The sequence below is a fragment of the Aulonocara sp. 'chitande type north' Nkhata Bay genome, linkage group LG12 (assembly GCF_057382095.1).
Source record: "Aulonocara sp. 'chitande type north' Nkhata Bay isolate Kocher_YH1m ecotype deep benthic linkage group LG12, A_spYH_male_GT1.1, whole genome shotgun sequence".
Taxonomy (NCBI): domain Eukaryota; kingdom Metazoa; phylum Chordata; class Actinopteri; order Cichliformes; family Cichlidae; genus Aulonocara; species Aulonocara sp. 'chitande type north' Nkhata Bay.
This window is the reverse complement of record NC_141355.1, coordinates 14,741,818-14,884,619: the sequence shown is the minus strand read 5'-3', so window position 1 is coordinate 14,884,619 and position 142,802 is coordinate 14,741,818. Positions and strand designations below refer to the sequence as shown.

At 41.7% G+C, this 142,802-nt stretch overlaps 8 protein-coding genes and 1 long non-coding RNA gene across 18 annotated transcripts in view; 2 read left to right on the top strand and 7 right to left on the bottom strand.

Annotated features, from left to right (window-relative positions):
- Positions 1-1,364, bottom strand: part of aplnra (apelin receptor a) — a 2,005-nt gene extending 641 nt beyond the window's left edge. Inside the window, exon 1 of the mRNA XM_086313721.1 lies at positions 1-1,364. This exon is cut by the window's left edge and continues 641 nt beyond it. Within this exon, the coding sequence (XP_086169847.1) occupies positions 142-1,227 (1,086 nt within the window). The 5' untranslated portion in view covers positions 1,228-1,364 and the 3' untranslated portion in view covers positions 1-141.
- Positions 1,365-2,884: 1,520 nt separating this feature from the next.
- On the bottom strand, positions 2,885-5,429 carry LOC147317081 (uncharacterized). Its single transcript, XR_015124299.1, has 3 exons — positions 5,371-5,429; positions 3,100-3,149; positions 2,885-2,994 (listed from the first exon to the last, which is right to left on the bottom strand). It is a non-coding gene; the product is annotated as an uncharacterized LOC147317081 (long non-coding RNA).
- A 30,147-nt stretch (positions 5,430-35,576) lies between these two features.
- Positions 35,577-45,940, bottom strand: LOC147317080 (TBC1 domain family member 10A-like). Its single transcript, XM_086313731.1, has 9 exons — positions 45,168-45,940; positions 43,704-43,803; positions 41,973-42,080; positions 41,373-41,479; positions 41,125-41,239; positions 40,078-40,143; positions 39,374-39,563; positions 39,142-39,296; positions 35,577-38,393 (listed from the first exon to the last, which is right to left on the bottom strand). Exons 1-9 carry the CDS (start codon positions 45,446-45,448, stop codon positions 37,887-37,889), a joined length of 1,629 nt encoding a protein of 542 aa, XP_086169857.1. The 5' UTR covers positions 45,449-45,940; the 3' UTR covers positions 35,577-37,886.
- Positions 45,941-46,053: 113 nt separating this feature from the next.
- Positions 46,054-52,223, bottom strand: sf3a1 (splicing factor 3a, subunit 1). The gene is made up of 16 exons (XM_086313723.1): positions 52,037-52,223; positions 51,831-51,909; positions 51,092-51,201; positions 50,797-51,001; positions 50,434-50,691; positions 50,261-50,335; positions 50,018-50,168; positions 49,723-49,919; positions 49,414-49,531; positions 49,019-49,326; positions 48,687-48,932; positions 48,401-48,608; positions 47,099-47,253; positions 46,711-46,812; positions 46,546-46,617; positions 46,054-46,439 (listed from the first exon to the last, which is right to left on the bottom strand). The coding sequence occupies exons 2-16, from the start codon at positions 51,876-51,878 to the stop codon at positions 46,338-46,340; spliced, it is 2,355 nt and encodes a 784-aa protein (XP_086169849.1). The 5' UTR covers positions 51,879-51,909; positions 52,037-52,223; the 3' UTR covers positions 46,054-46,337.
- Positions 52,133-57,464, top strand: ccdc157 (coiled-coil domain containing 157). 2 transcript variants are annotated; one of them, XM_086313730.1, is made up of 10 exons: positions 52,133-52,452; positions 53,605-53,755; positions 54,015-54,552; positions 54,627-54,704; positions 54,827-54,996; positions 55,127-55,303; positions 55,402-55,564; positions 55,849-55,988; positions 56,130-56,194; positions 56,268-57,464. In XM_086313730.1, exons 1-10 carry the CDS (start codon positions 52,205-52,207, stop codon positions 56,497-56,499), a joined length of 1,962 nt encoding a protein of 653 aa, XP_086169856.1. In that variant the 5' UTR covers positions 52,133-52,204; the 3' UTR covers positions 56,500-57,464. The 2 variants fall into 2 exon arrangements, with proteins under 2 accessions (XP_086169856.1, XP_086169855.1); XM_086313729.1 differs by having other exon boundaries at positions 53,862-54,552.
- Positions 57,465-59,007: 1,543 nt separating this feature from the next.
- slc7a4 (solute carrier family 7 member 4) lies at positions 59,008-65,951 on the bottom strand. The gene is made up of 5 exons (XM_086313720.1): positions 65,797-65,951; positions 63,644-64,707; positions 62,836-63,542; positions 62,637-62,745; positions 59,008-61,071 (listed from the first exon to the last, which is right to left on the bottom strand). The coding sequence occupies exons 2-5, from the start codon at positions 64,623-64,625 to the stop codon at positions 60,854-60,856; spliced, it is 2,016 nt and encodes a 671-aa protein (XP_086169846.1). The 5' UTR covers positions 64,626-64,707; positions 65,797-65,951; the 3' UTR covers positions 59,008-60,853.
- A 1,034-nt stretch (positions 65,952-66,985) lies between these two features.
- On the bottom strand, positions 66,986-81,051 carry dgcr6 (DiGeorge syndrome critical region gene 6). 3 transcript variants are annotated; one of them, XM_086313717.1, is made up of 6 exons: positions 80,971-81,051; positions 72,334-72,445; positions 72,050-72,210; positions 68,114-68,214; positions 67,889-68,029; positions 66,986-67,774 (listed from the first exon to the last, which is right to left on the bottom strand). In XM_086313717.1, the coding sequence occupies exons 1-6, from the start codon at positions 81,038-81,040 to the stop codon at positions 67,697-67,699; spliced, it is 663 nt and encodes a 220-aa protein (XP_086169843.1). In that variant the 5' UTR covers positions 81,041-81,051; the 3' UTR covers positions 66,986-67,696. The 3 variants fall into 3 exon arrangements, with proteins under 3 accessions (XP_086169843.1, XP_086169845.1, XP_086169844.1); XM_086313719.1 differs by lacking the exon at positions 80,971-81,051 and adding an exon at positions 72,971-72,989; XM_086313718.1 differs by lacking the exon at positions 80,971-81,051 and adding an exon at positions 72,613-72,693.
- rasal1a (RAS protein activator like 1a (GAP1 like)) lies at positions 73,018-90,606 on the top strand. 4 transcript variants are annotated; one of them, XM_086313714.1, is made up of 21 exons: positions 73,018-73,252; positions 73,535-73,591; positions 76,517-76,630; positions 76,986-77,047; positions 78,196-78,325; positions 78,879-78,960; positions 79,110-79,253; positions 79,419-79,510; positions 80,138-80,255; positions 80,444-80,597; positions 81,889-81,953; positions 83,327-83,439; positions 84,051-84,240; positions 84,361-84,498; positions 85,857-86,001; positions 86,628-86,800; positions 87,644-87,781; positions 88,065-88,200; positions 88,545-88,665; positions 88,831-88,910; positions 89,073-90,606. In XM_086313714.1, exons 1-21 carry the CDS (start codon positions 73,188-73,190, stop codon positions 89,219-89,221), a joined length of 2,466 nt encoding a protein of 821 aa, XP_086169840.1. In that variant the 5' UTR covers positions 73,018-73,187; the 3' UTR covers positions 89,222-90,606. The 4 variants fall into 4 exon arrangements, with proteins under 4 accessions (XP_086169840.1, XP_086169842.1, XP_086169841.1 ...); XM_086313716.1 differs by having other exon boundaries at positions 76,986-77,107; positions 84,048-84,240; XM_086313715.1 differs by having other exon boundaries at positions 73,019-73,252; positions 80,138-80,237; positions 84,048-84,240.
- Positions 90,607-93,285: 2,679 nt separating this feature from the next.
- Positions 93,286-141,399, bottom strand: dtx1 (deltex 1, E3 ubiquitin ligase). Of its 4 annotated transcripts, XM_086313709.1 has the most exons (11): positions 141,154-141,399; positions 140,953-141,006; positions 139,843-140,459; positions 115,561-116,308; positions 108,331-108,392; positions 108,053-108,214; positions 105,508-105,569; positions 105,242-105,400; positions 103,767-103,931; positions 99,659-99,748; positions 93,286-99,567 (listed from the first exon to the last, which is right to left on the bottom strand). In XM_086313709.1, the coding sequence occupies exons 3-11, from the start codon at positions 140,099-140,101 to the stop codon at positions 99,343-99,345; spliced, it is 1,932 nt and encodes a 643-aa protein (XP_086169835.1). In that variant the 5' UTR covers positions 140,102-140,459; positions 140,953-141,006; positions 141,154-141,399; the 3' UTR covers positions 93,286-99,342. The 4 variants fall into 4 exon arrangements, with proteins under 4 accessions (XP_086169835.1, XP_086169834.1, XP_086169836.1 ...); XM_086313708.1 differs by having other exon boundaries at positions 140,953-141,399; XM_086313710.1 differs by lacking the exon at positions 140,953-141,006.
- Positions 141,400-142,802: the final 1,403 nt, after the last annotated feature.

The following is a 142,802-nucleotide window of genomic DNA, read 5'->3' as shown; positions in this document are numbered from 1 at the left end:
TATCATGACTGTAGGCAGTGACAATTCAAAGTTCATCATCTCATCTTACCAGCTTTGAACAATGGACACATAAAGTCTGTATTTTTACAAGTGTTCCAGCAGTTGGAGCTGTCCTGCAGCAGCCCTGTTTCACTTTGCTCTCTACACCTTGGTGGCCAGAGACTGAACCTCTGACTTCTGAGTCTGGGCGCTGAGAGTGGACGACATGGAGCTCATCTGGCCGTGCATAGCTTTCTTCAGGTTGAGCAGGCACAGACACTGGGAGCGAAAACGCAGGTCAAAGAAGGCATACAGGAACGGGTTGAGGCAGCTATTGACATAGGCCAAGCAAGTTGCATAGGGGTGAGCCAGCAGCAGGAAACGCAGGAAGCCGCAGGAGCTCGGAGCAAGGTTCAGGTAGGAGAGGGCGTCCATGCTCTTGAGCACGTGGAAGGGAGTCCAGCAGATGGCAAACACCACCACCAGTGTGGTGATGATTTTCAACAGTCGTTTCTTCTTCTGGTCCTCCTTGCGCAGGTTGTTGAAGTGGCGTGTGACAGTGCAGCCGATGAAGCAGTAGAAGATGGTCATGGCCAAGAAAGGTAGGAGGAAACCCAAGGCAGAGGAGGACAGGCTGAGTCCTGCAATCCACAGGTACTCATGCCTCTGGTTCATGGTCACCAGGCTGAAGTCCATGGCACATGTGGTCCGGTTGCTGTTTAGGTCATTCACAGTGGTGCGGAACAGCAGCGTGGGCACAGCCAGGAGGCCAGACAGGAACCAAATAGCACCCAGCGATGCCAGCATGGTGCCCCGCGAACGGAGCCTGCTGCTGGACAGAGAGTGCACGATGGCCAGGTAGCGGTCAAAGCTCAGGCAGGTGAGGCAGAAAACACTGGCGTACATGTTTACCAGAACAACATAGCTGCTGATCTTGCACAGAGCCACGCCAAAGGGCCAGTGGTAGCCCAGGGCTGTGTACACAGCCCAGAGAGGTAGAGTTATAACAAAGGTGAGGTCAGCAAGTGCCAGGTTTCCTATATAGACATCTGCAGCCCGACGTTTAGATTTGGACCTCCAGACAGTGAAGATGACCACGCCGTTACCTGACAGACCCAGGATGAAGATCAGCATGTAGAGGACCGGGATGAGGGAGTAAGAAGGCTCCCACTCTGAGAAGTCACATGCAGTCTCATTGTCATCATAGTACTCGTAGCTGTCACCATATTCCGGAGTGGGGGGCTCCATGCTGCAGGGATTGTTGTTAAGAAAAAAAATCCTTAATTTAAAGGGTAAAAAAAAGTTAAGAGTCCTGTAAAGTTCCAAACGGTGAATTGAAATTCAGTGAATCATAGGAGCTGGGGTTTCTGAGCAGATCCTGTGAGAGTGAGTGACTCTTGGCTCTGTCTGCCTTTTTAAACTCGCCCCTCCACACCCCTGGTTCCCTCCCAGGACGACCCCCTCTCCCCCCCCCCCAGTAAAACATCTTTCAGCTCTCCCCCTCCTCCTCCTGTCTCTCACCTCTTCAGGCGCAGCCCTTCCCTCTGCCTGGAGGACAAGAAGCCTGCATTCCCTTGCAGATGACAGGCCAAAACACTTACTACTAGTAAATTCAATAAAAAATATCAGGAAAAAGACATCAAATCAATAAAACATTCAGAATTTGTCCATGTGGGAACACCACCATTACTTCTGGTCAAAATAAAGGTGTTTTTCATGTCATTTTTAAAAACTAAAGAGTCTAACATTTACTTTATTATTATTATTACTATTATTATTCTTAATAATAATAATGATCATGTCAAACCTAAAATTAAGTCCTAGTAGTGGTGTGAACAGATTGCACAAACATTGCTTGCTTTACTTTCCTTTTTCTTTAGTGCATGTTTTCACAAGCATTTTATCTCCTATAATTTTTGCAGTGACTTTGTGGTGAGATGGTGACTCTGATTATGTGCAGAACAGGTCTGGACATATCAGATGATTACTTTACATCACAATCACTTCCGTTAAATTGTTGTTAAACCTTCAGATGCATCTCATTTAATCTTTACTGTAACTCTAATACAAGTCTCGGGTCTGACGATTGATTTCCATGATAAAAGGCCAAGCAAACACACCAGTTTGAAACAAAAACAACAGGAAACTTCACATTGACACCACCTTGGCTTCCTTTCACTACTAACTGCAGCAAATGCTCATATAATGTCCCGTAGTATAGAGTATTGTAGCAGTTATCAAATTGCTTTAAAAGAGCTTTTATGTGTTCCATTAGAAATGTTACAAAATTCAGATAATCTTTTTAGTCATCTTACAGAATATGTTGCTGGTGAAACGGCTTTCAGACTCCAGGTCCAATCCAAGGAATTACTATCAGTGGGGAAAAAAAGAGCTTGACATGCCAGAGCAGTGCTGAACATTATTTACAGCACATTTAGTTTAGGTAATCTGTTAAAAAAACAGGGCTCCTATTGGTGATAACAAGATGTTGTTACATTAATCCTCAGAATGGATTATTAACTATAAATGCACAGACTAAAAAATGCCTTTGATGAAAGGAAAGGCTCACAGCTTATCAGCCTGCACTGAGTGACTGGTGATTGTACTGTACATAGAGCAGTGGTCTGAGGGATAGCCAGAACACGGCAGATGCTTCATCCTTAATTCAGCAACAAGGAGACACTGTCAAGAGCCAGTTTTTTTGTATGCAAACATACATGCTGGATGTCGAGTGAAAAAACACGGAAGTCCACTGAAACAATTTTGCTATTATGTGTGACAAAGTTTTATTTTCCTTTTTTAAGCAAACGACAGTTTCCTCCTGGAACTGCTATAAAAAGGATGCCCTTACTGGATCCTGAACCACAAAAAAACACAGAAAAAGTACCCTAAACCAAACTTCTCTCTCTCTCTCTCACACACACACACACACACACACACACACCAGGTGTGTCCCGCCTCTACTTCATTCCCCGGGGAGAGGATTGGCGCCTGCTGCTTCCAGGGTCAGTATCCCTTAAATAAATAAATTAGCAAATTTAAAAAATAAAAGGCGAGTAGATAAGAAACAGATGGCCAGATTAGACCAGCATATAAGATGTCTTCAAAAGACCTCCTTACTTGTTCATCATAGCCTTTATAGGTGCCAAGATAAAGTCCCGGTGCTGTTCCTGAGGTGGGAGGATGATTATCAGCAGTGAGTGAAGATTTACTGACATCGCTTTTCCAAATAAAACATATGTGAATTATGTTGTTTTTTAAGTAGAGGTTATTGCATGCTTTTGTGTCATATGTTCTTTCCATAACATATTGCAAGCACTAGCTTGACAGGGAAAGCTTGCTGGGTTTCTGTCTATATGCCTGGACCACACATGTGACTCTGCCACAGCTGTGGCTGCTTTTGATCTGCTGCTGAAATGACCCTGCTGCTGTGACACGACTGCCTTGCTCTCACTCTGACTGTCATTTTGTTGGTGCGGGGACAAAATGGAGCGACTCAGCGGGAAGCGGATACTATCATGGGTTTTTGTAACAACTAAATAGAGGGAGGTTTGTGATATTTAACTTAACAGAGTTAACTGGGGTCACCGACAGGAGGGTTTGGGGACATTCGCAGTGGATACGTCAGCTCCAGTCTGGAGGAGATAAGTGACTGAAGGTGGAGGCTAATCTATGACCTGAGGTTTGTTTGAAGTGTAAAAAATGTTGACAGCACATCGGCTAACATAGCAGACCCTAGGCCTCGCAAATCATGCTGAGGGGACCTGGAGCCCAAGGGAGCCGGGGACCTGTGGGGTCACAGCGTAGTCACTTTAGAGACACGACTGGTCTTTAAGTGCATGCTGTCTCTGATGCAAAGACTTTGAATGAAATAAGGATAAAAATCATTTATACTTTTCTATCTAGTGAAATCTTAAAAACGCACTATGAGCCACATCTGCAGAGCTTTCACATCAGCTCGCTAAGAGTCGACTCTGCTGTGTCAGATGACGTCGCACTCCAGTGCCATGGAGCCAGAGCTACACCCTCAGATGTGTGAGGGCACTGCTCCTGCTGAGGGGTTTGTATCTCATCATACTGCAGGCTATACGAGGATAGCTCGCCATGTGACTCCAGTGTAACAATTTGCCATGAATGTTTAATTTTCCACAATGCAAAAAATCTGAACCTAAATGCGGGGATTGGAATACGTAAAACATTCACATTGCACGAAATGGGAAATTCTGTCAAAACCTTCCAGGCGGTTTTGTGCCGTGCTGTGATTAAACCGTCAAGCTGGAGGTCACACGCAGCTATATTTTAATCTTGACCTCAACGCTGAACTGAATGGAGACCTCCACCCAATCATAAGAATTGCTTGCTTGATAACAAGGCCCCATTGTTTCATTTTTGTTGCTCTCAGCACTTTTCTGTTAATGAGAAATACACCTGCTGACTGTTTTATTAAAATTTTGTTACACTTCCTGGAACAGGAAGATGCAAATTTGTGTTTGATCAGTGCAAGAAAATGCCTTGTTAACAGATTTAGTGTTATTTTTTGTGCTTCTATGCTTGTTTTTTTAAACCTATATCGTCCAAAAACACATTTTTGATTAAATAAAAACACAATGGGTTCTCATGAAATGTACTGCTAAGTATCCGAGTACGTCAAGACTTACAGATGTCTGTGAGTGAGGAGAGTAATCCAGGGGCCAGAATTTAATGAGGAAGTCCTTGATTGTTGATACGTGACCCTTCTGTTTTTATTTTAAACTACCGCCATTCAAGACTGCAACATTACAGTCGCAGTAAAAACAACGCACACCCTCCTTCGATTCCAAGGTTTTACACATCAGGATATATTACAAAAGTATGTGTTTTTTAGCCGGTCTTTAAGTTAAGTAAAAATCAACAAGCACAATACTGAACCACATCGTGATTATCACACAAAAATGAAGCCCAAATGTAGAAGCAGTGTGTGAGAAACTGAGTGCACCCTTTGCGCTTCCATAGAAAGTCAGAGGCTAAGTATTAGCCAGGTGAAAAAGACATCAGCCATTTTTGCTGCCCATCAGCTTTGGAGGAATCGTAAGGAATCATCTCCACACAAGTCCAGGTTTAACTGACAGCAAATGATATGGTTGTTTAGCCTTTGTACCGTTTCCATCAGCTAATTCTGAAAATTACTACTAATTTACTCTAATTTTAAAACAAGTAAGTATATTCAGCATAAAGAGTGGACATATACAATGATTCGGTCATGAAGTCCAATCCTGCACGGTTTCCACTCATTAATATTAGGCTTTGTTGTTTTTTGTGGGTTTTTTTTTTATGTTTTGTTGTGTAAAGCAGCAGTGTTGAATGTATAAACCCAAAAAGATATTACTAAAAAATTACTCAAATATGAATCACCTTATATTTTAACATCAAGATGACTGAAGGCGAAGTCCTCCCTACAGGCAACAGAAAGGAGAGACTGTTTGTCTTAGGCTGTGTTTAATGTCCATTACAAACTGAGATGAACAGCTGGGCCACATATGAACAGCTTCGGGTAAACATGGTTTTATTTTGTGGGCATGTTATCAGTATTTTTTTTCAGTGAATTTTGATATCAGCTAGAAACCGCGAAGTCAAATTACAGGCAGCTTGTGAATGTCGGCCTCTGATAAAGTGTTTACTCTTACCGATAACAAGGGGATGTTGACGCACATGTCAGCTTTTACGTTAGTGCACATGCATGTGTGGAGAGAGACATACAGCTTCATGTAGGTATTTAATAATCATGTCAGACCTGCCCAGGTGAAGTTTTCAATGCTTCTCATATAAACAGTTTCAGTGCTTCATCTCTGGCAGCCTGCTTCAGCTTAACACCCCTCTGTCCTGCACTGTCAGAGCAGCAGAGCTAATGTTTGAACAGCAACACGAACTATTAATTTACATCCATATAGAACAACGTCTTTAGTCGGGGTAGATTAATTCATGTGCACGGATTATTTATGAAAATTAAAACATCATAGCTACCGAACACTTGCTTCCTCCAGTAGCTAATGACTCTTTCTCTTAGCTAGCTAAGGATGTTAACTTGAGGATTACATTTAACACACTGAGAAAAAAAATGTGATAATACCTCAGGAATGTCAGTTAGTTACTGCAGAACACCTTGTGTTGTAGTTTTAAAGACACAAATTGACAAGGTTGGTTTTTTTTTTAACTGCCTTAAGGAATTTTAAATCCACACAGATTTTCACATGTTTATCTTCTGTGTTAAGCACGTTGAGTTTATATAAAATAAAAGGTGTTTTATAAATGAAATTGGCACAGGGGTCATTTTGGAAGGTAAATAGAGTATTTCTTTTCAGTGTGCCTACTCTAGGTGTAATTCCTGGACACAGATACATGACTTTCTCCAGGACTGCAGCTCTCAATCACATTTAACAGTCAAGTTAGTAATTAACATTAAACTGATCCAAATGAACCTTTGATCCCAAATCAGTAGACCTCCTTAAAGTGGCAGAAAAGATCTTTGGGAAAAATGAATCTGAGGCAAACTGTTTTTGGTTTAGTTTTTAACCTCAGTCCCACCCACTACCACAGAATTTATGATCTATACTGCGGCCAGACATCAGGGGGCCAACGGAGACATTTTGGCTTCACTTTTGGGGAGCTGTTAGGTCGTCCATGGATTTTTTACAGTCACCGTTCCTGATGTGTGAGGCCTTAGAACTGTCAGATGATGTCCTTTGTTGTTTTACCGTGATTGTCAACTGATCCTATTTGGTATTACATATAAATCCATCCAGATTAACTTATTTCAGCATTTAGTGGCAGTGCGCTGAGTGTGTGCAGTATGGACACCAAAAGAAAGTTTTCCTTGGGGGGGTGAAATGGCCCATCCAAGGAAAACTGGCTTATCTGTAGCAAGAGTCGTGCTGTTTGTGTCTGGGAGTCATTTGAGTTTGACATCCATATCAAAACCCAAACATTTGCATGCTGATGATTGTCTTTGCCACAAGAAGCAAAATCCTGACTGTTTATTTATCATTTGTCTACCTTCCTTATTCTAGGCTGCCAAGAAATAAGCACACACAGTTGTGCTTCCCTCACTTCAGAGGACATTACAGGGTTGGTAGGTAGGTCTTCCTGATACTACTGTAAACAGACTTCTGACAGTTATTTATATGATTAAATATTGTTAAATATGAGGCAACAACACTGAATGACCCACACAGAAGCAGATGTCAGTGGTGCCCTATGCTCTTCCATCCTTGTTGTCTCTGGACCTCCAGTAGCATGGTCAGGAACAGGGGGGTCACAAGGTGTTTCCCTTCTCTCCTTTTCAGGACCCCGGACCACCCTCTTACCCATCCTCTGGCTCCCCACCACATTGTGTGTGTTTGTGTGTCAGTGGACAAAACAGCAAGCACCACAGGATGTGCTATAATAGGACAGTTTGTCTCTCCAGCTGAGATGCTTCTCTCCAACTTTTGTTTTATTGTTGCTCAAGACAGTCCACTTAATTGGTATACACTGTGATGGTTATTAGAAATGTATATATACACACAAATAAGTGACATACCTTTCCTGATATTTTTTTGTAAAGTAGGATCTGAAAACTATGTCAGAGCAGCAGCTTTATGATGAAATGTGAACCTATGTCAAACAGGAGACATCTAAGACAAGTGATGTTTGGATAAATTGTGCAGGTGACAATTAGGATTTATGTGTCACCTGCATTCACAGGGAAAATCGGGATGTCGTGCAGAAATGTGGAACACAATAGCAGGGGTGGAAATAGAGAAGCGGGAGATGAGTCTAATGATAGAGAGGATGCAATGGAAGAAATGAAGGGACAAAGGACAAGGCTGAAAAGAGGATAGACAATTTTCTCTTTGCAGCTGACTTAATGACAGGGATTAGGAGCCAGGGTAACTGCTGGGATCTCAGGGCTCTGCTAGACTCCAGCCTGGCCCTCCCATCATCCCAGGGGATCTGCAGGAATCTGACTCCATTTGGCCGAAAATCTCCTGACAAAACAACAAGCCTGTGGCTCAATTAGGAGGAAATTAGCCTGCTTCACCCCCTCTGGCACAATTGATTCACTGCTTCTTCCCTGCCTTGGGTAATGTTAGTGTTAATATGATATGCAACACGAAACAGTTCAGACAAATTTGTTATTGCCTTATAGTTTGTTTGCAATCAGGTACTGTGCTTAATTTTACAATGGGAGAAGTATTCTTAAGTCAAAAGAAATGTCTGGCTCAACGCCTTGTCAGGTCCAAATATCATTACTGCCTGTTTTCTTTAAAATTGGAGAACCGAAACCCAAATCCTGTGCCTATTACGAAAAGCTGAAACCTAAACAGTGTCCCATGTGAAAACCAGGTGCTTTGCAGACTTTCCACCCAAAGCCCCACAAAGTCTGTGTGGAACTTCTGTCTGTTATTTGATAATTTCCTTCAGGACTGGAATGAAAGACCTGTAACAGACCTGACTGGCAGTGAGAAACCCCAGTGTTATCCTGACAAAAATAATTACTGAGTAAAATGCTTCAGTTCTCAATTTTTTACACACTAATTACTCTTTTGCAGTTTATTGGCCTGAAAATGTGGTCTTAGCAGCAGGGCATAAAGAGAGGTTTATGCTGAAAGTCTAACCAAAAACTGGAAATCTTCCAGGGAAATGGTAAAAGACTCTTTAAATCAAAAAACATAAAAAAAACAAGCAAACCAAAAAAATCCAAAATAGGTAGCAAGCTTTTCCCACCCAGCAGTAACACACTGTTCTCTGAAGATTTAATCTAAAATAAGCCGCAAGATTTCATCACAGAACAAGACCCATGTTCCTATTTTCTTAATATTAGAGAAAAATGTCACAATGTCAGGAAAACTATTTTTTAAAAAGCTCTTTCAAATAGCAATTTTAATTGCTATGTAGAAGGTTCAATGGTCATCCTAGGTAAGACAAACAAAGTGTAAGGGCAACCGCACTTAATTCAAACACAAAGATGTATGCCCCAAATGCTGACTGGCCAATATTCCATGTAACTTTGTTACATGAGTACAAAGTAAAATGTTGAATTTAATGATATCTGCTCAAATAAAATCGACCTGGTTGGTATACATTCAGTTTCTACCAACCAAGTTTCCTTAAAAATTAAGTATTTGAATAAATAACCCTTTGATTTGATATATTTCAGTTGTATTTTACTCATAATTATTGCTTTGTTATAACTGCTTAACTTTCCTATCAAACCCCACGAACAGATTTCAGCACTCCCGCCACTGTTAAAACCTCAGAGTATCTATGAGCGGCGACAGTGCGGCGGAGGCACTGCTCTTTTCACCATCTGTCAGCTGTTTGACTGACAGCAACAAACTGTAAATCAGTCACCTCCGAGATTGAGTCCTGGCCCCCCTCTCTGTTCAGAGCAAACAAACCATAGGGTGCGTATTCAAACTACCAGTGCACCATCCTTTTACACACATCATGTGGTGCAGGTGAGTCAAAAATGAGAGTGTGTAACTGTTACAGAGAATTTCATAACTGGAACTTTTTGCGCTACAAACCTGCCATAGTTTACCATTGCTAGTGTAGGGATATATGCAGATATCAAAGTGATGGGCTAAAAGAAGCCAGATTAGAGCATCAAAGTGAAGTTGCTTCAAAGCTGCCGAGCACATCAGTGCAAATTACATTAGAAAAGCCAGCTACTGTTGTTTTGTGCTGAAACATGTATGTGCATTTGTCCTTGACCACATCCCTTCCCTACTTGACACAGAGTTATTGTCAGGACAAACCTGTTCTGAGGTTGTTTGCACTCGCAGCTTGTGCTGCCGCCACAAGCCACGGTTCCTCTTAAAAATCCGACAACTGCTTTAAGCAGCCAAACAATAAAAACGACCTTTAAACTCTGTCCACAACTTTGATGTGCAATCACAAGGTTAGAGGAGGGGGCAGAGCGGGAGTAAAAACATCCTTCGACTTGCCTTAATTGTTTCAGCATCTGTTCCGCTGTTGCTATCACGCGGGCTGAAAACACAACTGAAAACACACATTCAAAGTTTCCACTCAGTCCATTTCCTTTAATCAAGCTGACCTCGCAGTGACTGATTGCCACACCAAACCTTGGCCTTGTCTTGGCTGTCTCTTCATCTCTGCTGACTTTACAATTTATGTTGAAGTCTGTAAGGGGTCCACTTAATAGCACTATTCTTTTCTCTTAAACAAACAGCGGATAATGATATTATCTCATTACCACTAATGATTATTATGATGCAATGTGACTGGAGGAAGAAGGAGAACATGTGTCTGAAGTAGGAATAGGACATCAGGGACAACTGTGTTTGAATAAGTGTTATAGGCCAGAGTGCATAAATAAAATAATGAAATGAGACCAACTGGCTGTGGAACGTGGCCTAGCCATTATACATGTACTTCAGGTTTCTAAAAGAGGAAGTGGGACACTGTTTAAACACAAAAGGTCCAGATGTGAGGCCCTGTGAAACACATCTCACTGTTTGCGCAGTGCTGAATGCTGACAAATTGGTCTTTAATGGTCCCAGAACAGGTCTAAAGTCAATGCCAAAGCCATGTGTCACTCTTCTGAGCCCTGTGTGTGTGTGAAGGCCAACTGGTTTCAAGAAGAAGCTGAGACTCAAAGAAAATATTTGGACAAAGCCGTGCACTATTTCAGCTTCCAAAATGGGTTGATCCACATTCTTTGCACTCAGCACATGTTGGTGCACTTCATCTCACTCGAGGATTGAGGGCTTTGAAAAACACAGCTGAGGGGTTTATAAAGACTTTATGTATCAATAATGACTAGAGACAGACCTGGCCTTGGGCATGAGTAGTAGCTGCTTGGGGCTCGCACACCAGCAGGAGGCCCTCAAGAGCACTTCAAATAGTAATCGTACAAGAAAATGCACAATATATCGATAAATGTGTTAATTGACTGACAATGTAATAGAAGCTACTTTTGGCTTCTCCCTTATTCGCAAGATATCACCACACCAGCTAGCGCTGCATATTTGATTTGGTACATTTTAATACCCGTTGCCTATTTACTTCCCCAAGGAATCTGTGTTCACGTCTTTTCCTATTCCTGGTGAACTTTGCTTTACCTTTCTTTCCTTTCCCAATCAGCTTGCCAACCAATCAACACTTGACACATGCTATGGTTGCATAGGTTGAAAACCCTTCTCCATAGGCTCTCTGTAGGCCAGGGGTGTCCAACTTCAGGCCTCAAGCGGAGGTGTCCTGCAGGTTTTGGGTATCACCAATGTTCCCTCTAAGCTGTGCGCGTGCGCAATTGCGCACTGCTGGCACGGTCTCTGCGCACAGAAAATCTGTGTTGCGCACAAAAACAAAAATCCAACCTGAATTGAAATTAAAATTAAAACTTTAACAATTCTGTTTTGCAGTGTTAGTCAGTAAGTGACTGGCTGCTCCCGTATGGGATTACAACGATGCCACCTTATCCCATAGTCCAGCCAATGATGCGATTCACATTCGTATATACGCAGCAAATCAACGTGGTTAACAGGCGTCCTTATGTGCCGACACCGGTGTTTTAGCTAGCAAAGCGGCGTGGCTGATGTGGAATGAAGCCACGTTAATGACAACGTGTACAACCATTGGAGATGTGAGGAGGACAGACGGAACAACTGACGGAAAAAGTCATAACCAGAGTTATGATAAAAATATATGCAATGTTTGGTTTTCTTCCTGAATACTATCTTTGTTTATATTTACTGCAGGAAGAAACGGTAAAAACTGCGTTTTATAAGGAAAACGCTCGAAAGCACTCTCCGCCTGTGAGCAAAAAACAAAAACAAAAAACCCACCCTTTCCTATTGGTGGAAAAATGTACCATGTTGACCAATCAAAAAATGATATGGCAACATCGCACTTAGTTGTTTAGGAATGGGGGGAAGTTTTAGGAGTGACGGCGGTGTTTTGAGATGTGAGAGATTTGCAACGTTTAGCGCAAATCTTGTGTAGTTAGTGTGTAGTGTGGTCAGTAGTTTTGTTGTGTGTGTCAGAGCAATGAGGCAACTACTGAATGTTACAGGTGTTACAGGAGTGATACATCTCCTGTTGTCAGGCCTGCAGGTATCAGACTGTTGTTCTCCTTTATCTCATAGTGCACATAAATTATTTTTTGGAGTGGCACAAATAATTTGTGTGGCATCAAATTTGATGCAGAACAGCTGATTGTTCTGTAAATAGTTTGAAATGTTTATTTTAAAAAAACGCCTTGGCTGTATTTTTAGGTAAACAGCTGCAAAAAACGTTGTTGTTTGCATAACTCAGTTACTTTTTTGAAGAAGTAACTATATGATTAATTGCCCAATATTGGTCATTATATTCTGTATTTTGCAGACAGAGAGTTACAGACTCTCTCCCAGACCACAGACTCATACTCATAATACAAGTCAGAGCTTTATATAAAAAAAAGGGGAAAAAAAAGAAAGTTGTGTTTTCAAAATTGGAGTTCAAGTTATTTTTACTTCCAATAGTGTTAACATACTACACAGGACATGACCAAGATTTTTTTAATTTTCATTGTAAGTGGGCTAAAAAAGTTAATTAAAACTAGTCGAACATAAATTTAAATGCTGTAATTTGATTATTTTAATAAACTATGTAACTTGGATGGATTCGATGCTGGCATGACCACAGCGCACACGTCTGCTGTTGCTCACAGTGGTCCAAGGGACCGCTCAGGGAGTTTGTGTGTTCGCTCAGACACGTGAAAAATTTGAGGGAACAAAGAAATTCTGCTTAGGGCTACGTAAACTCTTGGGGCAGCTGTGATTAGAGAAGACCCTTTTTGACTTCCAAACAAAGGTCATAGAGACATTTATAGATTCAACTGCCTATTAAAAGTTCATAATTTGGATCAGCATTCATAACAGTGGCCCAATCCTTTGAGCTAACAGGATGTTATGTGGCAGTATCTCTTTCAAAGCAGGATCTTGGGTATCATAGTGGCCACAATGCCAACATATGTGCTGGCTGGCAAAAAGGCCTGTGCTCGTATCAAGCTTTCATTCAGCTATGATTAATCTGAAACTAAACGCTGCAGACTACACTCCCACCATAACACAGATCTTTTCTAAAAGGCTTTAATAGTCACTCTCCCAGCAGGTGTATGCCAATGGATGAGTTACACCAAAAATCAGCTACTGTAGAGTTACTATGATGGGGAAAACTATCCATGTACTTCAAAACAGTTTATTTTTTGCACCAGTCTGTAAAACGACTTTAATTACTGTAATGTTTTTCATTTTTATATTAACCTCCTAAGACCCAAACTCTTTCATTGCATGCATTTTTAATTTCTGTTTGCTATTTGGGACGATTGGGACCCGATGAATGTAAAAACAAAGAATTACTTGCAAAATTTTGTATTTTGGTCTAGACAACCCAAAATGTGATGCCCACATATGTGGACGCCAGGTCCTAGGAGGTAAAGGTTGCTGCTTGGCTAACACTGTGTCACAGTGCCCTGTTTAAAAGTCTAAATTTAAGGAATCATTTTAACTATAGTTTGGGCCAGTAGATAATTTTTAAACATTTTTTTCATTTAACAACTTATTCTTTTTTGTAGTTACAACATTGAATTCTTTGGGCTGCAAAATACTGTCTTACTATAATCACATTACAGTTGTTTTCTAATGCAGTAGTGTACTAAATTCAGTCATGATTAACATTTACCAAGCAAACAATTATGTCGTTACTTGTAAGTTCTTTGGTTATCTGCAAGATTGGCAGCTAGAAAAAAAGCCCTGTGTAATCTGCTGACCTCAGTTCATGTGCAGACAACAACTACAATGCAATGTACAACTTGAGGACTGGACATTTGGATACTATCTTTATTTTTACTGCACAAAAGGAAAACAATGTGGCGACAGAGTCTAAACTACACTCGACCCAGAAACGACTATCTACTGCTGCTGATGTTTGCATGGACTCTATGCAAACATCTGCAAAAACAGCATGATAACACAATGCCAGCTGAGGAAGAGCCAGTGCTACAGCAATGCAGCCTAGGCTTGATTTTCAACAGGTAAAAGTGTAAATAAGCAGTAATGTGACAAGTATGTAACGGAGTAATTAGGTAATAAAATGGCAAAATAAATTACTTTTTTAAAGTACCAACTCCAAGACCATGTGATTATATAACTATGACTATTACCAAGTGAATGACTGCCATAGTTTACTCTTTTTTTCACTTGCCTTTGAGTGTGAACATATGGTGGGATGATACACTGAAAAAGTTGCTTTGGTTCATATACTGTGGCCACTGGTCATATGTACATGGGTGTGAATATGTTGAATATCCTCAAAGCTTGCTTGCAACATGAAAACATTTTTTTAACAGGTTAGCCTATTAACATTTTCTTATTAGCACTAACATGGCTGAGATTAATAGGAATGCCATTAGTTTTGCAGATATTAGGACATGAAACAAAGTACTGGATGTCATATTTTGATGTCACGATGTTAACAGATGAAAGGTCATTAGGAATCAATGCTGAGACAATTCACTATAAAACGATAGAGGACCAAGTCGGGGGATCACCAGAGTCACTGCAATTTATCCTTTGATGTTCATGACTGCATGTGGATGTAACAAGAATCCGTCAAATAATCCAGATTAAAGTGTACAAATAGTGTACAGTGCTATTCCTACACAATTCCACAATTTAGGCTGCTACACTCTATTGTTAACCAGTCTCTTCCTTCTGTTGCTGTGAAGGAGTGGAAAGTTTGTGACAATGCCATCCTTCACCTAGTAAGCCTCTGACGACAATGCTGTATTTACACTTTTACTCTTTGATGTCTAAATATCTACATCGGCACCATGATTTGAGAGTGTTTACACTGTACTACACAAAGAGGAGGTGCGGGGAACACTAAAACAGGAAAAACAGTCAACATCACCCATGGTAGTGGACTGACACTCGATGCATGCGATGGATGAGGATGGTTTGGCCTGGGCGTAGGGTTCACCGGCTCAGCCCTTCCTGCCTTTGTTGGTCTTTGTTTAGGGTGGTGTAACCAGGGGTGCTCTTGTGCCTGACCCTTGCTCTACACGTCTGTCCTGAAAGATCAGCGTCTACTTTGCATTTCAATGTCAGCAAATGTTTAATGCATTTACTTGCAAATTGAGCAGAAAGGAACATACCTGCTTTCATGAATATCATGGAAAATGGATGTTTTTCTTAACAGCAGGTAAACGACGGTACCACCCCGAGGGCCTTTAGGACAACGGTTGGGAGGGCAAGTCTAAACCTGCTCACTTACGTTCCATTCACGTAGGTAAGGTTAGTCCTGTGAAGACCTCAGGCTTTACAAAACAGGATTAAAACGTGTTGAGCGATACACACACATATCTGATAAACAGCAACAACAAATTACCTAATTACAACACTCAGTTATGATGAACTAACAAAGTTTAGTGCTTTGTGATCACACTAAAGCTGCATAAATTAAAGGGCTGGAGGTCTCTCTTCCTCACATCTGCGCAAGTGTGACTCCATGGGTCCTTGCAGAGGGCAGGAAGCTGCTTGACAGCAAGCTCAAGGTCAGAGAGTTTGAGAAGAGTAAGGAGAAAGGGGGACAGGAGGACACTCTTTTCAGGGATAATCTCTGAAACTAAAACGCACTGAGGCAAGCTTTAACGTGCCCAAAAAGCAAATAGCTCTTAGCATTCCAATAAGGCAGACACATCACTCTTTTCATAGGCAGAGCAAATGGCGACTCATCACCATGCTCATCCTGATATGCGGGGGGGGGGATTTTCGAAGGTTTGAACTGCAGGAGAGAAGCATCACCTGTCAGAGGTAAAAAAGCCTTTTGGTCATGACACAAAGTGCATGGCACATTCTCACAGGACAGATGCTTCCAAAAGACACACAAGACAAGGCTCTTTAAGCAGCACTGAGCAATACATGCTAGCTAAGGTAATAATTTTGCAACATTAGCAAGCAAATTTCAACAGGAAACTTGTGGTAATTAAGATAAGATCGTGATCATCTTGCGGATCCTTATCTTGGTCTGACTTCCTCCTTGCATAATGCACAAGAAGCTTCCAAACAAACAAAACGTGGCATTACTGTTCCAGTCTAATTCTTGATAACAAAGCAAACATGTCCAAGTCCCAAAGTATCAAGCTCTCGCTTTAAGAAGGGTAGGAATTTTACACATAATGCAATGGGAAATCGGCAAGTCGTGCATTCCCAAAATAGGTCTTTGGTAATTGTTTTCAAGGCAATCAAGCTCTGGACTACTGTATTGTTCAAAGAGGTCATTTGGCAGCAGGCCTATAAATCATATTCTGGTTAGTGAAAAGTAGACAGTCTGCTGATTTTCTTCGCAGAAAATGAGGGAGAATCCAATTGTTTTTCACCTCCTTCCCCCTCTCCCTCTGTGGCTATCAATGGGTCTCTGGAGGAGTACTTGTTTCCGTAAACGTGATGGGGAGATGTTTCCTGTGGCAGGTCTGTCCGCTGCTGATTAGACCACATCCATCAACCAGACCTCCGTAGAGGGGAGAATTAGGGCACTGGTCAAATCTGTGCCCCAGGCTGGACCAGCATGAAACAAAGTCACAACTGATCCACACCCTGCTCCTCTACCTGGACAATATGAATGGTTAACCACTCACTTCCCTCGTATTTTAAGTAAGATGATTCACTGATTCAAATTTGGATGTCAGTGTCAGCAAACACAATAAACAATATGGGAACGTGAGCCAAGATTTCTTATTTAGGTATAATTTGACACATGTTCAAGTGATTCTTCATCATTCTGTCAGGTATTTTGGACCAAATTAAATTTGCAATATCTGCTGAAAATCACATACATATGCATCACCTGATCATCACATGTCGCATCTTACCGGCAATGGTTTATTGCCATGAAGATGAAAAAAGTTAGACACAGGCTGCCATGCATGCCCCTTGCTGTGTCAAGATATTTGTCTCCCCAAGTCATCATAACTTTCTTCGGCCTCCAGTGTAAAGAGTAAACAGGAGGTAGTGAAATATCCTTTTTGGGCAAGCAGAGGAAACCAAACAGAGTCTGGAGACTGAACTCTTCTGTGGTCAACTGGCCAACAGGGACGCAGTGTTGTTACGTCTGAGAAACTGTGTTACGCCTAAAGTCTATTGTGTTGTATATTGTTTATGGATAGATGTCAAAAACAGCATGGCCCCGCATGGGACTCAAAGTTTCCCCTTGCGATGGCACTCTTAGGCGCCATTAATAAAAACGAGAAAACCCAGTGGTAATCTGTTCATGACATCAAAGCAAAAGCAAAATATTTTTTTCATTAAAGGGAACACAAAGGATGCAAATGTCTCAGATGGGGAGGTTATCCTCAGGACAGGGGAAAAAAATCTCAGAGGTGATAAATTATGCTTGCATGCCCAAAAAGGACCTGTGCTTTTTTATGTTTGGTCTTTAAATCAGCAGATACTGATGTTTATTAATACAAACAGATATGTAGATTTCTCAGAGTAAAGGCAAGTGAAAACGCCTTTTTACAATGCAAACTCCGAACTGACCACATTGCAAAGAATTTAGTAATATTTATGCCAGATTTTGACTTTAGAAACTGAGGCCTTTCAGGACCCCTACCAGGTACTCATTTGTATGAATGTAACATTCCTCAGAGACCGGAAAGTGATAGAGCACCACTGACTGTACTAACATCAACCTGTCACTCTACTGAACCTGAGGCTGAGACTTAGACAATGGCCAGGTCAACAGGTCTACACTGCAATCACTACAGGCTATAGGTTTTATTACTCAGGTTTGACCCCTCACCTTTAAAAGACTGCCTAAATGAGAGCAATAAAAAGGTAGAAGCAACCACAAAACATCAGTCGGTGGACCAATCACAGGAAGACTTTCAATTTTATCATGAGAAAACAGAGCAAGAATTTGCAGTTATATGTGCAGTTCTGCAACGATGTACTTAAAGCTGCTGACAGATAGCAGCTTTCATGTTTGTTCTAGTATGATAACATTTGTTAATTCAAACCCAAATTCCAGCGTAGGCTCAAGAGAATGTGAAATCAAAAGGCAAAAAAAAACATCGCTGTGAGTGCAAGTAAAGGGAAAATCCATGGTGCCTTATTTCTTAAGAAATCAACATTTCCCTTAAGACATTTCAGTAAATACACTGAATACCAACCTTAACCTCAACCTAGAAAAAAAAGCGAAATGATCAAAATGATAAGAAAGCACAGCTCCTTCAGCCTGCATTTTAAAGTGCCTTCAGGCAAAATACCGAAGCCCTAACATTGCCCCAGATGCATCAGCAGCATCTGCGTGAATATGTGTGAATGCCTTGTAGGTGGTTGTGAAAGTCTGTTGGTGGTTATTCAGGAGAAGTCTTAAAGTTTTGAGGAGTTATCATTTGTAACCACTTCTAGGCCAATTCATCTGGTTGATAATACTATTCAAAGGATATGTGAATACCAGCTTTGATCAGCTGGTATTCTGAAATAGAAAGAAAATCTCTTATGACACTGCTCTTGACATCAGTAACGTTAGTTCTTTAAAATTCTGTTCAAATCAGTTTTATTTATACAGCATCAAATCACAACAACAGCCGCCTCAAGGCACTGTATACTGTAAGATAAAGAACCTAAAAAATTAGAGAGAAAACCCCAACAATAAGATAACCTCCTATGAGCAAGTTGTGATTTTAAGAAAGAAAAAAACCCCTTTAACAGGAAGAAACCTTTGATAGCACTGGCTCAGGGAGGGGCAGCCATCTGACAGAGATTAATAATAACTGATGATTGATGATGATTAAATGCAAAATGATGTATAAACACACAGAGAGTGAAAAGAGATGAATGAAGTAGACACACTCAGTACATCATGGGAATCACCTAGCAGCCCAGGGCTATTACAGTGTTACTAAGCGAGGGTTCAGGGTCGCCTGATCCAGCCCTAAGTATAAGCTTTATCAAAAAAGCTTAATCTTAAAAGTAGAGAGGATATCTTTCTCCCAAGTCATGGCTAAAAGCTGATTAAAAACAAGCAAATTATGAGTCAAAACAGTGAATCAGCACACTGGATGAACTTGGCTTTTTGGGTTTGGAGTTGTTAAGCAGCTGAGAAATGATAACGGCTTCCAAACACATCTTGCTGCTCTGGCATAGGAAAAGGGGACAGAGGAACTCAGACCTTCACAGCTGCTCAGCTAAAAGGGGAAATGAGAGACACACTTAGAAAGATTTATAGTCTTCATAACAAATTTCACAGGAAGGATTACAGCATTATATTGTAAGTGTGGATATAGTAGAGGAGAAGCAGCCAGCACTTGGCCCGGCCGGGCACCGTTCTGTTAATAGCTTGGCCACTACTGTGGCTATTGTTCAGGAGACACTACACCGATCAGACTCCTCTCTGAGTCAGAAGCAAGTCTCAAAGGCAGACACTGAAACTTCCTTCTGCCATCCAGCTGCTGCCTGTCATTACTGGGAGCCTCTGAAGTTACAGCCAGCTGCTTCTGCAGATCAGCCCATATATTCTCACTATAGCCATCTATACAGCATTCAATTGCACACAAATGTAAAAAGAAAAAAAACATTTCTATGATGGACATTTTTTAAAATTGCTAAACAAGCTGCCCGGAGGGAGCTCAGCTCACAAAAACAACATGATCAAAAATCTGATACTGTCATAAAATACTGCACAGATGTATCCTCATGATGCACACTAACTCTGTTTGTACATTTGGCCTCCCTCTGCATAACTACGGAGGTTTTCCACATGGTTCTCATTCCACTTCACTATCTATCTGACCAGTATAGTGCATGGACAGACACACCAAATTCCACAGTTAACAAGCACCATGAGGGAGGCTCACTGACTTCTCACACAGGAACATCTTATCACACTAAATACGACCAGCCCTCAGCTATGTCATTTAATCAGAAAATGACATGCTCTGTTTTGCATGTAGCAACTTTTCAGCAATTCAATGTGCTAAGAGTAAGTGCAGTTAAATGGCTCAAAAACTATCCAGATTCTAGTTAAAAGGCTCGACTGTTACAGTCCAACAACAATGCAGAGACTGCATTGAGTCTTATTGTGCTTCTTCTCTTTTGTTGCTCAGGCGTGGGCTGTCAGATAATATATATTCTTACTGTCATACATTTTGTGAGAGCGGCACAGGCTCAGTAGAAACTGAGGATAGCCAGTGGCGTGACCTGACGCTGGCCCCTGCCCTACGCCCAATCGGAGTGAAGCTCAGTTGAAGGAGTCTTATGCTGACATGACAGCTCCTGCTGGGAGGGAAAGAGATGGGGCCCAGCTCACTTCTAATCCCCACCAGACAAGACTTTGCCAGGCTGGTACCCTGCCTGCAGTGCTGTAGATTCCAACTGTGCACAAGCCCCATGCTTGACCAGAGCTAGCATTGTGCTGTTGAACCTCATAAAGAGGATATATTGTGGTTAATGATGTACTATATAATTGGAGAAAAATGTCTGTGTTATCAAGAAAATATCTGCTCACACTTTGGATGTGAGTTGGTAATTCAGTCACATGCGAAAGAGCAACATGCAGTGACATGCTTCAGATAGCACGCCATTTACATAAAACTTGGAAAGTTGCCTATAGGGCACAATGCCCAAAGCAAATACTGCAGATTTCGGAAGATTTGTTTTAGCAATTATCCTGGCATGCATACGAACACGACATAAAGACTATGGTCAGTCAGTGGTGAACAACTTAACTCCTCGGGCTCTGGTTCTTCAAACACACCCTCTTCCTGTTTTCATAAGAAAAAAACAGCAGTGGAGAAGAGGAGAGAAACAGCAGGGTGAAGGTGAGACTGAAGTATCATTACTCAACAGTCAGAAGGAGGCCAAAAATCTGTGTAGCTCATTGTGCCTGTCTTAATTGGAGTTGAAATGCAATCCATCAATCCATTTATTTGGTCATTGTTAAATAAAAATGTGAAGCATATTGTCTTTGGCTTAAGCTCAACAAAAACAGGATTTACTGCCTTTTACATATAGATCTTTTTTAAGATTGTGTAGTATTTTATCTTGCCAACAAAGTATGAACACATCACTGTAGATAATGGCTTATTATAGGTAACATTATGACTTCTTTAATACAGTTAGGAATGAGGACGTTAATCAATAATGACCTTTGTAGCAGGACCTATCTTACATGAAGAAAATAGTGGAGTCAAAAGACATTCAAGAGGCCACACAGTAATTTTAACTTTGTAGAGATTGTACTGCTCTCCTTTAATTTATGAATGAAGCTATAAATTCGATTAATTAAAAACAGCCAGGCCAGAGTAAATAAATTCTGGATCTGCTGAATATGGTTATCAGGGCTGACTGATCTTAGATATTGTTCTCTCAACATGAGTAGTGAGTAACAGAAATAAGAAAGGAATCATCCATCCACCCATCCATCCACCCACCCAGCTGGAGTGTATCCCAGCTGTCACTGGGAGAAGGGCAGGGTATACCCTTGACAGGTCGCTAGTCTATTGCACTGTTTACATGATGCAAAATTATCTCAAGGATAAGAGGAAGCTGGGGAAGGATGTCTAAGTCACTCAAATGTGCGTGCATGATAGGACATAAAATCTGAGTAATGGTCCCAACACACACCAACCAATGTTTAATTATGTTTGGATGTTCTGAGCACATATTTTCCCACATAAAGGCAAAAAAAACCCCACCTCCACTATTAACCAGTGGCTTTTATCTATAGGCACATAGGGACCCTAGAGAGCACATCAATAGCGAGTGATTTCCAAAGCAGGGAAAACACTGGGAGATAATTGTGTCAACATGAAAAGCAATGCAGCTTGAAATACATTGACGTAGTTAGTATATCGACGTTAGCTGTGTGGTTTTCAATTACCCACAGTGTGTGGAGTCAAAGGAGGAACCCATCAAAATGTTTTTCACGTTATGCTGTGCCTGTGTTACGAGTCTTTCAGGAAAAACCGACCTCTTTGATGAAGATTATTAGCCCAACTCTTAAAAATCAGAAGATCAGTCATGGTGTGAACCATAAGAGCCATATAATCTTTTCCTGGACCTTGAGACATATCACTACTGTTTTCTCAGTTGTGTGTCCTTGCATTTTTGTTTTTACTGTGGGGAAATCCTGTCCACAGGAGGCTCCTATAGTGTATAACTGTAAACAGAAGCTTGGAGTACAGAACGGCATTCAGCAGTATGAACACAGCCCAGGCTGGTCAAGCTGCTTCTGTCATCAAACAAAGCGGATTCCCTGCTAATATGACTTCCTTAGAGTCCCCTGGATCCTATGCAGTCACTCATAATTACACTTTCAGCAGTTCATCGAACGGCTAACTCTGAAACCAAGTCAACAGATGCAGGCTTCATATCTGCTTCAAAGCAGAAATAAACATGTTAACAGCCATAAAAAGTTTTTTTGTGTTTTGCTTATTTCCACTCTCCCAGCTGTATTTGCACTATAAGCTGTCTGATTTAATTTTTCAGTTAGTCAATTTCATTCTAAGCCTGTCTCTTGCCAAAATTAGCATCACATATAATTTTACATTGAAATATGGATCCAAATGTCACCTTGCTAACTAACCAAGTTGGTTTGCCAGTGCTAGCATTAGGATGTAACTCCTGAGCTGTCATCCAAGTGTGGTCATATCTTTGTTTTAATATACAGTTAATGAATGCATGTGGAGACTGCGGAAACACAGTGCAATTATTCAGGTTACTGCAGAAGATAATAATGCATGATATAAGGTTTTGCACTTTTATCATCTGGATTCTCTTAGTTTCATAAATGCTTGGATTTGCTTGGCTAAAATAGTGAGAGCGAGTGCATATTTCCTTTTCTCCCTCCCCACTATCTGCAGTTGACACTTTCACCTCTGCTAAGAGTTGAGGAGGGCCTCCTCATCTGACCATAGCAGCCTCGTGACATCAGAGTGATACGTAAAGCATGCAGGCCAGATAGCAGAGAAGAGTGGTAGAACCCCAGCTGGAGCATTTCCACTTCACCATCTGGGACGAGGGCTTCTTACAAAGTAGCAACACACACATGGAGCAGCCACCATGGATCCATCCAACCAACACTGGGTTATTCATGCTTGAATGAGCTACTGTATTTTGCACATTCTTGCCCATATATGAATGGAAGTTACAAGAGGCATCTGATGAGAGTTTGCTCAACAGTTCAGAGTTCATGTTTGTGTAACTCTAAGTGGGATTTACAGGAGACTTAACTGTGGCCAATTCTACAAATCCCTCCAAGTATCAGATAGCACACAGCTAAATATAAATGCTTTATTCTCTCAGCTCACTCATATTTGCAAGTGAGCTTGTAAGTCTCTGAAAATAGATGAACCAGTGAGTGATGGAGGCTGGTACCCTTGTCTATTGACTGTTTACTAACCCACACTAACTAACAAGCATTGGATTTCTTTCCAAACTGATGTGCATAAGGTTGTAGTAAGATAGAGGATCTTCTCCAACACAGCAACACCTAGGGCTGTGCGATATGACCAAAATCTCATATCCCGATATAAGACATTTATCGTCCTGACAACGATATAAATCATAAAAATGTAACATTTTCTGCAAATTCTGTGAATCTCGGGCAACTCACATTGCATGAAGTGTTTCCAGCTGAGCGTCCTTTACCTGGAGTTGAGTGTTTTAACCGATGCATGAAACTATACATTTTTAGACATAAGTTGTAACGGCCACCATTTTCTTTCAAAGTTTGAGTCTAAGGTTTATTTTTTAGCACCTAACGGCTCTTTTTTGCTTCTCATCCATAAACACTGCATACTCTTTCCCGTGTTTCAGTTTATTTTGAAAAGTCTCAACAGGATCTTGAGCTTTATTGTGAAAGGTTTACGTGGAAAACAAACAAGCGGACAGCGGAGCCACGCAATGGTTTTACCGTCATTGCTGCTAACGACAACACGTAAAAACAGGTGCTTGTCCATCCGTAGTGTGGTTATATTAAACATAAGAGAAAGAGAGAACTTTAATAAATTAATATAGCCACTACAGTGACCATCAAAACGATGAAAAAATATTGCTGTAAACAGTTTTTGCGACACCACGAAACAAACGATAGCGTAATAGGAAACGATAGACGTTTTTATATCGTTATCCAATATATATCGTTATATCGAACAGCTCTAGCAACACCTCACTTAAAAAAGCCCTGCTTGTCTCTGAACCATTAATGCCATTAAATTTGGATAATAATAAGATAAGATAAGATAGAACTTTATTAATCCCTCGGGTGGGTTCCTCTGGGAAATTCGACTTCCAAAAAGCACAGCAACGACCGAAGTTACAGTTACAATGGCCACTTGTGCATCATGTAATCTTAAAGGAGCTTTCCCATTATACATCTTTCATGAAGCATATCTGTGACTGTTGTGGCAAAACCTCTCTAAGATACACTTATTCCCAGCAGCCCACAGTTAGTTCCATGCCTGTAAGATGTATGTCACCTGTTGTTCACACATCAAACATGTATACCAGGCCTGCTGCTCCGCCTGCGCTTCCTGCGCCTACGTCTTTGATCAATAGTTCTGCGGCCGCCCGTCAGCCGTGCACCAGAGAGAGGGGGCCCATTGTCATCTAATTACAGGCCTGCTACTCTATCCCTGAGCCAGTGCCTGGGTGAGTGTGATTAAAAGTCAGCTGGGGCACGCAGGCGGTTCTTTCAGCTGCAACCAACAGCTTGGTAACACAGCGCAGGCAAACAAAGCTTTTTTCATCACGCACCAGTTGGGCCTGAAATTCTAAACATTATTGGCGGTGACGGTTCTCTCTGATGGGGGTTCACAGAAGTTAGAAGCAACGTGATCAAGCACCTAATTAGTGGTGAAATTGAGAGCACCTGTGACATCTGGAGAGGCTGAAACTGTATCACATGAGTTCATCTTCGGAGCAAAGCGCTAGGACAAAATCCAGAGATGGCGTCACAGGGGGGATAGCGGCCATCTGAGCTAGTGAGGTCATTTGTTAGGAGCCAAAACCACCTTTGTCTTGACTGAGTTTACATGTGTGTGTGTGCACAAAGAAGCCCCACTGAATGCAAATATACGACAAAGAGAAACAACTATTAACAAACAACTGGAGATGAAAGTAAAAAGATGGCACTGATTATGAAGAAACTCAAAATTACATGATAGGACTACAACAAAATGGGGAAAAAGAACCACAAATCACCCACAAGAACCATAAAGAGATAAAACTGTAAAATTTACATATCTATACAAACCTAAATGACTGCAGAGAGACCCTATCACATGCCTCATTTTTAGTGATTTTTTGTCTCCTTAAGATCGGATATGTGCATATAAACTGGAGGTGGAGGAGCCTTTAGCCCAGGGACCCTGTCTGATAGCAAAGATTAGTTAGTTTAGTTTAGGTTTTTTGTTTACAATGCTATAGCAAATCAGTCTTAGATGTTCACAAAGACTGTACCCTATGGGTAGTCTAACATACTGCACTGAATGAAGGAGAACTTTTCCTGAGGGAACGCACAGGAAACGCCTTTCCTTTATTATCTTTCCTGCTGCTATCGCTGGCACTGCCTGCTCGTCTCTGCTCTATTTTCTAATCTCCACTGTTGCTGTGGCCTTCACGCCCTCCCCACATAACTCCTCGTTCTCAGGGCCCAACTCCCTCATATATCTACCACCCTACAAGGCCAATCTCCTCATGTTACCCTGCAATTTAGTGAAAAGGATCAGATAGCACAAATTAAACGCTTGATATGATGAGAAACTGGAATCACATTTGACCCTCCATTCAGCCTGTTAGGTAATAAAAGCAATGCACTGTATCTGCTTGTTAGAGCTCTTTATAATTGTGGTTAAATGGAAAGGGCAAACTTAATCAAGCATTTTTAGACCGCTCATCTGTTTAAGTGTTTCTCTGTGATTTAGAACCAGTCTTTTTCTTCATCTGCAGCAATCGTGTTCTTACATCTATCATGATCTGAGGCCCGGTGCAGATGTAAGTCTGGGGTTGAGTTTAGGTGACAACAGCACACATGCAATCACAGACCACAGCAAGATTTATGATATGGCACAATGGGTTCATATTGATGCATGAATAAAACCTTAGTCGAAGCTCAAAGTCCAGATGTGCTCTTATGTGGCTTCACTGACTCCAGTGAAGTTTCCTGGTCCCAAAGAACAGTTTATTTTCATTACAGTAAAGTTCAAAATGTACTAACTTAACTTCTAGTCAGCAACTAATGCAGCAACGAAGAATCCAATATTTGAAATTTGCAACTAATCCGTCCCTGAAGGGAGGGAGTAGGTTAATGTTTACGTTTGTTTGTTTGTCTGTTTGTTAGCATCCACAGTTTTCAAAATATCATTTTCAAATTTTGTGTAATGTCAGATACCAATAACAGCTTGAGCTGATTTAATTTTGGTGAAAATCGAGTCAGAGTCAATGATGCCAGCTGTGAAAATCAGTAAAACTATATTATCATTTTTAAACTTCACAACAATAATGCATCAGCAGGGATGATGAGACAGAGTACCGGGCTGTGGTCGACTCCTTTGTCACGTGGTGTGAGCAGAATCATCTGCAGCTCAACGTGGCAAAGACCAAGGAACTGATCGTGGACTTCAGGAAGACCAGGAAACACTTGACCCCTGTTTCAATCCAGGGGGTCAGTGTTGACATTGTGGAGGACTATAAATACCTTGGAGTACACATTGACAATAAACTGGACTGGGCTAAAAACACCACAGCACTTTACAGGAAGGGCCAGAGTCGTCTCTATTTTTTGAGGCGACTGAGGTCCTTCAACATCTGCCAGAAAATGCTGAGGATTTTCTATGAGTCTGTGGTGGCCAGTGCGATCCTCTATGCTGTTGCATGCTGGGGGAGCAGGCTGAGGGTCGCAGATGCCAACAGACTTAATAAACTGATCCGTAAGGCCAGCAATGTTGTGGGGATGGAGCTGGACTCCCTCAAGGTGGTGTCGGAGAGGCGGATGCTGTCCAAGATAAAGACAATGTTGGATAACACCTCCCACCCACTCCATGACATGTTGGTCAGTCACAGGAGCTCGTTCAGTGAGAGACTGAGATTACCGAAAAGCACCACTGAACGACACAGGAAATCATTCCTGCCTGTGGCCATCTCCCTGTACAACGCATCCACTTAACACACTGTTTGCTGCTACAGCTACACATGTTTCTTTTCCAACTATTTATTTATAAGTGACTTATGTATGTATGTATGTATGTATATATATGTATATATTGTACTATTCTTAGTTAGCGTATTGTCTGTCTTGTCTTAATGTTGGTTTAAAATGGAGCACTGTAACAAAAAATAATTTCCCCCAGGGATCAATAAAGTATTCTGATTCTGAATAAACCAGGCCTTGGGGGACATTAGTACCTAGGTTGGCAAAGCTTTTGACCTTGACCGTCATTGTTAATGCCCAAGGTTAAAGTTGACCTTGAAAAAAAATGTCAAGAAACCATATCAAGTAATATGTCATATTAAAGGGAGAGCGCTGCATAACACTTTTTTAAATTTTTCCAATGATGTCACAATGACACCATAACGGGGTAACGTCATCATATTGTAAAAAACATTATAAAACATCAGTGTTAGTGTAGCCCCTGCTCTTTGGGGGGAGTTGTGCTGTCCAAGTGCTCTTGTGTTATAGTTATGACACTGCTTAACATGACAGAAATCAATAAAAGCAATAAACATAAAAATAAATTCCAAGTAGATTTACTTTAATTCCTGCAATTACTGTTAGTCCTATGCATCAATGAATTATCATCCTATTTTGTACGGCACAAAGAAACCTGTGTCTCTTTGAGTATCCACTTAAAAGATTTGTGTATATACTTCAGAATTTAAAGTTTTGGAACTGGCTGCGCTATTGAACTTTCCTTTATTGCCTTTATTTACATAATAGATTTTATCAACAATCAATCATTCTGAGTCAGAGTCCAGTAAAAACTAACAATATTTTGTGACCACCGGTTCAATCTGGAACTGGCAGCCAGCGATCTATAACAGCAGTGTTAACAAGTCATACTGCTGTGCTCTGATCCTCCACAGTCATACCCCAACCTTCAGAGGAAGGCGCTTTGTCCACGCAGCTCTGAAACCACAATACACAGTGCTGACACATGAGCTGCTGCTTCATCCCCACAGCTCATTGTAAATAACAGAAAAGCCTAACTACAGCTCTTTCCATGGGAAACAATCCTGCTTTGTATCACTCCATCTGTAGATCTACAGTGCCCAAGTCCTGCACTCCTGTCTTCCTCAGGGCCTGCTCATGTAGAGAGGCCCCGTCAACATTGCTAAACATCAAAATTGCTGGTTAGGTTTATGCTTCCTGCTTTGCAATGCTCAGGTTACTCCTCATCTGGTCTATATAAGAGTGGGTAGCTTGGCTCAAGTATGGGAATCTGCACTGCCTTATTCAGGATGCAGGACAGACTCCAAAACCACAGCACCTTTTAACATATTGTGTCAGAGTCTGATACTACAAGCACCTTTACATGAAATTTACCCCCCAAAAGCAGCTTCCAGGTAAACTTGTTATCAGCGCATCATTTAAAAGTCAGTATTCCTACATTAGTGCATACGTCTTGGGCAATAAAAGCACTATTTAACCACATCAATATATGTATATACCGTTTTTGAAGTAATACTTGTTACTTCTTTTTCAGGGACGTTTTTGCCTATTTCAGCAAGACAATGTCAAACTTCACTGTCTGTCAAACTGCTGAAATCCGACTGTATTGTGCAAAGGTCTTGAGCCAGCCCTCTTTTCATTATATTTTACTTGAAAGCATGGGAAATAAGTGCAGTGATTTATTGAAATGTGCAAACACACATGGAAACACAGTATATCAGGCAAAAACAGAGTTTGAAAATCTTGAAAGTCAATATTTGCTATGACCACATTTATTCTTCAACACAGCCTGAACTCTCCGTGGCAAGTGATCACTTATCCCTTTTTTAAGTAGTTTAGAAATAGTTTCCCATGATTCTTGACAGACATTTAAAGCTCTTTTTTGGATTTTTCTGCCTTTTGTTTTGTTCTCTGTAAAAGTGATCACACGCTGCTTCAATAATGTTGATGTCTGGGCTCTGATGAGGACAATCAATGACTGATAGCGTTTCCTTGTGTTCCCTTCTATGCATGTATGCTTTCACTGGATTGGCAGTGTGTTTGGGATCATTGTCACAATGAAAAGTTAAACCACTGCCAATGAGACGTTTCTGAATCGTGGATCATATGATTTTTGGGGATTGTTGCCTTGAGGTAAGTGTTGTTGTAAGTCTCCACCATGCTTTACAGAAGACTGCAATCATTCACATCTCTCTCCTGATCTCCTCAATAAAAATTAACTACAATTTGAATCAAAGATTTCACATTTGGATTTAAAGACATTTGAAAAACCTTGAGAAAGCCAGAAGAACAAAAAACCTTGTCACCATTCTTCATTGATCTAAAGTTTATTTATTTACTACTTTTGTATTATCTATGTCCCTTTTATTATGATTCTCCAACACTTTCCACGTCCACAAGTCCGATTGGGTCCCTGTGACGTAGTTTGTCACTGAACAGTGAGCGTGAGGGTTTTTTGTGACCATGAGGACTCGTCCACAGACTCATCTGTGGAAATTTTACATTACAATGCACCAACTACACATTAGCCCAGGGAGCGGACTATATTCCAGGCTTCATGCTGACTTGGTGTGGCGTGGTGTAAACATGCAAAAATGTCATGAAGTGAGGTCCTCACCATTAAAGAAGAATCTTAGTGTAAAAAGATCTTCTGTAATTCAAATTGTGCTTGTTTATCTTAACCTGTGTGTGTGTATTTACAGTTTCGGTCCATATTTAATCTGGGTAGGTTTCTTCAGCATGGCTCACTCTTGTGAGAGAGGTTTTAATCTCAATAAGACCACCTATTTAAATAAACAAATAGAAAAGCATGGGGTGTGCAATCACAAGTGTTTTAAGTTAAGGGCTTGTTTCTCCACTGGGCTAAATTGGTGTACAATGTGAGCATTCATGATACAGTAAGGGTCTTTAGAAGAGAGCGTTTAAACATCAAACGACAGTGTGTTTACTTAAATCCTAACGTGTCGATGGAGAGCCATCAGTGGAGCCAAGAGCTGACAGTTTAGGTCATCAAAGAGACTTTACTACTAGCACTGCTCACAAAAAGCCCAAACAATAGCAGGAAGGGGCTGCAAGTCTTCAGGAGATGAGCCACACACAAAGATCTTGAAGCAGGATTCATTAGACTGGCGCTGAGGACGGGGAGAGCTGTCCATATCCTGTTTTTTACCTCCCAGTTAAGCGGTGATGGAGGCCTGCATGTGCCAACACCACTAATGACTCAAAACCTATAGGCCGCTAACACAATCATTCAATACTGCCTGAAATGGAAGTGGCGTAGACCACACACGCCTGGAATCAGACATGTGTGTTGGCAACACCAACATGTCATCATTAGCAGTGACCAGAAATGATGCCAGCGACTGTGTGTTTGCAACTATGAACACAATGCTTTGTTAAGAGCCTCCTAACACAGAGGACATCCTCCACATATGGTTGAGGGAGCCTGGCTCCAATACTAATCTGGTCCCACTGTTTATAAAATAAACAGTCCCATGAACACTAACCTACAGCCTGCCCAGTCTCCCCACTCCTGCACCCTCAACTCTGCATCTGGATGACCTCTGACCTGGACTGTTTGAACTGTGCTTCCTGTCCGACACGATGTGACTATAGCATAATGGCAAAATCTGTACTGTAGGCACTTTTCATGCACCGGTGGAGGGGATTACCAACATATCCTCATGGAGATGGCACATGTGGCCCTCCCACACATGATTAAAACAGGGATGCAGTCCAGAACTTTGTCTCACACCAATATCAATCATAAAAGTCAAAAAATAAGTTTTTAATTTAAAAAGAAAAACGTGTTTTCAGGATATGGATGCGAGGTTAAAAACGTGCAGGTAAGCATGCATTTTCATAAAGCTCTTTATTTATTGGTGTTAAATGAGTCCTAATTGGGAAACCTTTGCCTGTAAAGACAACACCACTACTTTTTCAAAACAAGGCTGTTCATGCAGACATCCACACACAGACACCCCCGCCCTCTCTTGCTCGGAGCCCTGAGCCTGCTAGGCTCACTGGTGGTGGAATGAGACGAGATAAGCCATGGTTGGCCTCCATCAACACATGAGGCTTTCCAAAGCGAGTAGTGTTACAGACAGGCGCTCCTCTGGGGCTCAGTGGGAGTGGGAGTGGACTGGGCTGCTCAGATATTAGTAGGTAGCTAATCTGCCTCCAGCCAGCTTGCTGATGCCCACCATCTGTGTCTCTAACTCATCACTCACAGGCCAGGAGGCTCTGCAGGCACACACACAAGTAAACAAACACCCAGAGAGAGCCATTTAAGAGCCAATTCTCTACCTGGCTCGGTTAATTACTGATTATCAGCGCCACCCAAAAAGCAGAGGACGGGAGCCAGTGACAAGGGGTAAGGGGGGTAAGGAGGAGGCAACTGTGAACAGGGGCACATTAACTTCACTTTGCTTCATCATCATCCTCATTACACAGGGAATTTGCGTCAGACATAACTGCAAAACAGCTCAATCAGGGATCAAGGGTATAAAACAAACTATTGCGACAGACTTAATTACCACCAGCCGCGAAAAAGTCAGAAGACTCGAGGAGTGTCGGGAAAAATGTTGCCGCCGGTTATGCTTCATTTACTTGACGAGACTTCACAGTCATAATTGTAAATGCCCCTGGCACTACTGATCAAGGGGATGTAGAGGGTTAAGAGGTCAGGAGGATGGGTGCAGGGGTGGGGGAAACTGACGGAGATTAACTGAACTGAAACTCCTCAAGGAGTATGACAGCCACACAGGTGCGCTGCACTTACCCCCCAACTAACCCCCACACAACCGTCATTTGGGCCCAAAATGTCCTGTGGGTGTAGCAGGCAGGTGATTAGCAGATACTATTACTATGCCTCACTTACCTTTTAGCCACTGACCCATACGTTCAAATGTGACTCTAAGCTTTTTAGAAAGGGCTCTTTTGTGTTTCAGTGCAAAGAAGAACATCATCTAAAAGTTTGCAGACTGAATTATTTGGTCATTTTTTTTGGTCATTTCAGTAATTGTTAATTTCACCTCTAATCTATCACTTGAGTTCCTTGTTCCTTAATGTATTCTTTCAAAGTCACGTGCACTGTCTTAACCAAATAACCTCAAATGGTTTTAGTTTTTTTAACCCAAACCCCCACCACCACCAACACCACTAATCATACAGTCCCTAAAGCAGTGCAGCACGTCCACTGGGAGTAACTACAATGAGAACTGTGATGACATTTAAAGCACTTGCTAAATGCACCCATGTGAATTTTGGGGTGTTATTCTGCGGTAACGTTACCCTCTAAGTATTATCCATATCTGTAGCCACCAAATCTCTAAATACAAGCAGAATTATACAATGGAAACGCTGCAAGTGCCAAAACCGCATTTTAATTTTTCTGGCAAGACTCAGCTTTCTACGTGACAGGAAGGCTGAACCTCCAGGCATTGCTCCAGACTGAAAACATTAACACTCATGCATGGGATTATTTAACAGTAGTCTGTATTTAGGATGGTCCAAAATACCACACTGGAGCCAAAAGATGGAAAATATTTGCAAAGCTGTCTCGAAAGCGGGCTTTAAAGTTTCCATCCAGAAGAAACGTGCAGCACCAGGGAACACACTCAAGGTGATTTTTACTAATAATATGCTACATTACAGGGGGAAAAAAGGGCAAGTAATGCCATAATGCTGCAAGAGGAAGATAAAAGTGAGGGCTTTTCCTTTGGCTAATGAACACAAGAGGTCCACACAGAAAAACCAACACAAGGATGATTCAATTATCCAACTACTAGCTCAGGAATCCCCCTCCTTTGTAAATACCTCTTGCACAAAGAGTAATGTTTTCCCCTGGTGCAATAAATAACTTTTTATTCCCACTGCCACGGAAAGTTCACCTGTACAGACAATCACAGCGTCTGCCCTCATATTTGTTACTGCGGCCTTTTAATTTGACCTGAACCTGCCTGTCATGGTCCATCAAACGTGGGAATCGGATACCTTAGGAACACAGGCGCCTTTGCTTTGCGTTATGGCCCGCCACCACCTCCCAGAGCCCTAACACATTGATTCTGGGAGGAGAGAGAAAGTCACCCGCATCACATGAATCAAGCACTGTGACAGGGGTCCGTTAGGTCTGGGATCACACGGAGGATCACAAGTCTCTCTTTTTATTTCTCTCTCTCTCCCATCTGTATTAGCTGGGGATGAGAGGCACGGGATGGCCCTCTAAAGGCATATATTTCCGTTGATGAAGAGATAAATCAGATCATTTCTGGAGTAAGGAAGGGAGCACAGAGAGAGCCTTCTTGGTCATTCCCCTTTGAGATGTAAATAGCACGGTGGCACTGAAAGAGGGCCAGGTGTCTGATGCAAAGAGGGAAAGCGTGACGGTGCATGCATTCCTCAGGGACCTAGAACATTAACTGTTGCTGTGCCTTATGCGGGTCAACATCAGCAGATTCTATAATGGTCCATAATGGCCTTGCTGGAGTAACGCAATCAGAACAAGTACCCCATGTCCAGTAAAATTATAATCATGTCTACACATGTGTGCATTGATATTTAAACAATAAGAAAGTTAAAGTTTCCCAGTTATGAGGAACCTCTGCATTCTGCAAAAAACTACACTAAACCCTGAAGACCAGAGGTCAACAGCTGCAGGTCACACCTTGCTGGACGATTAAAAATGAGTTAGCACGCTTTTTGGGGTCATCAAGACAACAATTTGACAACTCTTTAGAGCCTGGGGGAAAAAAACCTTCAAATGTCCCACACCTTAAAGGTGAAGAAAAGAGGTCAAACTGTGAATTAAGAAAAGAATGGCACCCTGTTATTAGACTTAAGAGGGGGCCTGAGTCAGTCAAGCTGCTGAGAAAGCCTGACAGGAGAAGGGTCGAATATGCTGGACACACATTCCTACAGTGGCTTTACAATCTTTCTTTCTTCATACTTAGACAAATAGACAACAAACCACAGACTCCCAATTGATAAGATTTTGTACCACACTGTTGTATCTGAGATGTCAGGGTTGACATAATGCAGAATAACATCGTTATAGGAAAGGAAATTTATCACTGGAGGGGATAAATCATCATATAACACTAACACTATGCCAGATTAAATGTAGTTTATCTTTATTGTTGTAAAAGCCTCCTTAAACCCCATTCCAGTTCAACCAGGAAACTTCTGCTTAAGCACACTTTCATCCAGTATAACTCCAAAATTTGTCTTTTGGTTTTTAAATATATATTTTTTGTATTCCTTTTTTGCAAAATCTTGATATCAATCTCCTATATTTACTTTTTATGTAGCAGTTTACATTACATACTGGAAACCTGAGGAAACAGCTAGCCTGACTCTATTAAAAGCAACAGAATAAACTTACCAGCATGTCTTTCACTACTAAATGCCTCGAAACCCCTCATGGCAGTGTTTTGGGGGAAATAACAAGAAAAAACACAAAACATACCATTAACTACACTAGCATTTTTAAGCTAAGCTAACAGGCTGCTTCGCAGTTACACATTTAGCATAACCACACTGACCTTCAGAAAGAAAACAAATACACTGTGAAAAAAATAAAAACATACAGACAGCCAAAAATAAAATAATAATAGTAATTTATGTAAAATATTTGGTACGTGTGAACTATTACTTACCCAGTGTCATTCGGAATTGTGCTGCCTTTAGGGGAAAGTGAGGAAGTCAGATGTGATGCCCAAAAAGTTGTAAATTAGTTGTAAATGACTTGTTGGTCTATAGTCTGTTAAACATATGTATAACATAGCTTTCATGAATGACATCAAGTCATGCCGAGCCAGAATTAAAGATATTTTAAGTGGCCAAAAGGGACCGGATTGATCACAATCATACTGTAGGTACAAGTCATGTCTTGACCGGTTGACTACAGTCCATTTACCAATATAAACACACAGAAACATCATAAATCACTTTTTGGCAACCTGGCCTAAAAACCTGCCAAATCAAACATACTAAGCTGCCCGTTTCCACAACTGAAGAATTTATTTTGGTTATCCATAAAGCACGGATCTCAAAATTTCAGCTTACACAGAAATAACTGAGACGTGTAACAGTAAGTTGAAATTTTTATGTAAACTGAAATGCACTTAGCTTTGCTAGGCAGATTAAAAAACAAAAACAAAAGACAACTTACTAATAAACGATAATTTGGCCAGCTTCTTAAAACACACCCAAGAACTTTTTGGTTCATTGTTTTTGAATCATTCTGTGAAATAAAATCAGTGGCCTATAGGCATGTACATCAACTGTTCTTTAAAAAAATAAAATAAATAAATAAATAAAATCGTATGTAACAAGGTTTTTTCCCCACTTTTCCCATTGATTTGAAGGCCTTTTCTCTCCCGACGTAAAACAAACAGCAGTCAATACCTGGTTGCAGAACAAATTTATTCATAAGTAGAGCTGTCACATCACTCTCAAACGTGGCATTTTTGAAAAAAAATGTAACGCAAAACAGTATTTAATGTAACAATTGACCTTGTGCTAGTGCAGCATTAAGAAAAAAAAGAAAAAAGTGGAATTAATGGAGACATCTTGGATCGCACAGGCCATTCGGCTTGTCACTCACATACAGGCAAACTTCTCATTTCCAAGAGATGACTCTGGTCCGCCATCTGCTGGTGAACATGGGACATTACATACAAATAGGTCTAAAGATCCCGGCGTTTAATAACAATCTAGATTGACAGCAATCATATATGCAACACAGCCACTTATCTGCAAGCCTAAAACTCATGCCACGGGAGTTCTGGAGAGGATCTCCTTTTTAAAACCTAGTAGCAACAGTAACACTCTTAGAGTGAGAAAAAGCATTTTAGTGGCAAAGGTTCCCCTGAAATTTTTTTTTCCCCCTAGTGTTACAAATGCTGATCAAAAAAAAAAAAAAGAACAAAAAAGAAAAGAAAAGAAAAAAAGTATATATACCGTCTCTGACTGCAAATGACATACATAGCTACCTCTGTAGTATCTGTAACTGCATGACAAAAAATATAGCAGTATACACTGAAAATACAGTTCATTACATATTTTTTTTATATCGTATGTACACAAAGAGCATTAAATTATAATACGAGTGAAATGTGAGGATTTGCGGCACAAGCAACTAAACTATTGCATAAGGGGAGAGTGATCGCTTGATAAATGTCATCTTTTTATATCCCCGCTGCGTTTTATAACTGAGCTGAGCACGCGCTTTATTAGCAAAGACTCTTTTAATATTAGTTATGCACAAACACATTTTACACACGTGCACTTGTGTTTCTCAAGACTCCCTTTACCATTGTATTGATAGTTGAGAAAGACTAGGAATGCCACCAAAATAAAACTGTGGTGTTTTGGAGGGAAAAAAAGAAAAGACAAAGAGCCTCACAATCCATGCATGCTACCGCATTTCCCCCCAAAAATACAAACAGCTACAGAAATCCCAGTAAATCCTTAAATCCCGTGATCCCTCGTGACTGCACAGAAAATGAGCCTGGTCACATGCAGGGGTCGTAGATGGTCTCAGAGTAACAGTCTTAATTTGCTTTGGAAGCTCTAGCAAAAAACAAACACCCAAAATACAAAAATGAACCCAACACCTTAATGGTTTCACATGTCCAAATAGACCTTAAGCAGAGCCAAAAGGAAGGTCAGCACCATTAGGTGATTTGCTTCGTGTGCACAAACACAATCAGGCAGATTTGCATTGGGTAAGAGGTGGTCTTCAAAATGATTAGCTTTTAAGAAGGCAGGAATGTGTCATACAGTGAGGAAAGTCCAGTGTTCTCCACTCTGCTGCCTGGGAATGACTGGTGAGCCGAAGTGGCTGGAAGTGCCTCACACAGTGAGAAGAGGAGCTTATACACAGCTAAACAGCAGTTCAACTGATTCAGGAAAAACAAAGAGATGTTTTTGTTTGTTTTGCATAGCAGGACACACACACACACACACACACACACACACACACACCTACCTATTACTCCATGTTTTAAATTGTATTTAAATAACTCGCGCTTGTTGGAAAAGACTTCCTTACATTCGCCACTTCAGTCGCTAAATTTAATACAATTTTTCACTGTGAGAAAATGTAATCTCAACTTCAGAGAAGTACGCTTGTACCTACTCCCAATTTTACTGAATCCCATCCTCGCTGTGGTTGCCTCTCCTAAGAGCATGTATACCTGCAAGGCTGCCCTCTAGTGGAAACCCCCCTCCCCCAAAATGAAATACAAAGACTTGAGAGGCTGAAATGTGTGGCGCGTGCATCAGGAGTTTACATCCTCTGCTGCACATTATTACAAGTGAAAACGCATAAACTGCAAGAAATCCGGCACCTTACTAAGATTACCGAACACTTGAAATACACTGCCCTCAGTAAAGCAGTAACTTGTCTCCCTTCCAAAAAAACAATACTAAGACTTATGGTCTAAATAAGAGAATCAAGCATTAAGAGGAAGCATCCGTCAGCTCTGTAGTGACAAATAGCAAAAGCATTTAAGTAGTTTTATACATGGTAAAGGTGCTTTAGTGTATGCTGTTAATATCAAAGGCAAACTTGTGTGGAAATGAGCAAATGCATACAAATATTAGAAAAAAAAATAGGTTATGCTGGCCACTCAGAGACTTCGGCAAGGCTGGCTGGTTGTTGACGGAAGAGTGCTGGTGCTTCGTCCACACCCACACACACACTTTCAGAGCTACAAGTATGTGTCCTGCTCTGTGCTGCTGAGGCTTTGTGTAGATCGCTGAAGAGTAGATTCTTTGGCAGAGGGGAGGTCTGTAGGAGGTGTTTTCTGCTCTCCAGCTGAGTCCGTTTCAGTCTGCGCCGCGGCCTCTGGCGTCACACTGTTGCCTGGAGGCGGGGCAGGCGGTTCTGTGGATGACGATTGAGGGTCACTGAGAAGAGGGTAAGGATTGGGAATCTCCTCTGTGGGCTGGGATTTTTTCATGCTCTTCTTTTTCTTACTCTTCTTCTCCTCCTTGCCCTTCTGCAGCTGTGGGATAGTCTGAGGCACTTCAAGTACAATGGTGGGGTTCTGCTGCAGGTCCTGACGCCTGGGTGGCTCAGCCAGCATGATGATCCGAGCGCCGTGCATTCTTGGAGGCGGTTTGAAATTGAGCTCCCCGCGGTTCTTCTTCCAGCGCTTGAGCTGGGTGTGATGCTCTCGTTCCACGTCTCGCGCCGTCACCGGCACCTCGAGAATCTGCAAAAGGAAAAATCAAGTCACCCGGTCACTGCTGTGCTCACATGTTCCTTCCATGACTGGCAATTGTACGGAGACTGTGAACTTTGTCTGCAAATGCCAAATGACCGCCACACACAGTCAAGCCGGCGCTACATATAACAGGGGGTATTGTTTGGGAAGACAGACCCTCACACAAAGCTCGATACAAGGAACCAGACACCATGCAGCCAGCACTCTGGTCAATTTGTCTGTGTGTCACTTTAATTCACTCTCTCAGACTCACTGGTGTTCTCTTGACTACTTGTAGGAACATTTATTGTTCCCTCTAACTCCTCCCTCACAATATGACACAATGCTGTTTACATCACTGCCGAATAATCAGACACGACTTCTCAATAACAAAGTCAAATCACATGTTTAGAAAACATTGATATCAGCAAAGTAAAATAAACTCTGTTTTTAAATTATATTTTCCTTGATTCTTGGGTAGCCTCACATGACTAGGTAACTCGTGTGATGAGAAGCATGATATCTGGGATGTAGTTCCTCCTTGAAAGAGCAAACTAAAGGACAACTAGAGACCATCTTTAGGCATCTATACGACTCGCTGCTAGTGCAATACCTTCAGTTTTTGGAGACAGTTACCACATTCAACTCTAGGCCTGGATTACACTTCTAGAAGCTGCAAATCAAAGATCAGAATCACTGGCAGGACACCGAGGACATTTCAGCCTGAAGGCAAAGCAATCTGGGAAAAACCCCTTACCTCTTGAACAAGGAAACCCTCCTGCATGTATCGAGGCTCTATCGCCCTGAGAAGCTCCATGGTCTCATACTGGCCTTGGCAGGCCTTAAGCTTCTCACGAGTTCCCAACATGCACTTGAGTAGCACCAAGCCCACTCGGAAAATTATCTTCACTCCTAAAAGGAGGAAGAAGGAGCCGATGAGTCAATTTCAGAGTAAAGACGCTCTATGAGGCACCGCTGCAGATACATACCATCGCAGAGGAACATGTCCCAGACGCGCAGCACCGATGCCCAGGGTAGGGTTCTGGAGAAGGCACACATAAACCATTCAGTCATGTAGAGGATGGGGTCGATCTTATGTTTCTCCAGATGCCGGAAGGCTAGAGGGGAGACGCGTCGCAGCAGGGCGAAGAGTATCTCTCCATCTAACTGTATAGCTTCCTGAAAGAGGGAGCGGTGGGGGACACTAAACAAAAAACGTATTGTACTCTGCATTGCTGGTGCTGAAATGAGATATGCACATACACGCTCATCTATTAAATTAAACCAGTCCTTATTTCTACACATTGTTTTCCCATTATGCACGACTACCCAGATTTTGCACTTATGAGGAAACATTTAATTAGCAAACCTTCTTTCATAACATGGAATTCATAACTGCAACAGAAACCAAGAGGAGGCAATTATTACGCAAGAAAGTTTACTCAAACAGCTTACTGAGAAAATAAGTCTGTAAACAGCCCACTGCCTTCATCAGAAAACCATAACCACAGTGCCACTGCGTCACACACACACTGTGGGAAACAAAATACACATTCTAGTTTTGCTGAGCAAAAGGCCTACAAGTAGGTGTGCACAGCTCTGGTAGCAGTGTAGTCAACTGAGGCTATATTCTCTTTGCATTTCCAACACTGAGCCATATCATCATGAACGCTTTCAAGTGTTTCAGTCTCACCAGGCCGGGACTGTAGTAACCAGGAAGATACTTCTCACAGATCTGGACCAGCCCCCAGAAAGCATCCTGTAGAATCACACACACATACACACAATGTAAGGGTAGTTCTTTGTTATACTTAGAGAGGCATTCCAGGGGTCACAGAGAAGCTGGAAAACATTAGAAATGTTCTCTTAAATACAAGATTTTCTAGCCATTCTACCCTTATGAAGCACTCGGGCCCCCTTAGGACACTGGCCAATTTGGTGTGTATAGTGTTATTGTGTCACACAGTGTGGTGTCGAACCAAAATCCTTTCCCAAGCAACTATCCACAATAAAAAGCCATCTTTGCAACACCCCGGACACTTATTTAGCTGGTAATTTACTTAATTGAAATGCTCACCAGGACAGAAAACTGCATGTATATATAACCACCACACACATCTGATAAATCCACTTCAAAGTCTGCTCTCTCTCTTATGTCTGAAGTTCATACTTTAGGTTGTGAGGAGAATTTTCCTTCAACATATTAATTGCTTAGTGCTTTTAATGACCACAAGACTTTCCTCAAACTGAGAGTGTGTCTAAAAATCACACACCATGTCTAACTAAGCTAAACTGAATAAGTGGAATTCATGATTCCATTAGCTGATACTCTGACATACATGCAGAGACTTAATCTGTGGAATGATAGGATTTTTCCAGCGATGCTATCTGCCTCGTTTTTTAGTTCAAAATTTCCAAACCCTTTTACAGTCATCTTGGCTGCTATCATAATCTCAAATTCGATGTATTATTTATACTATGGAGCAGCTCTGGAAATCATCTACAGATTACATCATTTGTACACTCAGTCCCTCTGCAGTTCAGCTCAAAAATACTTTCCCGAGGTCACAAACTAAAACTGAGCCTTACAAAATAAAAGAAACAGCACTATTTCTATTTTCAGTGTGGATTTTAGTTTTAAAGACCATAACAAGTCTTCAAGTGTTCAGATCATCCACACCAAGGGACACAATTTATATGGTGAGTGATGGTGTGTGTTTGTATTGAAGGCAGTTCGTACCTCAGCAGGCATGTGCATAAGCAGCACTGCAGCAATAGGAGCCTGGGCCTGGCAGTATCCCTCCTCTGGTCTGTAGAGAGTATAAGCCTTAAGAACACGGAACAGGTCCTTCTGCCTGCGCGCGCACACGCGCACACACACACACACACACACACACACACACACACACACGCAACATTTTAGCATATTCAAATAAGATGCAGTAAACAACTCCCGTGTTGTACGTCACATTGTGGTAGACTGCTCACCCGTGTCCTCCCCGTGACACAAACATCTCGTGAAAAGGAAACTGTCGATGGAGGTCTTTCTCAATTACATCAAGCCATTTGGGGTCTCCTGGCTGGCTATCCAGCTCCTGACAAAAAGAGCATGGGGGACATGAGAGTGAGATCTCTTTGTGATACGGTATAAGTGATTATATTGTCTTTAAGTAGGAGGACTACAAACCCCTGATTCTTTTTTATAGGATTTAGTGATCTCAGCAATAAATTAAGTTATTCATTCACTATAAAGGTCAGTGAATTGTCTAACCACTGCATGAGCAGAGGCTAGTTTTAAACTTTATATTTGAAAAGATTCAAGATCTGCATCATTATTAATTTGATGCTAGCATGCATTTTGAACACTTAACCTGAATAGAAAACAAACCAAACAAAAAAGATCAATAATAAAAACTGCCACTGCTCCAGCTCTTTGGTAAAAATATCTGGGTTCTCACTCAAATGAGTAATGCTTGTGGATGACCACACTTTCAGTACCAATTTCAAATGAAATTTAAAAATGAAATGAGCTCAAAGTAGAGTTTAAGCAGAGATGTGAGGAGGAAGTGAAAGAGGAAGCTGTCGGACCTGAAACTTTCCTTGGTTCTGCTCTCTCTTCACCTTCCCACCAGACAGGTAGAGCCATGCACGGCCTCTGAGGGCAGGAGGAATTCCTTTCTGGCAACGCAGCCTCACCTGAGTCACAGAACAAAAGGGTTTCCCAAATAAAGCAATATACCAAAGGACCATGGGAGAATGTAGCTTGAGAAAAGCTAAGAGAGGCAATCTGGTGCGCAGATACAGCAAATGGTTTTCATCAGAGCGCTTCCACTGGTATTTGTTCCCTTTTTTGAATAAGTGTAGTTTTGTACTTAGAAACTAACAACTTACACTTAGGATGCATTGACTTGTAGCACTGCATGCACTCTAAAAAACTCTTACAACCCAGTGATTTGACTTCCTTCTTTTCAGCAATGAAAATGGCCAGTTACTACTTATCTAGATCACCAATTTATTTGGCAGATGCAAGATCAGAATTTGATCAAAGACGAGCCAAAATTTGGGGATATTCTAACATCTGAGTCTCTTATTAGAGCTTCACTTATACATGTAACATTAAAAACATGCCACGTGATTTATATCTTCAGGATGCAGAAAACAAAACATTATCTCCAAGGGGGCGACTACTTAAGGTGCATAGAAACATAAACAGAAGTCATACACAAACACTCTACCACCTGTGACTCAGGGAGTAGAGCGGGTCGTCTTCTTATCGGAAAGTCAGACTCCTCCAGTGTGCGTGCTGGAGGAGTATCTTGGGCAAGATACCGAACCCCAAAATGATCTAAAGACATCCAGCAGCGTGCGAGTGTGTGGAAGGGATAAGCATAGAAAAAAAGCTTGTTGCTGCAACTGTAGGAAGAACATTATGACCTTCAAAAGGGCCAAAATATACTAAAATGAATGCTGCAAAACATGACATTGATAAAATTTGATCTCAACTCGTGCCATCTCTCCAAGTTGAGGCTTTGCAATCTTTCAGCAGGAATCACAAACAGGTGTTGTCGCAACAGATTAGCTGACCCGACCTTCACATTTGAGTCCTCTTGAGACTTTTGACTTGACTTGCATTGCATTACCCTTTCTGAGCACATTTGTTTGCTCTAAAGCAAAGCTGGCACACTTCCTCAAGAACATTACAGTTCCTACTGTACAATTATTATCAATCATGGGGGCACAATAAAGGATTAGAAACCCTGACCTTTATTAGTACATGTACAGCGAGAAAAGGAACACTTCTCGCCGCTAAATTAGCCGTTTCTGTCATGTACAGAGCCACTTTTTGTATTCCTTTTGAAAGAGAATCATTTTATATGAAGCCAGTACAATCCCACCCTGAATCTGAAACCGGTAATTTGTCATACAGTATATGCAGTGATACAGTGACGGGGTTGTGTCCTGGCTTGCTGCTGATTCATGGGTGTGAGGTTAAGTTGCAGCTTTACGTCGATTCGCTGAGAGCATTTCACACAGAACCAGCTAGACAAGCGAAGCTGCAAAACAAAGTGTATACAAAGTCTGGTCCTTGTGCAATCATTTGAGCGTTACCGTTTGCTTTGTTTGATCATGTGTAAGAGTACCTGTGATTGGGGGGACAAAAACAAAAACTTCCTAGAAACGACACAATACAATTCAGCAAACCACCTTCAGAAACTCTTTAAAAGAAACTGATCTGGTGAGCTTCACATGGCTAACACCATGGAAGGCATACAACCAAGCCACATGTTTTATGTAACTGATTTAACACCTGGTGCTGACCTTATTGAATCGCTTGATCATCCACTTGTCCCAGTGGTTCAGCATGTCCAGCCACTTCACCTCTCTTTGCCTGAGCACCGCTGGAGGTATATCCTGAGCTCTGGTTACACAACAGGAGGGAGAAAAAAAATTACAAAGCTCAAATCATTTTTTGCGCTTTTTTGCTTGAAATGACAGCAAACGACACATCTTCTCTTCTTTTAGCACAGAAATAATTAGACAGGTGACAAAAGTTTGCTTGTTTTTGCAATAAGGCAAGTCTGAAATAAGCCTCCAAATTGGCCCAAGCTTTAAAAAGAAAACAATCTCACAAAGACAGTTTATCGTTCTGCATCTACCATCAGATCTGTGTGTGTGGCCATCACTCATTTGCAGTCAGCGAACTATAAAAGATACAAACTCAAGACCTATTTAATGTCAAAGCTCTCTGATCTGAAGGAGCTGCAGTCAGGATAATTTAACAGTAAAATATTTACAGGCAAGGAGGGAAGGGGGAGTCAAGGACTTTACATTATATTTTCAAACAGAAAAAGAAAACGTAAGCAAGTATAACCTACATTAGGAATTGTGGTCTGATGCTTTACTATGGTATGTAATTATCTCATCGGCACAAGCCTGTAATTGTAGGGCTGAAACGTCTTCAAAGAGCTCTTCTTATTTAAGACAGGCCTCTTCTGGTAACAAAGTGCAGCCTATGTGTTGTAGATCAGTGCAAGACTATACTGCAGCTTCAGCTCCCAGAGCCTTTAAACAATAAAGAGATACGTTTGTTGCCAAACAGTACAAGCTAAACACTGACTATCTACAGAGCTGAGCCAAAAGAGGCCCTCAGCTAAAGAGGCACCAAGAGCTGCGGCTCCAAGCCTGCCAAAACTCCACAAGACAGGAAACTCCCAGCCAGCCGGTGCTTGCCATAACTTTCACCCACTCCTTCCACTGTTTCACTGCTGTCATGCAGGCTTTAGACCCAGCACAAAAAGAAAAACGAAATAGATTTCTTACAAAAGAAAGAAAAGAAACTGATCTAATCTGTATTGCCAAAAGGCCAGAGATAAATTAAATCCAAGCATGACACAGACAGCCAGAAGTGCTCGGTCAGCACCCCCCCACCACCACCGCAAAAAACTGTGTGACAGGCTAAACGAAAAACAATTTAACATTACATGGTAGAAATAAGAAGATTAATACGACTCGTTTAATCCTCATCTACGCGTTTACTGCTTGTGGTGACTGTGGCAAACAGAGGGTAATAAAAAAAAAAAAGAAAGGAAAAAATAGAAACAACACGGTGCCACGCAGCTGGTTGGGAGCTCTGTTTGTCTGAGGCACATAACAACACCTGCACAACTTGTCATCACAACTAATGGACAACAGTAGGCTGCAAATTTACTACCTATTATTATTATCATTATCATTAAGCATGGCAAACCAACACAGATGGCCTCAGAGTTAAAGTAAACTTACGTGTCCTCTGAGTACTTCTGCGCCCCACCAATAAATCCATATTTATCCGCCTGCCTTTCGCTGGCGAAGCCGTTGATCTCAGAGTCGGATCCCAAGGAGCTTTCGTCGTCAATGTGACTGCTGCTAAGAGTCCTGATGCTCCCCGTGTCCACAGATCGACGGCCGTTTTCCATTTTGTCCATGGTAGCATAAGAAGAAGAAAAAAAAACTAGCCTTCTAGCCGGGGCAGCTAACGTCAGCGAGGTTGTGGACAACCCAGAGTCAAATCTGCTCCTGTGCATATGCAGTCGAGTCAAACTGCACCGACGCCATGATTTCTGGGCGCGAGTTAAACTTTCCAACCGCTGTTTTGTCCGTAAATCTTTTCTAAGGGTGTGCTCCAACCGCTGGGTCACATTAAACTGGTTATGCTTGAGTTAACTTGAATGGGTTTTCCCCCAGTTTTAACATTAGCCAGCTAACTCTGCGTTGCTAACGTACTAAAAGTTAGCCTTAACTGCTTGTGACAACAATCCCAAACTATTTCTACATTGACCCCACCTTCAACGAACCGCCGCTACATTATTGTCTAGTTTTACATAGTTAGCCGATTACTTACTAAACCACCTGGTTAACGAACTAGTACATTTTGTCCTCGGCTAGCTGTGGCTTGGTTTTGCCGTCCTGTCATCCCACCCGAGAACACTATACGGATTTCTACATCTCCTAGTATCCCAAGCCTACCGCCCTCGCCTGGGCTTTAACATCCTAATGTTACGTCTGCCCCTAGCGGCTGCAGAAGAAAGAGGAAGCGAATCCCATGTCTGCTCTTTTCTGTGAGCACATGTGACCTGTCCTAATCCATGTCATGTTGCTAGATTTGCAAACGCAGCAGCAACAAAACCAGACCATTTAAAACTCCTTTATTTCAATGAATGAATCTCGTGGGCTCTACATGTTGTTACAAATTACCACTTAAGTTGCATCACAGAGAAGAAAAAGACTGAAGCAAAAGTGTGAAATCATGACTGCCATCCAGAGTATTATCCTTTTAACCTTTAAGGAGGACATGTTGTTTGCACACAATTGTATGAAAAATGCCATATAATGCAAACAAAAATTAATTTTATGACACAAACAACAACAAAATAAAGCAACAAAAAAATCATGTCTTCTTTCTGCAAGGATGGCTCACTTCTTTCTTCCACCTCTCTCCTTCAGTGCCAGATGAATGATCGAACCGTTGCTCATGTTGTAGTAAGCCAGTGAGTTGGAATCCTTGATGAAAATACCCTGAAAAGGAACCCAAAACAAAACAACAAATTAATAAATCAGCACTTTATATTAATTAATGCAGATGAGATCAGACATTCCAACAAAGCCATGAGCAAATCTTTACCTCATACTGCAACTTCTGTTTTCCTGCCGGCATGCCTGTAGCTTCATGGATTTTGACTTTAATGACAGACACCTGCGGAGACATTACATTTGCACATCAATAAGAATGCTGTGTGTGAGAAACGACTTAACCTTAAAGAGAGAAAACAAACCACATGTTGCATACCTGGTCTGTGACTGGGACAGTGAAATTCAGCACCTGGCCATTCAGCTTCCATTCACTCTTGTCCTGCATGTTAGGAACCTGTACTTTAACAGCCACTGGACCCTAGAGACAGGGAAAAGATTCAGACACAAAAACAGATGAAACTACATATCCATGTTCTACTAAGTAGGTTAGCTGTGTTTATCTTCAACTACCACAGCTGGAAACAAAGCCCTATATTACTACCATGTGCACAAAAAGAACTTTTCTTTTTTGCATATCTTTAAATGAATCTGATGGTCACACAAAGTCCCAATCCAGTCTACTGAACCACGAGAGTGATGTGGTAGCACTGGTAAATTATAAATGTAACGTAACACCTTTTCCACACTTTATTGATCCAACAAACCTTGTTTCTACGAAGGAACTCCTCCTCCGGAATCAGGTTATCCTCAGTCTTCATCTTCTTACTGACAGGCTCATCCTCATGAGGTGGGGGTGGGTGGATAGGTGGTGCTGGAGCAGCACTTGGTGGCTGTGGCACAGGTGGAGCAGGAACAAATGCTAGAGGAAGGGGAAAAAATAAGGTTATTTGAATTTAAATATAAAAATAAGGAAGGCTATGTATAAAAGGTTTGGTTACCAAATTACTCCAAGACAAGTAATATTTTCCCTAACAATGGTCATCTAGTTGTTTCTCATAAGCGCTTTAACCTTATAGAGTTGACGGATGCACAGGCATGTCCAGAACACATGATAGATGTAAGATACTATAGCTGCTATGGTATCTTACATCTATAGCTATAGTAGCTTACATGAGTCATGGGATTACGTGCAGACTTTAAACTATGTTCCAGTTTTTTTAAATTGTCTTGATAAGTATGATTTTATTTGACCTACGATCAATAATTTATGGTATGCTTTTGCTTGAAAATGTGATATTCTCCCCCCACACGGAAGCTGGTCATAGACATTATTAACACAATTCATCATATGGAACTGATTACCCTCTCACTGCGGCTACAGAAGGAGAAAGGAGAGAGACTTTGGGAACGATGGGATCGTTATATGTCAAGAGACTAGAAACTGATACCTCTGTGATGCAGAGGGACAGCTGCGAATTTGTTTGAATGGAACATGCACCTGTGTAATATGTAATATGTGTAAGTAAAACAAGGCGTTGTGTATTTTGGAATATGCGAACATATGTGACTGTGTTGGTTTCCCTTGCCCTCTTTAGTTCTGTATGTAAAATAAGATGAAAATCAATAAAGAGAAAGTATTAAAAAAAATAAAAAAAGAAAATGTGATATTCTAAGGAAAGTGCTTTCAAAAATAAAAAAAATTAAATTAAAATAAAAACAAAAAAACAACACCCTACTGGTGGAAAAATATAACACATCAACCAATTAGAAAATTATATGGAACACGTGGCATTTGGTTGCTGAGGAGAAGTTCTTGGAGCAATGGCAAAAGAAAGAACAGTGACACCGATAGCAAGATTTGAGAATTGCAAGCCAGTCTGGAGTTTAAAGGTAGTGTGTAGTCAGGAATAATCAGTGTTGCATCTTATTGTGACACCTGATTGTTTTGGAACAACTACTTACAAAACAATGCCTGAGCCATTACCTGCATTTTATCTAATTCAAGAGCAAAATCAAAAGTAGTAAAAAACAGCCACTATACCCTTGACCCTAGGGGGTTAACTTACGGGCTGGAACAACCATGGGAGGTGGTCTGGGAGCCATGATGTGAGGCGCAGAAGGCGGCATGGGAACCACGTTAATGCGGGGAGCAGGAATCATGGGCGGCATTGGGGTAATAACTTGTCCTGGTGCAAGACGCACCACAGGAGCCACAGGTGGTCTCGGAATTACAGGTACAGCAGACAAGAGAGTGGTGCGTACTGGTGGTGCCACCTGTTACATAACAACATTACGTGATAAGAAGGTACAACAAAAAGCATTCAAATGTATACAATTACAATTTTAACTTACAGAGGGTGGGCGAGGCACCACTGTGACAGGGGGACTAGGTTTAGGCAAACTGGGTGCAGAGGAGGGGATGGGTGGCTGGTGATGAATTTCACTTGGCTTGCTAGGGCCAATTTTCTCTTTAGTGTCATCTTCTCCCACCAGTCCTTTGGCCTTGTGAATGGCTTCTATCTGCTCTTGCAGGGTGATGTTGGCCTGCGCTGCCTGCTGTGTACGAGCCATGCTTCCAGAGTGCCCATCCCAGGTAACCTGAAATGCAAAAGAATACAATTATTATTGTTATTATTATTGTTAAAGACAGTTTTATAAAAGCTGCAGTTACTCAGTGTTTTTACCTTCTCCTCTGGCTTTTGGATTTCTTCTTCCCCAATCTTTTTACCGATGGCCGTCTCTTCCACACCGAAGATATCAGTACGCCTCTCAGCCAGCTGTTTCAAGCTGCTCTCGATATCCAAACCAGGAGCATAAACTTCATCCTCAGTCTGTCTGTCTCTGATGCTGCGGTCTCTTTGCTCCAGCCAGCGTGGATCTAGCAGACCGATACGCATGTGCTCTGGCATCTTACTGGCCGGGATCTTCTCACCGGTAATGGGAGAGATGAGGTACTCGTCTGGAACTGCAACTGAAGGCTGAGGCTTGGATGCTGTAATGAAAAGGTAACATTAGTTAAAAAACAAAAACAAACAAATTGTACAAAGTAAAAACTTGCTCACATAACGAACAGTGTTACCTTTGGGGTCGTAGTCTTTGCGAATGATAACCTGATCTGGAGTTGGAGGCAGTGGAGGTGGCATGGGGGTGTCCGGTGGAAGTGGAGCCTTCATGCCATCATCCTCATCATCAGATCCCTAAAGAAAGCAGCAGGGGATGAATCGATTTTGTTACAAGATCTTAAAGTTTTCTTCTTTTTCTTTCTCCAAGCAGTGGGTTAGAAAAGATGCCATTTAATTAAAAGAAAAACATATAGTATCAAATCTATAACTGGTCAGACACAAACAGCTTGCAATCCGCAGTAATTAATTACTCCATCAGTTCTAACCTCATCCATGTCCTGTACTTGTGTGTCTTGATCAGGCTGTGAAGGCTGGCCTTCACCCCTATCCTCCCGCTCATCATCTTCACCATCGCTCTCCACTTCCATCTCTACCTCCTCACTCTCTCCAAACTTCTCATAGCGCTCCTGGATCAGGATGCGAGCACCGAGCTCCTCTGGTGTGGTAGGTGGTGGGAAGTGGCCTAAGGAATTTGAGATGCCAATAAAGATTAAATGATTGTACCAATATTTACAGGTGGGGGTTACTATTTAAAGATATAGTTACTGTGATTATAATTACCTTGTTCATTAGGCTGGAAATCCACTGTTTCGACCACTACAAAGTCATGCCAGTCAATTTGGGCATATGCAACTCGTTCTTTCTCCCTTTCCTCCTCCTCCTTCTTCCTCTCGCGCTCCTGGTACTTTGCCCATTCAACACGGTACCTTACCTGATGGTTGGACAACAGGACATATTACAACCATGGGAAAGAGCAAATGTAAACGGTTATTTTGAGAAACAGTCACTGTTAAAACAGAATACCTGGTCCATAACCTCTTTTGGGTTCTCTGCTTCCTTCTTGAGTTTGGTCAGTAAGCCTTTGGGAGGGATCAGAATCTAAAGGATTAAAGTCGAGAATCAATATAATGCTTAGAAAGTTTAGAATCACCACTTGAATAAATACACACCCAGAGAAGACCAATCTGTTAAGTCACCTTAGTATACTGCTCCACCAGCTTGGTGAAGTAATTGAAAAGGCTGTGCTGTGGTCGCAAAAAGTCAAACTGGTAGTTCCTCTGTTCCTTCTGCATGAGCTGAGTGAGAAACTGGCGCCCGTTGCGAGCAACAAACTGGGCAGTGAGCTTGACAACATCCAGGTCAAATGCTGAGATTGATGGAGGATCTGCAATGAACTCAAACTCAGGGGGAGGTTCTTTGGGGACCACTGTCTCCTGAATCACCTGTGACTGAACCTAAAAAAACATGTAAAATATTAGTCAGGGTCAAAGACTACCAGACCTTTTTTTTTTTATTAAAAAAATAAAAAATAAAGTGCAAAGTGAAGTTCAATGACTTACTTTCTGAGGAAGCTGCTGGGACTGTTGCATAGCCTGCTGCATAACTTTGGGCACAGCTGCAGATGGCTCTTGAGCTTTCCCCTCCTTAAATTCATTGACTTTGTGGCGATAGTAGGCATGGTAGGGGTCATTCGGGTTGAGGAAGTTAAACTTTGGATTGTTGATCTCATTCTGACGGATTCTTGCCTCAAATTCAGGCCCGTTCCTGTGAATTGGCAAGAATTAGTTATGCCATATACATGAAATCCAGTTACCATTACATATTTAAAAAGCTGCCACATATAAAATAACCAACCTTGCAACAAAGCTGGCTGTCTTGTCAACAATGTTTCGGACCTCGGGAGGTGGATAAATGATACCAACAATAGGTTTTGTGGCTGGCGTTTCTTCTGCTGTTGAATCATTCTGTTGCCGCAAAAGCACATTTGTTAGTTAGAATAAACCAAAGAAGGGTTAGATGAATAAATAAAAGAATAAAGTAAAAACAACAGTGGTCTACTTAACACCCACCCGATGTTAAAGCTTTTCCAACTACACCAAGTAATATTTCCCCTGCTCTACTACAATTTACAACACTCAAAGCATAGACAACATTTTGAAAAACTTTAAATTTCGCTACAGTAGTCCACACCATACGGTAAAAACTACCAAGTGCTGTGATGAAAGTGGGTCGGTGAATTTTCTACGTGAAAAAATGTGGTACAAGACACATTGATCCAAATATCCGTTTTCAATTTAGCAAGTGACAGCAAAGTCTCAGCAATTACCTTCAGGTTCGAACTGAGATTTTAGACGTCGTGTGTAGATTTACCATCACAGCTAACTACGGGCTAGCAAGGTTTAATGCTGCGACCTCAAACGTTTAGCGAAAGAAAAAGAAATAGACGCTAGCTGTTCGCTAAATTCAAAAATCAAAGAGACAGTTCAAAGTATAGAAAGACAAAAATTAACCCAGTTCACAAGTTAGCCGACAAAAAGCAAGCAGTATGTAGGCTACACTGCTGGCATTAGCTAACTAGCAGCGGTACCCTTACCTTGTTGTTAGCCTCCGGCTGAACGATTTGAACAGGCCCAGGCGGCATGGCTGCGACTTATTGTAAAACTGGAAGTAACCTGCAAACACAAAACCAACAAAAAAACCAAAACGTATTTTAAACACTACTTTTTAGCACATGCTATGTCAACAATAAAGGCTACAGGAGCTAAAAGCTTAAAATTTGCCGTGGTTAAACACACTTACTACGTCGCGCTTTCGTTGACCCAATGGAGATGAATTACTTCCGGAAATAAACCGCACAGCATTGTGGAACTTGGAGTACTTTTTTTGGACGTTGCCAAGGAGATACGGTATCAACAGACTGCACAGTGTTTTTCAGAGCTGTGTCATTTATAAAATAGTTTGTCAGACATGAGTCAGTTGCTGGGTAGTCAGGACTGTATCGAAAGCCTCCGAAAAGACCTGGTTGACCTTCAGGGAGCGATTCTGGACGTGTTTTCTCGAACCGGACCGCTCCGCTTTTCTTCCTGGAAGTTCCCGGACAAGCACTCCTGTAATCTAGACATGGTAGCTCTGCTAGAGCAGTATGACTTTGTGGATGGGGAAGATGCGTTCAATCAGCACTCCCACATTGTTTTACTGGAGTTGGTGGTTGACAGGTAATACATAACAATGACAATTTTATTATATAGCACATTTACATGAAAATTCATGTGCCTAACACAGAAAATTAAGAAACATAAAAATGTTAGATGTTTTAATATTGCTATTATTATTACATGCACAGTGAAAATAAACGCGGTTTACACTGTACAATGAAATTCTTATTTTGCCAGTGTCCCGTTGGGCCCATGCCTTGTGGATGTTTGCAAACAGACCTGCACAAATTAGTGCAGTAGCAGATAATGATAGTACAGTAACAGCCAACAGTAGTGTTGGTGTGGGAGCGGGGCAGTGCTGATTGTCTCATTCAGGAGTCCGATGGCCAACAGCTAGAAGCTACAGAGAGTATTAGTGCTTGATTTCAGGCTCCTATAGAATCTACCTGAGGGCAAAAGTGTGGAGAGGTGGTGGGTGTGTATTGTCTCTAAAAATGTTGTGAGCCCTTGGTCGTGTAAATGCCGTGTAGTGATGTGAAGGCTGCTCCTGTGATGGACTGTGCAGTTTTTATCCCACATTGGAGATCCTTCCTGTCAGTGCAGCTTCCAGTACCACTCTGTAACTGAGGTGGTGATGATGCGCTCAACTGTACGTTGAGTTGCAAAAAAAAATGCTGGAAAAAATGAGGATTTTAGTCGACATGCCACTTTCTCAGCCATCTTAGGAAGTACAGTCTTTACTGTGATTTCTTGAGAAACTTCTGGATGTTGTGAGATCTTCCTTAATGTGTGTCCCTTGGAATTTAAAGGTTTTCACCCTCTCTACCTGTCTCACAGATGTCTGCTGTGTGTATGCTGCTTTATCCTTCTCTTCACATAAAAAAATCAAGAGTTGTCGGTCTTATCTGCACTTAGGAAGAGATTATTTTGCTGACACCAAGCCACCAGTCCTGCCATTTTGTTTTCTATATGCCATCAGGGATCAGCCTAATGATTGCGGTATCATCTGTGAACTTTATAATGCTGCTGTTTGATGAATAGACATGAACAAAATCATTGGTACCCTTCTGTTGAAGGAGGAAAAACTCACACTAATCACTGAAATAACTTGAAACTGACAAAAGAAATAATCAGCAAAAATTGACATTACATTACATAAACACATAATAATTGTTAAAAAAATTTCTTTCCCTCCCTCTCTGGCTGAACAAGACTGCTGCTTCTTGTACAAAGCTCCAGTGCTTACATTGACCGACTGAGGGGCAGCCACAGGAGAGAACAAACGCCACAGAAGGGATGCCTGTCAGTTGGTCTCATAGTCACAAACTACTGGAGTAATTTAGTTCAATTTGCCAACATAAAGGTAGGCAGACTGCTTCATTTTAGTGAAGGCATAATTAAAAATAATGGCATAATGTTGCCAGTTAACTGATAGATCTCAGTGCTTTAGGTTGTCTTTCCTTTCTTAGGAGTCTGAACTCAGTAAAAGGCAGATGGAAAGAAACAGTGATGAGACAAACACTGCATCACCTGTCTCACCTCAAATGAGCTCAAGAACCAACTTTTGCAGCCGTTGCTTGTCTGCTTGGTCTTCAACGAGCACATTTGAAATTTCCCCACAGAATCTCACATCCTCCAGTCCCACCCACAGCAGTCCATGCTTTCCTGTGTTTAGCAGTCAAAACAAAAGCTGCCAGACTGTCGAATCCTCACTCATTCCATGCGATGCGTGTCATCAAGTGCAAACTCTTTTGAGAAAGACAGGAGACGCTCTGGTAGACCTGCTTCAGAGCGAGGGCCTGCCCTCATCTCTGCAGCCTCTCTTAGCAGCTGTGGATGACTCTCTGGAGCTGGGACGCATGACAGCAGGCGATGTTTCCCAGTGGGCCAATGAACAGCGCAGGGACACGCGCAGGCTGGAAAAACACCTTCAAGATGTGCGCTGTACGGTGCAGCCTCTTAAAGACAGACTAGCAGCGGCAGAAGAGGAACAGAAAAGATTCAGGTCCCAGCTGGAAAGAGCACAAAAAGACTTCAATCAAGAGAAGGAAAAGCTTCAAATAAATTCAGTCCAGCTTGAATTTTCGCTGCAGAAAGCACAGAGAGTCATTAAAGAAACAGAGAAAAGGCTGCATGAGGAGCAACAGCAACATAAGAGGGGTGAGTGAAATTGTGAATAAACATGATGAGAATTCACTGGAATCACTTTTCTACTTTCACATTTTTGAACACAGACACTATGTCCTTGGAAGAGATGAATTTCAAACTGAAGGAGGAAATAGCATTGCAGCAAAATACCTTAAAAGCACTGGGTAAGACACGCACCTAAGATTAATCTACAACCTTTCTTTCATTTAAAAAAAAAGAAAGTATGTTTTGCAGAACACACACAAAATACATATTTATGCAGGCTAAGCATTTTTTTGTGTGTTAGAACATGAAAAGAAAGGACTGCAGGAGAGTCTGAACACCTTACAAATAGAGGAAGAGGCCTGTTCTAAACTGCAGCACAGGATCCAGCAGTTAGAGAGTCAGATCTCCGACATTCAGCTCCTGCTTGATAAGGAGAAAGCCAAGTACCAGAGTGCCTGCCGTCAGCAAGAGGTCAGCATCACAGCAAGCACCTGATTATTAGTTGTTTTCCACTGGGCACTGTGACAGACTCGCTTATGTGTGAGTCACACAGCAGTAATCAAATAGATTCATACATGTGTTGTTTGGTTGTGAAATCCAGTCAATGCAGGCAAAGCAGAAGTCTTTGTTAGAGAGAGTCGACGCTCTCTACGAAGAGTGTGAAGAGCTGCAGAAGCAGCTGGGGGAGAGAGATGAGAGGCAGATCGGCCTACAGAGTCAGCTGCAACAGATGTCAGAGGAGAAGGAAGAACTGCGGGCTCAGCTCACTCAACAGCAGGTAGATCAGAGCTTTTAAATGCACTTTACCCATAGTAATACCCAAAGAAGACATGTTTTAACCAAGTAGTATATGCTCCTATATTTTTTCCCCATCAGGACCTGTGTTTGAAGCTCCAAAATGAGAAACAGACCCTACAAAAACACACAGATGAGCTAAACAACTGTGTGGATGAGTTGAAGGAATATGTGCAAGCTTTGAGAGAGAGGGAGAGGCTGTTGGTGGCTTTCCCAGAGCTCAGCCCACTGGCTCAACCACAGAGTAGGCCGCTATGAATCACCTACTAACTAACATTACCTGTGTGTATTCAAATAAATGTGGCTTTGCACCTGTCAAGCACTAGTTGACTGCGGCTATTAATACTTCAGAAAGCACAGAGTGCTAGTTTGACAGACTTGGAATTATAAGATCACAAAAATGACCCAGTGCATTTGCAGATGAAAGAGACAGTAAATCGGAAAAATCAGTGCACATTAAAGTATTGCTCTTGTCTTCAATCTTGTCATTTTTAAGGAATATTTCTCATTTTATTCCATGTAAAAAAGGTACAGGAAATGTGCTTCTGGATATGCAGCAGCAACTGCAAGCAAATAGCATTCGTATAAATGTTTTGGAGCAGGAAAATTCCACCCTTCTTAGAAGTCTGGAGAAACTGGGAGAAAGAGCACAACATAATGCAAGCAGGGTAAGTCATTAGGTAGGATTCTTGTGATGCTACATAAATAGAAAACACGTGAATAGACGTATATCATGGATGAATAAACAACTTCAAACAGGGTTTTGTGGTTGTTTATTGCTGAACATCATATATATGCATTTTTAACAGGAAGCCTCCACTCAGCAGACACACACTGCTTCTCTGCCCAGCACACCAACGGAAAAACGTCCAGCGTAAGTATTCTGCTCTTTAGATTAGTCTGAGTGATACTGTGCATCCATTGTTGCCTTCTTCTTTGCTCCACAGGCAGAGCAGTGATGCAGCAAGGCTGGGGTACGTTAACAGAGGAAAGGAAGCAGGAGGAGGAGAGAGTGGTGTGGAGTCAGAGGATCGTGTATCCACCTCCCCCTCGTCCATACAAATCCACCTTCAAACACTCCACCTCAACACAGCGTGCACTGCTGCTAAAAGCCCTGCAAAAGTACACAGCCCTTCTCAACTTTATCACTCCCGGGCCTGGAATCAGAGGAAAAAATGAAACAGTGGAGGTGTGAGCAGAAGCTGTTTTTGCAAGCAATATACCTCGTTAAGAATTACTGGCAACAACTACAAGTGCCTAATTTTCTTTCTACGTAAATTCTGTTTTTTTGAGTTTGTGTGATTACATATTGTCATTATGTACAGTTATGGCAGTTAATATTACAGTTAAGATGGATTGCTCCATAATAAACACATTATTAATAAAGACTGTTTTTCACCGCTGTTAAAATAGGGCAGTTATGGCCCCTGCATATTAGGTTTCATGAAATGTGATATGCTTTCTCAAACAAGCCTGGATGTATCTGAATGGATAGCCTTCCCTCCGGATTGATCACATGGTTCTAAGTAAATAGGTAAAGTACCTTGAACGTCACAGAGACAGATGTCAGTGTCATTGTTTATGTGCTTGCTGACAAGGATGTGGGAGTTTCCAGGGAAACACAAGTGCTTGCTGGTTTCACTGAATCCCTTCTGACCTTCAGGTCAGTCCCTGCAGTGTAAGCTTTCAGTAAAATTGAATTGAATAAACAATCGTGTTAGTATAAACACTGACCTTTTACCAGTTTTACCTGAATGGACACATGACCTGTCATTTCAGTCACTTCACAGACAGCATGTGACCTGAAGGTTAATCCCTAATTGGCTTAACTATAGCTGTGTAATCAAGCATATAATTTAAGGTAATTTTAAGCACTTTCAACCAGTGCCATAGATGTCACTGAAAGTCATCTCTAATGCTATGCTTGACTAAACATTTCATTCTTATGAAGAAAGATATTTTGTCATTCCAATGAGCAGTTTGCCATGAATAAATATAAACTATTGTTTATTTAGCTAGTATATACATATGTAAAAAACAACAACAACAACAACAACTTCAATGTGCCTCTATGATCTAATGGAAAATTTGTGCTTCACCTCATTTAACCACAGTGTACTGTTGGTGTGTAGCTGTGACTTTCTTGAATAAAGAATGAGTTTGTAGTTTTGAAAACAAACTAAATGTGAATTGTGTTCAATGTCACGATGCAGTCTGTCTTCATTATCAGGCTGGTGCCCACATGACTGCAAGAACTGAGCTCCCTATGGCTGAACAGCCAAAGATTATATCAATATCAAGATTATATAGTGACGAAACGTTTCTCCCACAAAACGCTACGTCCAGATGAACAGAATCAACTTTTGGAGATCCACCGTAGCATAGTTAGAAACCATTTGTAGGCTTAGGTTCTTCCCCAAATTGTTTATGCTTTGATTTTTCCTCCATTTCATAAACAATCATGTCAGTATTGCTTACTGATGTAATTGTAGTTCTTATCTTGTGCTTTTGGCTGGACACAAGCATTCATTGGCATTAGTCATACCCACTTGCCTGGTTCACCTCAGATCACACTCAGTTCATTAAACCTAAATCTCACTCTTCAAGTTCATTTCCTGTTTCTGTTGGCGTGCCCCAGGGTTCGGTATTGGGGCCTCTTTTATTGATTATTTACATGCTTACATTCTGTCACATATTTCGGAAATACAATATTAACTTTCACTGCTGCGCAGATGACACTGAGCTGTATATTTCTTCCAAACCCAATTTCACCCTTCCACCCATCTCACTTTGTGACTTCCTCATGGAGGTTAAAACATGATTCTCCACCAATTTTCTCAAACTCAATAGTAATAAAACTGAAGATCCACTCATCAGCACAGCTTCCACTCTAACCAAATCCCACAAGTTTTCCATTAATATTGACAACTCTTCCACAAGTACCTCGACAGCACTTTGTCATTTCAGTCTCTTATTAATCACATCACCCGGTCTACTTACTTCCACTTACGCAACATCAGTCGTCTCCGTCCTTTCCTCACCCCACATGCTGCTGCTGTCCTTGTCCATAGCCTTGTCACTTCTCGAGTTGATTACTGGAATTCTCTTCTCTTTGGTGTCCCTAACAAATCTCTTCACAAACTCCAACTCCTCCAGAATTCTGCAGCCCGGATCATAACTTGCACACCATCCAGAAAGCACATCAACCTGTTCTTCGACAGCTTCACTGGCTGCCTGTAGATTCTCTTTCTAAATATTGCTTTTCACTTTCAAATGTATCCATAACCTGGCCCCACTCGTTCCCTTAGGTCTTCATCCGCCATTCACCTTATTGTTCCCTCTGCCTGTTTCACCACTATGGGGAACAGAGATTTCAGCCACTCTGCTTCCCAACTTTGGAATTCATATCCTCCGGAATACTGACTCTCTTCTCTTATTCAAGTCAAAAATCAAAACCCTGAATAGATGTTTAAACCCTCATCTGTTGAAACTAGCCTACTCTTTTTAACATTGACTGCAATTGTTGTATAATACCTGTTTATCCTTTTACTGTTTATCTTGTATGCTCTGTACAGTGACCTTGGGTTTTAGAAAGGCGGCTACAAATAAAATGTATTATTATGATTATTATAAACAACAAAAGGATGTGAATACTACATGGATGTGATTCTCTAAGAGACTGAAATCAAACTCTGCACAGTATTTTTTTTTTTTGTAAATGCTGCTTCAAAACATTTATTTTTTAGTCTTTTGCATTTTACATAGACATTCACCACAACAGACTTGATAAGAAGAAGATTTGAGACTTGTGCAGAGAACAGAGTACAATACTACTCAGAAGTAAGAAAAGATTTGGACCATTTATAACTGTGAGAACGTTCAGCTTAAAAAAGCACCACAGTATGAATATCTATTACCGGGCTGACATTAAAAGCAGAACACTGACACAAAATTACAAGACAGTAGATTGCAAACTGTGCAAAGTTGTACAAAATTCTCTTGAACCTGACTCCTTTTTTAAAACTATGCCAAATGCCTCCTAGTGTACATTCTTACCTATGTTTGTGTTTTGGTTTAATAATTCAAAGCATGGTGTGCAGTATAACAGTTTCTCTCCATCAGACAAATAAATAACTGAACCATTCAGACTGAGCGTTTTCGCTTTGGACATCAGTATACATTGACTACAACATGTTTAAGGCCATTGGTTTCTTGTGTAACACATGCAAACATAAACTGAAAAGAATAAAATCAGAATAAACTTGTTTTTTTAAATACACAGAGTAACATATGTGATTGAGAAATAAAAGCTCACTTAAATTCAATTATTGACACAAGTGTAAACTGTGGGAATGCTATCCATCTGATGTGAGCGCTCTCACATATGCGACTTTCCCTAATCTAGGTCAAGCTGCAGACTGGCGACAGGGACCGCAGTAAATCTGCCGGGATTATGGAGGCCCTCGGGGGAGTGGTGCAGATCCCAATTTAACGTAACGACCAGTGACTGCAGTATTTGTGTGTGAAGACTCCCGTTTGATAGGTTTCCACTGATATTAATATATCGACATTTTCCCAGCTTGTCTCAACAATCGGTGTGCTTTGTTACATAATCTCATGCTGACAGGGGGAGAAGTGAAAGGGGCTGCTGACTAAAAGGTGGATGAGAAAAAGACTCAGAGTGCAAGATCAGTGACACGAAAGAAAGAAGTGGGTCATGGGATGAGATTTAGGAGATTTAACAGAACAACTGAAGTGTTCAACCAGCTAATTACTGATTATAGACCAATAGAAGTACATGCAAAATTTATGAGTGACACACAAAAATAACAGAGACAAGAATGGCTAAGCTAATGTAAAATAATAGTATAAATAGTAAAAATCGAAAAATAAATACATAGAATATTACTTATATTATAGGATTAAATACTTTGTCCTAAAGAAAAATACTTGGGGAAGTCTATATATTACCAAATAGCAAAAGCCGGTTCTGGGGAGAAGAATCTCAATCTGATAAAGGAAAAAACTGAACTCTGTGCTTTTCTTTGTTCAAATTACAACAAACAGGAAACAATGCATTAACTGAATTAAATGATATTCTACTTTGTTAGCAAAAAGAAGAGACATTGGTTTTGCACCTCCACTGCTGTGGTAACATTAAAAAAAACAAAAAAACAACTCCACTGTTTGTCACAAAGAAAGCACCAAATATGTGGAATCTGACAAACTGGCAAGGTTGCAAGAAAAGAGCTGGTCTTAGGGCATGTAACACAATTTTGATGCTTAATGTTTGCAGGACAGTAATAAAGCTCTCTACTGTACATTTGAAAATTACAAGATATACAAATAGGCTTCACAATAAGACAGAAGGAGTGCATCCCCCAGACTGTGGTGTGCATACATTTGCAGAGCAACGAGTATAGCCTGTCACGTGCTAAAGGGAGTGAGATGCAGATAGTACACTAGTTATAGTACAGCATATGACTGGGCGACAACACACCGGGCAGTTTTAATGATTACGACTGGTCACACATTATCTCTTTCTGTTGCACTCCTCGGCTGCTGAGGCAGCGGGGCTGTCGATGTGGTGCGCTGAGGTGTCCAGCTGACTATCGGGCTGAACGGACTGCACTGTCTCTACCAGGCTGCCGCTGGGTAGCACCACATAGCGTGCGGCCATGTCTTTGGGCTGCAGCTCCCGTATTCCCTCCTTGCTGTGCCAGATCCCGTAACCGAAATACACAAAAAGACCTGCGCGAGAGACAAAATGGAAAAAAAGCTAGAGCAAGAATTTGACTCTACATAACAGCACACAGCTACAAAATGGCTCTTTTTTTGTCCTTGTGTTTGATGCAGAAGATGAAGGTGTACGTATGAGAGAAATTTATTATTTAATCTACTTGAGTGTAGCCAATCTACTAGATGTGACATTGTAGTTATCGTCCATCTTAGATGGCCAGGCTTGCTTATAGGACTGCTGATGGCAAAATGGCATTTTAAGACAAATACTACAGTCAGCATGCTAATGTACGCTCAAATGCAAAGCCTGCAGGTTGTTACATTCAAAGTCGTCACATCAGTGACTGTATAAAAGATCTGAAAGTTTACTGTATAAAGGTTTACAATCATTTGGCCACATAAGTGATTGTTAGCAATGCTCTGTGCAGTTAACACCACACAGAGCTAAAGTTAATGCAACTATTATTAGTTTTGAGGGGTAGCTTTCACTTAGTTTTTAATGCACTTGCAACTTCTGATTGTGAAAAATGAGGCCAGTTCAGAAATGTCGAGAACTGCAGTTTCTCAAATGGCCACTTGAGGCTAGCTCTCCTTTGAGTAAAGTATGCCAATCTCCTTAGAGACCTATTATCAACAGCCAAAAAGATTGTGTTTACAGCCTGTTACAGTCTCTGTAGCAATTTTTGTATAACTTTGTATAACACGCAATGACACACAAATCAATTTACAAGTTTTGTGTAATGTGTTCTTTTTCTGGACAAAGCATAAAAATGAGATACTGTTTAAGTGATCAAACTTAGAAATTCTGCAGGGATTCAAATAAGTATTTCTCCAACTGTAAGTAAAGGGAGCGGATTGAAAAGTTGACTTCTGCCATTCTGCTTTTCCTCTGATGTAATAGTTACATCAGTGAACCAGTAATGATAAATAGCCTAATATTATGAATAGTACTTTAGCAAAAGAGTACTTTTGAGTTAAATTTAAAAAAAAAAATAAATAACACTCCATAATTACATTATGGGAGATAAGTATCCATTCCTGCCTCAAGGGAGTGAGAATTTAGCCAGAAGCCCTGTCAACAGTAATATCCCACATGTGTGTATCTTGTTAACTTGCAACAGTGTGACAGGGAAGTTTAAACAGTTTAGTGGCCCAGAGAAGCCTTAAGCTAATACAGCTAATTACGCTTCCCAAGTGATTCCCACTGACAGACGGACATCAAAAAGCTGTTTGTCCAGCGCCTACATCTGCAGAGGACTGATAATAAAAGGTTTTCTGCTTCCTAAGAGAACAGAAGATCTTTTATTACCAGCCTTTTATTGTAAAACTTGGGTAGGTTGCATTAAGTTCACCTGAAACAAAAGGCAGATGTTTTATGGTAGCGTATTCAAACTACTTCCTGAGATAACACAGACGGCCACTGTTTGTGCGGATAGATAGTTGCATGAGCCGGCTGTGTAAAAGTAAATCTATTTGCCCAAAGTTTAAGTTGGGCAAAAATATATATTTTTGGAGGAATATACTGAAATCTTTTAGTGGCCCCAATATTTTCTGCATAAGTTCTGATGTCCTCTTACCTATGGCAATCCACACAGTGAATCGAATCCAGGTTAGAAGGCTGAGCTTCATCATGAGGAATACATTAAAGAGGATACTGGCACCTGGAGTCAATGGAACCAGAGGTACCTATATAAAAATAAACACTCTGTCAGTCTCTAAGCAGTACAGTTTTTCCTTCTTTTTAATATAGACTTGAGAATGTCTATAAAAGCTCACCTGGAATGTTTTGTTGTTTCTTTGTGGCTCATGGACCCATATAATAGCAAGGCTGAGAATGTAGGCTAAGCTAAAAATCACCAGAAGCATTGTGAAGCTCCACAATGGCAGCTGCAGCTGTTTCTTTCCAAATTCTAGCACAACACAGAGGGACACCGAGCTCACTATCAAAGTGAGCACACAGAAGGCCACCACTTCACCGGGCTCACAGTCCCCCAGCAGCCTGTCCAGGTACGGCTCCCAGCACGCCTTCAGCTGCCCCACGCCACGCCTCTCTTTTTGCTTCTGCCTTTCTACCAACTGGAGTTTGTCTGAGAAGGACTCGTACTGCTTTGGCTCCTCGCTGTCCTCAGATATGGTCTGAGATTCCAAGGGGGCAGGAGAAGGCTCGTTGTTGGGGATAGGAGATGTAGAAGGCGTTCCCTTGGAGCTGGTTTTCTCGGGCTGGAAGCGCAGCACGATAACACTCGCTGCCACGAAGGTGTAAGCCAGGAGAGTTCCGATGGACAAGAACTGAACCAAAGCCTCCAGGTCAAAGATGAGAGCCATGGTGGCCATGAGGATTCCAAACACCAGAATAGCATTAACAGGAACCTTGGTGATGGGATTGACTCTTGCAAAAATGGAGAAGAACAATCCGTCCTCTGCCATGGCATACACAATCCGAGGGAGGGAGAAGAGATTACAGAGCAGCACAGTGTTCATGGCTAGAAAGTGAAACAAAGAGGACACAAGTCAAAATATGGCACTGATAAATCAATACACCTGGTAAACACAATGCACCAACAAGCATTTAAATCAAACTCACCACATATGGAACCGACTGCCACAACAATTCCAGCCCAACTATAACCACGGCGGAAAAAGGCATCTGCCAGAGCCGAGTTGGGGTCCAGTGTATGCCAGGGTACCATCAGCGTAAGCACTGTGGAGACCAGGATGTAGGCTGTTGCTGCCAATCCAAGGGAGATAGCAGTGGCGATAGGAACGGCCTTCTGTGGATTCTTTGCCTCCTCACTTGAGGAAGCAATTACATCAAAGCCCACAAATGCATAGAAACATGTAGCCGAACCTGCCAGTATTCCCGACATGCCGTAAGGTGCAAAGCCCCCTTGCTCCTGGCTCCAATTGGCTGGCTCAGCGAGCACAAAGCCAAAGACCAGGATGAAAACAATAACCCCCATACTAACGGTGGAGAAGATGTGGTTGAGGTAAGAGGACACTTGGACGCCAAAGGAAATGAAAAATGAGGCAACCACCAGAATTCCTGCCGCGAGCAGGTCAGGGTAATGCGCGAGGAAGGGAACGTTCCACTGCATAATGTGCGTCTCGGTGAAATTCTGGATGGCGTGGTTAAAAATTGAGTCTAGATAGCCGCTCCAGGCACGAGCCACCGCAGCCCCACCGATCATGTTCTCCAGAATCACATTCCAGCCAATGAGAAAGGCCCACAACTCCCCCACAGAGACATAAGTAAACATGTAGGCGGATCCCGTTTTGGGGATGCGCGCTCCGAACTCAGCGTAGCAAAAGGCAGCCAATAAGGAAGCTATACCTGCGAAGACGAAAGATATGATGACAGCGGGCCCGGCTGTGTCTTTGGCCACCGTTCCTGTCAGAACATACAAGCCAGAGCCCACCATTCCACCGACACCCATCAGTGTCAGGTCCAGGGTGGAGAGGCAGCGTTTGAGGGACGTGGCCATCATGTCATCTTCTAGTGTCTTGAGGCGGTTCAGTTTCTGACAAAGGCGCACCGCTGGCGCACAGCCTCTCGGACAGGTTGCCATAGCTAAAGGGTTAGGCAGGCCAGCTGGGCAGGATAGTGGCGCAGCAGTCACACTGGATCCATTACCTGCTTATGAAGAGGACCTGTAAAAAAGCAATTTGCATTTCGTGACTAAATATGTATTTTTCACAAATCAGCTGATGCATACTATGTGTGCAATGCCACTTTGGACGCAAAGTTCTCTTTCAAGCTGTACCTTTAAAGAAATGATGTCCATGTCCTTGAAAAATATTATCTATAGAGATTTTTAAGGTCCTGCATTTACATTTGACAATATCTTCATTTATACAGCTTAAAATCATAACATATCTGAATATAGGTCCTGCTCCCAATCACAGAAGGGTCATAGAGATACTGGACAAAAAAAAAGTTACATACATGAAGTCAAACTTCAGTTTCTTACATTTTTATACACAACATTTTGTCACCCTATGCTCTACAATAAAAACAAAATGCTTTAGATCTCATACCAGCTGATAACCAGGATCACCAGCCAGATGTTTGTAATATCTTTAAATCTTTACCTTTTAATTTACTTTCATGTTTTTCTCCTTTAAACCAAGAGTCTATAGTGAGTGGCACTACCCTCTTAACACGGTGGGCCAGTCCACGTCATCTAAAAGGTATCACTGATGTGTAAAATTACAACATCAAACAGAGTTGGAAAAGAGAGCAAGAAAAAAAATTTACAGATTATTTTGATATATTTAGTCTTTGTTTCAGTACTTCCAGATATTTCTCCTATCGCTCTGGGCGGTGCAACATCCGACTCCTGGCCTCGATCGGCATATGGCGACAACAGGATGCCTCCATTATAATTACGTAACGCTTTATTCCCCTCTACAAATAAGACCGCTGTCTACTACAACCACAGCCGTTTACATTACACGTATAAAAGCGTGCTTATCCACCATCAAATAACAGAAATAAGATCAGGCGGATGATTGAATGTGCGTCCTTTTAAATGCCAAATTAATAATTTAGAACAAAATGGAAACGCAGGCAGAGAGAGGATCACACCAGTGCATCGCCCTGCCTCTCTCCTGGATGTGGACGAAATGCGGCGCTACATCACACTTTCCACAGATAGGTGTGAGTTTCTGATCCACGCTTCGTTTGTAATGATAAACGACCGCAATGCCATTAAAAAAAAAAGTCAACGATTGCTTTACCGTCGCTGTTCAAGATGCGTCATCGGTGCTGCTGCGGGTCCTGAGCTGTGGCGAGTTACCGGCGTACATCGTCTGGTGATGGAGCAGAAGGTGCACAGTCGAATAAAACTAACATGCACTGCCCTGACTGACTGCTTCTTAAAGGCGCAGCTCCAGCTGAAAGGGGTTCCCCGCTGGGCTCCACCCATTTTTCAATCCACAGGGTTCCCGGGGGGGTGGGGGTCCCTATGGTTACATGACAGATAAATTTACTATGTGCATGTATGTAGCCAGTGTTAGATTATAATATTATTTTATGCCATGTTATACCCCTAATTAAAGATTGTGAATTATTATGTAGTTTTAGTTTGCATTATTCTCCTGAATTAGAAGAAGCTGATAACTATTACATTAGTTAAACTGATTTGCATTACATTAAACTGCTGACTTGTTGTGAATGAATGATATTGTTTTATGATGCATTATACTGCTGAGTTATAAGAAATCTAATTTGTCTGAGTAGAAGAGAACAGAGTGTGCTGGAGTTTTCTGCCCCATTTCAGCAGGAGCAGATAAACAGGGAGCCAAGGTCGTAGCTCAGGCGCTGTGTGAGAGAAAGCATGTGAATGTTTAGGCTTTGTATGATAAGGTGGAGGCACCAGAGGCTATAAAAGTTTGAGCAATGCTCCACCATTTTGAGATTTTGAGGCTGTCTGCATCAGTGTCCATCTCCCACGCGTGTGTTCATTAAAATCATCGTTTGACTCAACCCGGCCGGACCAGTGTTGTTATTGTGGTTTTTTCTCTTGTCTCCATCCCCAATATTTTGAACCTTAACACCAGTAAAACACAACTGAAAAAGCTGAAAATTCAAATAAAACTGTATGATTAAGCGTCTGATCCATGAGAATGGGGGAACTGGAAATAAAGGAAAAAACTGGGGGTATCGTCCCTATTCTGGTATCTTTTTTTCCTTTTGAGCTCCTCTCAAAATGTGTGTATCATTTTTTGTTTGTGTAGGCATTTTTTGTTGTTGTTGCCTGTATACAGTTTGTTACCATGGTCGCATACTGAGTGTGTAGTTAACATTAAAATGAAACCTTGATACAGCATCATAACATGATGGATGATAGTTGATGTTAGACCTTAGGACAAAGAACAAAACTAACAAAAAAATAACAATAAAAAAAAAAACAACTTAAGGCAATCATTAATTCTGCTAGGCTGCACTTTTATTTATTCATGGATTACGTTATTCATGTATTCAGTTATAATAACCATGAATATATTTCTCCAATAATACAAAATAATTGAAACAAACAGAACAGCCACAAAAACACATGACAGTGTAGGAACTATTACAGTAATGCTCAAATAAAGTTGCTTAAAAAAACAGAACAGTCAAACTGACAACACTTCAAAGCGTGTTTCTATTTACGCATTTTAAATAAATATCATAAAGAAACATCAAATAACTAATTTTCTTGACAGAAAGCAATACGTTGTTGCTCAGAGTTACTTCTCTGTCCGCATAAATCAGCAAAACTTCTCCTTTGACTTCAAGTGTTGAATTAATGCGTCTCGGGGGGCTCTCGTGTCCCCATGTCAGGGCTGGTAAACCCGTTTAAATGATTAATAACAAAACACCTTCTTAATTTCTTACAGGCTGTGATATTTAAGCTATGACAGCCTGCTACCGCTTCACTGTGTCTTGCAACGTCTCACTTCAATACTTCGAAAGCAGCTTTTTTCCACATGACACTGATGATTAGAGCACTCGGAGCATGCGTCTGAAATTGCCACTTCTTAGAAGACAGGAGTGTTGTATGTTCGCCGACCCCAGGGGCAGATCACGGTTACTGGATTGTGACCAATTTTTCTCAGTTTTGTTTGGCACAAATAGGTTGCTCTATCATCCTCCTCATAGAAGTCCAGATTGAGACTCCTTCTGTTGAAGCTTAAGCATCAATTCAAGTAGGTTCATCTGCATTGTCAGCTCCTGAAACACACAGAGTTTGAAGAGCAGCTAGTGTCAGCCTTCTGCTCTGTCACAAAGTACAGCTCCACCTGTATTTGAGGGCTCAGTATACATTTTAGTCATTAGCTAACTAACCTGAGGATTAGTAGTGATGTAAAACCCAGGGACTCCTGCTTTCTCGAGCGTGTTTTGCTGGTCTATCACTTTTTGATCCATTTCTGCTACGATCTTCTTATCCATCATTTTTTGTTCCTCTCGCACACGAACGTCCAGAGCCTGATACAACAACACAAAGCTGTAAACTAAAAGCATAGAGCAATACCATTCAGTAAGCAGAGATGTTAGAATTTCAGTGCTTACCTCTAGCTCGGCTTGTTGGTTTGCCTTGAGCAGCACAAGGTTGTGAGACTTACATGACTGCAGGGCATCTTTGTGTTTTCGTGCAAGGTCTTGTTTGAGTGCTGCACACAAAAGAGAACCAGTTAATCAACAGATTGAGGTTTCCTTTCCCAAGAAGCAACTGTAATACCTGCCGCACCGGTGAATTTCAGGGGAAGTTAGTGATGTTAATCAACAAATACCAGACAACAGGAATGGCGGGCGTTCCAGTTTAAATGGTGTTCCTGTGAACAGGTGACAACTCTTTATATATTTCCCTCTCTATGTTCCTGAAGTCACTGTCTGCAGTTTTGTCATTGTGTAATAGCAGCATAGGTCATAAGATAAGATAAGATAACCTTTATTAGTCCCACGAGTGGAAAATTTGTTGGGTTAAGGCTGCCGACCTTTGCCAGCGCCATCTTACCCTTCCGACCATTCATACATTACAACATCACATGGGGAAGACAGGTCAGAGGTATAACAATGGAAAATGTACAACATGAGGAAAGACGTATGAGGCAAGGGTTGACATGAACAGTTCATGCCAAATCCACGTCATTATCTTCAGATGACGACCTGCTGATCCCTTAAAACAGACCTAAAATTGAGCTGCATCACAAGTGCAGTCGACCTCATGGAAATAAATTATTCCAATTTGTATGAACTAGCCTACATATTTTCACCTGATAGATGCTTTGTGTTTTCATAAGTAACATAAGCCTCGCTTATGGCCATGGTTTGGTGCATGTCATTCACTCAGTGTTGGACATCTGTAGCAAGAGTTCTTTACAAATTAGGGCTGCCACAAACGATTATTTTGATAGTCGACTAGTCACCGATTATTTTTGCGATTAGTCGACTAATCAGACCATGCATCTATTGGACGTAAAACCTACATCTTATTGCACCAGCATGCATCTGCTCTTATATAACTATCATTAGCTTACAGCTTTAAGTGTTTAAGATATGTGCTAACTAAAAATAAAGACAAGATGATGGTTTATTAAATTTTAATGACATTTGCAGATTGTTTCGGTGGAGTTTAATAAACTCAGCCGTTGCTCATTGCTATCTAAAATATAACAGGACACCGGAGTATATTCTCACGCATCTCACACTTCTGATAATCAGCTGTCTGCTTGACGTTTATTCAGCTGTGTAAAAACTATAAATTTAATCTCAGCCAAACCGATTTACTCAGGAATAAATAAAATACTAAAAATACCAAACAGTAACATTTTTAAGTTATCTAAGTGACTTATATTACATGTTTAACCTGAGTAGCGAAAGACGGCGGTGGGTTTGAAAACGATTTGCCGGGAGTCCGGTGTTCTCACGGCTCTAGTGAGCCTTGAACCCCGGCTTGCTATCGAGCTGGTGAGACGTGTTACCCACGTCGGAGCACTTTTGAAAATATGTGGTGTCTTGATAAACTGAGCAGATATTTGGTAACATTCTCGCCTGAAAATACATAAACGTTTATTTTGTGACCCAGAAAAAATAATATGAGTAACATAAAAACTAACTAGCTGCCGCCATTGTTGACAACTGAGCAGGGCCGCGCTACAAATTCTGGGACACAGCTTCTTCTTCTTCGAGGTTTAACGGCAGCTGGCATCCTTGTACATGCAGTGCTGCCATCTTCTGCTTCAGTCCGTTATTACACTCTTAAATACTTCTACTTATTCCTGCGTCGTTTGGGATCTTACAAAGCTTCAAACGACAAGTCGACTATTAAATTAGTTGTCGACGATTTTAATAGTCGACGTAATCGTTACTAGTCGACTAATCATGGCAGCCCTATTACAAATACAACACTTATAGGATCATTTTTTCTCAACCTTTTCTCATTTCTGTAGGGCTGGTATGTCTGAAACTGAAGCCTGGAGGCCTGTGTCGACTAAGGAGGTGTGTCCAAATGAAGCCCATGTCAAGGCCTGTACCACTCTTCAGAATATCACATGACCAAAGATAAACGAGGGCCCATTTCTCTGATGTGACGCGAGTGTCTCATTATGTGATTCAAGCTGTTGAAAAGACGCAGGAATTTTTTTAATTTTTTTTTTGCGTGAACTGGATCTGGGGTGATTCTGAGGATCATCACAAACTTGCAAGGAGATTGTAAGCACATTAGGGAAAAAGGCGATATCATATCTCCCAATAATAACATACATCTTACATTAATCTCAGAGAGCATGGTTAGTTAGAGGTATTCTCTCTCTCTCTACACATACATACGCACACACAGGACCTCATGTAGGTATTTTGCATTGATACATCATTACATTTATATATCGACTGTTATGTAGCCCACATGTATTATCACAGCAGGGCTGCTGTACATTGAATGACCAGCAGATGTCAGCACTTGAGCTTTTGAACAGGGCTTAGTGTCATTTGCCCTTTGGTGAAGCAACTGAAAGATTCCACACAGGACTTCATCAAACCATCACTATATTTATGCTAGTTTGTATGCTTAGTGAGTTTTTTGTGAACCCACAAACCCACAGTTTGTGAGTTTACAGAGGTGCTGTCTTGCATGTGTTTAATGTTTGGTGGAATACCTCATTAATAGTGTGTTTGAATTTATCAAGTGGTATGTGTATAAAAATATCCATCCATCCATCGATAGGAGGCAACAGCCTAAGCAGCGAAGCCCAGACCTCCCTCTCCCTGGCCACCTCCTACAGCCTTTCCAAAGGAACACCAAAGTGTTCCCTTGCCAGCTGAGACTCCAGAATGTCCTGGGTCTGCATGGGGCCTCCTCCCAGTAGGACATGCCAGGAACACCTCACCCAGGAGGCCGAACCACATTAACTGGCTCTTTTCAATCTGAAGGAGTAGTGGCTCTAATCTGAGTTCGAACCCCTCTTTATCTTTGACTTTATGTTTAATATATAAATTTTTTATATACATATATTTTCTAAAATTAAGGGTAATAATCCCACAAATACTAATATTGGTTTTAAATGTTTTGTCATTTTTAACTTCTGTCATAGTTTTTCTGTACTATGAAGTGAGTTCAACATACCCAGGGTATCTTTCTGTTCTCTGGCTGCTCTTACCCTAACACTGGCAATCAAGATAATCAGTCGTGAATGTTGTTATCAACTCACTAATGCATTATTTGCTCTGTGCATTAACATGAAAGTTGGTGCCATCTGACTGATCACACGAATTGATAAGTGTACTGGCGACAGAATGACTAATTGTAAAACTATGACCAGGTTAAACACACAATTCAGACTGAAAGCAACACAGCAGTATGGGGAAATGCACTGTAAAGTAATATAGGATTATAGGAGTAAACTGAAAAAGAGCTGGAAAAGAGCAGTCATATTAAAGATGTTTAGTCTATTTTAGCCAAGAAAGAAAGCAGGCAAAAATGCACACTGTGTGAGTTAACAGAATTATCAATGTAACAACTCTGATGGATTATAATTAAGTTCTTCATTAAATTAATATTTAAAAGACATGGTCTAAGAGAAAAGAATAAATATAAAAAGAGAATTTAGGCTTAGTCTGCATAAATTTGATATAAGCTCTCTAAGTACAAATTGGTGCTCTATTTTAGGACACATTAATGTTTATAGAATAACAATGTTGAAAAGATGTTTGCAACCAACACAAAAAAACACTTAAGTAACCAGAATAAGACAAAATCCTGCTTCATAGTATAGAGGCCTGTAGTATAAATAGATTAATTTGCTACAGCATTAGTTATGTGTCCTTTTTACAACAGTGTTGCATTTTATAGGTATATGGTATTTTATGATAACATCTCTGGACTACGCAGGAGTCGTTTTCTGTGGAATGTGGTTGAAAAGTTGTCAAACATCATCAGACAAGATGAAAACCAGCTAAGCTGGAACAGGGGACGTGTCCTGTGCGTTTCCTGTTCAGCAGTCCACAAACCTTGGTGTTCGCAGTGCAGCTTCTGTCTCTGATTGTAGAGATTCTTCTCTGTCAGATGCTGTATATCCAGCAGGCCCTGGACAATCTCATATACCGTCCCGTCTATAAGGGCTAGAGCAAGGTCACTCAGCGTGTTGTAAGACAGGCGCTGCTGAAAGGAGCTAACCACGGAGGAAAAAGCAAAACAAGAAATAAATCATCTAGAGATCAGTTACACAGCTTTAAAAAAGGTGCCCCTTCATATCACAGCAATATTCTAAAGCCGGTGGAGGAAGTAACGATACCTCGGCAAGCCTTTGACCAGTGTTTGCAGTTCAGATAACAGGTAGTAATGTCTTTCTTGTTGTTGTGTAGAATCCCCCCCAGTGACACCGGGATAACCGTCCATCTCTTCATCTGGAAAGATGAGAGCAGCACGGACTCAGTTAGCTAACAGTAACAACATCGACAAATTACGCTTCTATATTTACATTTTTTCTAGAAGTAAATAATATAACTTATATACAGGAGGCTATTTTGTATCTAATGAGCTTCGTGTGTGCACAAAAGCGTGCTAAACTTACTAAGTCACTTTAAGAAAACGAAACAGACTAGTTTTGAGCTGTTAAGACTTCTAACCAAGCTAACTAGGACCCCTATTGGCGACTTTCGAGATGCCTGTCTATAATTGCGCATGAAATAGTTAAATATGCACGCTAGGTGGCGCTTTGTATAAAAAAAGAGACGCTTCTTATAGGCTACTTATCAGATATGATATTACATTTCAGACCATGACAAATTAACATGACTGAGTACATAAATACAATGATGTCAGTTAAAGACTATACGCTATGTCCCATATGAAGATTATTTTTTAAATGCAATTCTTTCAATTACGTTTATTCATATTGAACACCTAATGTAAAATAAGAGCTTAAATACCCAGCTGGGGTGCACACGCCGTGACCCGTGACGTTTAACCTCAGCTGGCTGGACGCGAGGCGCGCCTGTGTCGCGCGCTGCTTGGTGGGCAGTGCGCCGTCACGAGCTGAAGGTGTCATGAAACGAAGAAAACTCTCTTGCGGAGGGGAAGAGCACTGTTTATAACAGCGCGTATGGGAGCACAGGAGAAACTGGATTAGTGGTTCATACGATTAACATGGCCAAAAACACATCTCTTTATTTTCGAATTGTCGAGGGCAGAAACCTCCCGGCCAAAGACGTGTAAGTAATTTCTGAATGGCATGCTTCTGTGCTCAGGTCTTATCTACTAAAATATACACAGCCTCTGCATTGTTTCTTAGCTATTTGTCAAATAAGAAAAAAAATGTCATATAGCCATTTCTGGTGCGCTCTTTCCTGTAAATTAGCTAATTGAATTAGAGTAGAGATAGTCAAATTGACCTGAGTATAATTAAAGACGAGGGAAGATTAAATTAAGCTTACCCCCAGGTAAACTGGCCATGCTTTGTCTCATTCTGTAATTTTTTTCTTTGTCACGTTAAGCTCCGGAACCAGTGATCCATACTGCATTGTAAAAGTTGACAATGAAGTTGTGGCCAGGTGAGTTCTCTCTTAATTTTATTAAGATGTGCACGATAAACGTAAATTAACTGTGTTTTATCCAGACCTGCAGCTGGATGATGTTCTTATCTATATGCTGCGATCTGAGTCATCACACTTCATATATTTACATTAGTTTCTGGCTGTGCTCCCGCTACTGTGCACATGTAAACCAGGGTGGAGTGCGTGTGATCAGTGCTGTGGTACCCACAGCGTGGTCCTTCCATCACAGAGAACCTGATACTGGTCTGGCCTTTAAAACACCCACAGGTAACCATGGAGAGGGTGCATCAATTATTGCAGTGAGCACCCGGTGTAAGCCAGGTGAATGCTGGGAGCTCAGAGCAGAATACACCATTTCAGAGGTGGTTTCAGATTGGGTGAAGACATGCACATGATTTCAACCTCCAAGCTGTTCAGACAGAAGATGGTAGTTTTAGAAAGCAGCTGTAGTAAACTGCAGGATTGTTTGCTTTGCAAAGCAAATTTCTTTAGAGAAACTGCTTTGCTGTGGACTTTCACAAGAACACGGGGTGAAATTTAGTGGGTATTGTTCCATCTGGGGTGGTGAGGGAAAAAACAGCACAATGATTCACTGAAGATGCTCACACTAATTATGTTGCACTTGTAGTGTTACTGGCCAACTGAGTCCTCTGAGTGTAATGTTCATAAATGATGCAGCTGCTAGATTTTGGTACACTAGAGAAAAGTTGGTGGTAATAATGAAGGGTTAGGCCATTTTGGCAGGATGATGTATGAATGGTTTTGATTCAAAAGTATTTCTCAAAAAGCTAGCAATTTGCTTGTTTTTATTAAAAAATATCAAACTTTTCCCCAGAAATGCCTTTAAAAAACAAGTAGATCAAAGGACATTCATTTCAAAGCACATCCTGCAAAATCTTGCCTAATTGCAAAATTACAAAAATCAGGATTCAAAAACATAACTAGTGATAAGAATAAACACACAAAATTATGAATCTGACCATTAAAAAAAAACAAGCAGGATTTTTAAGGCTTTTTTTTTGCCTTTATTGGATTGCAGAGTGGACAGGAAAGCAGGAAGACGAGCAGCAAAGGGCCTCAGGTCAGAGTCAAACTGTGGCTGCTGCACAGATCTGACCATTTTAAGTGTTTGTTTTGGCTTCAACAGAATCCTTAGATGACTTTTTCAAAAATCCAAGAATCTTATAGCTTGCTATCATTTTGAAACAGCTGGATTTTCTAACCTTTTTTTTTTTTTTTTTTATCACACCTGACACTTTAACAATAACTGTACATCACTAAGTTGAGAATAGTTTGAGGAGGAGGAGTTGACCGTCCGACTGCGGTCTGGAGTGTGGGGCCTCCCTGCTGCTGCGGAGTCGGGGCGGTCTGCCTCTCCCCACCGCAGGGAAAAGGGTAACACCACCTGGGTCTGGGTGCAGTTCCCCCCTCCAGGGGCAAGGGTACCTAGACCCGGTTCGTAGAGTATGCTTGGGGAGTGTGATCGTGTGTACAGCGTCTCTTTATGTCTGTCTCCACGTTGGTTGAGTGTGGAGTAAGTGCATATGAGAGCATGAGGGTGGGAATGGATGTTTGTATCTGTGTGTGCCTGTATGTCTGTGTCTATATGTCAGGTTGGGTATCAGACGCCACCTCTCTGGGGACATCTCAGGCCCTCCAAGGTTTGGAGGCCTATCTCCCCCCACCACCACTTCCCCTGCCAGTGGCGGACTCCCTCAGACATCGGTGCGCTGGTGGTTCTTTGTGTCTGGGGATGGGCGTCCAGGTACACACCGGCTCACTCCTTGGCGGCCGCTTATCGGGGCCTGGAGCCTGGGGCTCGCTCGGGCCACTTCGGAGGTGGGGTGCCCCCGGCCTCTCGGCCTGGGGCTCGGTCACTCAGGCACAGCTGGCTGCCGGCGGAGCTCACGGGCGCGTCACTGCAACTCCCCCTGGCTTCTGCTCCGCGGCTGCTGAGTGAGCCCTCATCTGGGACTCTCCTCAGCTCTTTCTGGGACAGTGGCACGGCTGCCCCTCTGTTGGTCTTCCTTGGTCTCTTGTGTTCTGGGGGCCTCTGGATGTCTGGAGTTTTGATCTCCTCCATACCTGCTTCATGCCCTGGAGGACGGGGCTGTGGCCCCCCCACACCCTCTAGCAGATCATTACATGAAGGAACCTTTTAAAAAACAAAAAACAAGCGCGTCCATGCTCACAGGTGTACACACGGGTGATCACACCCACAAACTACACCCTTTTTGGCTCCTACCTCAAAGCACACTGTGTTCTGTTGATCTTATGTGCTGCACAATAATGTTTAATATTTAGTATTTACTGTCATATTCCCATATATCATTGTGATGTTGTTTATTCTATTACTCTTGTTCTCTTCTGCTTGTTTTCTTTTTTCTTTCTCAACAGGTGATCCAGGTGATTGATATATGCATTTTCTTTTTCTTTTTTTTCTTTTTTTTTCTGCCCATTCTGTTGGTTTTTGTTTTTTGCCCTTTATCCCCGTCCCTCTTCTCAGCTGTTTCTCTTTCCCTCTTTCTTTCTCCCCTTCTTTCCCCCAGTCAAGTCTGTCCCGTATTCAGCAAGTGAAAATAAAATAAACAATAAAAGGTGAATCAAATGGACCATTATGGCAAGGCTGGGATGGTCAATTTGGTAAAGTAAATCCATTGGGCATCTTTCTTTGCCTTTAGACAATAATTCTGATGGCAAATCAGCCAAACGGGACAGGCAAAAAAAAAAAAAAAAGAATAGTTTGAGGAGAGGACGATTCTCCCATTTTAATATTTATATTTAGTGCATATCACAAAATTAACATCTATATAAATGGAAACAAAGAAAGAATCTTGCACGTTTCTGTTTTTGCGCACGTTAATGTGATATGTGTCTGCTCCAGGGCTGCTGATAGTAAGCATGGTAAACTTCTCTTTTCAGGACGGCCACAGTGTGGAAGAACCTTAATCCTTTCTGGGGTGAAGAATACACGTTGCATCTCCCAATGGGGTTTCATTCGCTCTCTTTTCACGTTATGGATGAGGACACAATTGGGTAATCCCGCAACCAAAGCACTTTCAAAACTATTCCATATTTACTCTTAACTGCTGGACCCTGGTCGTGTATTTGTAGTCCTCTGTGTTTGCTTAACTTGCCATGAGTTGATATATTTGTGTGGAAACTCATGCAAAGCTTTTTAATGTTTTGGGAAAGAACTCTAAGCTTTGAATAAACAAACATCATCAGGCAGATGGTCGCCCAGATTGAGTGATTAAAGGTTGTTTTTTTTTCTCCTCTTCACATGATGGCCAGCGCTAATCATTTCACTCAAAAACTCAAAAACTTTGATCTGATTTTCAGTAGCTTCTGTCTCAAAGTCTCTCTCTCTCTTTTGTATCCCTTTCTACAGGCACGATGATGTTATTGGAAAGATTACGCTGACCAAAGAAGCCATTGGAGCTCAAGCTAAAGGCATGGCTAAACATTCAGCAGTAGTCTATAACTGGATGACTGCATGGCCAGAGCTCAGAGGTTAAACACACAAAGAATCCTGTGATGGATTCAAAAGTCCAAGTGATTGAGGAGACATGCTTTTTTTTTTTTTTTTTTTTTTTTTAAGGGTGGGAATGTTTCTTAGCTTCTCTCAAACCTTTAAATTCATTTATGCACATCAGTCACAATATTTACAGGGCTTCCAGAAATTTGGGACAATATGTAAAAACTAGATAAAGCAGAGAATGCTGTGTTTGCTAATAATTTAAAACTGGGATTTAATGGAAAATCAGAAAATGGAGACACAAATTTCTGAAACTGAGAATTGCTTCTAATGAAAATTACCTGAGTATTCACTGAAAAGTGGCGCACAGGTTTAAGAAACATTCCCGGATTAAAAGTAGGTAGGTCAGTTTTGGAATGAACGCACTTTCAGCCAGACATATGGGGCTGACAAATCGTGTGTCTTTGTGTCGTAGCGTTATTAGATTACTTGAAGAGTTTAAAAGGGTATGTTTGCTGCATATTGATGATTCTCCTCCGAAGGCCACCTGGCATCGGCCTCAGTCATGTGATTCACTGCCGCATTGTGGTACTGAGTCATTTTACTCCCTCACAGGATTTCTCTCACAGCCCGGCCTTGATATTGTACCTTTTCTTTCATTTTCTGAAAGACAAAAGTAGAATCTTAACAGCATCACACAGTGTGCATGTTGTCCAGGCAATCATCGACTGTGTGGTATTTATTTTTTATTTTTTATTTTTTACTGTTCCTGCCTTGCAGTTGTACAAACTGTAGATGTTTTTGCACTAATTAGTTTTATTTGTGTACTTAATCAAACAGAATAATGACCAGTTAGTTGTCAGAAAGAACAAAAATAAACAACTGTATCTTCCTAAAGTTAAAAATAAGGTCTTCAAACTGTTAGTTCGATCCTGAAAAATACTCATAATATTCAAAGTACATTAGTCCAGGAATTATTTGTCAGTTCATCAATGGATATTTTACAGCTAATTGGAAAATTAATATTATTTATTTTCAATATGACTCTCAAAGTTCTAATCTCTCAGCTCCTCTCAGTGTTTAATGGTTTAGAGATTAATCTCTTTTTGTGCTTTACGGCCAGGGCTAGACTGCTGGCTAAATCTCACAAAGGTTGACCCTGATGAAGAAGTTCAAGGAGAGATCCATCTGGGTCTGGAGCTGCTTAAAGATACGGAGAAGATCAGTCTGCGGTGTCAAGTCATTGAAGCCAGGTAAAATGAAATGCTGCGCTGCCGAGAAAATGCCAGGAAGGCGATTTCACTTAAAAACGGCCACGGACAATAGTGGCTCGAACATTTCAGAATCTGCCATGTGAGTTTGTGATAGAGCCACCGTATTATCACTTCAAACGTGGTCACGTTTGTGTAGCTGAGCTCCTTGTAGTTGAGCTCTGGCAGTATATCAGTGTTTTTTGAGCTGAACTCTTATCACCATCACCCCGCAGGCCTCCACACTCCCTTCTGAGTCACACCGCCACTGTCACACCGCTCACTGCCCCATCTGTGTGTCCCAGGCTACAATCTTTCCTTCTCAGGCGGGGCACCAATGAGCTTGTCAATCAGGACTTGACACTGTGTTATTCAAATGTGCTCTGATGAGTGTGAATTGAGTTTGAAAGAAAAAGGTTGAGTAAGAAGTAGAGATTCAGCTTTCTTTCCTCGCTAAAGCACACTAATTTAACTTGCAGAACAGATAATAAGAGTTAGCGGAGCATTTTGGCGGATTAATGATTTCTCTTGTCCTTTGGTGTGGTGATACCCGCAGAGACTTGGCTCCAAGAGACATTTCTGGAACCTCTGATCCCTTCACAAGAGTTATTTTCAACAACCATAGTGCAGAGACCTCGGTGAGCTCTGTCTGCATGCATGAGTGGGTTATGTTGGTTGCACTGAAGTCTGATTGATGGTTGCCTTACTGTTTGTCATTTAAAGGTTAAATGTTAAAGATTAGGCTGATCTTTTGATTTCTTTCAATTTCTTAATGCTGGATTTTTAGATAATCAAGAAGACCCGTTTTCCTCACTGGGGTGAGACGTTAGAGCTGGAGCTGGATCCAGAGGAGCTGCGTGAGGAGGAGGGGACTGTTACTGTACAGGTCTGGGACTGGGACATGGTGGGCAAGAATGACTTTCTGGGAAAGGTGAGGTTCCCATAATTCTAATCATTTTTCATATGTATTAAAATTCAGGTCATGAGTAGCTTACAAAAGGTTTTATAATTGAGTACAGTGTTCCTTGCTATAAAATAAAGGCTTTTACCTCTTCTTGTTGATATTGTGTGCTTGCTTTCTGTGTCTTTTCCACAGGTGGAAATCCCTTTTGCTTGTTTGCACAAGACACCTCAGTTAGAGGGCTGGTTTCGTTTACTGCCCTTGGGAAACAATGAGGTTGATGCTGGGTGAGGATTATGGGTGTGCTTCTTTGTACAATGTGGTAACTATGCATCTTTAGAGAGAGGCATTTCCTTTCGGAAACCATCAAGACTAAAATTGTCGTAGCAATCATCACATCTTTTCTTAAATGTTCTCAAGAGAAGCTTTTATTTTCCTCCCGGCTCTCTTTCGAGCACTTAAAAGCACAATCACGGATGTATAGCCAGTGCGTTGATGGCATCTGCACCCCGAGATAATTTTAGAGCGAGCGGAGGGCTGAGTGAACTGTAAAGTAAAGGGAATTTCTCAGGTTCATTAGGAAATGACTCACTCTTGTAAGGAGTTTTTGCACTCCAGTCCACTGTTGATTTAGAGAGGACTGTGACCAAGCGGTGCGTCATTTTCCCCCAAACACGGTGAGCCATGTGTTTAGAAAATGTCCTTGCCAGGGGCAGGATGATTTAGCGGTTGTTTTTACGAGTGTACTCTAAGCTTTATTTCTTATCTAAACTGCATTTTCCAATCAACCGCTGACTCCTTTAACAAAAACAAAAACAAAAAAAGAGTTTATGCAAATGTCTAACAAAGACTATCGTCAGACTATTATTGTGTTAGCTGAAAATCTGTGCTGTGATACTTTCCTTTGTTTTTAGTGGCAAGCTGGGAGCACTCCGTCTCAAGGTGCGTCTGGTGGAGGATCAGATCTTGCCATCCATGTACTATCAGCCTCTCATCGACCTTCTGGTTGAGTCGGTAATCTCCCCTACAGAGGTCAGCATGACAGCTCCTCTTCAATGCTGATATTAATTTGTTGACCACTCAGTCACTCGCCATGTCAAGGGACTGCTGTATGCATTACTTCTTCCATCTGCAGTTAGACCTCATCTGCTTCATCTGTCCGGCTTCCCAGTTGCGCCAAAATTCTTGACCCGTGACCCGAGTTCTCTTCTTCTGAACAGGTGGAGGATAGCAGTGCTCTGACTATGCTGGAGGAGGTCACCACAGTTGAGAGCAGACAGGACGTGGCAATGACTTTGGTGAAAATCTACCTGGGACAAGGACTGGTGGTGCCCTTCCTGGACTACCTTAACACCCGGGAGGTCAACCACACCAGTAAGACGAAGCGAAAAAGTGCAAACTTTAAACCGTTTTTAAAGGTTTTGATTTCATGTCCTCCATCTTGCAAGTGTCTAAATTTGCTCAGAATTTATGTGTATTTGTGCTCTTAATTACATGTAATAACTGTGGCTGCACTTTGAATATACAGTGTAGGATCTAAGTTTATCTCTGTTAGTCAGTATTTATATTAGTCAGACTTTGGGACGTGCCAGTTTGCTGTTATTGCTCCACTCTCCAGAGACCCTCTGAGGGCTGCTGCTGCTGCATTGACATTAAGGTCTCTGAACACTGCAGCTATGGTATGTGTGTGGGCAGTAAAAGCCTCCCAACACTATATTTACTACCCCAGTGCCAATTATTTACTCACCCAACAGTCTTCCCTTGGCTGTTCTCTGGTCTGGATTAGTCATGTTTTTGCCTCCGCACCATATCCCCATGATAATTCACACTGAGCTCTGGTCTTTGGTTTCTGTTGGTGTAGTTTCTGCTAATAAGCATAGTGCCTAAGTTTCCATAGCAACTCCACATGATCCAAATGGTAACTGCTTGATCAGGAATGCATTGTGTGAGCACCCAGACATTAAAGTTAGGCACACGGCACAAAAACGTACAGTACACCTGCTGGGCAGCAGTGAAAAACCCACCCTTCTCCTTACATCCAAATAATTTACCTGGCAACCCAGTCCCGTTACTATGGATATTTTAGTGTCACCGCATGACTAACATGACATTGAGGCAAGGTCGGTCTGCCCTCACTTGTGACTCTGGACTATTTGTTCTTGATTGATAGACTTGTGCCAGACTAAATAGAAAGCATAGATACTTAAGAAATGTATAAATGAGCCCAGAGAAAAAGGTGAAATGAGGGTGGAGCAAACAAATGCTCCACAGGCTATATGAAAAGCTTCCACTCTAAGGAAGCAGTGTTTCAATCTTAAATTTTTCTTTTTCATCAAGTATAATTAAGAGCCTGATGAGGGTCTATGTGATGCTTTATTAAATTGATTGGGAGCTACTGGATGCAGTAATAAGATCCTTCCCACCATTCCCACTGTCATACATCATATAAAAGGTGTTTTTAGGTACAACAATAGATAGATGACAGGAAAAGAGCAATAAATTGTTGTGGTGGATGTTGAGCTTCTTACCCTTTTTTAATTCTTTAATTGAAAACTGTTGCTTTGTTTCACTTGATTCAGATTAAGGAAAATCTTTTTATGCCCACTAATTTTGCTCATATGTAAGATATTTTGCTAATACTATTTTTTTCCTTCTGCTCTTATAGCTGATCCTAACACCTTATTTCGATCAAACTCACTTGCCTCCAAAGCCATGGAACAGTTCATGAAGGTGAGCTAAGTTTTAAAAAAAATTATTATTATTATAGTTCCTGCAGTTTTTTGGTCCCTGCTCTGAGGGAAAGCATGATGTGCCTGATATTTACTCTCTGAATTATGCAGATTTAGATAAAACAAGGCAAGCTGTCAAGTGTAAGAACAAAAAGGCATGTGTAGCATGTGTAGCATGACAAATGCAAAGGTAACTTTAATGTATCAATGAGTATGTCGACATAACAGGCTGCTATATAGGGCAGGATCAATCCAAATTAAGTGCAACAGAAAGTGTGTCAATTTTCAAGATTGCTACAAAAAGGAGTAAAAAAACACAGATGATCCAAAAGAGGACAAGAAACAGACAGAGGCAAGGAGAGATGCAGGACAGGAGGTGGTTAGCTTGACAAGCTGACTGAGCCAATTTTGCTTAGGAAGTTTCCCAACTGAGTGAAGTGACCCAGAAGTGTCTAGAGTCATAATAGGAGGTCGTTAAATTCTTTAAATGTTAAGGAAAGCTGCTTCAGTGCTTCCCTTATTACCACCTTTAGAAAAGGATGCACATTTACCATCTCTTATGAAATGAAAAGACATAATGCTGCCCCTCAATTCAAAGAAAATGATCAGCATACTGACACATCATGTGCTACTCGGTTTAAATTTTTCATACATGCGATCACTTCACTGATACTCATTGTATGAAGTGCTTTGAAACCTAATTTTAGAAAATTGCTCTATAAATAAGGTTTTTTATATGCATTTAACTAATTGAAGTGAAGGCTTGCATTGCGTATGTCCCCATTTTTGGTCTTAGCATTTAGTCTTATTAATTCATCTAACATGAGAGGTGCTAAAAAGCCCTATTAAAGGGTTAATTCTACAGCAGGACGAGATGAGTGGCATTTCTTGATACAAACACTTCACTGTGTGCTGGAAAGCTGTTCTTGGTAATCAAGTGATATTTTTCACAAGGATATATACACCGTTAATATAAAATTGTCACCTTGTCACATTTTTAACTAGTCTTATGCAAGTTAGATTCCCTGTGGACAACAATCCTGTTTTCCTTTTTGTGAATTCTTCTTAGCGTTTTTCCTTGACCCTCTGGATGTTTCCTATCAAGGGAAAGTGTCATCAACGGAGGGAATTTGTTGTCTGTTTGACCGCAACCACAAGCTAAACACATACCAGGGAACAACACCACATGAGAAAATAACCTTCAAAACAAAACAACCATAAACGGAAAGAGGGACATGGAAAACAAACAGATAAACTGAGGAAGCAGACAGGGAGGGACACACAAAAGACGCAGGGGAACAGATCAAGAAAAGCAAAACGAATAACAGTGACCTTAACAGATGTCTTCAACATATGATATTGTTTTGCTATCAGGCTGTTGGCATGCTGTATCTGCATGAGGTGTTGAAGCCCATCATCAACCGCATCTTTGATGAGAAAAAGTACATTGAACTTGACCCATGTAAGATCGACCTGAACCGCACAAGGTAAATCGGACCTAAAACATATCTTGTTGGATCACAATTCTATAGTCATACTCGGACCTGGTAATAGAGTAGGACTGCTACAATTGACAAGAGGGGATTTGTGGGTTGTACGCTCAGGCGTGCTATTCGCAAATTATGTGTTAAAATGGAAAAGCTGCCACAGGAGACTGCCCACTTCCTTTACACTTCACCCCTGAGAGAAAGACATGAATGTGAGGAAATGAAAAAAAAGTAAAATGGGAATGGCTGTTGCTTGGCAACTGCCATGAGCCCCCTGAGATATCTATCTCTGACATGGGGGGAGATCCAGGATCTAACGTTCTCCATGTATGCAGTAGCTCTAACCTACTATCTTATCTCGTCCCCTTAAATTATCTCAGTTTATGTGTTTAGATATTGTCAATACGGCAGTCATTGTTTGGATTCCTCTGTAGTAACATGGTCTCATATGTAACGAGGTAATGAAGAACAGAAATGTTATCAGTCCTTTTATAAACTGTGTTACAGAACAGATAAAAGCCTGTCTTGGATAGCTCCTGTTTGCATTGCGTTTACGCTGCAGATCTCAGGGATTCATTTGTTTACAGCATCTTTCTTTGTCTCTGAAGAAGGATTTCATTCAAGGGTGCAGTGTCAGAGGCAGAGGTGCGGGACAGCAGCGTGGAGATGCTGCAGAGCTATTTGACCAGCATCATCGAATCAATCGTGAGCTCAGTCGATCAGTGTCCTCCTGTAATGAGAGTGGCCTTCAAACAGCTGCACAAGAGAGTGGAGGAGCAATTTACCGAGCCTGAGAATGAGGTTAGTGGGAAGCAAAACACACAGAGAGGAAAGCGTGTCAGTGTATTTGTGGTTACTTTCACCCGCAGCTTATCCCGAGGCAGCCTGTCACCGTTCAGTGACTCGTCTTCATTTTTACAGGATGTGAAGTACCTGGCCATCAGTGGATTCTTTTTCCTGCGTTTTTTTGCTCCTGCAATCCTCACACCTAAGCTGTTTCAGCTGAGAGACCAGCATGCTGACACGCGTACAAGCAGAACACTGTTACTACTAGCCAAGGTATGATTCAGAACACAGACATGCACATAGACTCTGCTGTGAATCATTTATCCATGTTCAGACTTATGCACTCCTCAAAACAAAACACAAAATAAACAGTAAAGTGTTGGAAGCCTTGAGCGTGATGCAACAGGCCATCTGTGTGAGGAGATGGATTTTAATGTTGTGGATGTAAAACAAATAAAACATGGAGCAGGAATACGATGTAACACAAACACACGGTGTTTGTGTAACGTCAACAGAGAGAGAGCACTGAGGCACTCCTTGCTTTTCTCACTTTGTTTGGTAATTATGTAACACTGTAGGTCTGCGTGTGCCTTATTTTAAGTTCTGCCATAATCAGCAAAATAAGATTGATATTCCATCTCCAGTCATTTATATTTATATGTCTCTGCTGTGGTCTGAGACCTCACCATCCTTTCATACGTTCACATGGAAAGTCTAAAGACAGTGAGGGCAGCAGCAAGATGCCCTTAGGGAACAGAGCAGGGATCAGTGAGGACAGGATGACATGGAAGTAGCATCTTTAGCTTCAAATGAAGGAGTTGGTAGACTGAAGAATTTTGAAAAGAGTATGAGATTTGCCGGTAGGATGTACGGAAAGGGAAACAGCTGAGCTGATGTGAGCTAGAATTTAGATTAGCTGATCTGCTGGGATTGTTTGAGTCTGTTCTCACAGAACTAACGCTGTATTCATTTTTTAGACACTAATAAAAATGTTAATTATTTGAAAGGTGCTAATAATCTGCAGTAATGCCACTAGATCACCTGTTGTTAGGAACCCGTTTAAAATTCATAACTACTCTACTCAGACAGCAAATCTCAAAGAAGTTTTTTTCACCAACTATACAGAGTATGGCCATAAAACATCCCTCTCACATTATGCTCCGTTTTAACCATAAATAGATCAGATGAGCATGTTAGCAGGTTATAACTGGAATTTGAGTCGATATTTCTTGATATCATTAAAAGCAGGGATCTTAGATCCAGATGTTAGAAGAACAGTAAAACCTCATTCCACTCCCACGTGTGGCTTCTGTGGTTGCTGTCCATGGTGCTGAAGAACTGTTGCCATGGGCCCTCTACAGAGACGGGGAACGGGCTATTTTTACCTCTGTGTGCTGCAACCAGTCTGTGGTTCAAAGCCAAGCATCAGAGAGATGTAGAGGGGGACTTCCTCCTCACCCTAGGCCAGGTGTGGGCTGGACAAAGGGCCTCGCAGCATGCTTGGCCCCAGGGACCCTTTTGATCTTCGACTTTTAGATATGCAGTCACTCCCTCACTTCTGTCATTTTCTGGAGATTTGATATGGTGAAGATGTGAGTTTGTAGTTGATATCGTGCCTCTGTGGTTGCCAGGCACTACAAAGTGTTGGGAACTTGGGACTTCAGCTGGGCCACGGAAAAGAACAGTGGATGGCACCTCTTCATCCCATCATCCTTCGCAGTGTGGCTTCTGTCAAGGACTTCCTGGACAAGTTAATTGACATAGATCATGACACTGGTAAGACTGTAACCACCAAACACATCACTACAACGTGTAATCAAAAGCCAAGTCCAGAGGCCATGCTGTTGAGCTAATCAGCCACAGGCCACCTGCCAGTGTAGTAGCTCCCAGCTGATATAGGTGAAACAATACTGTAGCCTTGCAGTGAAATATTCATAACTAGTTGGAAGTCTGGAAAAGAGATGACATGGTTAATGAGCTGGCAGGGAGCTGAAGTGAGAAGCTGCCACATGGGCTGTTGTTGTCCTGGCTGTTGCCTTAATGTCATATGTCAGTGAGGCTGTTGTTGTGAAACATCTTCCCCCTCTGACATATCGTGTTTCAACCTCCGTCTTCACATCACACCCACTTTTTTCTCCTAAAGGCCAGTTTGACATTTAATGCCCTTGAGGTGAATTTGTTGGACAGAAGCAGATGCTTGTTATTCCTCTTTGAAGCTCTATCCCTCATGGCGTGATGGAACAAGACTGAGGAGCCATCTGTAACAGAGTGCAGTTTAAAGCAATGAATCTATATAGTTTATTGACACAGCACCACCTTGTGTCTATCCGGGTGAATATGCAATTAGCTACAGATTACATACAGTTTTCCCTTTATGTCCGTCTTCTGCTTTCTCTGCGCAGCGTCTGAAGTGCCTCAGAGGGCTGTGTTCATGGCTTCAGTCACAGTCAAAGAGGGGTTTCTCCACAAACACAAAGCAGAAGGACCCCAACTGTTATCCCGCTTTGCATTTAAGAAACGGTACTTCTGGTTGACGAGTGAGACGCTGTCTTATGCCAAGACTCCCGACTGGCAGGTGGGTATTGTGCCAGCAAAATTTTATAATCTACCAACATACTGCATATCATGTGTGAAATACATATGAGTATTTACGTTACTGCTCATTTTGGCAACCAGCCACTGTGTCAAGTGTTGCTTTTTAATCATGTTTTGCTACGACTGATGGATCAAATAATCAAAAACAATCAAAGTAATGATAAAAATACGTGTACAATATGCCCATTTGTGCCCAATGAAGGGCATTCATCACCACGTGTTGCACAAAGAGAAAACATTTTAGTCATCTGCTTCTTTGCTTTCATGTATTTGTGTTGATCTTCTCGTGAGAACATCGTTACTGATATTACAATGTAGTGCCTAACCCGTGATAATGATTTCCTCTCATTTTCTAACCAGAGACTGTCAGAGAGAGGGAGACGGTTGATGGGAGCAGAACATCCTCGTCACTAAATGCCTCTCTTTGAGTCAGTCTCTGCTTTGTGTGACTGGAATAAAGCCGAGGGTTAATTGAAAGCTATGGATATTCATACGAACATCGCAAATCACACTGGAGACAATGTCCTGGCCCCTTTTCTCCATGTTGGAGCACTCCAGTCTCAGTGAGATGAGCTCCCATTGGAAGTGGCTGATTTACACTTTAAAGTAGCCTTTGCTGCCATGATGATCTCATCCTCACTTCCTCCTTGCGCCGTACCGTTCCTCGTAGCTTTTCAGGATGAGAAACCTCTTCATTAATTTGCTCAGTGATCAGATGTCACCTTTATTTCATTGAGTCCTTTGTGTAGTATGCCTGAGGCAAGGCATGATACATCATTGCCATCATGTGCATACCTGTTCTAATTGGGGCTGTGGTTTGCAGGTGCGCTCTTCAATTCCTATTCAGTGTGTGTGCGCCGTGGAGAGGGTGGATGAAAATGCTTTTCAGCAGCAGAATGTAATGCAGGTCATCACCCAGGACAACGACGGACAGCTGCACACCACGTACATCCAGTGCAAGGTGCGTTTGTACACCACCCAGTTGCCTAGACAGTGCATGAGTTTTTTTTAAAGTTTTTTAAACACAAAACCCTGACAGTTTTCTATAGTCACAGATTTGAATTTTTAACAAGTTTTATTAATCTCCTAGAAAAAAGTCACTAAATATCTATATTGTTTTCTGTCGCAATGATGTGCTTTATCCCTGTAGGTTTTTCAGCTGATTGCCTTCAAAATGCAGATTTTTCTTTTTTCAGTTCGACATTAAACTTCATGGTTCACCGTATTTCAATTTTCCCAAACAGAATGTAAATGAGCTGAACCAGTGGCTGTCTGCGATCAGGAAAGTCAGCATCTACAATGAGCGCATGCTGCCCTCTTTTCACCCGGGGGTTCATCGCAGTGGCAAGTGGACCTGCTGCCTGCAGGCCGACCGAGCTGGTAATCCTGCTGTTATTACTTCCAGATGTACTGATTTATGTCCAAGACACCAGAATATTTGTAGGAAACTTGCAAACTCCCCTTTGCTACTTTACTAAGGTTTGACTGGCTGTTTTTGATGCGCTCTCCAAATCAATTTTATTTACTCACCGCCTTGCACGTGGGATTAAACATTTTACATTCTTTTCAGCACCAACACTACAGGTTTGATTGTTACTAAGGCTGTTCCATTGACTATTATATACAAACTAGTAGAAACATCTATTAAAATGATATTTTACATTTAGTGGGGTGAAGTTCAGACTGTAAAGTGCCAGAGATGAATAAAAAAAGCTGTGTCTCAGTTGCAGGCTGCAGTAGAACCCACTCAGCTGTGACACTTGGTGACTGGAGTGACCCGCTGGATCCAGACGTGGAGACTCAGACGATATACAAGCAGCTTCTGCAGGGCAAAGACAAACTCAGGTTGGTGCCCGAGCATGTCCTCGGCCTGTATGCATTTCTTTTCCTGAACACTAGAGGTCTATGTTGCTATACAGTAAAGCACTGCTGTGCTGCTTCTTGACATTAGTATGAGTCAAGTGTTTAACTTTCACTGTGTGATCATGTGATATGATTCTGATACTGCAGGAACAAATATCTGGAGATGCCGGATGATGATGAGACAGCGTGCAATAAAGAAAAGAAGACGAATGTGGACGTTCACCCAGGTGACACTAAACTTTAACTTTTCTATCAAGTTACATGTACAAGTGCTTTAATTGTTGTATTATCATTATTATTATCCCCTTATATTCTATGTGGGTATGACATTTCCAGGAAGTAATTCTACAGAAACAACATCCTTTTATCTACACGTTTCTCTGTCACAGATGGTGCTGGATGCACTGTTCAGCAAATGAAGCCATGTCAGGGCATCGCTGCTCGGCTGTTGGTGGTGATAGAGGACCTGGAGCAGGCTCACGCTACCTTCCAGCGCAGAGAAAAGGAGGACGTCACCAGTGTTATTATGAATCCCTAGAGTTCACATGTGGACTGGGAGCCTTTAATGCATCAAGGCGGGTTAGGGGTGGGGAGTGGAAGGGCAGCATCCTGTACCAACACAAGTGAAAATCAGCTAACCCACTCTCTTGATTGTCACGGAGAAAAAATTGGCTGCGTGGTGCCACCTCTTCCAGCCTTTTAGTACATTTCCTCCTGGCTGTAAAGAGCAAGAGGGAATTCTGCCACTTTAATCTTTTTGATTCTCCGAGTGCCACCGACAAGAGCGCCGCAGGAAGATTATGATACTTGACAAAAAGGAGGAGGTGGGTGGGGAGGGGTGGAGGGACTTTAAAGCATGATCTGACTTGATATTTTTTATGTAGACAATAAGCAATCTGTTGCATGGCCCACATCCACTTGTTGTGAAATGTGAAAAGAAGCTTTTATATTTTGAGATACTGTACAGGACCCGAGTCACACATTTATATGCAAAAAGCTTGTTTTAGTGTAACCTACAGTACCTGAATGTAAGGTGTTTTGATATTGCTGTTATTATTATAAATGCTTTGTATTTTTATTGAGGCAAAATATCACCATGGCCGCAATGTAGCAGCGACAATAACATTATAAATTATTCCACAGTGTGACGCCGCTTGTAAAGTGAGCAAAACTCAGATTTTAATTGTTGCTTCAGTCCCTTTACACAAAACATCCGCTTTGGTTTGGTGCTACGGCCAGTCAACGTAAATGTTGGGTTCTGATGTAATTCACATTTTTATAATGCCAAGATGGGTAATATTTACCTGGTTATTATATAATATCCATACATGGACAAATTTTATTTGAAAAAGAGGGGAATTAACAATCATGAGACACTCCCGTTTGCTAAGTTGACAGTTTCAGAGATTTTTGTGCCACTGCATTGGTTTCATGTGTTTGAGATGCCAAATCTGCTTTTAGGAGTTTTAAAGAAAAAATACACATGTGGGGAATTTTGATCATTTTCCACAGAGAAAGTAGTGTTCAGTGTCCGTCTATTAAACAATATTCAGTTGAATAAAATCTGATCTGAGATCACTGAGATGACCTCATCAGGCATTCTTCTTACCCTCAAGCTTAACACTCTAAAACACATGGCAGACATTACATTCAGCATCCTGTATTGAGATGGTTATTACGAGTGTGTTGGTGTTTGCAGCTTTCCACATTTTTCTTTTATTAATCTGCCGCTCAAGTCATAACGAGAGTAGGCATGAGTGGAACATTGTGTTCTCTTGAATGGGGACTCTTGTTATGAAAAAGAAAAGAAAGGGAAAAAAACCCCCGCCTGTACCTTACTTTGCAAATTCATCATAATGGTTTGTTCCAAGTGGGTTGTTACTGTGAACACAATTGTATTATTCAATAAACTCCGGTGAAGAAATCAAAGGAGAAGGTGTCAAATTTGTGCCCAGAAAAAAACGAGACTGACACTTTTTTTTTCTTTACATTGATCCTCACTTGGTTTCCATAAAATGAAGGATTGGTTCAAAAAATCTGCTTTGCTGGCTTATGTCTGTCCGTCTCCTGGTTAGCATTAAAGTGCAGGAGGATCTGACTTCAAGCAGACATTGATTCATTTTTGGTATTACAGGAAACCCCGTCACATTTTTTTTTTTTTTTTTTGAATCTGTTTTTCAATAGATTCGACACCACAGTGTCTGCTCCCACCCCCACAACCTCACCTGCAGTCAGCCTGGAATCCAGAGCCACACCACTGTGCCAGCCTCTCTCTTCACATGTTGCCTCCTGTGAGATTCCTGACACCCCTCCCCCACCCATCACCTTCACTCAATACCAGGTTGAGATGCAAATGAGGAGACTTCACTCAGGCAAGTCTGCTGGACCAGACGGAGTGAGTCCCCTTGTCCTCAAGACCTGTGCCCCCCAGCTGTGTGGAGTCTTTCATAAACTGTTTATGCTGAGTCTGAGTCTGCAGAGGGTCCCGGTGATGTGGAAGACATCATGCCTCGTCCCTGTACCAAAGACGCCTCGTCCCAGTGGCCCCCAGGATTACAGGCCCGTGGCACTGACCTCCCACATCATGAAGACCCTGGAAAGGCTCATCCTGGACCAGCTGCGACCCATAGTAAGACCACATCTGGATCCCCCTTCAGTTCGCTTATCAGCCTCGTCTCGGAACAGAGGACGCCATCATGACCTGCTCAATCGTGTCTACACCCATCTGGACCAGCCGGCGAGCACTGTGAGGGTCATGTTTTTTGACTTTTCCAGTGCTTTCAACACCATCAGGCCGACCCTCCTGGGTGATAAGTTAGCAGCGATGCAGGTGGATGCTTCTCTGGTGTCCTGGATTGTTGATTACCTGACAGGAAGACCACAATATGTACGTCTCCCACAGTGTGTGTCTGACAAGGTGATTAGCAACACAGGGGCACCACAGGGGACTGTCCTCTCCCCCTTCCTCTTCACCCTCTACACCACAGACTTCAGCCACTGCACAGAGACCTGCCATCTTCAGAAGTTTTCTGATGACTCTGCGGTGGTTGGATGCATCAGCAGGGATGATGAGACAGAGTACCGGGCTGTGGTCGACTCCTTTGTCACGTGGTGTGAGCAGAATCATCTGCAGCTCAACGTGGCAAAGACCAAGGAACTGATCGTGGACTTCAGGAAGACCAGGAAACACTTGACCCCTGTTTCAATCCAGGGGGTCAGTGTTGACATTGTGGAGGACTATAAATACCTTGGAGTACACATTGACAATAAACTGGACTGGGCTAAAAACACCACAGCACTTTACAGGAAGGGCCAGAGTCGTCTCTATTTTTTGAGGCGACTGAGGTCCTTCAACATCTGCCAGAAAATGCTGAGGATTTTCTATGAGTCTGTTGTGGCCAGTGCGATCCTCTATGCTGTTGCATGCTGGGGGAGCAGGCTGAGGGTCGCAGATGCCAACAGACTTAATAAACTGATCCGTAAGGCCAGCAATGTTGTGGGGATGGAGCTGGACTCCCTCAAGGTGGTGTCGGAGAGGCGGATGCTGTCCAAGATAAAGACAATGTTGGATAACACCTCCCACCCACTCCATGACATGTTGGTCAGTCACAGGAGCTCGTTCAGTGAGAGACTGAGATTACCGAAAAGCACCACTGAACGACACAGGAAATCATTCCTGCCTGTGGCCATCTCCCTGTACAACGCATCCACTTAACACACTGTTTGCTGCTACAACTACACATGTTTCTTTTCCAGCTATTTATTTATGAGTGACTTATGTATGTATGTATGTATGTATATATATGTATATATTGTACTATTCTTAGTTAGCGTATTGTCTGTCTTGTCTTAATGTTGGTTTAAAATGGAGCACTGTAACAAAAAATAATTTCCCCCAGGGATCAATAAAGTATTCTGATTCTGATTCTGATCTGATAGATGCCAGAGCAGGCTCCCAGTGTCATGGTTACTGCTCTACTCCTTTGTTCAAATTTAATCAACCCACCAGAACCACAGAATTCACAATCCAACAAGAATCTGAATGCAATGTTAAATTATACCACATGAAAAAAATATGCGTGCCAGCAATGCACCTCCCGGCCTTATTTAAATGCTAATGAAAGCAGACCTACCTGCACTGATGCAGCAGTCTCCCTGCTCGCCCCCTCATTAGGCGTGAGAGGTGAGCGGAGACAGGCAAGTAGGGCTTATTTACAAATACTAGCAGGGGTCTGGCCCCCGAGCTGCTGGGTCAGTGACGGAAGGAAGAACGACAACCTGAAAGGGGGTGTGTCTCATCACCTCCGTCCTGACATCTCAAGGCCTGCTTTAATATGCGCCCACCACAGCTCTTTACCACAGAAGCCAGAGGCAGAAAATTACCATAAAGCAAATTTACTACCAGTGAGAACTCTTCCTGCTGCACTCCAGAACAGCAGCCAGGCTCATTTATATCCATATAACGAGCTCCAAAGCACAGAGTTACCCAGGGAGAAGGAAACGGTGGTGTTAAATAGGAAGAGGACACATCACCACCGACTGGGGTGGGGTGGGGGGGTGGGGTGGGGGTGGGGGGACAAGGAGAGCCGGTGTAACAAAAGCTCAAACACACTACCCCTGTCAAGGGCACATTTATTTTTCCACAACAAAACACACAAACATGCAACAAGGTCATCACAATTCAATAAAGACCAATAGATTAAGAAGCCCTTTATAGTTAAATCAATGTCTCTGTATATCTTGCTTTTAGTTTATCTCAGTTTGTCCACGTGAACCATAACAATATGCAGACGCTGCCTAAGATTAAACAACAAAAACAGTGACTTGGAAAGGTCATTTAAAATGGGCACTTAAATTGAAAAACTTCAGATGTTTTACATGTCGTGGAAAGAGTGGGGAAAGCAGCAAAACGCTATCGTTTCCTCATTTGTGTAAATCAAAGCCAATACAGAGGGGGGGGGGGGGGGGATAAAAGATAAAAAGGGAAAATCCCTAACTAATAGGAATAACTTTCAGAACCACAGTGCTAACCACCAGAAAACCAGGGTGGGGTTTCTAGAGAAGCTAACATGTTTTCATATGCAAAAAACAAGAAAAACTCTGCACTATCAATACGCTTGCTCACTGTTTGGTTAACATGCACCTCTAAGAAACGTTACGGCATCTTTAAAGGACATGAACCTAAGCTTTGTCTACGAGACTCCCACTTTCACACACGCTCACACGGACGGATACAAACGTACAGCATAGCCACAGAAAAATGGTAAAGTATCACTTAGATAGAGAAGTACAGTTTGCAGTAGACACTACGAGAGTACAACTTCATATATACTTCATACGTTAGGACAAAGTAACTTCATCCCCGATCCCACCTCTAACCTCTAATGGAATAGCATGGGATGAAGAGCAATACAGCAAATGTTACATAATAGTTCTTTTTAGAGACAATCATTGAAAAAAAAGACATCAAAAATATATGTTTTTTTTATACATAGCATGTGAACATCCTTGGATTGCAACCTCTCTGTTTAGAAACGCAGAGGTAGGCGCCCCATAAAGAAAACATCCATTGTCATTTTGAACCAAAAACAATCAACCTTCTTCTTGCTACACGTAAATCATGTATTAGGTTTTAAAAATAGTAAATTGCATAAAAACCACCTCCTTCTTGTTTAACCGGACAAATACCAAAACCTTGATTTATACATCATTCCCACATAGATCTGTACACACCTGAAAAGTCTAAAGGGCCGGGCGTCGTTCACACTACAAGACCGACACGTGGAAAAGGAAAAAGCTGAAGAAGCGAACATTTGGATTTCTCTAGTGAACGAAATTTCACTTCACATGGAAAAGTTCCCTGATAGATCGGTAGCATTCTCTTTTGCTGTCCCATTGTATAAAGGGTGTCACAAATGTGCGAAGGAGAAAAGTTGACGTAGGCCAAAAATGTGAATGTTTTCAGCGCCTGGGTCAAAAATCACTCAGAAATACTCTTAATAGTTTGTTTACCATATACCATACCACAAACACAGAGCTGTGGCTAAAACAGCCTGAAAACAAATATACAGGTTTAAAGTATTTAAACAGATATTAATACTTAAATCTGCAACAACTGGCTTATTTGGTCTTAAGGACAGTGATTCGCTGACGATTCATTTAGAGTCATGATCCTGTCCACCTGATGAATGAAAAGTCCGAGCACTTTAGCTGCTAAATGCTCCACAGTGATCACAAGCGAGTTGTAGCATCTGCCATTCTTTGGGTTTTAAGAGCTTACTGTAGCTAAAAGCTACACAATGACAGCTTGTTTTACACAGGAGCAGTTTTCAGCAGGCTGATTCACATGCATAATGAAACCTTGTTTTAAAGTAATCCAGCAGTTTCTGTTGGCATCCTGTTGTATGCACACAACCCAGTGGTATTTTAATGCCTTAACCCTTTTTTAAAAAAAGCGATTACAGTGATTGTTGTGACCTTGGATAGATTTTAAATCTTTTGTTTGTTGCTCCTGGGCGAAGAAGAGCTCTATTTGAAGGTTAACAACAGCTGCATTCAAGAAAATTCGTGCCTGAGAAGCAAGAGCCACAAAAGTGTCCTTTTTGAAAAATGGAGACGCTAGCTCACAGACAACACAGGCTCCACTACTCATCTAGTGAAAGTGGACTTTAACAGAATAACAAAAGATATTAAAATATATTCATAAGTTTGGGATAAACAGCTCACACCACTTTGTGTCTTCAGCATTGCCACACTGCAGCAGGGATGTGGCCAGCTGAAATAGGCTCATGGTGTATGCTATATGTAGATGAAACTTTGGGTAGTCCATGGATGCATATGCAATTTTAGTAATGTGTGGCGATATTTATTAAGATTTTTCAAGAAAAAAATTTGAGTAGAAGTTTCATTGAGACTGAATTATGAAGCCGGTCAGTAATCTGTCTTAAATATACTGCTCAAAAAAAGTTAAAGGAACACTTTTCAGAGTACAGAATCAAGTCAGATAAACTTCTGGGATATTGATCCGATCAGTTATGCAGCAGCGGTTGTTATTTTTAACCACGTTTCACCTTTTTGGTGTCAATGAAATTAATAACAGCGGCACTAGAGGGGCAATAATGAGACAAAAAAGCAATACTTTTACAGATAAACATTTTCCCTCATCATCTTTTCTGACAGTTTTTTTTTCACTACTTTTCCATTAGGGGTTACATTAACCTGCAGAGGTTGCACAGGTAGTCCAGCTCCTCTGAGGTTGTGCATCAATATGTGCTACTGCCAGAAGGTTTGCTGTGTCTCCCATCACTGGCTCAGGAGTCCAGAAGTTACTCTAGGAGAGTCGGACATGGTCTTGAAGGTCCTTAACCCATGAACAGGACCCGTATCTGCTCGCCTATTCTCACTGCCCAACACTTTGGAGCCCAAATGGCATTTGCCATAGAATGCCAGAACTGGCAGGTCCATGGTGTCTGTAACACTGTTTAGCATCATCAGTTTGGTGTTGTGTCAGTGATGATCTGAGGGACGCACTGACTTCTACAGGTCAGGCAACAACACCCTGACTGCCATCAGGTATCAGCGTGAAATCCCTTGGACCCACTGTCAGACCCTACGCTGGTGCACTGGGTCCTGAGTACTATTTTTAATTTCCCTCAAATGATGTGGCATCCTTTCATTCCTAACACATTATGGAGTCCATATCAGTGTAAACATCCAGCATAACTTTTTTGCCGTTGATATCTGATGTGTTTTCAGTCTTACTTTAATTTTTTTGAGCAGTGCATATTAAATTATATTTAATTTAACCTTAAATATCTTTCCTAATATCTATATGAGATCAAATCATTTGTATGAAAAGAGTTTTATAATTAATCCATGTATCTGGCTTAGACTGCAGTTGCAAACCAAACAGCTGTGATTATTTTAATTGCAGATGTAAATGGAGTCCTGACAAACACACTGGGTATGCATATGCATGTGCAAATTCTCTTTACCAACACAGTGGCTGCGACTGAGGCATCACTGACATTTAAATGTATATTTCCACACTGCTGTGCTTTGATGCGAGAGTTAGAAGTAGCACTTTTCCACTGATGTGGTGCTAGCGCTTGATGCAGAAAGCTTTTTCATGTTTCTCTCATAATAAAATGGGACTGGTACTGGAGGCAAAAATCAGGCACTGCCTCGCCACAACAAAATAGCTGTCAGTGGCAACGGGAGGCTCCACAGCAAGAAATTCACGGATGATTTGCAGATGTAGCCCGCAGATCCTGTCGGCTGTGATTTCCTCTTTTTCTGCCGCGCAACAGTATAAAATGCAAAACTAGTTCTGAACTAGTACTGACATGGCACTGCAGGAGGGAGGGGAAGAATTTAAAGTGACAAACTCTGTGTATTCTTGTGTTTGTGACTCACGCCTAACTAAGAGAAACCTCACCTGCTTAAACAAACTCTTAAGAATATTTTGTGATTGGATCTTGAACCCAGGCTGTTTTCACCTTCAGCTTTAACAAAAAATGGCTGACAACATCTGTTCCCACGGAACGTAAAAAAAAGGCCAACATGGGCCATCTTCATGCCGCTAAAGCTGCCCCAGCAATAATAAAGACACATTTACTGTATTTATTTGTGTCCCACGGGGATCAACTACACAAGGTCTACATTAAGGTCATGACAGCAGAATACGCTAAGACTACTTGCAATATAAGACGTCCATAACAAGTCATACATGTTTCAGTCCCTGACATCCTGACAAATTTTTTTGCCAGATTTTATGTGACTCATGTTCATGTGCCTGTGTACAGATATGTGGGACAATCTGTATATTTTCTATATAGAAGAGTATAAAAATAAATTAAACTTACACCATTGACTCAAATTGAGTTTAAATTTAAAGGTATATCACATCTGCAAATATATTTTATATATTCATATATATATAGTTAAAGCATCGCAAGCCAGTTTATAAACATCAACTTAAAAAAAGATTAAGTTGCAATTTAAGACATTTTTCTAAAAACCAAATGACTTAATCAACAAAAATGTTGCCTCAAAGTGCTATGGAAGACTATGATTAACCCCAAAATCAAGCCCGCTGCTGGGTGACCCCTTAATAAACCTGACACCAACGCTCCCGCTCATTAAAATTGATCAGACATATTTATGGAGAATTATGCAGCTCTGGGTTATAATTTATCGCAGAGTAAATAAACATCACAAGATCTCCACCGAGGACCTTCGAAAAGTCTTTATCTCGCGAGCACTAAGTCTAAAGGGGGAGGGGGGGGAAGGGGGGGGGGCGTAGGAAAAAATAGTCCCCAGCCAACAACACACTCGACCAACATTTGCATGGTTTGTAGAACGAGTGCTCCACAGCTGAGGAGGAGGCGGAAAGCGGGGGTGAACAGATACATCGGGAAGCGCCCCAAAGACTCCAAAGTGAGCTCACGAAGGCGACGAGATGCTGCTCGTTTCCGAGGCTCAGCTGCTCACTGTGCGGGCACTTGAGCCAAGTACAACGCCAACAAACGGCAAACAAGCTCACAAGAGACTGCAGGCGAGCGGAGGAGCTCCCCCGAAAATGGATCTCTAAGGGAAAGCTGTTGGTGTTTGAAAGACAGAGGAACGTCCATCTGTGTGTTCAGCTTCTCTCCTCAAGGACTTAAAGCCAGCTTATTAATGCCTCCGAGCACACGATTGCACGCTCATCCCTTGTGTACGGTCAGCATGATGGATTGTGCCAGCGCCTGGGTTCGCTCCAACAGGAATAATAATAATGCAGCCTTTTTATTCACAGAGGTCATCGTCATCAGTGTGTCAACTAAACAAATGAGTTAAACCTTGGAGCAGAGCTTGTTTCATCTTATTTTATGTCTCCTCTCACAGACTGTCCACAAGGTTAACCATACAACACACAATTGTTACCAAACACCAATAATCTTCTAAATCTTAAGCTCTCTGGAATCTACTTCATGCACTACAGAACATACTTCCGTACGTAGAAAATAAAATACACTGACCTATCAGAAGTGGAAAATATCAGATTAACCATAAATGGCATCACTCCGGAGCCATGACCTGATTTTTCAAAAATGCACAACCAACGTTTGTAATGAATTCACTAAAAAAGTAAACTTGGGGGGAGGGAAATAGTTAATTTGGATTTCTTTGCGATTTTCTTAAGCAACAGCTGATCCGCTGACAGCTCACCCTGTCGCGTGTGTTTGCCTGACTTTCATTATGTTAGTCGGGGCCATGCATTCTGGAGTTCAGCGTTTTATAGATGTGCCTGTGTACAGTTATTAGCCCCTTGTCATTTTTCTTTGAGTGCCAAAGAACAGCATCAGTTTGACTTGAAAAAGGGATAAATACCTTTCACCTCAAGGTCCCAACATTCAGACAAGAATCTCTTTGCATCATTTACACTTTGAGAGACTTTGCCAACAGACAAAACTTGCTCAAGGCATGGATCTAGAGACAGCAGGGGGAGGGAGATTGCCTGGGTTACACAAACCAAAAGCCACCCTTTCTGCAGGATATTTTTGTTTGTGGGGAGTAAAGCGTTGTCGGCCGCATGTTGCCCGTCGTGCAGTGTCCCCGCTCTCTGGGAGATGGCGGGGCATGGGGGGTTTTGTTTCAGTGTACCAGTTCTGCTGGCCATCAGTCCTTTAGATTGTCCTCGCCAATCCCCTGGGCCGACAGCTCTGCCAAGACGTTGTCCAAGTAGTTGGGGTCGGGGTAGCCGTGACCGGTCAGGTTAGAGCCAAATTCTGTCTTGTGATGAATCTCGTTCCACACCACGGTGTCCGATTCGCCCGTGGTGCTGGATGTGCCAATGGTGAAGATGAGGCGTCGGTCCCAGGCCATGATCAGCAGCTTCAAGACCTGATGAGACAAGAACGAGAGGATGGTTTGTGACGGCGCTTCCACAAAAGGAAGCCCGGTGTTTCCGTCTGGGAGCTGTGTCGCAGCTTACCTTCCTGCCTTTCTCACTGTCGGGGAGGTAGCAGTGTCGAGGGAACCCTCTGGCACTGAACTTCTTCCCAGGGTTGGGGTGCTCATTGGTCTGGTGAAAATGTCAAGAAGAAAAAACAAAAGTTACAACGCCTTCACTTGCAATTATGACTTAATTGTGTGGGAAATGTCAACAGCACCCACAGGACAAGCTTTACTGCTCACATCGCTTAAACGAGGCTTTTGTAAAATAATCAGCTGGGAACTATGTTACTTTCAATATGCAGTAATATGTTCAGTCTCTGTCAAAATAAAGTGCTTTGAAACCACTAGCATGAAATAAAAATCTTGTAGCTCATCAAAGCCAGGGTCCCACCAATTCCCTCAACCTTATCAATAAAAATACGTCACACAGTTAAAGCAGCCTTGTTATAACAAATTTCTCTTGTTTTTTGTCCATTTTCCTATTTCATTTTCCTTTTTTATGTTTACATTTTGGTAATATTCCCAGGCTTTGGTTGCTGTAACAACACATTTGCCTTTCCCGGTCTTTTGTGTGTTCTTTGTGCTTTTATTAAGCACACTTCTTGGACAGGTTATAAGGCCCCTTTTCACTGTACCACTAATATAATACCACCTAAAAATAAAGCTGCAAGAAGCTTTGATGGAATCAGGTAGTTCAGCAGGGCACAGTCGCCATGGCAACTTGATCAGATCATGCTAAAAGCTGGCTGTAAGCAATAACAGGAAAAAAGTTCTGTGCTGCCCTCTCATGACTCATTTTTTGACAGTCTTTGGAAAGAAGTGCCGAGATGGTTAGAAAAAAAACAGGTGTGGCCAAAAGATGAAGAAACTTTTTAAATAAAATTAGATAAAGCAGAAACTGATATCACGAGACTCTTTAAACTCAACTCGTTTCAGTGACTCCAGAGGTATGCTATTTTCGAAAATCAGGCATACGGTTCAAAAGTTACATCAGAGGTGATCCAGAGAGAGTCATTCCACTTTTGATTAATCCCAGCGCACCGAAAATAGCTGTAATTCCCCCAAAAGGGGGAGTGCAATGTGGCCTCCAATGAATGGGAGTGACTGATTTATGCCTGCATCTAGAAATAGAAATTATATTTTAGCTTTTGCAAGTAAAATATTGATTATATCATCACACTGAAATGAGACTAATATCCTGTTTTTTCTCACAACGAAGCCAATTTTAACCATAAATCTATCTTCCTGCTAACGTGTGCTGCCTAAAAGTGGGCAGATCGGTCCAAATACAGCATCGATAGCAGTATCAGGTTGATACTACCACGATGTGATCAATACGTGGTTCCTATCCTCTAAGGAACCACGTAGTCCACTGGATTGTTCATGTTTTTTTTGGAAATGACAAAAATGACCTCAGACATGCATTATAAAACATGTCTGAACCTCTTTGTGTTTGTGGTGACTGTCATGTTTATTTTATGTATAGCCTATAGCAAATGTAAGCAACAGAAGCTGACCCAAAGTGCTTTAGAGACACGCACGTTTACATTCCAGGTCTCCAACAAATCCCAGTTTCAAAATACATGAAAAGCTGAAAGATGTGTTTTTAAAAATCACAATAATTTTTAATTACACATTAAAATGTGTTCATAATTTGTAAATTGATGATTCATCTTATAAGTCATGGCACACTGCTCTCATAGCCTTTATAGGTTAAAAGTATCAGTATTTGACTTTATTTACTTTACGTTGGTTCGAGTATTGTACCAATGTAAAGTACACGGCACTAATACTAACTGATCACGGATGAGTATACTTCTTAATGTTCATTAAAGACCAAAACAAATAGGTTTCAGCTACAAGCCATCATTAGTCCAGGTGGACTAATGATAAAGTGATATGTCATCAGTCACAGTTAAACATAAACGACACAAATACATAAACATAAACTATCAATACCATGACACTGATTACATGTGTATTATGTAAATCTGCAGGAATATTGCACCATCTACTGCACTTGCTGGATGAAATAGCCCTGTTGGGCCTACAAATGAGATGAACCCCAAGTACTTAAATGAAATAGCGTCACACAAAGTATGTTAAAAGGAGGGTGCTAGTGTTGTTATGTGTTTTCCTGGAATTACAAAAAGCAGCTCAATGCTAATCCTTAATTTGAACCTTTAGCGTTTTCAATTTATAGAACACAAAGCCAGTATTCTCGTCTCTGTAACAAATGTAGGTCTCGAGTTTGTCTTTAAGGAGATCACACACGATGGCAGTTGAAATAAAATGTCATTGGGCTTCTTTCAACTTTCTTCTTGAAGTTGCTTTTATGTTCGAAGAGGCTGATCTTTAAATCTCATTTAGTTTTCTTCACATATACATCGGCAGTGTAGTGTGGGCTTTTCAACCAGTGGATGGCATTCTTGGTTTTAACAAGAAAATCTGTTTGATTTTGAACTTTTTTCTAGTGTGGGATGCAGAAATGTGTCCTTTTGATCATAGCGCTACTTGCTACTTGTGATGATCAAACACTGGGAAGAAGATCAATATTTAAAAATGTTATTGTTTTTCTCAAACTGTTCTGATGTTCACAAACATTAAGACATCTATTCATCAGCGAGTGCTGGGTTTATGGGAGGACAATCCCCTCATCAGCACCTATTACTAAAAGGTAACTACAAAAAGTATTAGCATGGCAGACTCCAACCAGGCAGCTAGAAACTCTCTGCCGCTCCTCTATTTGTGCATGAAATCAAAATAGTTCATGCCATAAAGTGGCTTGTGGTGCAATCAAAATTCAATTCAAATCTAAAAACTGAACATTAACATTAACTACAACTACACAAAAAAGAAAAAAAAATCAACACCACCAACAACAGAAATGACATTTCTCCATTCATTCTGTACTATCTTGTAGGTGCCCTCGTGACACCAAAAGCTCAGAAGGTTAGAGCGTTAGATTCTCGACCATTTAGAACTTCCTCTGATGATCTTTGTAAACCACATTGAGTCTCTCTCCTGTCTCCTGTCTCCTTCCCCTAACCCCGCCTCCCACTATAGCAGATGGCACCCCTCCCTAAGCCTGGTTCTGCTGGAGGTTACTTCCTGTTAAAGGGGAGTTTTTCTTTCCTACTGTCACCAAGCGCTGTGTGATTGTTGGGGTTTTCTCTGTATTACTTTGGGGTCTTTATCTTACAATATAAAGCACCTTGAGGCAACTGTTGTTGTGATTTGGTGCTATGTAAAATAAAACTGAACTGAATTGAAGTGAACACACCACCTACTTTAACCTATTAAAGATGTACAAGTATAAAGCCCATTATAGTGTGCTACTATTTTCATCATACAGTTTTGGGTGCTGGCATAGACTGAAAAGGCAAAAGAAGATGGACAATATGCACAGCGTCACCACTTCCCTACTCACCCAATTATTTTGCTATCGTCCACAGAGTACAGAGTGTAAACCTGACCATCTATGATGATCACTCATGTTGTCTAGAGTGCAGGCTGAACTGCAGGAGGGGAAAAAGACAGACCTACAGTAATGTCCCCTGGCAATAGTGTATTGTGTTGTTATGCTGATCTGAGTGGTCAGATGACCCCCAGCGCTATCCCTGGGGGCTCTATGCCTTCTCCGCTGGTGGAAAAAGGTCAGCTTATTGACTCAATTTGAGCTCATCTCAGGAGTCAGGAGAAAATACCAGCCAAAATACCACCAGCTCAGACCCGGTGAAATCCAATTGCAAATCCCAGCTGTTTAATTTTCTTATTAATGTTAATCAGTTTGATGTATAAGCTGAAAGACAAATCAACTAAGGGAAGGCGGACTTGTATGCCTATATTTATAAGGACAAAAAAACATGCATGTTTTCACTCTATATATTTCTTATACAACATAAGCCTTTACCATGAGAGAGAATTACTCTTAGATACTTCTTTGTCTTTGCCCTGAATCACTGCTTAATTCCTAAAAATGCTGTTTCCTCAGGATCCCGACACCTCAGCTTCCTGCGTGAGTAACTCTCCATCCAACTTAAGCGGATAAGCAGTTGTAAAAGGTCACAGATTTAGAGGCAAGAGACAGCGGATCAGGGTAGAAAGGCAGGGTGGTGGATTAGGTGAAGTGAGACGGCTCTCACCTGGATCCCGGCAGGAATATCGTAGACAATGCGGATGGTCTTTGAGTCTGGATAGCCTGGCAAGCAGTGTGGTATGACGTGGTACTCCATCTTCCCGGGGGGCTGCGTGCCTGTTTTCTCCCCATAGATGGTTTTGCACGTTGGGCACTGAAGACTGCCATCCTGCTTTGGAGAAAAATAATGATTTGACGTTAATGACGCAATAAAATTAAACCACTTTGTTTCCAAAACCCCAAATTAAATGGATGATTTGCAATTTTTTTTTCAGCCTAGAGACAATATATCAAATATTGAGACTGAAAAATGCCTTTTATTTGTTTCTGCTCATTTTAAATTTCAAATAGAATGATTCCAAACAGCAGATAGACGATGTTAGGAACTAACTGGTAAATATATTTTAATATTTAGTGGATAAAAAAACATATTTTTCTCAGGAGTTGTTAGTCTTTATCCCCAAGTAGAGCTGGGAAAAAATACACCACTGCAGTTCTTTCTGGAGCCACAGTAGGATTTACACATCTATTATAATGTAGTACAGCAATATCACCTATCGCAGCTTAAAGAAAAATCTAAATTCAAAGAGGGGAATTTTAAAAACTGGACAAATAAAAAGTAGAATCATCTGCATAGATTGTTACAGTAAAATGTAAATAAGAAGTTTGTTGTTTTTGTTACTTTTGTAATTCACACTTTTATTTAAAGGGGAAAAATGGTGTGATCACATTACACCCATATTGGCTTCCTTAGACTGGCTTTACTTCCATTTCAGGATCCAGTTTAAACGTTTATTCCTTCTTTTTAAACCTCATGGTTTGTCACCCTGTTACTTAACAGAACTTTGGAAACCCTAGACTCTTAGCTGAGCACGGACATCTACGAACGACCTGCTCTTGGAAATTCCCAGATCAAGGATTTAAATTAGAGGTGATTGAGACTTTTCAGTGGTGGCTCCCAATCTTCTAAAGACCCATTTGTTCTTGCTTTCACGTCTAGTTGAGCAGAGTTCCCTGGCTTTATTGTGCAAAAACAGACTTATTTACTTTGTTTTATTACATTTCTGTTGTATATTTAATGTTCATTTAGTGATCCTTGTGTATAGTGTGTATTTTGTACAAACTGTACAGCATTTTGGTGAACTGAGGTATTTTAAATGCACAATAGAAACTTTGATTTGTCTTGATTTTTTTGTTCTGGAGCACCAACAGTGCAGCATGGTGTTCTTTTGTTTGCAGTTGCAAGCAGTGAATCTGAATTTCCTGCAAGCAAACATCAGTGTCCAAAGTAATTTTACAAAATACTGTGCTGTCAAGACTGATCAGATGAGGCTATATAAGCTTTCCATCTGTTAGCAGCAATATCGAGGGCCATCATCTGCCAGTGCCGTGCAACCCCGTCGAGCTGTAAGACATCGCGAGTTTAGAATTTGAGCCTAGCGTGACATCATAACAGCGTCTGGCTCGCAAGCTTTTACCCACCTTATTGCCATTGTTGTACATGGCCACCAGGCATAGCAGATGGTACATGTGCCCACACTTGCCAAGTTTGCCCACCAGCTCTGGCTTGATGCCTTTGTGCTGCAGGACGCCTTCATAGCCGGATGACATGACCAGCCTCTCCATGCAGATGGTACAGTCCTGGAATAGCGGGCCAAAATACTTGAGCTGCCATTTGACATGTACATGACTGTACTCATGAAGCAACTTAAATCCTGAATATGCGCACCGATGGGTTTTATTCTCACCTCATCTGGCACCACTTTAATCTTCTCAGTGTATCGTCGCACCACATCTTCTGGGTTTTTCCCTTTTAAAAATAAGTCACAAAAGTCATGAGAACAAGCCACAGGTAAGTGTGAGTAAAGAGAAAATTGACTATTCAAAAACAAGAGAATAACATCAGATCAGTCTCAGAGACTACTCTGCCCCATGTGCCTTTCTTTTCTTTCTTTTTTTTTTACCAATAAAAGAAAGTGTGCATGTGGAAACAGTACACATGTTAGTGATGTTCAAGAGGAGGTCACCTTGAAGCTGCCACATAACACTGGCAACCCCACACTCTCATAATCCCTGTGTGCAACCAGGCTGGTATGGCTGAGAGCACACCCACAGCTTACATCCCTAATACGCTTACAGGCAACCTTTTTTCCCCCCCGAGCTTTTGTTTGTTCATTTGAGGGAGAGCCAGTGAACACAGGCAGAGAGAGTAGTGAGGGAAGGAGACAGCTTTTGTCCCCCCCAAATCCTCAGGTATAAAGGGTATGCAGGAGGTAGAAATGTGTGAAGAGAAGGAGAGGTGAAAACAGAAAAAAGGAGGAGAAAGACAGAGAAAAAGTTAATAAATTAATTAAGAATAATTTTACTCTGTTGTTATTTGACAGCTTCATTCACTTCTCTGATTGTTCTGGGTGCAGAAAGCAGAGCAATAGAAATCAAATCAGACACAAACACATAGGTTGCATATTTGTCTGTTACCTGAAGTAACATTTGAAAGGTCAATAATTTCTAATTACTACAGCAGAAGATTTTATTTTATTTTATTTTATTAGTTTTGCTGTTTTTTGGTAATAGTCAGCCCGTTCTCACTCCCGAGGCCTAACATCCCGACTATTTGTCACATCCCGTGGCGTTCCTGAGGTATGTGAAAGGTGACCTTCCGCGTTCTAATGCTACGCACCAGTTTATGGATGAAATCCAGTTGAATGACAGTCCCGCAGTAATACATGTACCAGCCATGTATTCCAGCCCTAACACTAACCTTATCCCTAACCCTATCCCTAACCTTTGCCAGCACTTTAATGACGTTAAACTGCGTTTTCCAAAGTGATTTAAGTAAAATGAACGAACATGTGAGATTGATTCCAAACAGTTCTCATGTTTCCTCATTTTTCTGATCTTGTCACTTGGGATGTGGTGGGTGTCTGGAAGCGTAATATGTTGACGATTTGTCACCTAGCATCAAATATTACGTTTTGGGAGTGAGAACGTGTTGTAATAGTCTGCAGCATTTGTTGAGGCTAAAATAAATATATGGTCATGAATTTGCAATTTTTAAAGTTTTCGCACAACTTGGCTTGATAGTAATACATTCATATAAAAGATACCTTCTAATAGCATGTTTTAAATTCTAGTTTAAGGCCAAGTGTACTTGCAAAACTAATAACTATATATTTAGTGCTACAGTAGCTAGCTATTACCAGGCAGTCTGGATATATTAGCTGTGTTAGCATTTAGCTTAGCTCTAGGCCTTACCCAAAGGTAGTCTCACATAGCTGTTAGCATAGGCTCTTGTTTTTTGGGGGTTTTTTTGTTTAAAAGCTTGATTTTGGTGAATTTGAATAAGGACCACCGCAAAAAACTGTTGTAACAACAAACCTAATTGGATACTTAAATCACCATCTCTCAACTGAACAAGGAGATTTTAAAGAAGCTAAGAAAAGGTAAATTGTTTAAAGCTAAAGAAGCAGGAAAGAAAAAAAGGCTGTTATCTGGTGACGTTATAAACACAGCGGATGATGTGAGTACCTGACATTTGTTGCACTTGCTTTTGTAAACTTTAATAATTTCTTTTATAATGAAAATAACACTATGCATTGAGGAATGCTTTTGTTGGCGCATGCTGTTCTTACTGATACTGATACCGGCACGTCACAGTTGAAGGAAATTCAAACTGGTGTATCTCTAAACAAAATCTTTGTTCACAATGGTGAGATGCTTGAAGGACTGACTAAGAGGACAAGTGCAGTGCAAGGATAGAAATCCAACAGTCTGACTGTTCAATTAATACAAAAACTCCCCGGGGAGGTCTGTGGTTTCCACTGCTTGCATCGACCAACACTTACTCAGGCCCAGAGTTCTCCAACTATACACCAGATGCCCTTTCGAACCGGCTCAGTGTAACTGTGCCTTTCATTGTGTCTTCATGTATCAATCTGAATGTAGTGTTACATTTATGAAGTTGTTATTTTACTGTATACATATATGAGCTTTTTGAAAGGTACAGGAATGCTTTTCAAACTGACTGTTAGCAAACTTGGGTGAAATCTGAGCCACTGCTAACCTTATGGAACAATTATGGATCCCTCAACAGTTTATTTGGTGGCTTATTTTGCAGTTTCAACACTCAGAAGGCTGAAACATGTCGCAAAGTTTGGCAGAACAAAGATGGTCTGTCAGTGGTTGGCAGATTTCTCTCATCTGTGCATTTCTCATTTCTTCACTTATTATAAAACTACAAACTACAGTGCTGTTGTTCTGAATTCATTCTGTTGTTCGGTCCCGCCGTCTCACCTCTTCTTAGGTGCTTTTTCTTGGTTTTGCGGCGCATGCCGTTGATTCCTGGCACAGGTTTCATGTCGCTCTTGTTGATGGGGGGTGGGTGCAGTATAGGTTTTGGTGCTCGAGTCAGGCAAACGGGCAGACCTGCAGCGCACATCAGGATACCTGTCATACCTGACGCATGGGTAGGGCACACACACAGAAAAATAAACAAACATTACTCATCTCAGCAAAAACGATCATTTATAGCTGATTGCTAAACAGATGCTGCACAGCAGATTTGGTCTAACCTGCTAAGGCTGGGTGCACTGGTCCAGAACCAGTCAAGTTTTTAACTGGGAGTGCAGGAACCCTTTAAGAAAAAAGAAATGAAAAGGCATAAAAATAGTAATATTATAAGTACAGTGTTGTTACAGTCCCTTACTCAAAGGTCTCTACAAAGAGAATTGCTCACATCACACAGACAGATGCTTCTCGCCATGCGGGTCCATTTAATACACAGCTTATAATCTGTAAATGACCCTGCGACTGCTAAAATGGATGGTAAACGGTCCCATTTGTGTACAACTGCTTGTTATGCCACAGCTGAAAAACCTGAAAGCAGCAGACAGTTCTGCTCTGCGTGGCATGAAAAACACTCAAGCTAAAATGTCAAATGTGCTTCACCACAAAGACGAAGACAACTGCAGTAGGATGAGACAACTCGACTTGTGCAAAGCGCTGCCGCAGAGTCTGATTCAGGATGACATTCGGAGAGGCTGAAGTTCATGACAAACACAGACGACAAAGACAGTTGACTTGCTCACTCTTCAAGATCTATGAAGCACAGCGGGCAAAAACAGGGGCATTAATATGAGCGCGCAAATTTCCCCGAGCGAAGCAGAGCACAGGAACACGTTTCCTTTCCCTGGATTAAAAGTACAAAGCCATCAAACTAAGAGTTATTAAAGCTGAGATTACACTGCCCTTTAAAAAACACCTAATAAATAAAATCACACCAAATGTGATGGTGTACTCAAATGTACTCTTAGTGCTGATCCCAAGCCCGGGTAAATGGAAAGATTTTCATTGGGAGCTACGAGGATAGACAGCATTAGAAGTCAGTACATGAGAGGGACAGGTTGGGTCAAGCGATTTGCGTTTAAGTTAAAGAGGCAAGGCAGAGGTGGTTCGGACATGTACAGACGAGCGATGGTGGATGTATTGGACAAAGGACGTATGGAGCTGCCATATTCCAGGCGGAAAAGAGGAAGATCTCAGCAGAGGTTCATGGAAGTAGTGATAGAAGACATGCAGAGGGTTGGTGTTATAGAAGAGGAAACCGGGGATAAAATGGAGGCAGGTTATCCACTATGGCGACTCCTAAAGGAAGCAGCCTGTAAATTTTACTAAATTTGAAAGCAATGGACAGCAGACAATTATAAAAAAACAAACGTAAGCCAGTGTGAGACAATGTGATGAAAACAAGCACTTTACTTTGAAATGGATAGTTTCAAACCACACATTTTTATTCCTGTTAACAGTTTAGACTCCAAACAGGTGGAAAAGAGGACTAAAAAATTCTAATAAAGTTTTATAACCATTTAAATTCCTCTTAAATTGCAAAAATTACACTAGGACACTTGGTTAGGCCTTCATACATATTATTTTACGAAGAAGGAAGCCGTTGTTCATTTTTAGATTTATTGTTTTAATATTATTAGAGTTGATGGTAAGAATGACATTAGAAGAAGAAACCGCGAAGACTAGGTCACAATATGAACTGATGTGAGGATATTTTGAGAATGGTGGCTCCAAGGGAAAATCATATATCATGTCTCCATTGAGACCTCCAGAAATTAATATCATTAATGGGATTCTGGAATAAAATGAAGCTTGTATTTCACCACTTAGGAAATAAAAAAAATATAGGTCTGTACTTTAATGCCCTTTGGCAACAAGTGAAGATAGAGACAAAGTGTTTATATGGAAGAAATCATCTAGAGTAGAAGAACTGTTTAACAGGAAACAAACAAACTTGTGTGACAAGAGCTTGTGCAGACTGATGGACAACCATTACAGGAACATGTTGGTAATTACCAATGCTGTTAACTTAGGCCAGCTGGGGCATCAGCCTTACCCTGTGTGTTGGTCTAATAAATTTCTCAAGCACTACATATTTTGAACAAAGCCAGGGTCTCTCTCTTTTTAGGAAGGTAACCTTAGACACCTGTAATACAGCTCACTGTGGTGGTGCGGTGTAGATAATGGCTCGGCTCTTGGACGTAGAAGTGGGGCAGGTCGGCTGAGGGAGGTGCGCCGGTGGAAAGAGTGGCACACCTGGCCTGCATTCGGTGCGGGCAGACTGCAGCACAGAGTCATTACGCTCCGAAGCCGCACAGTTGTCGGAGGAGTGATTAGTAAAGAAATGTGTGCACTAACTACCTTCAACCCTGTGGTTACTGTGGCAAACCTGCTACACTTCTAAACCAACCCATGTTTCAAATAACGTGGAGTTAAAGGTAGCCATCATCTCCGGATGTTCAATGCTGTGCTCTCACTGAATCACTAGAGTTCTCAGTTTATTGACTACAAACACGTACACACACCTTCACACACACACTCCTGCGCACGTCTCTTTGCTCTTTGTATGAAAGGAGTGAAGTGTCAGACCCTGTAGCTCTAGGCACTGCACAAATCCGCATCAACACAGCGCTTTGATATTAGTGAGGGACTCGGTTCTTACACCAGGGGAAGCCGCTCAATAAGCTGAGCGCAATAACAAAGGGACACGAGGTCTGACTGAAGCCGATGTGTGCCACTGCATTTCTGGGAAGGACTCAAATACGCTGCGTCTCACACCAGCGGGCCAGAAACCGGGATCAGCTTGCTTTTGTTCTGGAGTGTAACAAAAAAATACAGCGATGTGCAGCTCTGATAAATGCCTTATGTCAGAAAGTCAAATTCAGAGGGGGGTGGGAGGTGGGGGGTGGGCACGTCAGATTTGATTTTTGTCCAAAAAAAGACACCAGTGAGTGATTTCACACCTTCAGCCACAGAGGAAGAATTAATAGACGAACTCACCTCCTGCAGTCTGCGCGTGTAACAAAAACTAACCAGTCAATACTTCACAGTACACAGCCGCCCTTCACTCAATGAAAGCACCAGTTTGAGTCAAGAGGTCGGCGGTCTATTTTTCTGTGTCTGGAATAAAAAAATGTGTACGAAAGTGTAAAAGTTTATATAAAAAAACCCCAAAAACCAAAAGCAGAACAAAAGTAAAAAGTAATCTAACAAACAAGAAAAATAAATATATTCACTGCCACCCAGTGGGAGAATCCTTCAGATGCCTCCCTTTATGAGTGCATGTTTAATTTAAGCAGTTCACAGAGAGTCCTGTGATCAAACAAATCATTTTCATGAGAAGAAAAAAGGGGGACGACACAACACAAGAGCCCTTAACGCCATCTCATTGTGGACAAACTAAAAGCACACACAGCAGTGGATCTGTACTAGAACAAGACATTAGTTAGTTTCATTTGTACTGCATATAGATTCTAGAGAAGATCTCAAAAAAAGATGGAAACTCCGTGGTACGATAAAATCTACACAAGCCGAAACACAAAACACACAAACATTAGATGCTATTGATAATTCTTATCACCTAACCAGAAAGACACGCACTCCTACACATAGACGCACATCTTGGAGCGCGTTCTTTCCTTCAAATCTCTGATTACACATTAAACTGGCAGCCAGACAACCTGTAGCCAGTGTACAGCTGTGGACATCTGTCTCCTTTTGTACACAATTCTCTTGCCTTTCTTGTTTTTTCATTTAGAAATGGGAACCTCTGAAATCAGTGAACCCTGTGCCTCTGAATCGCGCCTTAAACCACATGACGCTAAAAATCTCGAACACGGAATAACTTTTGATGTTGATTATTTCATCAAGAAACGCCAACATTCATGTTAAAAACCCTGAGTTGTCCTCACCAAAACAGCCACTTTAGGGTTAAAACAATCAATGATCCTCAACAATGGGCTCTGTTGGCTTGTGCTCAGACCTTGAGAGCAATTATAACTCATTGTCAGCGTAAACAAGCGCGGACCTTTTCCACATTCAGCAAACTACACTGAACCTTGTCACCTCTAGATTGCTTTTACGCTGACAACTCCAATTCTTTTCATCCTCCTGTCTTGTGTTCACTTCTTTGTTCCCTTCTCTCCATGAAGTAAAAATTAACCTGAGCCTATCTTTGCCCAAACCTTCGACAGTGTGTCCGAGTGGCATTTCTTATAACTAAGGCTGTAATTTCTAACCCAAAACCAATGTAATTTAGTAATAAACCCACCTCCCACAAGCTCATCCATCAACACCACAGTAATAAATGCCCCTTGCAGATCATGGGCATGAGGGTCACTATTCCTCCTCTATCTCCTGCTCAGAGTAATACTTCTTCTCTGGAGGGAATCTCCCAGCTGCCTTGAGGACTTAATCAGATGTGATTCCCAAAATAAAGAGACCACATTAAGCCTCGCTGAGGAAGTGCTGACGGAGGACTAATATCTCCTCATCTGTTTATTATGCGCTATAAAGACAGAGTCGAATGGAGAGAACTCCACGAGTGCTTAATTGCATATTGATGTGTATCGCAGGAGAGAGAGGCTTGCCCCCGCTACAGTGTGGGTGGCAATGAAATGCCCTGAAAATAAGCAACGATGGCACAGACGATTTCCAAAACTCTGGCTCGGGATTTTTCCATTTATTTTAATAACAATTTTCATCATGAGGGGAGTGCCAGAGCAGGAGAAGCAGAGCAACACACTGAGGGATAATGATCTCAGGCCTCCAGTCAAAACTCAGGCTGGCTCCTTAACACGAGCAGCTCGTAAACACAGCCGATAGCAGCGAGGGAACGCACCCAATTAAAAAGCTCTTTCTTTCAGCTCATGAAGACAAGGCCTTGTTTTTTTTTTACCTTTCATCTTTCACCTGTCAGAGAACTGAAAGCAATACTATAAAGCAGCTCTAACTAAAGACCTGCAGCGCAGGGCTTAACCCGGTCGAGCGGAGAGAAAGTGCACAAGAGGAAGTGGTTTGACTGACAACGGAGGCCTAAAAAACACAAAAGAAAACAAAACAAAAAAATCCCCAGAGGCCTTGTGAAATTCTTCCTCTGTTCATTCCGCTACAAATGATATCTGTTTATCTTTTAAAGAGGCAGACGATTCGTCGTTAACATTTCTCGTATCTATGCGTAAACACACAACGACAAGATAAATCTCATAGCGAGAACCTGCTGTGGTTCCTTTTTCGACGTGTCGATGGTGAGTTTGGTTTAAGGGTGAAATACTCGAGAACGATTAGATATACGCAACATGGTGCTGCACATAAATGATGCAAGACTATTGACTCAAAGAGATCAACACGAACAGCTCTTTTACCAGCAAATATTTAATGAATTCATAAATATCATGAAATATCTATAAAGATGATGCAAGCTAGGTTCAGTATTATTTAATGAACTGATTTTAAAAATAGTCAGTTAATTTCTCCCAGTTACATCACTGTGAACTGAATATCTTTTGGGCATCAGTTTAAAAAAAAAAACCCAAAACAAGCAATTCAACCAGTAAGCAAAGAAAATAATCTAATAATAATAATTAATAAAATAATAGACAGTTGCAGTGTTGCTTCCAGCTCATGCAACAGTGTGATAAGAAGAAACAAAAAACTATGGCAGTCTGCATCTGTCGCTGAGCTGCACAGGTGGCGATATGTGGGCTGCTCTGTAATAAGATAAACTGATGTGTTGACACAAGCCAGTAGATGGTGCCACTTGTGATGTTTTCACACGTAACACAGATGCATTAAACACTCCCCCCCTCCCCTCCCCCGCTTTGACAACCACAACCTGTATTCTTTTCAGAAGATACAAAGATCGATATCTGGCCTTTTATCATCAATGGACTCGGGAACAAATGCGTTGTCTCGAAAACCAGCGTGCAGCTTTTCTCGCTGGTGGCTTGAAGTACACCTTGCCTGATTCATCCATAGCGGCTACCTCGTTTGCATACATAAAACAGCGAAATAGAGTCATGTGAACGAGCCACAATGTGCCAAATACCTTCCGTGCACCCAGCAGTTATATTAGAGCGTGGGCGTGTGAAAAAAACACAGATCTGATGTTTTACATTCTGTGTGGGTTACTCTGTTATCTGTCTGTAGCAGGCTTGTGGGAATATGCGAGGGAGTTCACGTTTCAGTTTGTGTCTGTGCGCTTGCAAGCTCTCATGTCCTGCTGTGTGTATGTTAACCACACTCATCCTGTGCGTCGAGCCACTCGCCTGGGAACATGACGCGCTCCGCCTTTTACCCCCTCGGTCTCTTCCTCTCCCTCACTCTAGCTCTCACTGTCTCGTAAGAAACTCATTGTGCTGTGAGGTAAAAAAGAATACGAAAAGAAGAAGAAGAAGTCACATTTCGCCCACAGCTCTGAACACCTGAGCTGTCACTGAATTCTTGAAATGCAGAACGAAGCATCACCGAGTACGTCGCACAAACAAAGTCATGACCTGCTGTGGTGAGGATGGGGTGGGGGTGACACTGAATTAGGCCACAAAGTGAAAGCATGTGTGTCCAGGACGGTGTTATTCAAACATGCAGTAAGTGTGTCTCTCCCCATGAGCGGCGAGAACAAAATGGAATCAAATTAGATCAGGAGAGGGTTTATTTTAGCAAAAGAAAGCAGGATGGGGGGCACTGAAGTATCGGTTACAACGCTAGCACACTTCTATTCCTTGGTTCCATTCTCTGAATCGCTCTGAGGTCAGAGCGCTCTGCCGAAGCTCCCGTTTTTCCTTGATCCATTATTCATGCTTCCCCAGTGGAGCTCTGCCTCCGTGGCAAATAGGTTTCCACAGCTACGCCGGAGCACACGCGTTCACACACATGCAGATAATGATGCAGATAAACACGCGTTCAGATCATCCACATACAGTGTCAAACTGTCTTTTCACATCCCGTGACACAACAACCATAGCGAAGTGTGAGAGCAACAAATTACTTCAAAGCAGAAGCAACAGAGGGATCCAACGGAGGCTGCAGCATTTCACGCCTATCGGGGGCCGACATAAGCTCGTTATGGAGCAGTAACCATGGCGGGCACACATATGGAGGAAAAGGGTTCCTCCTCGGCCAGCTGGGCCAGAGGAGAATCAGCTGGACTTTTATCCTGCAGGTTCATTGATCGGCACGTTAACAACAGTAGTTATAAATTAGCAGAAAGAGGGAGAGAAAGACAGAATATACAGCACGGATTCAGGGTGACGCTTTTGTGTAGCAGACATGAAAATTGGCTCTTGGCTTTTAATATCCACCCGTTGCCTCTGTGGAACTGTAAATTCAACTGAATCTGAGCATTATGCCTCCGTTATATCGAGTGAAAGGCCACTGCCGACTCCAGAAAATCTGAGCTAGGAAAAGAGGCCAGTGCCTTTGTGTGCATTTGCCTCTTGTGTACAATAAAAAATCTTTACCCTGCTGGGATGGCTCCTCTGGCAGTCCCCACGGAAATGCGCTGGGTGCCCGGACGGTTCAGATTGTTCTGTCCGTTAATGGTGAGAGTGTGGTGGCCATGGGCAGATGAAAGAGATGGCATCACGGGGGAACAGGGGAAGTTGGCAGCGGACAGTGGCAACTGCACCTGTTCAGCTTTAGCTTGTCCACCTCCCAGGCTAATGTTATTGTTGTTTGTGCCGGTGGAGCTGGATGTTTGAGACCAAAATGAAGTACCGGCGAAGGTATTGCTCTGCCGCACTACGGTATGGGTCCCTGCAGTGCCTGCGTTGCCCGCCGTCCCCCCGTGGGGTTTACGTCTCTGGGAGGCCAGGATGGCATTAGAGGCAGCTCTTGTACTGTTAACCAGGATGCACTGCTGGCAGGAGCAGGGCTGGCCAGAGCTGGCGCCCACAGGCCAAGACTGGGACTTGGGGATGGAGCCCATGATGAGCGGGTAGGCCAGGTCCATGCGCCTCCGCAGGCGTCTCTTTCTCTGGCTCTGCCTGTTGGTCTGAGACATGCTGTTGAAGTCGATGAGGTAGCAGAAGCCCAGAGAGGTCAGGTCCAGCCAGGGATGCTGCTTCTCATAGGCGTTCTGGATGGTCACGCAGATCTCCATGTCGTACGGCGTCCATGAGCCGTTATCGTTCTCCCACTCCCACACCACACCTTTCCCTGGGGCAGATGACGGATCATAGAAGTTCCTCTGGACTGGTCTCATGGTGCCTAAGAGGAATCAACAGAGAAGAGAAGTAACGTGAGGACGGCTTTGTATTCAGAAAGCTTATAACATGTTTCACTCCAGTAAAATTAGCATGTAGAAAAGAAATGGGGGCGGGGGGGACTCCTCGAAAATCCCATATCCCATAATGCATCACATTGTCCATAATATTCAATTCAGATTTCTTCACAAAACCTCTTTTGCATCAAAGCCAACACCTCCAGATTGAAAAACAAGGAGCCCAGAAACTGAAAAACCTGATGACATCATAAGGATCATTAATGCATAATCACTTCTCTAATGACGTCTGTGCCTCTGCATGGAGATTTTAAAAGTTTGCATAAGTAACCCTATGTATCACCACGGTTACTTATCATGAGTCATACTCACAGGCTTCACCACACATAATGAGAAGCTTGTTGGAGTGCCCCTTTAATGTATTTCAATTATTGATCTCACCACAGGCCGAAAATGAGATGGTGCTAATTTAATGAGAAAAAATAATAGATAATAGAACATGGGTTTGCCTTTCACAGTTTGGTGATGTATGCTCGCTTGTGTGCCGCTATAATTAACAGTTAATGAGTAAATGAATAACTGTTTGGATGATAAATAGACAGAAACTGCCTGTGACATTAGCCTGAGGAGATCCGCAGCTTTTCTGTGTAAAGCTCATCAAGTGAGCTAACAAGTGTTGAGACGCCAACTTGACCAACCGAAGGAGATGAGGTATAAGAGTTCACCTTCTGCCTGAAGCGATAACAAACTGGGGTGCACACATAGTCCAATCACTCAACCTTTGAAGCTCCTGCTGTGTTGTAAACTGCATGCATGGCCACATCATGCTCACAATGCCTGCTGTGTCCGTCTGAACGGTAAGGGGGGGGGGGGGGGGCATAAAGCCAGGAGCTTTGTACTTCTGTCCGTCTGCTGATGACCACTCAGCTCCCACCTCCATTATAACACAATTACTGTAGTCACATGGGAAATTAGGACACCTTAGCTTATCCATCTCCCCGCCACACGTCAGCACGGGTATCCAGGCACTCCAGCCGAAAGCGTCATCCCCTCCTTCCCCCACCTAATTTAACGGGTAAATGCACACTCCCAAACCAGGGAGGACCAGGGTGATAATGGAGGGAAGGGAGTGTGTGCCGAGGATGAATGGGGGTGGGAATGAGTAGAGGGTTGGTGGGCAGCAGTAAACCCTCACCCGGGAGCTTGATGCTGGCTCCGGAGAATAAAATGCATCAGCAGGATCAGCAAGTCTGACCTTGAGTCGTTGCTGCAGACTGCTAAAGGACTGGGCTCGACAGCTAATTTTATTTGGAGCGTCTTTAGAACCACGCACACACACACACACACACACGCACACACACACACACATTTACAGATGACTGCTCAATGAGCCAGCTGCCTGTGTCTCTCACGTCTTCAGTCAGTCAGCCGTGCACAACTTTCTCAGCCAGTCACATCCATGTCTGCTCACAGCTTGCCAACTTGCTTTCTTATATAGCACTATGCAAAAGGGTAAAAACCACCTCTTGTTTCTTTAAATTTTGCTTCAAGTGAGCCAGAGTTTGTTGTAATTAAAAAAAGGGTCTTGAGCAATAGTTCTCCAGGGTTTCTAACGGTCTTTCTGCTTTTTCACCCATTTCTAGTCCAGTCGACTGGACAATTTCATAGCTCAGTCCTTGAACACTGACCTGTGAAATATTCTACAATAAAAAGCACCTGACTCAAGGGATGAGCCATTGGTGTTTCTACATATAACATCTTCAGGCACTTTCCTACAGCAGCCTGTTGCAAAAACACATCAAGTTTTCCTATTATATTTAGCCGAATCTCAAAATAGCAAGTTGACAGGCATGATATAGAATAACAGCAAACCTACCATGTAATAGCATAATATATCATAATATTACTCTTGCACCAACGTGATTTCCAAAGAGTAACTAGCAAAAAAACATTGTGTTTCTCAGCACATGTGCAGCAAGTCCTTAAAAAATGGGAGAAAACCATACAAGTGGAGTGACAAAGAAGAAGTACCAGGCCTAAAAAAAAAAAGTACAGTAGATGAACAGTATCTGAAAATCATCTCTTTAAGAAATAGGAAAAGTTCAGGCAGAGACCTGACACAGGACCCACAGAGATGCATCTGGACCTTCGGCTGATCAGTGATTGTCTACAGTCTACAGCTGTAAAACACAGTGGAGGCTCTGTCATGGTTTGAAGCTGCATTTCAGACAGTGGTGTTAGAGATCTTGTCAAAATTGTCGTATGGTTTTACCACAATACTGAATTTCCATGTATGTTTGCATGCTTCCCATTGTGGTTTACGACTTTTGCACTGCACAATTTCCATCGAGATAATAAAAAGAAATAACAAAGATTTCAGCGTATTTCAAAAATACAACACGCACATTAACAAAGCACTAATTCCTAAATTTAATAATTTTCTCTATACACAAATCAGGGGAAAGCTCTGACCCCCTCATCACTGTGGCAACTGTGGGATGCATTATGTTCATGGCCCGATGGATGGCAGCACAGCTCCAAACAGTCTTGACCAGCGTTAAAGTGTAAACTGTAAATATTTAATCATGTGGAGATGTTTCATTCCCAGTCTCAACTTCAGGGAGGAAGCAAAGATGGACATTATCTCTTTCTGTAATCCTGTTAGGTATTTGTGAGCACTTTGATGGTGCACCATGCATGAAACGAGCTCAACTTGAAAGAGTTTCTTCAAACAGTTCAGTGGGTTTTAAAGGATGAGCGTCTGGCAGTCAGGTTTCTTGAGTGTAACTGAATGAGGTCAGGACCGAGCATTGCTCAGCATTTACAGCCAGATAGCTGCACAGTTCAGGACTCTCATTCTTCACCATCACACTGGAGTCGAGCATAAAGTTGTCCAGTAACTAAACACAAGGGGTTGTTTGACAAAGCTTATAAGGTGTGTATGTAGGTTAAGAAGGTGTGGGGGATGGGGTGCTAGCACCTAGATGTGGTTTGCTGAGAAACAGTTTCAGAATGTAACTTCTCCTTAAAACCACACATTGACATTTCTAGTCAGATGAAAAGCCAAATTAGCATTTTGTGCTAACTCCCATGTTTAATGTGATGAGTATCTACCAAGGTCATTTTAATTAAATCATACTGGAACTAGTAAAAATGAGACCTTTGAATTTGGAAAGCTAAAATAAAAACCTTTACAGTTCGGTATTTGTCAATTTGGTAAACTTTTATCACATTTCTTTTGACTGACATGCTTACTTAGACTTTGGATGTCTAGAGGACTTCTTTCGAAAAGTTATCTGGTTTTTACTGTTACTATTTCATTTGAAAAATTAAACAGTAATTTATTAAGTACACACCATTGTTTCGATTGTTAATGAAGGACAGAGCAAAAAAAAAAAAAAAATACCCAAGATAAATAATCCAATAAATCTGACTTTAAATAAACTTTAAATATTTGCATTCTTGTGTAGAGAAACTATGAAGCACACCGAAGAAAACACCAGAGGTCACAACAACACTTTGGTCTGGGAGCCTCCTGTAGGAAGCTTTATACAAAACATACACCCTGAATCTCTTCTCCGAGTCTCATGTTGGGCTGTAATTCTCTGCTGTGTATCCTACCTTCCTCTGTGAAAACCCAGGACCGAGTTGTTGACGTTCTCCCCATGACCGTTCTTGCTCTTCCTAACAGGAAACGAAGCGAGAGTGGCTGCTTCCTGTCTGAACCTGTGCGCCTTTGGCAGCCATCTTTCCTGCCTTCCCTTCTCATCTCTCTTATCTCATCTCCCACATTGTCCTCTAGCTGTCCTTTCCCCAACACCAGCATGGTTTGCTCTTGGGCAAGCTGGAGCTGTGTGATGTATTGCCACATTGGGCCTCACTGTGGGACTCTAGCCCTACTGTCACACGGGGCCAGGAGGGTTCAGGGTGAGCTTCATTGCCCTCTCACATCATGGCTGTAGGGAAACTTCCCTCTGTCTGTTCATCACATGACACCATGCCAGTCTCCATCCTTAATAGCTTTGTTTTTCTCTGGAAGTGAAGGAAGCCCAGTCTGAATCACCGTTTTATATGGAAGGACATGCATCATTAAATTCTAACATCCTTGGCTGCCCTTAGAGGCTTACAGCATAGAGACACAGCAGATTAGCAAAATGATGCTTTGTAAAACATGCCAAAGGTTTATCTCTGAAGAAGACAACGACAGCTCGCATATCACAGCAGGAAACCAGCTCCAAACACTGCAAAAACGAAGCTTCTGAGAAGATGAACTTATGTCTAAGGATTGAAGAGATGCTATCGCCTTTTATTTAACCAGCAAAACAGCTCCTTCAAACACAATAGACATAAACAACTACAACATCTTAAAAATGTATTGTTATATTGACCTGCGGTTTAAACTTTAATAATATATGGGCACTGGAATTTTTTATTTCAGACTGGGATCATTTGTTTTGTAGTCTGTAATCACGTTCAGATTAAAACATATTTAAAATGTAACTGTATGCACAGAGAAACTGTAACTTCCTCATTTTAAAAGAGGTGAGAACATTGTGATTGAGTTCGTAGTATAATATCCTATGAGATTCAGGCTATGAATGGAGATTCACAGGTTCTCCTGAGCATCAAAGAGCCAGACCAAAAAAAGTCCATGCAACTGCTAACCCAGCAACCAATGGGCTCAGCCAATCGATGACAGGTGATACAATCACCTAATAACCCAACCATATCATACACCCCAAATCCCCAATTCAAAGACAATGAATCATTTCTGCTTGACTTCCATAAGCAAAGCTTCTTTTTTTAGGTATAGACACAAAAACTGTTTGGTTGGGTTGAGACGGACACGGTCAGGTTGAAAACAACATTACAACATTAACTCTTTAGTTTTAAAAACGATGCTAAAGCTGAGACCAACGCGTCCCACTCAAGCAGCCCTATGTGACAAGTTAAGATTCAGATGCCTCTTCAAATATCAAAGCAGAAAACAATTTTTTCAATTTTCAATTTTGTTATACTAAAAACATGGCCACCGGTATACGCACTTATTCTGTCTTTATCCTCTACTTATAATGTAACACACAACAAACTAGAGGAAAAAAGGCTTTTACACCTCGTTACAGTTCATCGAGGGAGTAAAACTACTTCCTTCCACGCAGAGACCCTCTAAATCTGTCACTCGGGTTATGACACGCTAACTACTCTGCGGTGTGTTCAAGAAAACTGTGGTCACAAGAGCCTTAAAGAAAACTGTCAGTTCCTTATGATCTCTTGTCTTGCCGTGGGTAACACCTGCATGGCTGCTGCAAAATACACAGGATTTAATCTTTGCTGTCACACTGAGGAAAGGTTTTGCTGTCGCTGAAGCTGTCTCTGGGGTCTTAAAGGAGAAAGGGCAGGAGGAAGGGTTTGCTCGTATGTGAACCTTCATACAACTGCTTTCCCTGAGAAAAGCACCGACGGAGTCAGCACCTCATCTCCTCTCTCATCTCATCCGCTGCTGACGCCAGCTTTCCCTCGCTTTCCACCGTCTCTCCTGGATCTGTTTCAGCAATGCCTCGCTGAGCCATTCTTCACATTTTCCACTCTGTCACTCACTGGACCCCGTCCCGCTCTCACTCAACGCTCAACTCTTGGAGCGAGAACAAAAATCTGTGTCATTGAATTAGGGCGCGCATCACCTTGTAGTTAATGCTCTTCTTTGCACTGCTGCTTTGGGAAGAAAGGCAGAAGAGAAGCGCCAGGATCAGGCACTATAATATGGCCTTATAATTGACAAACCTCTTCAATTTCCCTGGGGCTGCGTTGAACCTATTAGTGCGGCGGTTTCCAATTTAACTACAGACGGATGGGGGCCAGTAACAGGTCCAGCATCATATGCCTTGACGGTATCTGAGAAGCAGAGCTACCTATTCTTTGTTAGAAACCAGGGAGCCCACTGCCATAAAAGAGAGATCAGTTACAAAACGTATTTTAATGTAACCAATATTACATTAACTTGATCTTGCGCTTTCACAGTGAAGAAAACCACATTTTTGGGTCAGCTGTGGCTCAGGAGGTAGAAAAGGTAATCTACCAGCCTAAAAGATCCCTGGCTGCTCCAGTCTGCATGTACAAGTATCCTTGGGCAAGATCATGAACCCTGAGGTGCTCCCGATGCATTCATCAAAGTGTGAATGTTAGTTCGAAAGCACGTAGGCTGGGAAAAAAGTGCCTTTGTGAAAGGTCAAATTGGGCTGTAGTATAAAGTGCTTTAAGTCCTTGAGCAGAGTAGAAAAGCGCTATATAACAACCGTTTAATTTACCATTCCCCAGTTAACTAATTAACCTTCACTTTACAAACTGTCCAAAATAGTGATAATGTGCTTTTTTTATGCTGCGAGCCAATGCTGACAATAACCGGACTGATTTAGTGGCTATTTAACAGACCATACAGTATATGCACTATTTTTGTTTGATTTGCTGTGAATGCATTAAATTACAAAACTTGCACCAACTGCCAACAATTTCAATGCGGCGTGACCAGACCCAAACTCCGTATTATCACCTCTGTTAAGAGCTGCATCTTCAGCTACACCTGAGCAGTTTTCAGCAGCTTTCCAAGTGTGTAAAGTCAAGTGTGTGCTCATCACTTTTTCGACATTCACAAGGTTGCACACGGTGAATTCTGTGTGACAGGTTGAGACTTTTAACGTAGACTTCTACTACAATGTCCCGAGGCATCTGAGGGTGAAGATTCAGCGGAAATGAGGGGAAATGTGATGCAATCGGTTGTTTTTTTGTTCATGCTGACACAATCCCTGTTCACCAGATTTGCCTCCCTGTGATTCTGGCCCACTTCCAGAAAATTTGAAGGGTCCTTGTTTTGACACACTGGAGGCGGACCGGCCTGCTGAGGTGCAAGCACAAAGACAGGGCTTCTGCAATTCTTCTTCTTTTGCAATTCATTTTTATTTATAAAGCACCAAATCACAATCATTATCAAGACCCTACAATAATACAGAGAAAACCCCAACAATCAGACAACCCTCTATAATCAAGCACTTGGCAACAGTAGTAAGGAAAAACTCCCTTTTAACAGGAAGAAACCTTCAGAACCGGGCTCAGCGAGGAGCAGCCATCTGGTGTGACTGGTTGGGGGTGAAGGGAGGAAGACAGGACAAAAGACACACTGCTGAAGAGAGCAAGAGATCAATAATAATTAACAGCACAGCTCTGGAACAAGATGACACCGAGCTGTGATGTTTACAGGCACATCCAGGTAACCTTTGATCATACCCATTGTAACATCGTTATTGAACTGCAACTTAGAAATCAGGCATATTGAAGAGGTAAACACATAATTAAAGTCGGACAAAATATAAGGGGTGCTTACTGTGACATCATCTTGACTGCACCTTCTTCCAAACTTCAGCTACAGAAAAGCATATCTTTCAGAGCATGGTTTGCCACAAATTAATATTTACCACAAGTTCATTTCATTTTACAGTTGAACAATTCAACAGCACAACCGCGAACCAACGTAGCACCTAGGCACAGGCTCTTCAATTGCCAGCACACGGCCTTCAAAATACCGTCCATATGAACAGTGAACGCATGATGAATATGCAACTAAATCCTACAGTATGGGGAAAATAAAATAATTGAAGTGCGTTTGATGTTTTCTAATAAACCCCAGAGCACAGCTAGGGAAAAAAAACAGGACTTTCATCTCTCAAAAAAGGGCCTTAGCAAACAATAAACCCACGCTGGCTATTAGTGACGATCAAGAGACAGAAAATCGTGGCTAAAAAAAATGCACCGTGGAAAGATCTATCTCAAAACAGATCTGTGGCTACAACGTAAATACGAGGAGAAGTGAACTTTTCATTTATATGCATGCACTGCTGCGAGAAAAGCTCTCCTTTTCAAAAGATGTTGTCATACCTGTACATGAAAGCCTCAAAATCTGTAAAAGCATTATCTGCTCATTAACGAATATCCTGAGATCAGAGAGCATAATAATGAGCCTGGCAGTCTGGCATTAAGCTGCTTTAACAGCATTATATGTTTCAGTGTCACAGTTCGCCTGCTCCTCTCTCACAAAATCACACATTAAAGCTAATATTCTAGAGTGAGATGACACTTTATTTCCCCCCAGCACGCAGTTCTATCTATCTATCTATCTATCTATCTATCTATCTATCTATCTATCTATCTATCTATCTATCTATCTATCTATCTATCTATCTATCTATCTATCTATCTATCTATCTATCTATCTATCTATCTATCTATCTATCTATCTATCTATCTATCTATCTATCTATCTATCTATCTATCTATCTATCTATCTATCTATGGGCATACATGATGAACGAACAAAAATGGAAGAGCAACCGCTGGTTGAAAGGTGGTGGAGGAGAAAAGGCGTAAAGGTGATTGAACAGGAGAAAAGAAAGGGGGGACATGCAGGGGAGAAAGACAAAGATAGAGTGAAGGTGCGAGGAGAGAGAAAATGGGGAGATGGAAAAGGGCCAGACAAAAGTGCACAAAGAAATGCTACGTGAGTGTATTAGGAGAGAAGCAGCAGATATGTGATGAGGGGAAGTTTTCTGCCAACGAAACAATAAAAAAAGAGGATGTCTCACTTCTGCCCGAGCTCAGAAAGTGAACACTGCAGTAAAACCGGCCCAACTAATACAGTTTTGCTGCCAGCAAGACAAAGTGGTGAAGAAAAGTGGCGTAACTCCCACTGCAACCCTACACATCCTCAGCCCCTTCAACACTCCAAACTCTCCCACACCTTGGCCTGGGGAGCTGGCCAGTTACCATGCGCTTGTGCAGAGCTTGCACTTACTGAGGTAACAAAAAGAGACAGAGAGGGGCAAAAAAAAGAAAATCTTCAGAAAATTAAGTTACAGTCCTGTCCACCTGCCAGCTCCTGTAGTGCCGCAATAGACCCTGAAACAACCTTCATAGATGTCGTGACGGTTCTCGGATGAAGAGGTTTGAATCTTCTGCTCTCTGACTCATTTTGTTTGTGTACATGCATGTGTTTGTGTGACCACTAGAAGACTCTGAACTACCCTGAAGAGGTGAGTGTGTTTGAATGCACAATGGCTTCTGCTTCACACCACTTCAGCCTCATCACGTCCAGCAGGAGCCTCGTTAGCGTGTCAGCGCCGTGCTGTCACATCACTAGGGCAAGCGAGTAGGAGGCACAGCCTCAAGCACCGTCATAAGACACACAAACACACACTAACATGCAAGCTTGGCTTCACACAAACATAGCTCCACACTGCCAGACAGCAGTGCCAGGGTTACAGTTAAACAGGTTTCTTGTTAGGAGTGAGAGGCACTTTCACACACGGGAAACAAAATCCTGCTACGCTAACTTTTCCAGTCAACTTATAGGCTGACAAAACTGAAAACAGCTTTTGACAACATTCCCTTTTGAGTTATGTGATCAACAAAATTTTCTGGGATTTTTCTAGGTGGTACCAATCAGCTGGTGCTAAACTAACAAGCTAATCAGTTCCAGCTTGCTGTGGGAATTTACTGTGGCTTTAAGGGCACAACTGCATTTTACAGTAATGACAGGTATTATGAAGCCATGGAGTTAAGATGTCTATGGGGGAAAGCCATGTGGACATGACATCTGCCTGCCCATAATTACTGGACACTGACTTTTTTAGCTACTGCATACTGGCTTTCCTGCAAAAAAAAAAAAAATCAGCCTTTTCAAGTGTATAATTGTAAAGATGAAATGGTTTTATGTAATAAAAACAAACTTTCATCTGGCTTCTCCCCCCCCTTTTTTATATTTTCCATTATATTTGTGGAATAAAATGAGTCACTTACGTTTTTATTTTACAAATATATTTGAATTTGAAGAGTGAAGGAACTGAGATGATGTCTTTGTGCACTATCCCATTGTATGTGATTCACAGAGTACTGTGCAAAGGTCTTGAGACAACCTTCAAATTTCTTTTTATTTTGCTAGGAACATGAGAAATAGGTGAAGAGATTTATTCAAATGTGCAAACATACATGGAAATACAATATATTTCCATGCATGGAAATATATTGTACACAGTTGTACAATTCAAATGAGTTTAAAGGTCAGACCGCTTTTATTTTTCAACACAGCCTGAACTCTCCTAGGCAAGCTTTCTAGATAGTTCCCCAGGCTACTTGAAGGACACTCAAAGCTCTTCTTTGGATGTTGGCTGCCTTGCTTTTACTGCATTTGCACTGTGTTTGGGATCATTGGAAGTCCAGATGGTATTGTGCATGTCGGGTCAAAATCTGACCGTACATTTCTGTGTTTACAGTTTTACCCTAATTCTCATCCTTAAGAATGGCTTCTTGACCGTCACCCTTCCACTGAGATCATTTCTGATGAGAAAGAGCAAATAGTGGATGGATTAGCTGAAGGGTCAGATGCATCCTTTAGGTCCTGTTACAGGTCTTTGCTGGATTGTTTTTTCTTAAGGGCATGGCTTTCAGACACTTTTCATCTGCTATAGATAATTTTTTAACCCTGCCACTTCTTCTTTTGTCCTCCACTTGTCCTACTACCTCAGATGTTTTAAAATCAGTAGGTCATCAGGAATCACCTTGGTGTAAAAATATAGTGGTAACAATTTTATGCAGGCAATTTCATAACATTCTTGCATAACACTTCTTGTATGACTGCTCAAATGTTTAAGAGGTCACTATTAAATGTGGTGGTGCAGTAATTTCACTACATTAAGAGAGTTGACTATTTTAGCTTCCCTATTTTTGCATTGCATTAGCGATATTTGAACCACCTCTAAATGCAATTTGGTGCAACAGCATCATGTTATTGAAAACAAAATCTCCACGACTGTCTGGAAGAAATGGAATATACTGGACTGCATTGCAGGTATACCCGCTAAAATGACAATACTGTCAGTGGCATTAATATCTTGATATTTGTGAGTGATTCCAAACATATGGCCAAGCTCTTACAGCTCATCATACATTGTTGACATGCTCTGTTCAGCAGGGAGAAAGTGATATACACAAGTGCAATTCCCACACCACATGGTGCAGTATTCAGCCGTGACGACACAATATTTCACGTCAGGCGTCACACCGCTACAACAGACTGTACATCAGTGAAATCAGTGAAACCCATTTACATGCTCAGCAGAAAGCTGACTGACGGCCAGCCCAAATCGGAGCCGACTTTGAGGAACAGCTCGCGTGGTTCACTGTCTGAACTTAAGAAAATAATTCCAGCAGCGAATCAAAGGGGAAGATTTCATGGATACCCAGGATCCATTATTGCACAAAAAAATATGAAGTGGAAGATAAGCGGCGATGGCGGAAGGGGCTAGATGGAAAAAAAATTGCACAGAATATTACATTTGACAAATAAAAGAAGTCTGACTCACTGAGATGAACAGTATGCAGTAAATTAGTTTGCTGAGATGGGCTTTTATAACCCACTTCATGGCTGTCAGACACGGTCAGGTCTTATCAGAGGAAACGCCTGGCTACATTAAAGCAAGCTGTCACTGTGCCAGAGTACAGTGCTCAGCTTTGATCAGCAGTAAACTGGACATGGTGTGAGCGAGGTCAGCGTATATCAGACCACCCGGTAGGGTGATGAACATTTTATCTACTGTACCCCGTGACAGATTTACCAAAAACAACTTCACCTTAAGTATGTTCTACTTTCCCGACGAGTTATTAGGCCCAGACCTTTTCCCAGCTGAATCACAAGTGTAATCACATTTCTGCTGTGTTCATAACTCAAATTTAATGAAGAGACATTCATCTTTTGTCCAGTCATAATCGCTCATTTTAAAAGCTCACTTATTTTCACTGCAGCGTTCCCTTTTCGATTATTGAGTCTATTAAGAGGAACCAATTCATGCTTGCTAAGGGCAGATGTCAGGGCTGAATGTAATCGGGGTCACGTCCTTGTTGCAAAGTTGCTGTTGGTTTGCTAAAAGCTTTTATTGAGCTCAAAGCCTGACCACAGATTCGACAGACCTCATCAAAGCCTACAGACGTGACACAGTGGCACGCTAACTTTTGAGGGTCAAAGTATTTTGAGAAACCCATTATACAAACCCACTTTTCAGTAAACCAACGGTAAGGTAACATTAAAGAATCTGCAAATGAAAACTACAAATATGAATATGGATGATAGTGTTATGTGAAGGTGTGGTTTGGACGCGCCTGTCTCACAATGAAAGGTCATTTTCAGTTCAAGAACACAACTTTATGCTATCGAGGTTCTAACAGCTCATTACGCCAGACCTCGGAGATCCCTTAATTATTAATGGTAGATTCGACACAGTGCTGGAAACATTGCTTAAAGAATTCGGTCCATATTGACATGACAGCATCACGCAGTCACTGCAGATTTGGCGGCTGTAAATCTCCCTTTCTACCACATCCCAAAGGTGCTCTGTTGGATTGAGATCTGGTGACTGTGGAGGTAATTTAATTACAGGGAGCTCATTATGTTCAATGAACATGATAATTTGAGCTTTGTGACATGGCGTGTTATCCTGCTGGAAGCAGTCATCAGAAGATGGGTACACTGTAGTCGTAAAGGATGAACATGGTCAGCAGCAGAACACTCAGGTAGGCTGTGGTATTTAAACAATGCTCGGTTTGTACTAAGGGCCACAAAGTGCGCCAAGAAACCATTTCACCACCACCACCAGCCTGGACTCTTGATATATAGCAGGATGGATCGAGGATTTCATGTTATTTACACCAAACTCCGACCCTACCATCTGGATGTTGCAGCAGAAATTGAGAACAAACAGTGAGGCAGTGTTTTTTCCAGTATTTTGTTCTTCAGTGTCAGTTCTTTGGCTATCCGATTCAACCGCACCATGTTCAAGGTCACATAAATCATCTTTCTTCCCCATTCTGATGCTCAGTTTGACCTTATGCAGGTCATCTTGGCCATGTCTACATGCCTTAATGCAGCAGTCCCCAACCTTTTTTGAGCCACAGACCGGTTTATGCCCGACAATATTTTCACGGACCGGCCTTTAAGGTGTCGCGGATAAATACAACAAAATAAAACTAGTACCGGTACCGAAAAAAAGAAGATTTATTCATAACACACGTGAAAAGACCCAGGAAAACCGAGTAAACGATCAAAACGATAACAAAATAACGCTGAAAACCGATAAAATCCTGAAAACCATACATTTCACACCTGAGCCTCAACTCTCGCGGCCCGGTACCAAACGACTCACGGACCGGTACCGGTCCGAGGCCCGGGGGTTGGGGACCGCTGCCTTAATGCACTGAGTTGCTGCCATGTGATTGGCAGATTAGACATTTGAGTTAATGAGCTGTTTCAATCTAGTATCACAAATGATTACGGCATTGAATGACGTATGTACAGTGACTGAAACTAGAAGGCTGCCAGTATAATCATGTCCCAGTGTTTCTGTTTACCATCTTAAATGTGACTTTAATACCAGAATCAGAACTACTTTATTAGACTTTTTTGTATTCTTTTGTCACTTAAGTCATTTCTCACTTACAGTACTATATGTGAAGCTTGTCCAGGGCTTTCATTTCTCACATACTGGGCACAAGGGCTGACTTTCAGGCAACACTTTCTCACCTTTTCAAAAGCTGACAGCAGAGTCGCAATATTTTGTGACACTGCAGGATCCCTCTGACTGTCAGTCTTCTACATCAAGCCTCTTAAATGACAACAAGCTGAAGTTCGTGACAAAACAAAGAGGCGAGAGAAAGCGCTGAGGGCTCGCCACAGACTCATATAAACCTCGAAAACTTATGGGGAAAGAAGTATAGCCTCTGTGAATTCTATGTAGAATTATTCAGTAGCTTAGAAGCAATAACAATGAAACAAAATAATTGTATTCTGCATGCATTTATCATTTATCCTTCACAACGTTGTGGAGAAATTTTGGTCCACTCTTCTTTGCAGCGTTGCTTCAGTTCATTGAGGTTTGCAGACGATTGTTTATGCACAGCTCTCTTGTGGTCATACTATAGCATTTTAGTTGGGTCGAGGTCTGAACTTTGCCAGATTTGTTGGTGTGATTGTGATCATTGTCCTGTTGCATGACCTAATTTTGGCCAACTTTAGTATTTGGACAGTTGGCCTCACATACAACACTTTGGTATAAAAATTTGTTCATGGTAAACTTGCTGTCAATTTCCCATGGCTGACAAACCCAATCATCACACCTCTACCACCGTGCTTGACAGATGGTATGAAGTGTTTGCGCTGACATCCTGTGTTAGGTTTTTGCTGAATGTGGTGCTGCTTCAATTTCAGCAAGGCTGGCAAGATTCCCAACACGACTGACTGACATCCAGCCTCCATGAAACCATGACAGAGTCTCTACCATGTTTACCTGATGAAGGCTGTATCTCTCTACTGACCTCCTGTGTACAAATTGATGACAATTTCAATTGAAACCTTTTGGTCATCACTTACTCTTTAGCCATTTTCATCCTTAAGATTAGTTTCCTGACATCCACCTTTCCACTGACACCAGATGAGGCTTCAGTGAACAGTAGATGGATCAAATGAAGGGCCAGATGCATGTATTTGTGGGATTTTGAGATACTGCTCATCTGACGTAGATAGTTTTTTAGACCTGTTACTTCTGCTTTTATACTCCACTTGACCAGTTCCCTCAACTTTTTTAAAGACATACTGCACAGCATACCGAGCTTTGTCAAGTTAGGTGCAAAATACTGTTTTATGTTTGTCAGCCTGTGTTATGTCTGGCATTTAACTGAAGACAAGTCAACAAATTATGTGTTTTTGGGTGTAAGCTGCTAATAATGTTACACAATAATTAACATCCTTCTTATTTTATCAAGAACACTCCCAGCACTCCATCATTCACGTTCATATCAAGGTCAATTGTTTAGTCATATGTAATATAGTTTTATATGGGAAGGAACACTTTTAATCTTTATGCTATCTTCCAGATAAAGCCACTCTTTTTATCTGTGAATCAATAATGTGTCAAAATATAGAAAAAGTAACAGCGATAACAAAACACTAAAGATGTTGTAGTTGTCTTCATTGCTGACCAGCATATCTCTCTCTAACTGAAATGCATCCAACAAAACATGAAGGAGGCAACTGCTGTTTCAGCTTGATAAAAACTGACCCAGAGGCAACACTTTTACACACAGTTTGCAAACCTGTATCGACAGTGAAACGACATTATTATCATTATCATTACTTCCTGAGTTATGACGTTTGATAACGGCCAGAAAAGGATTATTGCAAAACATCATGATGCAACTGTGAAGCAAACCTTAGACCTTCAGGATATGAAATGTCATCATTTCACCATTTCATTCTTTAAGAAGTTTGTGTCATACTTTGTCACACTTCACTTATCAGTTCTTGAGCAATGGCCAAACAAGGCCTTTGTCAAATCATGGTGACCCTTTTACAACCAAACCAAAATTAAAATCAGCTCATCAGTCCAAGGACATTTGTGTGGAATTAGAAGAAATTCCCTCATTCCTGAAATATTGTGTTCAAGAGTATAGCACAGACAAGCTGACAACATAACTCCTCCACACCGTGGCGGTTGCTGGCACGAGGCATAAAAATTGATGGTGTGAGCAGCTCCTCTGAATAGCACAAGCAGAGTTTGGCTGCCAGGAAAACCTGGCAAATATTCCTCATATCACAGGCTACTGCAGGATGCTCCTCATGCTGGACAGTCACAGGACTTGGACTCTTACCAACAGCCATGATTTAGAAGTACTAACAGGTGACACGCAGACAGGAGGAGCAAAAAGTGAGAATGCCTCGCATTGACATTAGGCAGAGCCTGCTGGGCAGCCAACAACCAAAATAAGTGATGTTTTTGTGTAATGCATATGAAAAGTAAGCTTGAGTTTATCCCACGCCTTGTTAAGGAAATACATCCTTTGTGTTCATGAGTTTAAACAGTTGTGAGGGCAGCATAGAAATGCACACATAAAGAAAAACACAACAACTGACTACTATCTATTTTTTTTACTTACGACCGGCCGTCAAGCTGCAGTTAGAACTGGACCACGTAGTTTATTATTGTACACCTGACAGGAGGGCTGTCGAATTCATGGCTGGCATTTTTTCAAATCTTACAGCATGTAAGCTAGTTTTTCTTTTTAGTTTCGTTTAACTGTAACAGCCTTGGCCTTCACGTTGTTACCAGTGTGTGACAAATAAGTCAGAAAGTGTTGGAGAACAACGGCAATCATCCCTTCGCAGATCCCTTAAATATATTTCAGATGCTAGCATTGAGCTTCCACTGCAAGCTAGCAGTTCTGTGATTGGCTGTTTATTAACACAAAAAGTAGTCTGATGTTCAGATTACTTTGGGATGATGTTTTCCATCCATTGCAGCCGCTCACGGACACCTGGCTTATCACTTAGATGCTGTTGAGGCAGCCGTCCCTTTTCAGCATTAGCGGTTTGTCGTGCCTCCACACTGCTAAAGGAAGGTCTTTCGTTTTTTTGTAAAGCAAGTGAAAAAGCTAAGTCTGAGGCAGAAAATCCCACACTGTCTTTGTGTATTCACTGAGTCTGATCAAGGGAGTTCTGAGTTTGGCTCGCCGCAACCGCTGGCAGCCCGAATTGCGTCACTGCAGCTCTGATCTCAGTCAAAAGATGTTTTCAGTAAATGTTAGACCATACGGTGTAGATCAAAGATACTCTATTGGTTACAGCAGGAACACTCTGTCCCTTTTCAACGTGACAGCTAGCTAGCACTTGGCAGATTCTCTGTGTTATGAAGCCGCACGGAAATTCTTCAACACAACAAACAGAACAAGACTCACTTTATTTATCATATTTTGGAGCAGCTCTATCTGCAACAGACTGGAAAGAGTTATTTATCTAGGAAATAAAAGCACCCAAGATGAGAGTGATGATACTTAAAGACACTGCTTCGACATGCTAAAACAAGATAAGAGATCGGCCCATAAATGGATCCAGGAGAGAGGCTCGTTTAATCAAATAATGCTGTGATCATGCATACGTCTTTATTAGCAGGAGCAGCAGCAGACAGACGGGCTGAAACAGACAACAGTTACTGATCTGACTGACCTCTTAGAGCGGGCTGATAAGCAACCAGTGCAGAGAGTGGCTGTAAAGCCGCTTCCTTGATGAAAAAGTAAGATATCTGCTTTAGAAGTTCATGCGCTGCATTAGAAGGAGATGTGGAGATGCACTTTAGCTACCAACGCCAGTGGTTTCCAGGGGATGCACAGCCTGCTCATCACTATAATGCAATGAGGATAAAGAATCATGTGTACCGTTTCACAGGTAACCGCCAGTCAAACTAAACAAGCAACTTTTCACTCTGGTACCTTGTTGCAGACATCTGCCTCTATAAACAAAGCATGTTGTCAGATAAGTGATAAAAAACACGGGCAGATGACTTCATAATTAAAAAGAGGCACGCTTTGATGGGATGGATGGCGAGGTGTCTGAGCGCATGTGAGAGTGAAGGAGCAGGGAAATGTGCGCGGTGTTATTATCCTTCCCTCCGCTCTGTCACCTTCCATCAGGAAAACGTTCCACCTCTCCCTCTGTTCCTCTTCTCTCCTCACCTCTGCCTGCTCCCCCCCCTCCCTCTCCACGGCGCTGCTGCTCCTGTTCCTTTCCTGCCAACACGCAAGTGGATTTCACCAAGCTCGGTGCACTGGAGAACCTGAGCACAGGGTCTACCAATAGGCTGAGCATCATTTTGCTGTTGCTATAAACATCCACTCGAAGTTTCATATACATGCACACTCATTTATGTATGATTCATCTCTTGCAAGTCGAAATACACCCAGTATGAGAATGTAGTATGACATCTTCTCACGCAGTGTGTCAGCTTGTGCACCGCTTTCTTCTTCAGGTAACTCTGTCTGCCTTGTTTCTATTTCTACCTGCTTCTTCTTCACATTTCGATACCAAATGTGCATTTTAGAGTCGCTGGACTCTCTGCTTATTTTCTTTCTTCTGACGCAAGTGGGATTTCACAGTCAGAGCTGATGCATACAGTACCTGACCTTTACCACGTACATCGCAGGGATCCTTTTTACAGCTTCCTCCCACAGACCACCAGAACAGTTCCCACACACACTTACTACTTACTAAACGACAATAAAGAAGAAAAAGGAAAAAAAAAGAAAACAACACACAAACGCGCCACCCTCTTTTCTGGTCTACAGCATAACAAGTGCTCGAGCACATTCACAGGTAGCATCCAAACCACAACTACTGCTGTTTGTCAGCTCAACACATAACAGAAGATGAGAGCTTTTGACTTGTGGCACTTTCAACCATAATTAGTCAGAGAGGGCATTTAGCCGAGGGAAATAGGGCAGAGAAGAAGAGGTTCTCACGCTCGTGAAACAAAAACAAACAAAGAGCTGCTCCATCAACACAGCAGCCAACAGCTGCTGATAGAGGTTATCTCTGCAGTCACACATGGGCCAGCTCACAACAGTGACTGCACACACACATGTGGCACGTATGCAGAAATGACCTGCACGCTGCTCTCTGTTGCAGTTCAAATTGATTTATTGTATTTATGTATTTTCTCAACTTTGTGAGAAAATATCAACATCATGACCTATTAAAGCAAGGGTGTCAAACATAAGGCTCGCGGACCCAACAGAGACTTCAATATGGCCCCACTCGACAGCTTTGGAAAATGTGAATGTGGGTATTTTAACTGTATTTCCCCAGGTTTTAAAGCTTTTCTTATTGATGAAGACCTTCCCCCGTGCAACAGATAAACAATTAAATAACAGAAACCTTCTTGTTTTTTTCACTACTATAGAAATATCTGTTTTTACAGCGTTTTTATCATTACATATATAATAATTACAAGCCAAAGCTTCATCTAGTCCATCAACCTCACACTGTTTTCATATTTTTAATAAAAACAATGTATATAATTACAGCAAAGTTCAACAATTACTTACGTCAGATCAGTGATCACAAAACTAACACACAGGACACTTATTATAAACCAGCCTTTATAGCCCCTTTGAATATAAAACAGAACAGAATACAACACACATAAAACCCCTTTTTCTTTTCCTTTCATTCACATACATCAGTCTCTGTGTTTGTGGACCATAAATGGACCCCATATGTATTTGAACTTGCCCTCCCTTAAGTAATTTCTTCTTTTCCAGCGGTACATTGATAGCATTTGTTTTGACAATTGTTTTCTTCTTGTAATTTGCAGACTGAGGTCCATTAGTGTCCTTTCATTCTTACTATATTTATATGTTTCTGAATATAAACCAAGAAGGCAAGACTTGGGATCTGGATAAACTGGTTTCATTTCCCATCACAGTCAGTACATCTTGCAATTTTTTTTTATTTCCATAAAAATCCATAATGCATCCAAACATAAAAACAGAATCTGCTCTTCCAGGTAGCTGCTGACTGACTACCTCGTACCAGACAAACTGAGATAGGGGAGTGGCTTCTCTTAAATATTTATGAACAACATAACAATGTTTACCAGATATTTAACCACTGGATTTTTGTTACGTATTTGTAGCATTATGTTTAAATATAAAGATGTGGAAAAAGGTTCCGATCTTGAGTTTCTCTTCCAGAGAAATTGATCATGATGGACCTCAGCTGTGGAGCCCAAGAATACAAAATAACAATATAACATGTCTTACCTCGTTTACTGAAGGGTAGATGTAACAAAGACAAATAGCCTGAACCTCCCCTATTGCGTATAAATGACACATTTTTTCATCCTCAGAAGAAAATCCACATTTTGTTGTAATGTAATGTAAGTATTGATTCTGTCAGTTGTAAATAACATTAATGATATCTGTTGATTTATTTAACAATGTCTTCCATAAGTGGCACACAGTTAGCATCAACAATATCCTCTAAGCTAGGTACAATCAGAGCTCGGAACTTGCTAACGCTGTATTTTAACTTCATTTTGTTATCATTACATTTGCTGTTACATCACACTTATTTCTTGCTATATAGCATGTTTTGAAACAGTGAGTTTTTTTTAATGCTGCTGTATTTAACATCTGAACAAACATACTAAAAAGTAAAGCTGACCAGACGTGCACAAGTTCAGCCACGGTCATGGTGGTGCACTGTTAGCTAAACCTTAACACTCTTTCAGGTCACAGAAACGCTGGAATCCATATCGCACATTCACAACAATCAGAGTCTAAATTCAGCCGAACAATCTTCAATACAAATCAGATCAATATTAGATTGACGATGTGAATTGAAATATTTACATTTTCATTGTTCTTCGCACTCAGCGGAGAAGAACAGATTTAAGTGACTTTATGGTGTTACAGAATTTTGGATGCATACTTAATAAGTGTGAATGTTTGTTGCTAAATGAGATTGAGGGATAGAGCACAAATGGTGATGATGAGGGTTTCTGGGTTATGTCACCTACATATGATCTTGATACATATAAAAAGGAAAAGTGCTTAAAATCCAAGCAGTGGCTGCAGTGTGAAATTCATCAGACAGGCCACAAGTGTTGGTATATGATGGAAATGCCAGATAAGCCCGTGTATTTTGCTGTGGGGGTGGCTGTAGTGAAAGGGGATCAGTCCACAGCAGTGTTTAGAGGTTTAAATGCCCCTCTGGGGAGGAAAACGGATCGATCCTTCTTGGCCGAGAGTCAATTCTCCCCCTGCCTTCAGCTGGATATCTATTCACACTATGCTTATATGAGCCTCTAAGGCTTCTCTTATACTATATCCATAAAGCATTGCTAGTCGGGATTTCACCACAGACTGGTGTTTTTCACCAGTAACTCTGCTGTTCTTTGCTAGTAACTATACTGAGATGAAATCCATGCCCTGTATGTTTTTGAGTGCCAATTAAATGCAGATGTTCTAAGGCTACTCCCTCCATAACCGGGCCCTGCTTCGTCGTTTGCGGTGGCTGTGTTTTCTTGTCATGGCACTCTGATTAGAGAGAGTCATGGAGATAAAACATAGCTGCTGTCTCATTAGTTTGAGTAACTCGGCCTGGCTACCACCCACAGATCCTCCCAAACCCATGGGAGCAAAGGGCAGCCCTGCACAGCCTGCAGGGACGGGACCCAAACATCATAACAGGCAGAGGGCACCAATCACACAAGCAACAATTACTCACATGCAAAAACAGAAGCATTTATTCAGAAACACACACAGTGGATATCAATTAACCTTTTTTTACAACTCTTAGCAAAAAAGGAAACAGCCTCAGAGGGCAAGCTCACTGGCTCTGCGACAAAACGGGGTTTCCCCACAGGGACACTCCATAAGCCTGCAACAAAGCAAGTGGCTGAGGGTGACCTGCTGAGCTACAGCAAACATCCGATGTGAAACAAATGCATCACACTCAACGTTATAGCAAAACAAGCTCGCCGAGATCCCTCCACTCAAGCGGCGCTACAACAACATCGCAACAGCCTGGAAGCTAGGCCTCATGGGAGTTTGAATCGATGACGACGAAGGACAGAGGTGTGCCCGTGTGGAAGGACAGCAAAAGAGAGCGCAGAGGAGGACAAAGCGGAGGAGGCACCGAGCATCCAGACCTACTGTCCATCAGCCTCTGCCGTGACAGGTTTATCCCAGCCGAGGGGGAAGGTAACACGGTGAACAGCACAGTGAGGAGCGATAAACGTCAGGCCTAGCCCCCGTGTCGTGGTAATGGCTGACAAACGACTCAGTGGTTCATCTCACAGACACATGTGCAGCTCTGTGTTTTATCAAAGGGGGGGACGTCAACGAGAACAGCAGAAAAACAGGCAGCTGCTTGTACTACAACCTACCTGACAGCCATTCACAAATGGAGTTGTCCTCATAGTCAGCACAATCGACAAGAGCATGTTGGAACAGTAGAAAAATACTGATATACCAAGTTTGACTGACTATAAGATACATTATGCTAATATTAATATTTTTCTAGATACCCCAATCTACTTGCTGGTTTCTAAGCACTTTTTTTGTTACTATTTAGTTTAAAAGGGGCAAGCAGACCACAGACCACTGTGACCGCTGCCATATTCCTCTGCATTTATAGCCTGAACTACACCCATCTGTTGAAAGACACTTACACGGTTATTACTTAATGCATTTGCAAATTGGTCTGACCTTTTAGGAATTTGAGCTCTGTTCAATTCTATCTGTATTCCTCAGGGCGCTGCAGCTATTTATTAATGCTGATGAATCACGCACACTGATGACAAGTGACACAGTGCAGACCCGCGGACAGTGAAGTTACCTTCTGTACATCCTGCGAGAGTGTCCCTGCACTTCTCGTGTTACATAACACTTTCAAATACAGCAACTCCAGCCTCTAACTTAAGAGAATGGAAGCTCTTGTCGTCAGACTTTTAAAAAAAAAGGAGTTTCAGAGCATCCTAACAAAGATGTCACAATAAATGGCTAATAGAGTTGTAATCAACCACAGCTGACTGTGAAGAATAATAATTGAGAAAGCTGCGATTTCTCCAAGGCTGCTCTTAACAGATGCCTACAACCTCCTCCCCCCCTTTGCTTCACACACACACTGGAACAAGCATGACGGGAATCCTCACAAAGAGAGAGTGTTGATCGTTGGTGGAGAATTACAAAAAAGCATCTGGGCTTATTTTAAAAGGTAGCAGTCATCTGAGAGAATTACTGCAAGCCAAACAAAGGCTGTGGTGGCTTGGATTTTACTCTAAAGCGACACGTAGTAACAGGAAAGGGGGGGGGGGGGGTCGGCATTTACTGTTAGCGCGTTATGGCCAGAGGCGATCAATCCCTCAGTCGAGATAATGTTGGCCTCATGCTGTCTCACAGAGCTCGCATTAAATGCAAAATTGAGGACAAAGTTTTGGATTGCACGCGCCGTAGTTCAAACATGGCGGGGTATCGATTGTCTAATAACTGTGAAACCAGATTGTTCCATTTTCTGTATGTAGGTGTGAAAACTTACAGAAACTGAAGTCATGTAGCAGCAGGATAAGAAATGACTTCGATCCTAACAACATACTGTAACTCGCTGAATTACAAACTGTTTAACACATGAATAACAAGACAGAGTGAGGTTTACACTGAACTGCATCTCATTTGTCTGATGGATGCACAACTGCTAAATCATGGTGACCTTTGGCAAGGTCATGGCATCCCAACAGCTGCATGAAGGCATTTCTGGCTCAATATGTAACTGCTACACTTTAATTGGCTCTATGCTTCACATTCATCTTGTGGCAGTGCCTCTTGGCTCTACCTGTGGCTCATATACACGAGCCTCAAAGCAATCGGGGCTCTCGTTTACTCTCTTGGAATGACTGTGGAGTTTGTGTACCAAGCGCATTGAAGCTGGTTTGGCCCAGATTGGATAATATGACATCATCTGCTATGAGGACATCCTAAAATACCTGATTATTTATCAGTAAACATGTATACAGTACATTGAGTCCATTGTTATGGTTAAATTTGTGTTATCTGTGCTTTCCTTGGCACCGGCATCTGTGTCATCTGTGCACACTCTTACCTGTGTCTTGTCGAAACTGGTGCATGGACTGCAGGTCGATGATGTAAGGAGAGAGCTGAGCATCCACCTGTCCTAGAACTACACTTCCCCGGGCATCCCCCTTCAGCACGTTTTCTATATGGTGGCAAACTGCTGCGGTGTAGGGCCTCCAGCGTCCATGTTCGTTCAGCCATTCCCAGACCACCACCCTGGCGAGGTTCTGAGGGGGGTACCCCAGCCCATTTACGGGCACCAGCAACCCGGATCCTGGACGAGCCATCTCCTCTGTGGTGTCTGCGCTTCGGCTGCTGGCAACGTCCTGTGCTAGAGCACCACTGCGACCCTGTCAGTCAGCTGACAAAGAGGGGCTTTTTCATCATTGCCAAACGGAAAAAAGCTTGAATCAGCGATTAGCGTGGCAGCCCCCAGTTATCTCATGCTGCTTTCAAGCAAACAGCTCCGCTGGAGTCATCGTCTACAGGTACTTTCTGACTTCTCCGTCTTTGATCATGCAAAAAGCAGCCTGCGTCCTCCTGTGTCTTGTCGCGTTTGAAGTGGCAGATGTTGATGCTGATGATGCTGATGATGTGATTTGCAGCTTTAGCAATCTCAGTCCTCCACAGCCAACCACAGCAGATCTGCAGCAGGTAGACAGGAGATACTCTCTAAACAGAAGACAAGGTGCACAGGCACACTGGCAAACAAAAGCTGTGATTTATCCTCTGAGTAAGCAGTCAGGCATTGTTTTAGAGGACCTGACACAAATCTAACCTGCTCCGTGCTGTAGCACAATAACCGGCCTGTGCCAATTCGTTTTGTTTACTTAAAATGTAGTGAAGAAATTTGTCTGGGGATTTTTGTTGTTGTTGTTTTGTTGGCAACAAAATAATTCTAATCAAGTGAGTGTTTCAGGAGCAGAGCACAAAAGGCCAGATGCTACTATAATTACAGCAGACAGAATATCACTCAGACATTTTTTTAATTATTATTTTTTGCATAAGAAGCTGTTCAGATGCAGTCAGTGCCATAGACTGCCTCTGTTGATTCAATTCTCAGTCTGTCTTAAGCCTCATATTGAATTTTCATTTATGGCATAAAAAACACGCTTGAATTAATAGCGGCGATACAGACCTGTAGGCTGCAGCTGTGGTGCCACACATCTGTCAGGTACAGGCTGCATTTTCACTGGATCCGGACGAAAATCAGATTATCAAAGGTGGAAGAGGAAGAAAGAAAAGAGGGGGGAAAAGCCCGAGGTAAAGCGCACCTTTTCACATCTGTGATTTCTACGTTTCCTTATCGCTAAACACCCCAAATCTTCCCCGAACCCACCTCCAGTAATCCGGTGTTTATTACAGAAAATCGACACGTCGCGGTATTCCCGTGAATCCGCCACGGTCTCCACCAGCTTGTTGGTCCGCTGTGTAAAGTGAACGCATGCCCCAGTTGCACGGTTTTTCAGTGCAGAGCGAAGCCGCCGCTGCGCTGCTGTGCGCGCACCTTTCCCCGTGACGCCAAACAGACAAACATCCACGCAGTACACGCACGATCCCCGCCTAACCCCAAATAATCATCGCAACAACAATAAATGTCCAAGCACACCTGTATGAAGAGCCCATATATATATATTTTTTATAAAATCAGTCAAAGTGTTAATAAAAAGGCGAAAAGATTTATACAACTTCCGGTCCCCAATTTCAAAATAAAACCCTTGCATGGGATAAGACTACAGTGAAGAAAGGGAAGCAGACCAGGTAATGTGGAAACAACAAAGCAATATATTAAGACACTATCGTACAATTGCTTATTAGTTTTTAAATTTATTTATATTTCATAAAACATACAGATCCAGCTCTATCTGGCATAGGGTTATACAAATCATACAAGATTGCACAGAAAGTCCCATGAACTTTTGTTTCAGGGTCAGCCATTAAAGACACGAATCTACAAATAATAAAGAGCAAGCTAGCGGCTAAAATTAATTTTTTTAAAATCGGTGGCTGTCTGGTGGTTGCATTTAATTTTTCACAGTCTGTGGTGGATTGCAACTTGTGCAAGTCATGGCTAAATGGTTGCCCACAGTTTAATGGTGTTTGGTGTTGCACACTCATGGCCGCTTTGGATCTCAAGACAATCTTTCTGCAAATATTCGCAGTCTGACTGGTAATGACTGCAAACACTCTCAGAGATCGATGAAGGTTTGTAAATATTAATTTATAAATGCAAACAGATGTTGCCATCAATCTCAATGAGTCTTTGCACGACTCAACTTACCTCCAGTTGTACTCTTCCTATAGAGCAGGAAGGCTGCTGAGCTCAAATGTAATAGTCTGATGTGAATTTGCTGTCTATGTAGACAGCAAATTTCAACAATTTGTCACAGTTATGAGAAACAGATTGCATGTCATTGACAACTTCACCTCTTTCAATCACACACTGACTCCGTCTTATGGCAACATCAATGGCAGACAAACATTTCTGGCAACAAAGTTTAAGCAAAATTTATGAAAAATCAGCAGAGTTATAGTAAATTGATTTATTTAATTATACATTTCCAGTTTTAATTGCGGATTTTTTTCAATTATTGGTGAAACTAGATAACAATGGTAGAAAAACAAACAAACCCAAAATGACTCAATTACATGTGCAGTCTCTGAGATTGTTACATAACAACAAAAATATACACACAGATACACAAAAAGCGCTAGGCTGTTTAAAAATGCAAGTAATAAGAGTCAAATCCATTGACTTGTTGAGAACAGAGAGGCTAATTATTTAAATAAATAGTGTATAGAAAGTTCTATGGCTAATTAATATTAATCTTGTTGTTCATGATATCCACTGAGTCGCTTCGAAGCTTGTTAAATGGAACAGCAGCAGCATCTGCTGCCAAACTACTATTATTGCAATGGGAAGATTAAACAAAAATGTCAGAACACTTCTCAAAATAAATAATATAAAGATAATAGTTCTGCCTTTCT

Excerpts from the sequence above, each read along its gene's own strand:
- LOC147317080 (XM_086313731.1), bottom strand. The coding sequence starts at position 45,448 with ATGCACAGGAGCAGATTTGACTCTGGGTTGTCCACAACCTCGCTGACG. Across the intron at positions 41,480-41,972 it reads AGAACCAAGGAAAGTTTCAG|GAGCTGGATAGCCAGCCAGG; the intron begins GTCCGACAGCTT and ends TCTTTTTGTCAG. Across the intron at positions 40,144-41,124 it reads TTATGCACATGCCTGCTGAG|GATGCTTTCTGGGGGCTGGT; the intron begins GTACGAACTGCC and ends GTGATTCTACAG.
- sf3a1 (XM_086313723.1), bottom strand. The coding sequence starts at position 51,878 with ATGCCGCCTGGGCCTGTTCAAATCGTTCAGCCGGAGGCTAACAACAAG. Across the intron at positions 50,692-50,796 it reads CCCAGCAGCTTCCTCAGAAA|GTTCAGTCACAGGTGATTCA; the intron begins GTAAGTCATTGA and ends ATGTTTTTTTAG. Across the intron at positions 47,254-48,400 it reads TCCCATGGTTGTTCCAGCCC|CATTTGTTCCTGCTCCACCT; the intron begins GTAAGTTAACCC and ends CCCTTCCTCTAG.
- ccdc157 (XM_086313729.1), top strand. The coding sequence starts at position 52,205 with ATGAGTCAGTTGCTGGGTAGTCAGGACTGTATCGAAAGCCTCCGAAAA. Across the intron at positions 52,453-53,604 it reads CTGGAGTTGGTGGTTGACAG|ACTGCTGCTTCTTGTACAAA; the intron begins GTAATACATAAC and ends TGGCTGAACAAG. Across the intron at positions 54,997-55,126 it reads GTGCCTGCCGTCAGCAAGAG|TCAATGCAGGCAAAGCAGAA; the intron begins GTCAGCATCACA and ends TGTGAAATCCAG.
- slc7a4 (XM_086313720.1), bottom strand. The coding sequence starts at position 64,625 with ATGGCAACCTGTCCGAGAGGCTGTGCGCCAGCGGTGCGCCTTTGTCAG. Across the intron at positions 63,543-63,643 it reads GGCAGTCGGTTCCATATGTG|CCATGAACACTGTGCTGCTC; the intron begins GTGAGTTTGATT and ends TTCACTTTCTAG. Across the intron at positions 62,746-62,835 it reads GAAACAACAAAACATTCCAG|GTACCTCTGGTTCCATTGAC; the intron begins GTGAGCTTTTAT and ends ATTTTTATATAG.
- rasal1a (XM_086313716.1), top strand. The coding sequence starts at position 73,188 with ATGGCCAAAAACACATCTCTTTATTTTCGAATTGTCGAGGGCAGAAAC. Across the intron at positions 80,256-80,443 it reads CGGTAATCTCCCCTACAGAG|GTGGAGGATAGCAGTGCTCT; the intron begins GTCAGCATGACA and ends TCTTCTGAACAG. Across the intron at positions 87,782-88,064 it reads CCACGTACATCCAGTGCAAG|AATGTAAATGAGCTGAACCA; the intron begins GTGCGTTTGTAC and ends TTTCCCAAACAG.
- dgcr6 (XM_086313717.1), bottom strand. The coding sequence starts at position 81,040 with ATGGGGATATGGTGCGGAGGCAAAAACATGACTAATCCAGACCAGAGA. Across the intron at positions 72,446-80,970 it reads AGCCAAGGGAAGACTGTTGG|ATGAAGAGATGGACGGTTAT; the intron begins GTGAGTAAATAA and ends TCATCTTTCCAG. Across the intron at positions 67,775-67,888 it reads ACATCACTACTAATCCTCAG|GAGCTGACAATGCAGATGAA; the intron begins GTTAGTTAGCTA and ends TGTGTGTTTCAG.
- dtx1 (XM_086313708.1), bottom strand. The coding sequence starts at position 140,101 with ATGGCTCGTCCAGGATCCGGGTTGCTGGTGCCCGTAAATGGGCTGGGG. Across the intron at positions 116,309-139,842 it reads CCAGTTTCGACAAGACACAG|GCACCATGAGACCAGTCCAG; the intron begins GTAAGAGTGTGC and ends GATTCCTCTTAG. Across the intron at positions 108,215-108,330 it reads AGTGCACCCAGCCTTAGCAG|GTATGACAGGTATCCTGATG; the intron begins GTTAGACCAAAT and ends CCCATGCGTCAG.